General features: G+C 39.9%; 1 protein-coding gene and 1 pseudogene across 3 annotated transcripts; one reads left to right on the top strand and one right to left on the bottom strand.

Annotated features, from left to right (window-relative positions):
• Positions 1–4,487: 4,487 nt before the first annotated feature.
• LOC138794168 (uncharacterized) lies at positions 4,488–5,803 on the bottom strand (annotated as a pseudogene).
• Positions 5,804–35,219: 29,416 nt separating this feature from the next.
• On the top strand, positions 35,220–103,024 carry LOC138792764 (protocadherin-9). Of its 3 annotated transcripts, none has more exons than XM_069970596.1 (3): positions 35,220–36,102; positions 36,731–39,899; positions 101,112–103,024. In XM_069970596.1, the coding sequence occupies exons 2-3, from the start codon at positions 36,864–36,866 to the stop codon at positions 101,133–101,135; spliced, it is 3,060 nt and encodes a 1,019-aa protein (XP_069826697.1). In that variant the 5' UTR covers positions 35,220–36,102; positions 36,731–36,863; the 3' UTR covers positions 101,136–103,024. The 3 variants fall into 3 exon arrangements, with proteins under 3 accessions (XP_069826697.1, XP_069826699.1, XP_069826696.1); XM_069970598.1 differs by lacking the exon at positions 101,112–103,024 and adding an exon at positions 100,198–100,399; XM_069970595.1 differs by lacking the exon at positions 101,112–103,024 and having other exon boundaries at positions 36,731–39,987.
• The last annotated feature ends 41,155 nt before the right edge of the window (positions 103,025–144,179 follow it).

Raw genomic sequence — 144,179 nt, 5'->3', positions numbered from 1 at the left:
GTATACAAGTCAGTTTTAACCATTTCACCACACATATAATTTTTTTCTGGTTTCACAGCATATTTTAGGCAAAAATTACATCTGTTATTGCAAAGTACAATTAGTGGCACAAAAAAATAATGGCTAATCTGGGTCACTAGGTGGAAAAATGCACACGCTATAGCCTTATATACACAAGGAAGAAAAAACAAAAGCGCAAAAATGAAAACCGGCTGTGTCCCCTAAGGGTCAAGGTAAAATATTTGATGGCCCAATGCACAACCTAAGTGAAAACCAATCTGCTAGATCAGCGCTCTCTTACTGAGCCTATTAGACGGCATGATAATTGTGCAGACAGGACTGCAACTATGACTATGACTATGCACCTCTCTGGGAATGAAGAATAGAAAAATCTGTCTATAATCACAAGGGAGGGAGGGAGGAGAAAAAGACTAGAAAAGATAGAGCAAAGTAAAAGAAACCTTTCATTCCCTTCTACAAGAGTTTTTCTCTTGCTGCACCAGTTCTCTGGAATATGATGCCCTAGACAATTAGATTTGTTCCAGAAGTCTATAGTTTAAATAATACATATGTTAAAACAGAGTTACTATAGTCCCTAATTAACACATGGAAGGCAAAAATGTAAAATTTAGTGCACCTTATAGGGCACAGGGGTAAAGAATAACAAAGCTGTGTTTCCCCGCTTCATGGAAAGGTTCTCACCTGGCTTAGTTGTGTGAGACACAACAACTATGAGAGTAAATAGACAACTGATGTGCTATAGGTAGCATCAGGTCTGCAGTGTCCCTGTATGTGTATCCCAGCTACAATTGTGTTACTGAGAAAATGATTGCTAAGAGTTTTAAACTATATCTGGGTATCATAGGTTATTTGTATGTATTGCTTTTTTGCTTGTCACACTGCTAAATAGCATAAACTATAGTAACCTGTTTGCTGTGCTGCACTGTTATGAACTTTTGCTAATAAATTCTCACTAAATCGATTTGGGAGTGCCGAGACAATCTATTGAACTGGAATCTAACTGGTCCGTGGTCAGGACACTCTCTGGCTAACAATTGATTACTATGTTATACTTTAACTCTGCACGCTTCTGGTCTTCTCCTGCTCTCTGCTTGCATCCTGGCAGCTGCAGCTTTAAAATGAGCTCTGAACTGACAGACCGTTGAGCCAATGACTGGGTGTGGCGGTCCTGGATAGTGATTGGCTGAGCGGCCTATGAGCTCAGTCAGGCCGCTCTGGAGCTGTAGCCACCAGTAAGTGAGCAGAGGGCAGGAGAAGACCAAGAGCATGGAGAGGTAATGTATAACAGTTTAGGGCAAGTGCAGCTAAACGATTATCAAGCCATGTAATAGGCTCAGTAAACAAGCACCGATCTAGCAGATCGGCGTTCATCTACATTTTTGATCAGGCCGCCATTGGCCCATCTGCTAGGACCCTAAGGATTAAAGCTATTGTGCATTTTCCACATCCAGTGGTCACATGTCAAGGAAGTGAAGAATTTGGTCACATTGCTTTTATGTGGTAACCAGGGGCTGCAGATGTTATTGTCAGGAGCTAGGATATTTGAGTATCACTGCAACACTTGCCACCGGGTTCGGAGTGGTAGCTAGCTTTCATTGGGACTAAATAACGTCCCTCAGTTTGGACAGGCCTTATTTTAACCAGCCATAGATAGTCGGGAACACAAGGGGAAAAAAGACGGGCAATTGTAAAGACAGGAGGTTTTCATGGTAAGTTTTAAGCCTTAGGCCTTATGCACACGTTCCGTAATTTACGGATCCGTATTTCCGTATCCGAGTTAGTGCACATTGAAGTCTATTGGGCTATTCACACGATCAGTAGCAGAAATGGATGAAAATCAATCCGTAAAAAAAAAAGGACATGTCCTAGTGCGGACCCTGTGCGGACCCTGATTTTTTTTACGGATCCTCTCATTGAAATCAATTGCGTACGGATTGTTTACGGATTGCAACATGTTTGGCATCCGTATTTCCGTACTCCCGTGAAAAAATACGGATGACTCATGGGTCACATGGTTCTGTCTCCTAAGCAACCACTAACAGGAAGAAGGAAGTGCAGAATCACATGCCGGTGGGAATTGAAAGTGAAAGCAGCAGCACATGTGGTGGGACCCAGAACCAGAAAGAAAGTGAAAGAGAAGATAAAAAAATGGATGTGGAGAAGCTCATTCACCTCATAGAAGAACGCCCCTACTTGTGGAACAAAAGAGATGCATTTTATGTGAACCGAACAAGAAGGGACAAGGGATGGTCTGAGATTGCCCATGAAATTTATGGCCAGAAATGGGCATCAGGGTCCAAGAAAGAGAAACAGGAATTGGGTATGTATGTATGTATGTTTTGTTTTTTAAGTCATGTAGTACATAATTTTATTGTTATTTCATAAGTGTACTGTGTTTTATCAGTGGGAAGACTGAAATCAAGGTGGCAGACATGCAGGGATCAGTTCAAGAGGGAGATGCAGATGAGAAGCCGCAGTGGAGATGGACGTATGCCCAAAAGAACATATGTGTACACAGAACAATTAATGTTCCTGAAACAAGTCCTGGACGTTGGCCCGTAAGTTTTTTTTTTCCATTAATAATGCCTATTATGCCCCTCCTGTGAAACTACAACCCTTACCATACTGCCCCTCCTGTGAAACTACAACCCCCACCATACCTAGACTGCCCCTCCTGTGAAATTACAACCCCCACCATACCTAAACTGCCCCTCCTGTGAAACTACAACCCCCACCATACCTAGATTGCCCCTCCTGTGAAACTACACCCCCACCATACCTAGAATGCCCCTCCTGTGAAACTACAACCCCCACCATACCTAGACTGCCCCCCTGTGAAACTACACCCCCACCATACCTAGACTGCCCCTCCTGTGAAACTACAACCCCCACCATACCTAAACTGCCCCTCCTCTGAAACTACAACCCCCACCATACCTAGACTGCCCCTCCTCTGAAACTACAACCCCCACCATACCTAAACTGCCCCTCCTCTGAAACTACAACCCCCACCATACCTAAACTGCCCCTCCTCTGAAACTACAACCCCCACCATACCTAGACTGCCCCTCCTCTGAAACTACAACCCCCACCATGGCTAGAATGTCCATTTTTTTATTATAAAGTTTTTATTACATCTTTGTAGAACATCTGATAATCTGGTAGCAGAAGATGAGGCTTCTGGTAGCTCCCAAGGAAATCAGGAGAAAGAAGTTACGGATTCAAGGGAGGAGGACTCCATGGAGGCTGCTGAAAACCTGGACACATCTCCGGCTGAATCAGTGCAAGTTTACCCACGTCGTAGGAGAGAAAACCGCAAATCACAAATTGAGGTGACAGTGAGGTGAGGTAAGGCTCTTTTAAGCACTGTCAACAGGTCATAGAGACATGTACATAGAGACTTCATATTTTTCTTTTTTTTAGGTCCTCGAAATACTGAAGAAACGTGGAGAGCAGAAGCCAAACCAGCTGTTCTGCAACAGCCTGGCAGTTGCACTGGACAGTGTACCTGAAGAGAAACGCCAGAGATGCTATGGGACTCTGTTGGCTGTGGTTGAGACTTTTAGCAAACATTTTGACTCAGACAAACTCTCCAAAATTGCAGATATGTTTAAGTATGGGGACACCCCAACCATCGCCACCCCTACCCAAACCTTATACACTTTCACAAAGTTTGGAGTTTGTGTTTGATGAAAGCATTTGTGATGTACAGAAAATATGTGAGTTTCTACTGGAGTATTAAAAAAAAAAAAACAGTTTGAGATCATGGTTTGTCCGTTTATTTCACACCACATACAACATTTGTTATTTGAATGGCTCAATAGTGCATTATAATGTAGGTGGCCTTTGGGGTTACCCTGGCCCACAGGCTCCTGGAGTCCCATGGTTGTTAAGACTGTACTCACAGCAGGATGAGTATGTAAGTTAACCCCCCACCCAACCCCCGACCGTGCAGAGACGTATTTTGGGGTTTATCTGCTGGACATCACGCTCAGCCAATCAGTAGTAGCGGTGGTGAAACACTGATTTGTTGAGTGTGACGTGCAGACGACGGAAGGCCCGGGAGCAATACAAAGTGCAGAGCAGCTAATTTTTGCTTCAGTCAGCGGGGGTCATTTCTGCTGCATAAAAGGACAGGGAATGGATCCCACAGGAGTTTACTGTGAATTTGCAGCATAAAATCCACTGTGCTTCTGGTGTCTGGGAACCTACATCAGCCTTTCCTTTTCCCAAAAATTTCAGGGTGGCCCGTGGACTGTGACATATGTCCTCAGATGATGAGATCTTAGTTGATAATTGTGCCTACATTACTCATTTTGAAATCCAAAATGAGAATGTGGACGCAAATATCGCAAGCTCGCAGCCCACGTCAAGGGGCCTCATCTACTGCGAGTCCCTAACTAACTCAGGAACCAAAACTAAACTAACTAATAGAACTTGAAGCACCAGTCCAGAATCAAAGTCTCTTAACAGATATCCCTCTGCCATGGTACTGCTCCTGCTGGTGATAGAAAGTAGTCTGCATAGAAGTCCCGGACAGCCAATCCTGACGATCCAGGCCTTCCTTGCAGGTTCCCTTCCAACGGGATGGCGGCAGACTGCATGGCTGACATCTGTTCCTCTGGGATGACTGTGGCATCATGAATCCTGACATAGTTGTGAAGGATAACACAAGCCTGTATCACCTTCTTAACCTTGTCAGGAGTTAACTGAAGGGCAGACTGCATTACCCGCCACTTGGAGCTCAGAATTCCAAAGGCACACTCCACATACCGCCTCGCACGAGTGAGGTGAAAATGCGCCTCCGGTCATCCAAGCCTCGCCTTGGAAAAGGACGCAAGAGGTGGGTCTGTAAGCCAAACCCTTCATCAGCCACAATCACAAATGGAGCTGGAGGTCCAGATGATCCAGGTAGAGGCCTTGATTCCGGGATGCCCAGGTGGTTGGACTTCAGCATCTCTCCAATTCTGGAAGCCCTAAAAACACCCGCATCCGCTGCGCTTCCATAGGCCCCTATATCCACAACCACAAACCGATAGTCACTGTCAGCTAATGCCAACAGGACCACTGAGAAATAATGTTTGTAATTGAAATACAGGGACCCTGAATTAGATGGCTTCTTCACACGAATATGCTTTCCATCCAGGGCACCGATGCAGTTTGGAAACTGCGCTGTTGCTTCAAAGCCCCCAGCGATGCGAATCCAATCTTCAGGCTGGGGGGGGGGGGGGGTGGCATTACTTGGGCCCTCAGACGCTCCCACATGGCTGAGCAGGTCAATCCAACAATAGAGGATATTGTGGAAATCCCCAACACAAACTCATAATGCAGGCATGCAAATGAGTTACCAGTGGCAAGAAATCTGCAATAAAAGGCAGTAAAGATTATTAGTATTTAAACATTTTCAAGAAACTATAGTAGGATTTTAATACACGAAATTAAAATAACGAACGCACCTGAGGGTCACAAGGAGCCTTTCTTCTGGTGAAATTGCCTCTCGCATTACTGTATCCCGGTATAGCAGTCCTGGACGCAGGTCAGCAAGGAGGCGATCAAAGGTCGCAATGGTCATCCGGCAATAGTTCTGGAACTTGTCAGGATACCTTCGCAGGTCAGTGTACAGCTGATAAAACTGTCCCCTTTCCAGCCGCGCAGAGACAATGGGGTGTACCCAGTATCTCCGACGCTTGCTCCTCGGCTCTTCTTTAAGCGTGTCCTGCTCTCCAAAGCGCCAGGAAACAAGCCAGGTCCGGAGTGCTTCATCAGCTACTTGATCGGTCATCTTCACGGTGATAAGTAAAGTCAAAAACCAAAGCTAGACAAGCAGAAGTAAATAACAGAACTGTCTCACAGCAAAGCAAACCAGAAATGGCAAAGTAAAATGGCTGACAAGCGATCATGTGACTTATTTTAGGGGTTTGGCAACCTTTTTTTTTTTTTTTTTTAACCTACTCAACTTTAATCACTTGTATAAAGCAGTCAGCAGCAAAAACGGATTTACTGAAATACGGATGGAATACGGATGTCCAATCCACAATTTCTCACGGGTTGTTTCAGGACCAGAAAAAAATACTGAACGTGTGCATAAGGCCTTATACAACACAAACTGTTCCTTCCTCTGTGTGACCCTCCAGGTTTCATACAGCAACTTAATGGACTTACAACATCTCTACTAGTGCTCAAAAGTATTCATAGACTTTATTCCAATAGAACTGCATAAATAGCAACAAAGGAAACTGTGACTACAGCTTTACTATCCATTTATCCATCTAGCATGTACTCTAACTTTACATCTTGTGCTTTACCAAATTTTGGCCTGGATTGTTGTGGAGACTTTCAGTAAAGTGTTAATGTTGCTTCACAGAATCCTAGTGACCAGAGTTCTTAAATCTATATGTTGCATCACTAAAGAAAATGTTTGCTCAGCTCACAGGGATCATCAGACTATTTTGGCCACCCCACCGCATGCCAACACAACACTATAGCACAACAGCATAACGCTTATTATACAACATGGATACTACATGTCTTCCAATATCATCCTACCAATCAAATGATTGTAAAAGTAGCATAAAAACACAAAAATTGAGCGCTAACACATATAATTTACTATTCAAAAAAAGTATGTATAAGTACAAATTATAAAGAAAGTGTAGACAATGCTCCCTACTCTGATAAAGGGGTCTGTCCACATCCAAACCAGGACACATCCCTTATGTTAATATAGGTGCCACTTTAGGATTAATTCCCTACAATAATTACCAGAGTCTGTTACTAAAAATGCACACTGTACATTTACATAATCCAGATGAATAGCAATGTGTTTAGCATGACACTCAGGGGGCCAAAGACCTGTGTATACATTCTCAAAAGAGTGACGTAACTGTGCATGCATGCTGCACCCTCACCATGGCAACTACCAAAGCCAATGGTACTACCACCTTTAACCCCTTCGTGCTGCAGCTAGTTTGGGCCTTAATGACCAGGCTAATTTTTCAAAATCTGACCTGTCTCACTTTATGCTCTTATAGCTTAGTGATGCTTTAACGTATGCTAGCGATTCTGAAACAGTTTTTTTCGTCACATATGGCACTTTATGTTAGTGGAAAAATTTGGTCACTACTTTATGTATTTTTTGTGAAAAACATCAAAATATCATGAAAAAAATAAAAAAATTGCATTTTATGAACTTTGAAATTCTCTGCTTCTAAAAAAAAAGAACGTTGTAGCACATAAATTAGTTACTAAGTCACATTACCGATATGTCCTCTTTATTCTGGCATAATTTGGTAAACATACTTTTTTACTTTTTTAGGGTGTTACGGGGCTTAGAAATTTATCAGCAAATTATCACATTTTCGTGAAAGTTTCCAAAACTGATTTTTTTTTTAGGGACTTTCCGGTGGCGGAGAGCATGGGACTTTGATTTATTTTCACTTTTCCATCGCTGTGAACTGACATAAGTCTGTTCACAGCGATCGCGGTGGCCATCTTGGAAATGATGGCCGCCGGGGGAGGGGGGTTAGTGACTGCCTACTAGGGGGGCTGATCTGGGGTCTGAGGGGACACTTATTTCATCTCCCCCCGCCGTGGATTCCCATTACCCAATGCCCATTACCGACGGCCGCCGCTATAACGTTAATAGTGGCGATCGTCGGTAAGGGCAGCAGCCGTGACGGACCCCACACGCTGCCCCAACCCCTCAGCTACCTCCGGTAGCTGGGGGGATGGTGTGGGGGCCTTCCCGGCCCCAGAATCTTATTCTGTGCCATCGCCGTAAAAAGCTGATGGCAGCAGAATAAGGCCCCTTAGTGACCACCGTAAAAAGCCGTATCGGCGGTCACTAAGGGGTTAAAGGTCTTTCCCATCTGGAATGGTTATGCCCCATCTACAGTATCCACAGTATAGGGCATAACCAAGAGATCATTTAGGGGCCCCTTGCATTCTCGAGAATGGTAATCCCGCAAACAATCAACTGAATGCTACTTTCACTTTTTATCTATATAAATATGGATTACTATCCTTTTTAGAAAATAGATTTGTTATTACAACTAGCAGATATCACCATCAACAATCCAATTCTCTGAAAAAATGTTACAATCCCCTGTTTTACCAGACTTTCCCATGGAACATTTAGTAAGTGGGGCCCAGTGATTTTTACTGCTCAGCCTATCTCTGCATTTCTGCGTAATCACAGGTAAACATACTGTAATCAACAAGTCATACCCAGTCCTGTTAATTGCATACATGATGTAACGGCAAACACTTGCCAAGGAATAGTGGCAGCAGGAATACATTCAGAGCTAACAGAAATTATAATGACTTCAAAGGAATAAGGACAATAGGAAATGGGTGATAACAAGCAGATTCATGATTCATATACAGGCAATCTATTGCTCAGTAGATGTGCAGTAACTTACTAATCAGAAAGAGGACAGGATACTGTATGCGCTCAGTCACAATTATCATCAAGTTGGAAAAAGTTCTTATTATAACATTAATAATCCCTACATGAAATAAAATGATTACTATATCTATTATATAATTATACTGTATGTTGCATTACGTATTAATAGCATTACTCATATGCCTTCATAATTTATTAGTATACAGTGTATGTTGCACTTAGATCTCCTAAACACTTTTTTACCCCCAGTAAAGCTCATTTCTTATTTCTGTAGGTTTTATTAATAACTGTAGGTTAAAGGTAAGTGTAGACGGCACTGTGCGGCAATAAGATCTAGTGGGTGCACAGCCTTCAGGAGTCAGACCTAGCTCCACAAAGATCCAAAAACAGGGATTACAGTGTATAAATCCCCCTTTACACAAAATATCATATACAGTGTTAGTGACTATTCATAAAGGTAAAGTCCAATCCAATCTCAATGCGACATAGTCCACATAATTCATAACAAGTTCATATCCTGTATACTTAAGGGTTAATGGAAGGAGGCCGTCTCTCACCCGATATCTTAAATAAACAGCTGCTCCTCCACGTGTTGTTCCTTGTCCAAGTTTGTAAATAAAGGAGCTGCTCATGAGTGGAGGAGTGCAATCAGAGGACTCGTAAGGATGGGCGTCATTAGACACGGCCAGTGTCAAGGAACCGCACGTGCACTGTAAGCGCTAGGCGTCCACAGTGGCCATCTTGAATAGGGTCAGTATTTCCCATACACTGAAACTGAAAAATAATAATAGGGATCTTCCTGTCGTGAGGTGGACATGTCCAATTCTGGTCCCCGCCCTCTGTAGGTGTCGCACTCGGGACCTCAGGACTGGTTGATCCCTGATCGTTCCGGCAATCAAAGCTACCTAGACCAGAGTCTTCCCCACTCCACGGAAAAAGGACGGCATTTCCATCAAGTAGTATAAACAGTGACCAAAAAGTTGCAGTTCCATATTATGGCACCCATCCAAAATATGTCCATAAATAAAAACGAGGTAGGTCTATATTACAGGTGAGTGACCGGACTCCATCGTTCAATGAAGATCTGAAACAAATCAAAAAATCCAATAAGTATAAACGATATACCTAATACAGCATCTAATAGGAACGGACATAGGGGGAGATTTATCAAACATGGTGTAAAGTGAAACTGGCTCAGTTGCCCCTAGCAACCAATCAGATTCCACCTTTCATTCCTCAGACTCTTTGGAAAATGAAAGGTGGAATCTGATTGGTTGCTAGGGGCAACTGAGCCAGTTTCACTTTACACCATGTTTGATAAATCTCCCCCATATGTGAATAGTGTGAATATACATATACACAATTTTTTATATACAATTTTTTATATACAATTTTTTAATCACAAAGCCTATTTCTACCAATCATGTAAAAAAAAAACAGGGGGGGGCTCGGGCGAGGATTACATAAACGATCTCAGTGAAAAATCAACATTCAAAACGTTCGGATATAGTGTATTTAGTTTTGATATCCATTGTGCCTCTCTCTGTTTCAACTGTCTCTGACGATCACCTCCTCATCTAGGGGTCGGTATATGGTCAATAATACAAAATCTTAACTGGTTCGTGGTATGACCACATTTCTGACCACAATGGCGGGGGACCGGTAGTTCACACCTCTCTGTACGTATAAAAGATTTATGATTATTGAGTCTGGTTCTGCATTCTGTGGTGGTCTCCCCTACATATAAGCGGGGACATGGGCACTGTAAAATATAAATTACATAATCATCGAGAAACTGATACGTTGTACCACACATTATCGCTTTATATTTCATATATATATATATATACTGTATATATATATATATATATATATATATATATATATATCTCCAGTAAAATCATGTGGAAAAGAAATAGGGCATGGTCTCCACTGCATTCGGAATGTGCACTAAATATGTGGAAACTAGTCCTTACTAAAGCAAATGGATAAAGTTTTGTCTTTTGTATCTTGCTCCCCTCTGACTTCTCCCCCATCCTCACAAAGCCCCCCCCCCCCCCCCCCCCAAGACCGCCCCCCCCCCGGAATTGCTTATTTGACAGGTCCTTGTTCACCTGCATGTAGGGAGAGACCTGTTAATCAAATCGTGCCAGGCAAGGAGAAGCCAGTGGGCAGCCACACACAGCTTGCATTTCTCCCTGTGCCTAAAAACTAAGTTTTTTTCTAAATCAAAGTAAGACACATTTTTAATATAATGAAGGAATCTGTTGGTATTTCATGATGCCAGAGGACAGGGCAGCCTAATTCTGGTTCTCTTTAATCAATGGTTATTCCTAATATTACCTAAGCTATTTTTTTTAGCAATAAATGATGGTATCAATAGTGAAACAAATGCAAAACTGAAGATACCGTGTCATGCCAGAATGAACGTAAAAATGTAACTTAAGAAAAACAGCCCAGCTGACCATGCCCTAGTGATCCTATCATCTGATTTCAACTTTTTCTGTGACATAAAAGGCCATGTCAGACTGCAAATGAAAAACTTCATCTGTTGTGTTAGAATTTCTTGGTCAGATGAAGTCACTAGGAACACTTGAAATGTTGTTCATGCCAAACAGCAGATCTGCACCCCATCAATAGACGCTCAAACTGGGTCACAGGTCAAGGCAGAGATCGATCAGTGATTTGTAGTTCTAAGTTATGGTGTTGTTTGTAACATCAACCTTCACCGACCAACAAGGCATCTGGAAAAAAGCTGTGTGAAATCTCAAGTGTATGGCTAGCTTAAGAAAAAAAACTTCTTGAAGGTTACTAACCTTTAAATGTCATTATATAAAAATATATATCTATTACATCATGTCAGGTGCTTATGTACTAGTAAACAGAGTCCATAGATTTGTTAGTCTCAAATCTAGATCTACTTTTGTTTCTGGCATTTTTAGTGTTAACTCATCAGGCATTGACCATAATTATCTCAATTTCAGGTGTGACCATGGACTAAATACTAGTCAAATGCTCAGCTCATGCAGACAAAAGAAATTGCCCAGCAGGATGCAAATTTAGCCATTGATTTTTTTTTAAGGACACTGAAAGGCATGGGTTACATATATTTGCTTAAATTGTTCTGTAATGAAATATCCTCAGTCAACCAGAGTGCAATGATTCAAGACAATAGCTCACCTCTAAAATTGTTCTAATGCATACACATTGAGCCTGATTCACAGTAAGCACAGAGCAGTTTAATATTATGCACAGTGCACATCGATGAACCCTGATCTGCAGCTGCTTACTTACATAAAACATTTTATGTGATACGGTTTGTGCAGGAGAGTAGAAAGGGAATTGAGAAAGAAGTAATCTGTGCCACGTCTATATTGCACAAGGCACCAGCATTAGAAAATTAAAAGTTGCATGTGGTTGTTCTTTCCAGAAGACAAAAAAATACATGTAGGAGACAAGTGGGAATAGATTCAATTATCTTTTCTTGAAAGGAGAAATAAAATATGAATGTCTTTCTGACTCGGTTCTAACACTGCGTATAGGTTACTTTGGAGTGTGGGATGTGTGACAAGAAATTCTGCCAGAACAAAGTAGGGGGAATATTCTGATTACAGTTCATAACAAATCAGATTATGTTTGTACAGTATGAATACAATTATAGCCTCAGCAATTGAAGCAGCTAGAACCCTGAACGCTTCAAGTGTGTTCTGGGCCATAAATCGTTTATTACCTCAACACAATCCCGAGGGAATAGGACTGAACTACACAGGCTTTAGCATTCTGATTGGGATTTTGACTTTAGCTTGAACTGAGAGGCTTTTCTACACATCGGGTCTGAATGACATTGGCTGAAGGTAATCCCATCTGTCTCTGTCTAGACAGTTCTCGGCACCAGTTTGCATTGCTCCCTTACATTGCTTTGTTGGTGTTGCTTACAATATCCAGAAATTTGACAACAAAATCAATTACTGATCACACTGCAGTGTGTTTCTGAATATGATTGAATGCCGCACATTACAAATATATGTTTAGCTTGTGCAGCAAAATAGAGGGGGAATAGATTCAATAAACTGGATGTGGATACAGTATGTAGTTTACGAGAATCCCTCTCCTATTCATTGCAGAATAAAGAATATAGACATAAAATGGGAGGCCTGCTTACAATACACATGAAATCATCTTAAACTCTATGACATGGTTCATCTGGCAGTGAGTCTTTAAGTTGTTACCTTCTTCATGTTTTTATTGCAAATGATTAGCTTTAATAAGCCAAGCAGGATATTTTCAGGTCTTTTAACGTATCCCACTCTACAGAAGCAAATTGGCTGAGACATGTTCTGTATAAAGATGTAACAGTCACATTTATCACTATGAATAACCTGAGAGTGGAAATGAGCAAAACAGTATTTTATGTAGCATAAAAAGAAAAACAATTAGAACATTGTAAATGAACTATATAATTGTTTGTTAAACAGCGGATATTTATTTTCTAATGTGTCGCCAAATCAACATTGATTTCCATTGTTAGTTTTTCTTAATGATTAAACAAACAAACAAAAAAAAAAAAAGATCACAGCAGGCTGTCAATCCAAAACTCTGTCTGACATGTATTGTAGCTGCTGGCATGAGCAATGTATTATGGATTACTATATTCACAGCTCCATATAATATAATAAATGCCAACTTGCTTGTTTTGAATAATCTTATTGAATTAGATGAGGATATTGTTCTCTATTGTTAGTTGTACAGAACATATGGTTTCATTGAACTATAAATGGGCCATTACTTCATGTCTGTAGGTCTATATTAACCCTTTTTATTGTCCCTTATGAAAATGCATAAATAAAGTTGTTTCTTTGTTTTACAATAGTATAAACAGTAAACAGGTGGCACATGGATCTTACTGGCATTGCATTTAAGGATGTACAGTATCTATGGCCCTTTACCTGAACATCTATTCTAAACCCATCACCTAACATGAAAGCATCATGTCAAACAGTGCTCGAATTAAAGTGTCACAGTCGTTATAACTTTTAAAATCTAAACAGTAGATGTGATATAAAGCAAGTTTGCAATTTACATTTTTTTAAGGTATCATAGACTCTCCTGTGTATCCCAGGCCATCTGAGCCCTCACAGAGAGAAGGCAGTCATGTGATTGATGGACACATTGAGCCGTGACTCTCTGTACTGGCTGAAATTTCGGGTTTAGTCTTTCAACCAGCAGAAGTCTAAAAATCTGCCTTCAGGAGACTGGACTTGGATTTCTGGAAAGTATAGCTTTGTCTTACGGCATGATAACAGCAACAACAAAAAAATAATGAATGAAAATTTCAAACTTGCTTTATATCACATCTACTGTTGATTTAGATTTTAAAAGTTATATTGACAGGTACACTTTTATGCTACCATGCAGTCTTCTCATAAAACTTGCAGAGGTTTTTGCAGAGGTTATTTTCTGTTATCAATGAATCATTGGCAGGTCAAGCGGGAAGTGTTGGTTAGGCATAGCTTGAATATATTGAATAAGCTGTGTAGAGGGTAGCCTCTAATAAGTTCATCTTTAGTTTTTCTGTTTCCAGAATTAACATTTATCACCTATCCACAGGTTACTGCTCGGACCCCAACTCATCTTGAGAACAGGGGTACCATGACATTCATTCCTCTTCAGTCTGTGACTATGGTATATCAACCATGCTTGCTGCCAGTTCAATCAAAGTCTGCAAAATGTGGTAATGCAGTAAGAAAAATAGGGTAAAATGGAAACGCCTTTAAAAGGGTTATTCATGCTCAGAAAAACATGGCTGCTTTCATTCGAAAAACAAAGTACTCTCCAGTCATCAGTCTGAGTGTAGTTTCACAGCCCAGCTCCATTAGTAAATGGAGTTGAATTGTAATACTCACACAACCTGGGACAGGAGTGGCACTGTTTTTGCAAGAAAGTAGTCATGCTTTTTCTAATGCTGAATAACCTTTTTAATGAGAGATTTCCCCAGCATCTAGGGAGGGGTGAGGGGGGAGCAGCGCTGAAAGGCTAGCGGCTTGATGAGCTGATCGCTGATCAAATGAGTTGCTTTGTTTAGATGAGCGATTCTCTCTCTCTCTCTCTCTCTAGCTATAGGCTCCAATATAACTGCCCTGTTTAAAATGACTAGTGATGTGATATACACACCATACCATGTTGTTTGATTTTATATTGTGGTATTAGACAAACTAATGTTCTCTATTCATTACACATCTTTATATGCTTCTTATCAAAGCATTCAAAAAAGTATCTTTGGTCTTTAAAATGTTAGTAGAAGATAAGAAGAAAAACATGTTGAGTTTTGTTATTAATGTTTTGCTATTTACAATTTGCAAATATGCCTAAAGTACAAGTATACATTCTGATGTCGTTGCCATGGATAATGTCACTTTCTTGATTTAGTTGATGCAGACTTTTAGTACATGAAAAACATAATTATAGTCAGTAAAGGGCATATGAAAACCATGTTGATACAGGCATAGAATGCTATTTATTTTTTGTGACTTCACTGCTACTTTTATGCAGATGTGCCAAGATTTCCATCAACACACATTAATACACGAGCCAAGAATGATACTTCTGCAGCCTGACATATATGTGTGCCAAAGTCTTTCATGCTAAGTGATGAATAATTTTACCCTGCTGCCAATGACATTTTCTGAATGGAAGATTATTTAAAACGAAGGGTGTTCCCTGATCCAAAGATAAAGTATGTCCTTTCTTTTCATATCAAAGGCAACAGGTGGCTGTGTAGTTCGCCCTGTTGATTCGGAACAGTGAGGTCCACGGTGTCAATGATAAGAAAAAGCAAAGACAGAGCTTCATGGTTTAGAGGTATCAAAAAATAAAAAAGTAAACAAAGTGAAGGTGGACTCCCTTACCTGGTGGAGTTGTGTAGATCCAAGGCACAACTCTCACTACAGTGTATGCGGGACTATGGGACCACAGCCCTCCTGTGAACCCACAATGTGGAGAAACAGCCACCACTCCTCCAATCCTCTCCCTCCGTAAAACAGGTGAGCAGGCGCAGGTCATCTATCATGAGCACCAGACAATATGGAATGTAAAATTAAAAAATTTAATACCAACAGTCCCAAGTAAATACAACATAACATAGTTAAAATTACAATGCAACGATCATGTTAATAACCAATGTAAAACATTACCAGACCTAGAACACCAGTATATGTTACTAATTCTGAATATGTCAACCTGTTTTTATTTATACTCTCAGTGGTCTTATTAAGACCATTTGAAGCTAGCGTGCATAATCTGAATATCCAGTATGTCTCTCACTAAAAAATAGTGGTCACTATAAAATAAATACTGGTGGCCATAATCAGAATAAGTTACATATACTGGTGGTCTAGGTCTGGTAAAGTTTTACATTGGTTATTATTATTAAGTTTTACATTGGTTATTTCAAATCAACTGGTGTCAGAAAGTTATATAGATTTGTAATTTACTTCTATTAAAAAACCTCAAGTCTTCCTATACTTATAAGCTGCTGTATGTCCTGTAGGAAATGTTGTTTTATTTTTAGTCTGACATTGCTCTCTGCTGCCATCTCTGGTCGAGACAGGAACTCTATCACGGTTTTCTATGAATGCCCATAGAAAACCTCTCCTGCTCTGGACAGTTCCTGTCTCGGCCAGAGATATCAGCAGAGAGCACTGTGTTAGACTGAAAATAAAACAAAATTTCCTGCATGACATACAGCAGCTAATAAGTATGGGAAGACTTGAGATTTTTTATAGAAGTAAATTACAAATCTATATAACTTTTTGACACCAGTTGATTTGAAAGAAAAAGATTTACACTGGACAACCCCTTTAACTATTTGTCATATTATATTTACTTGAGACTGTCTCATTAAAGGGGAACTCCCAATAAGAAAAACGTGTTTTCTATTAAAAGTACATTAAAAGTAATATAGATGTGTCTATACAATGTATTACCGTATCTGTACAGTTCTGCCATACTGGTAGCTGATAGGAATCCAGGAAGTGAAAAAATATGGCCTCTCTGCGGATCCACATTGTCTCCTGCTCCTTCTGCTCTCCCACCTTAGGAGACAAATCTTCCATGCCTCTCTCTCACATTGTGTGTGTTTGCTGAGATCAGGCTGATGATGCAGGGGGCAGGGCGTGATTCACCATCTCAGACTAGCCAGAAGCAGGTGTTTTAGCTTCGCTGATTGTGCAAAAGTCTACAGAGAAATTAGGGCTGTGTTCACACATGGAGTGTCATTGCAGTACTGCAGCATCTGCACAAAAATGATGCAGTAACACAATTAGATAATGATAAACAGCAGAGATGATAAGAGCCGACACTGCCAATCCCACCTGCACAAAAAAAAAAGCATAAACAGTATATCCCATGTAAGATAGTATCAGATAAAGTCCTTTTTGTGGGAAAGATAAAAGATGCTTGATCATAATATGTGTGTGGAGGTGAAAAGAAAAAAAAAATTAAAAGTTCTTTGCTTTATTCCAATATCAGCATTACAGATAGAGAATACAGAGGGCTGTGCGGGTGGGACCACAATGAAATTATAAAGTACTGCAAATAATTAAGTAACACAATGAAACTGCAATGTGTGAACACAGCCTAGATGTTCTGCAACAGCTTTGGGCGGGGAATAGGCAGGGTGGGGGACTGTGATGAACAGCTGAGGGAAAGCATTGCATTCTGGAACCTGTAGTACTGAGTACATCTGCTTAACCAGGAAATACAGAAACACAAAACAGGACAAAACCCCCCAAAACAAATGGATTTTTGGTAGTTTCAAAACTGGGATAGATAGGTAAGTATTCTTATATGCTTCTGCAGAAGTTTCATTTTTTTTACCTTTACCCAGAGTTCCCCTTTAACCCTTCTGTTCTGTTCGGTTCTACTATACACATATAATGATCCGGTCATTTTTGACTGGGCCTATTAAAGTCTGGATTTTTAACTAATTTAAGTGTTTTATTTGAATTTCTTTTACATTATTATACTGTGTGTGAACATAGTTGTTCATAAACAAATTAAAAATGAAATCAAAAACTTAATTTTTATTTTTTTGTCAAAAAATGTTACATGGCCTTATTGCATTATTCATGCATATTGCACATTTACAAAAAAAAAAAAAAAAAAGAATCCTTTTGGATCGAAAAATCAAGTTCAATTTGGCTGAAATAAGTACTTCGTGCGGGACCGCATGGAAATCCACGGCCGGGAGTTTCAACATTTCCGTCCTCAAACAATGGTCTTGTTCATTTTTCACGGCGCCGTATACGATCCGGCCGTAAGCTCATACGTAGTGTGCACTGTGCGGGCGTATATCATATACTTTCAAGCAAACGCATCAACCTCAAAACTACGTGCGTATATTCGCGCTTCGCACTACGGACGGCTTCGTACGCAGTGTGAACATAGCCTAAAAGTGTAAAAAAAAGACGTGGTGCAAAAAGTAAGCAAAAAATAAATAAAAACTGTTATTAGTGAGAACCCCTCAAATGAGGAAAAGTCAATGAACCACAAGTTTCAGAACTGCATAATGAATATTTAAAAAAATATTTTTGACCGAACAGAACAGCAGGGTTAAATTAAGTGCCCTTTTTGGCACAACACTACTCATACTGTAGGTCATATTTTCAAACCTCTAAAACTTACTGCACTCAACACGCCGAGAGAGTTCAAAATATGAAATATGTTCTCTGGATGTCTAACTTCCATTTCTTATGTAAATGTGACTATACAATTCAACAAGCTGAATTTAATATTTTACTGCTCCTCTTTTTTTTTTGCAACCAATATCAGGGAAACTTCCAAATTTCAAGGGATGTATGTTTGTTTTTTCTTTGGTAGTAAGAGATTCAATTTAATACAATTTAAGTACTGATGGAGTACTTAAAAGCCATCTTGTGTAAGCAGGTCATGAAAATTGGATTACCAGTAGGTCATATCTGGGACACTAAAATTGTCACTACTTAAGCATGACCTAGCAATACCTAAATAACATACAATGGTCTTTCCTGGACCATTGTAACTTACTCAGCCATACCAAACATGCAACGGCACAGAAAGTCTGGATATGCAGCATTTGTGAATGACTATGAAACCTATTCAATCATTTACTAAATTGCATTAAGCAATTGGCTGTCATGTAGCTCCTCTCTATAGTACAGGGCGGTACTACAAATCCTTTTTGCTCTTTACCTATGTCAGGATGAGCTGCTCCTTTGGAGTCCAGTTGAGGGCAGCTCTATGCTACTATTCTGATGCACAGTGTGGACAGGACCATGAAGAAGCTCCTTTTCTTTATGCATACACTCATTTGTAGCTACTTCTTACTTTTATATAGCATGGATCTTTATCTGTATTAAATACCTGCATATTTTTCTTTAATCTTCATGGCTTTCTCTTTTTGGGATGACATTTTATAGCTTTAAAACCAATTACCAGTTTTCCACAGAGTTTTAGTCTCAAGATACAATAGTTTCATCTTACAATGGCTGTCCTGGAACCAATTAATATTGTAACTTGAGAGACCACTATACTAAAGAAGTAGCTACAACCTGAATACACTAGCATGGAAATGCTGATAAAAGGATCATGCCAGTGACAATAATTGTACATGTACATTACATTTGTAAATACTATACATGTATATGATAATGAGCTTTTCACTTGTTAAACAGTTAATGCATTTGCTTACAGCTCGCCAATTTATGGATTGAGACTTAACATGCATACAGTTTAGAGGACAATGTTGGAAGAACCTTGCAGAAGGTCACTCCATATATCTAAAGACATTAGCCATGCTTGCTCCCAGCTTGTCAACTATGCAGGCACTATATTGTATACATTTAGGCCTAATTTTCAGTATCTTCCATTTTTTATTGGTGTTGATGGGAAAAAATTTATACAATATGTATATATAGTTTAATTTTGTTAAATGACACAACGACCACTTGTAATACCCCCCCCCCCCTTTTTCCCAGACTGGGTGGAACATTAAGGGTGTGTTCACACCTACAGGATCCGCAGCAGATCTGCAGCAGATTTGATCGTGCAGATTTGTTGCTGTGTTCAGTAATCTAAATGAAATCTGCTGCGGATCCACAGCGGAAAATACGCTGCGGATCCGGTAAGTGTGAATGTACTCTAAAGGAGTATGTTGGTCTAACATACACATATTTACAATTCTGTTCACTTACTTTTTTTTTTTATATTGCATCATGTCTCACTATATATACAGCAGCATCTCAGCTTTTATCTCATTTGCTTTCCTTCAGCAAAACTTCTCCATGTCTCATCTGTTTGTGTGTATTTTCTTTAAAGAAGCATTCCACTTTTTTAATTGCCTCCCCGGCTGCAGGCTCCCTCTTGTATTCACTAGGGCTAATTGCTTTCCCAATGTGTTATTCCGGTGCTCTGACGCCATTCAGATCCCACTGACGCCCATGTGATCCTTCTTCTGACTCGCTTGAATCCACTGTGCTTTTGTTTTACAAATGTTTTATTAGTTTTTAAAGGTAGAATAAAGACAGGTGTAACAATAGCATAGAAAACAAAGGGTCAAATATGATTGGCTCAAGGCAAAATACTGAACGTTTAGGGTGAACAACAGCATATATCCTTATACAACAGGTAACCGTAGTCGAGAGTAAAAAGGGGTAGTGACATTTATCTCACTTTAGCTCTTAAGGAGCAACCTGTCACTTAATCCAAAAAGCCACTTGTAAGCTATCAATATTATTTGGCAAATGTGTAGATTATAAAGAAATAGGAAAGAAAAGAGAAGAAGAAAGGGATAAGGGAGAATCAGGAAGGAAAAAGTCTCACTCCTACTACTTTGCTTTTCGAGAGATGGAAATCAAAGTGTCTGGGCATCTCTGACATCTCTCTTACTGAGATGCATAGAAGTGACTTCTGGCATCTGTAAATTCAGGATAGAAGAGATCACGTGGGCACCAAAATAACACCACACTGTAGGAAAGCAACATGTCAATTCATTGGGTGGACGGCAGAATCAGCCTGACCATAGAATGCAGCCTATTGGACCGGCTAAACTTCAAGCGGGAGTGTGAGGGCGAGCGATGGAATCCATAGCAAGTTATCTGCGTGATTTCCACAGTGTGCAAGGGCCTTACTGTATGCGCAGTTCTCTACACCATCCACAAGCTAAGATGATGCACATTAAATATATACCTAAATAAAATTTGCCTGTGTCTTCTTCGCGCTTTAAAATTGCTTCATTCATTGATGGACAGTGTTACCTAGGCAGGGCTTCAAGTTAAGAACTTAGGACTCCCTATCCACAAGTACATGCACAGACAGCATCCCATTCATGTTCTATGGGGCTTCCTTGCATTGCTGAGCTTAGCTTTTGGCAATGCTCAGAAGCCAAAGGGAAAATGAATCAAGCAATAGCCACAAATGTGCAGTGAGCGCAATTCATTATGGGTATCATTTCCTCTCTGTTATTTTCCTTGGGTTGGAAAGATGATTACATCTTGAGATAGGAATGCCCCTTTAAATTATTAACAATATGACAATATCACTTGGGAACAGGCAGCCATGTTACTCTGAATAAGTCACGTCACTTTTGTTTGTTCAGCACTGATTCCTGTGTTGTTTCATGCTATTTTGAGCATTTCCAATTAAAGTCGATGGGAGCTGAAAAAACAGACATTTTAAACAATTGTTTGGGGATTTTGTTGCCCTGTGAACATTTCCTAACCAGTGTACTGACCAAGCACAAATCCATAGGTAGCCACTGTCAATACTGCCACTTCCAGGCATGTGGTAGGCATGATCCAGAAAAAACTGTATGTGAGCTACTGTATAGTGTAAACACTATACTGTATGCATCACTACACTGTATTAGCTCTCTCTCTCCAATCTGGGCCAGCTAATTTACTGAAGAAGGGGCAGCAAAGCACACAGTACTGTGTGCATTACTGCTCACTATATTCTCTGGACTGTGTGTATGTTGTCTGTGAGGTGAGCAGCATAAGTGTAGTGTAGCTCTTGCAACCAGCCAAGTAAATGCTAAGTGAACAGCAATGCACATAATAGTAATTACATCACTGCTCACTACATTTGCCAGACATGGCTCTCTTGCACCAAACCATAAATAAGAAGTGATCTAAATGAATCGATCACAAGTTACGCTGAGGTATTTCCCCTTAAACTATATATCAATCTGCTTTTTCTCCTGCTTGGTAAAATGGCCCTTCCAATATAAAGTTTATAATCATTATTATATTGTATTATTTTATAATATATATTTTATGCTTATATACATGAGCTTAAAGGGGTAAAAAGAGATAGATATTTTTGACGCTTATAAGCAAATGGTGGCCAAAATGCAGAACTATTGTCACAATTGCAATAAAAAAAGTTTTGCAATAGAAAATTCACCCTTCAGAGCACCATTGATAGTTAATTTTTAGATATTTGCTCATCTGTAGCTCACAATTAAATAAATAAAGAAACTGAAAGCAAGAGAAAGGGTAAATTAATAAAGCAGAACTCTGGCAAGGCACTAATGCGTTCTGTAGTAACTAAAGTTACAGGAGGCATGGCTAATAAAAGACGACTGTTTGGGGAAATAACATCAATTTGCAGAAAGCAAATAACAATTAGAATGACATCAGGCAGCAGAGCTGCTTTTCAAACAAATTCTATCCCGAGAGGCCATAAGGTGTTTGATGGTCTGACATCTAAGACTGTCGAATTTACAACTCCCCTGCTTCTTGTTGCTCAATTGTCCCTTCAAAACAAACTTTATGCTTTAATGAGATGTAAAATAAAGTAGGATTACATTTGTATAGTGTGTTGTTTAAATCCCCAATCTAATACGCAGGGAAAGAGGCTAACAATCATTGCACAGGGCAAAGTCTTTAACACATGCACTGCTTGTATCACATCCACTAGTGCACGCACGTTTCGCTTACTCTGTAGGTACGGGAACAAAGGCTAATTTGTTCTATATTTAACAATGTAGTTCATTTTGTGACATAAGCCTTAACGGGTTGACACAGTGAAGCTAGCATTATCTCACCCAACATGTGATTAGACAATAGTGCTCACTGTTCTAGGGAAACAAGCACTGAGTTAAGACTGTTGACTTCATACAGGACCTGAAGCGATCTGACAAGAGAAGCTGATATGTATTGTTGCCCTGTAGTAATACAATTGAGGGATGAGAGGGTTGAGGAAATGTTGGGCAATGACGCAATCGTATTTATGCAAGAACAAATGAAAAGGGATGGGTATTAACCCTTTGGTTGCTTGACAGAAACACACACTAATTTGACAATGATACAAGTGTTCCAGCATTTCTGGGCCAAGTTCCTCTTCCATACATCCTTACTGTCTCCCCAGCTTCAGCACAGCTGGCTGCTCTGTTGCATTAGTGGAAGGCAGAGGGTTGTATGTATACAGACTGTATGCTGTATAGGGCAGCAGGTGATGTGCACCAAGAACAGATCATTTGCAATGGTGCAGGACACTCAGAGATCAGCACTGTGGACAGCACCTTATGTAGTATTGACCACAGACTATGATCAGCACCCGGGACACTACAATGAGGTACTAACAGCAGCAGGTATTCAGCACCATAGACAGTTACCATGTAATAACAGCAATCTGTGTTCAGCGTGGTAGACACTTCATCCTTCTAGTAGTGCAGGGCAGCACAGACAGCTCAGGCGCAATAGTACAAGACAGCAGGGTGTGTGGCTGCACAAGGAGGTAGCTCCATTCAATCCCATACAAACACTGATCTGTTCTCAGGCGTCTACACCCACCTCTCCTCCTCAGCAGCCTGGAAAAGCCACAATCCTGACTGGGCAGCACACTCAAAGAAAATCATTTTTCTTGCCCAAAGCACACTGGCCTTTTAATGGATTTCATTGCCCTTCACAACCTTTTCCTCCTTACGGATTGATTACTGGCCCAGGGGTCTTGTTGGTGGGGGCATGCAAGGAGTGACAAAGCTGGGGATTAGCAATCGTGAATCTTTCCACACTGCATTATAGATATTGCCTTGTGCAGGTAACTAAAGGGCCAGAGGTAGAGTGTCATGAAGCTAATGTGCAGTGCAGAATAGTGACAGAATATGGTCTATATTTAAATATATATATATATATATATATATATATATATATATATATATCGTTCACCATGTTGAATACGTACAGCAAAAGCTAGTTATGGTGTGGATGATTTATTTTTATTTTTTAAACACAGCATGTCCTATCTGTTTCAGATATGCTGTGGCTTTGATGTAAGCCAAAAGGACATGGTGCAGAGCTGTATGTGTGTGTATGTATGGGTAAAGAATACAGTTGCTGAGTGTGTAAAGCATGCAGCACAGATCTGTTCCTGTGCATGTAGAGTATCCAAAGCAGAGCTGTGTGTGCATGTGTAAAGCATAATGTCCAGAACTGTGCGTGTGCAGTATGTGCACAATATACAGATCAGAGTACACACTACAGAGTTATGTTTGTGTAACACATACATTGTGGATCTCCTTGTATATAACGCATAGGCTACAGACGCTGTTAAAGTGCTGGCCACCGGGCTGCCTTGAGGACATTCCTGCAGCCAATACCTTTGTATCGCCTGCAGAAATGTTTTTTTTTTATTTTTTTAACATTGATTTGGAGGCACCATTGGGTGTGCCCACAAATTAATTGAGTGTGCCCGCAAATCAATTAGCCATTGTGTGAACAACAATTATTTCTGGAGGCCGTTTACTGAACAGCGTCCAAAATTCATAGGCAGCTATGTTATTTTAACGCCTGTTCTAAAAACACAGCGGGAGGCATTACATTGACTTCAATGCAATGCCGCCCCTGCAGTAAAGAACGGATGCTGATTCCATTGCAATCAGTGTCAATTCTTTAAATAAAAAATTACGCAGTGTGAACATAGCCTCATAGTGCATCGTTCTTTGGAAAGGATACAGTGCAGTGTAAAGGAACTGTGTGTGTAAGGTACACAATGCAGAGCTGTGTGAGTGTATAGTGCAGAACTTTGTGTGTATACATTATGCAGTGGAAAGCTGTGTTTGTATAAACCATGCAGTGAGGAGCTATGTGTATAAAGCATACATTATAAGGCTGGGTTCAGCCAGTATTGTGGTCCTCATATTGCAACCAAAACCAGGAGTGGATTGAAAACACAGAAAGGCTCTGTTCACACAATGGTGAAATTGAGTGGATGGCCGCTATTTAATGGCAAATATTTGCTGTTATTTTAAAACAACGGCTGTTGTATTGAAATAATGGCAGTTATTCTTAAAGGGGTTGACCACTTTATAGTAAAATAATTTAGTGTACAGTATTAGTAAGTGTACTCACAGTATATACTGATAGCAGCTCCCTGTGTACCTCACTGAGCTAAAATCAGACTCCCCTTAATCAGGCTGTGCTGCCCTGCTCTTTTTTGTTTCTGTCTATAAGATGGCTGACATGGAGGAGCATGTGACCTTTCCCCGCCCCCAGTCTATTACAGGCATTCCACGTACATATTCTGTGCAGAACAAGGAGCGTGTGAATGCGGCTTAAGTAAAGCAACTAGAACCGGCACAGGAACTGCACAGAAATCTACACCTGCTCTGGAACAGGTGTAGATTTTTGCATGGTTTACACCTGTTTCCATGTGTAAACTATAGTAAATTAGTCAGTGGAGGAGGCCATTCCACCTTCAGACAAGTGGAGGTTACAGCTGGTGTACACCATGTAAAAAGTGAGAATTCCTGTAAAGAACATTCAGCAGAGCTGTGTATAAGGCATTATACACAGCGCTCTGTGTGTACAGCATGTCATGCAGAGAAGTGTGTGCAAGGTAGTTGTGTCTATGAATGCAAAGCAAAGTGGGGAACCTCTGGCCTGCAGGCCACGTTTGTCCCCTGAGATCTTCTAATTCAGCCAGCAGACATGTGTGCCCTTCTGTGTTTGGTGGGCACCACGCACAGTAAGCAGCCAGCAGACATGTGTGCCACACATAGTGCCCTTCTGTGTTTGGTGGGCACCACGCACAGTAAGCAGCCAGCAGACATGTGTGCCACACATAGTGCCCTTCTGTGTTTGGTGGGCACCACGCACAGTAAGCAGCCAGCAGACATGTGTGCCACACATAGTGCCCTTCTGTGTTTGGTGGGCACCACACACAGTAAAACATTGAATGACAGAAGGATGCAATGTGTTGCATGCTTTCTACCCACATAGACTCACTCTACACAAGTAAAGCTCCCTTTTTTAATATATGATGATGGACTACAACTCCCAATAAGCATAAATTCTATGCAGCATGGTGGGGGTTGTAATTCATATGAGGCTGTCCAAAAGGTAGCATGTTTCATCAAATTTAGCATGAGTGTGGCCAACAGTGACTATGTACAGCTAATTTACCACACATATGAGTCTTCACCTAGACTCAACAGCTTAGCACACCACGCATATGAGCTACTGTACATAAGAAGAAATACAGGAAGCTAACTAAAGCATTCAGTGCTGAGCTGTGAGTGTAAAGCTGTGTATAAAGCATGCCGTACAGAGCTGTTTGTGTAAAGCTGTGTATAAAGCATGCAGAGCTGTGTGTGTGTGTGTGTGTAAAGGTGTGTATAAAGTATGCAGTGTAGAGCTGTGTGTGTGTGTGTGTGTGTGTGTAAAACTGTGTATAAGGCCTGCAGTGTAAGTATATAGAATGCAGTGTATAGCTTTGTATAAAGATTGCAGTGCAGAGCTCTGTGTGTGTGTGTGTGTGTGTGTGTGTGTGTGTGTGTGTGTGTAAAGCTGTGTATAAAGCATGCAGTGCAGAGCTGTGTGTGTAAAGCTGTGTATAAAGCATGCAGTGCAGAGCTGTGTGTGTAAAGCTGTGTATAAAGCATGCAGTGCTTATAAGGCCTGCAGGGCAGAGCTGCGTGTAAAGTTGTGTATAAAGCTTATAGTGCAGAGCTGTGTGTGTGTGTGTGTGTGTGTGTAAAGCTGTGTATAAAGCATACAGTGTAGAGCTCTGTGTGTGTGTGTGTGTGTATGTGTGTGTGTGTGTGTGTGTGTAGAGCATATCCTGCAGACCTCTGCAGGGGTGAAGCCTCCAGTGCATAGCTATGTGCAGCCACCGGTGAGACGGTGGATCCCACCCCCTCCTCCCTCTTGCAGGGCCCTTCCCCTAAGCCAGAGAGGGGCCTCCCGTTTGGAAACTGCCTAGTGTCGGGAGCTCAAGGGGCCCCCTGCTGGCTCCCACACTGCTGGGGTGAGTTCAGCACGGCATCAGGGCCCGTTCTTTGTATAATCATTGGCCCTCCCCTCCCCCCTGCTCACCTGACTCCCTTACATCAGCTCTGGGCCTCAGCTCTGACCTCTTCCTGCCGGTGACGAGAGCGGCAGCAGCAGCAGGGCCTCCTCCATCCCCCTCCCCTCTGCAATCACGTGACTCTCCTGTTGCTGTGTGCAGTCGGTGCACAGGAGATGGGGGGAGGCTGCAGGCTGCCCGGCCTGGCTGGGAGAAGAGAAGATGGAGACAAGAAGACTGAAGCTTCCTGCCCTGCTGAACATGTGAGTGTGTGTGTATATACTTGTCTATCTGTCATCAGTGTGTGTCGGTACATGTGTCATGTGTTTATGCATGCGAGTGATATATATATATGTGTGTTTTCTATCATGCATATAGTATATATTATGTAATGTAGTTCTATAGATGGTTTATATGTGTAATCTGCATGCTTTTGTATCTGTGTATCTATGTTGGTGAATCTGTGTGTGTGTTAGTATGATTAGATGTATATATGTAAGGTGTGTTGTGTCTGCATGTTTGTGTATGTCTGCAGTATGTCTATTTGTGTATATATGTATACAGTATGTGTATGGCTGCAGTATGTCTATTTGAGTATATATGTATACAGTGTGTATGTCTGCAGTATGTCTATTAGTGTATATATGTATACTGTATGTATGTCTGCAGTATGTCTATTTGAGTATATATGTATACAGTATGTATGTCTGCAGTATGTCTATTTGAGTATATATGAATACCGTGTATATGTCTGCAGTATGTCTATTTGTGTATATATGTATACTGTATGTATGTCTGCAGTATGTCTATTTGAGTATATATGTATACAGTATGTATGTCTGCAGTATGTCTATTTGAGTATATATGAATACCGTGTATATGTCTGCAGTATGTCTATTTGTGTATATATGTATACTGTATGTATGTCTGCAGTATGTCTATTTGAGTATATATGTATACAGTATGTATGTCTGCAGTATGTCTATTTGAGTATATATGAACACCGTGTATATGTCTGCAGTATGTCTATTTGTGTATATATGTATACAGTATGTATGTCTGCAGTATGTCTATTTGTGTATATATGTATACAGTGTGTATGTCTGCAGTATGTCTATTTGGGTATATATGTATACAGTGTGTATGTCTGCAGTATGTCTATTTGTGTATATATGTATACAGTGTGTATGTCTGCAGTATGTCTATTTGTGTATATATGTATACTGTATGTATGTCTGCAGTATGTCTATTTGTGTATATATGTATACCGTGTGTATGTCTGCAGTATGTCTATTTGTGTATATATGTATACAGTGTGTATGGCTGCAGTATGTCTATTTGTGTATATATATATATATATATATATATATATATATATATATATATATATATATATATACTGTATGTATGTGATGAGAAGTTCACACTTTGGAGGTCCAGTTGTGCAGGAGATCCGTGAGGCTTGGGCTCTGATCAGCTGAGGATTCTCACATCACAGATGATAGGTGTTGTAGTAGATATAATAGTAAGACTTTAATCAATGGATGACGTGTTTCATCAGATGAGATCATCAGATCTATTGAGGATTCCCTTAGAAACGCCTCATCCATTGATTTAAATCTTACTCCTACGTCTAATACGACACCTATCATCTTTAATGTGAGAATCCTGAATCAGCTGATCAGCGCCTAAGCCTCACGGATCTCCTGCACAACTGGGACCTCCAGAGTGCAAACTTCTTCTCAACTATTGTACCGACTCAAAAATAAAGATATAAGCAGCAGACAATGACACAAGTGGGATAATGCCCCCCTCACCAGACTGCACCCCCTCTGGAGCAGCAGTAGTATCAGTGATAGGTAGGATTATGCCCCCCTCATCTGACTGCACCCCCTCCAGAGCAGTAGTATCAGTGATAGGTAGGATAATACCCCCTCACCAGACTGCACCCCCTCCGGAGCAGTAGTATCAGTGATAGGTAGGATTATGCACCCCTCATCTGACTGCACCCCCTCCGGAGCAGTAGTATCAGTGATAGGGAGGATTATGCCCCCCCCCCCCTCATCTGCCTGCACCCCCTCCGGAGCAGCAGCAGTATCAGTGATAGGTAGGATTATGCCCCCCCTCACCAGACTGCACCCCATCCGGAGCAGCAGCAGTATCAGTGATAGGTAGGATTATGCCCCCTTCATCTGACTGCACCCCCTCCGGAGCAGCAGCAGTATCAGTGATATAAAGGATTATGCCCCCCTCATCTGACTGCACCCCCTCCGGAGCAGTAGTATCAGTGATAGGTAGGATTATGCACCCCTCATCTGACCGCACCCCCTCTGGAGCAGCAGTATCAGTGATAGGTAGGATAATACCCCCTCACCAGAGTGCACCCCCTCCAGAGCAGCAGTATCAGTGATAGGTAGGATAATACCCCCTCACCAGACTGCACCCCCTCCAGAGCAGCAGTATCAGTGATAGGTAGGATTATGCACCCCTCATCTGACTGCACCCCCTCCAGAGCAGCAGCAGTATCAGTGATAGGTAGGATTATGCCCCCCCCCTCACCAGACTGCACCCCCTCCGGAGCAGCAGCAGTATCAGTGATAGGTAGGATTATGCCCCCCCTCACCAGACTGCATCCCCTCCGGAGCAGCAGCAGTATCAGTGATAGGTAGGATTATGCCCCCCCCCCCTCATCTGACTGCACCCCCTCCGGAGCAGCAGTAGTATCAATGATAGGTAGGATTATGCCCCCTCACCAGACTGCACCCCCTCCGGAGCAGTAGTATCAGTGATAGGTAGGATTATGCCCCCCTCATCTGACTGCACCCCCTCCGGAGCAGTAGTATCAGTGATAGGTAGGATTATGCACCCCTCATCTGACTGCACCCCCTCTGGAGCAGCAGTATCAGTGATAGGTAGGATAATACCCCCTCACCAGACTGCACCAGCTCCGGAGCAGCAGCAGAGGCAGCACTAAAGTAGTAAAAATTCTTCGTTTTAGCTCTGAGAAAGGCAAAACATTGCACAAGAGGGAGGTAATAAAGTCACAAGATTTTTTACTACTATGGTGCTGTCTTCGCTGCTGAATTATTGTACCAAGTTTCCTGGTTCCGTTGAAAGGGCTGCAAGCGGCATCAAGGTGTGCAAACCTTGCGGTGTTGGGCTTGTAGCATGACCGCCCAAGGTGAGCAGCGAGTTTAGCCACTTACACATATTTGTTCTGCAGTAATACGCTATGTGCGCCGCATGGTGTTCTCTCTCTTCTACTAGTAGATGTATAAAATGTCAGATTACATCTTAAAGCCATGTTCACACAACATATGTTTTGCATAAATCTTAGCTGTTGTTGCAATTTGCAATAACAGCCGCGATTTATGCAAAACATACGTTGTATTGGAATTAATGGAATCCCAGACGGAGAGTATACACATAGTATACGCTCCAGCCGCACGAAAAACTGACATGTCATTTTTCTGCGGCCGTACAGACATGGCAGTTCACACAATGGAGTGTGCGGCTCCGGCCACACGCTCCGTTGTGTGCAGTGGTGAATTCGGATGCGGGTGCACACTGGTGCACCCGCATCCGAATTCAGCAGAAATGAAGATCATCCGGCCAGTACTGCAGTACTATCCGGGATGATCTCCAGTAACACCGGCTGCTCTGTGACCCAGCTGCGTCACAAAACAGCCGGTGTTATATGTGGTGTGAACCCAGCCTAAATCTAGGTTCACACGCAGTATTTTTGCTCAGTATTTTGCAACCAAAACCAGGAGTAGATTGAAAACACAGAAAGGCTATGTTCTCACACTGTAGAAATTTAGTGGATGGCCGCCATTTAATGGCAAATAATTGGTGTTATTTTAAATTTCAACAGCGTGTGAACAGAGCCTTTCTGTATTTCAAATCCACTCCCGGTTTTGGTTAAAAAAAAATGACCAAGTGTGAACCTAGCTGTGTGACACCCTGCTTACCGCTTTCTTTCCACTGGTGCACTCCTGCTGCTTCTACTGGTCCTGACTCGCTGACAACCCGCTCAGCCAATCACTGCAATGACCTGCTGCAGCCATTGATTGTGAATATTTGCAGTCTTTAAAGTGTTAACTGTTATTTGAATGAACTTTTGACATATGAGAGGTTTAGCTTGGTCGGGGTCTCTCTGATAGTAACAGCCAGGTGAAGCATCACTCCCAGACCTTGTGCGCAGTCCGGCTGATTACAGGTCACTGTCTCCACTATATTATATAAAGTTTGTTTCCTGTAATCAGCAGAACCCCTAAGAAATACATGTTATTAAATGGCCCAGATTGCAGCCGGGCTGCATAGACTTGGGCAGCGTGCGGTTATGGACGGTGCATTTATGGAGGCATACACGGATGTGTGCAAGAGCCTGGACTGTCATTATAAAAACTTTTGACATCATGCAGACATGTGAAATGTTTCGATCAGTCGGGGTGTCAGTGCTGAGACCTCATCTGGGGGCTAGATCATCACTCCATCAGTCATGTTACACGTGACGGGCCCATAGACTATAATGGAACCCATCTCCTATAATGAGTGCTCTGCCCCTCACTTGCATTATGATGGACTGAGTTACATTCTGGCCATTGTTGGGTGTCTCACCCCTAAGACAGATTAAACTTTTAATCACGTCTGACATTCTGTATTGACCTTAAAGGGGTATTCCGGTGAAAAATATTTTTTCAAACTAACTGGTGTGAGGAAGTTATACGAATTTGTTTATTACTTCTAATTAAAAATCTCCAGTCTTCCCATACTTATCAGCTGCTGTATGTCCGGCAGGAAGTGGTGTATTGTTTCCAGTCTGACACAGTGCTTTCTGCTGCCACCTCTCTCCATGTCAGGAACTGTCCAGAAGCAGGAGAGGTTTTCTATGGGGATTTGCTGCTGCTCTGGACAGTTCCTGACATGGACAGAGGTGGCAGCAGAGAGCACTGTGTCAGATTGAAAAGAATACACCACTTCCTGCAGGACATACAGCAGCTGATATGTACTGAAAGACTGAAGATTTTTAATTAGAAGTAATTTACTAATCTGTAACTTCTGACATCAGATTTAAAAAAAATATATATATTTTTTTACCAGAGTACCCCTTTAACGCTTTAATGACCACTGATATGCCATTCATGAAGGTCCTTAAAAGTCTTATTCTAGCCCAACAGCTTGTGGTGAGGCTAGAATAAACCGTCATGGGTCTCCTCTGCTGGAGATTGTAATAGAGGAGCAGACTAGATGGTCATTTTTTCCTTCATCTTCTGAGGCTGTGTTCACACATGACATTTTTTTATGTGTTTTTACAGCAATATTGTTGGAATTTCATTAAAGTTTCTACATAAATGGTGCAGTTTTACCACAACTGCATAAATCAGTAACAACTGTATAAGTGACTGGCACTGCACTAGCGTTGCTGGTCACATACACAGCTCTATGCAAAGTCGCTGTACTAACGTGAAAGGTTTGGCGCTGATTATGTCTTTATATGTTGGGTGGGCCCCAAGAATCAATTTCCCTGGTGGGCCAAGGTACCCCAGTCCAACACTGGCTATGTGGGTAAAGCATGCAGTGCAGACCTGTATATGTACAGTGTGCAGAACTGTGAGTAAAGCATATATTGCAGAGCTGTGTCTGTGTGTAAATCATATACAGAGCTGTGTATAAAGCATGCAGAGCTGTGTAAAAATCATATAGTGCAGAGCTGTGTCTGTGTGTGTAAATCATATAATGCAGAGCTGAGTGTGTAAAACTTATTGTACAAAGCTGTTTATAAAGCATGCAGTGCAGAGCTGTGTGTGTAAAGCATATTGTACAAAGCTGTGTATAAAGCATGCAGTGCAGAGCTGTGTGTGTAAAACGTATTGTACAAAGCTGTGTATAAAGCATGCAGTGCAGAGCTGTGTGTGTAAAACGTATTGTACAAAGCTGTGTATAAAGCATGCAGTGCAGAGCTGTGTGTGTAAAACGTATTGTACAAAGCTGTGTATAAAGCATGCAGTGCAGAGCTGTGTGTGTAAAACGTATTGTACAAAGCTGTGTATAAAGCATGCAGTGCAGAGCTGTGTGTGTAAAACGTATTGTACAAAGCTGTGTATAAAGCATGCAGTGCAGAGCTGTGTGTGTAAAACGTATTGTACAAAGCTGTGTATAAAGCATGCAGTGCAGAGCTGTGTGTGTAAAACGTATTGTACAAAGCTGTGTATAAAGCATGCAGTGCAGAGCTGTGTGTGTGAAAAGTATTGTACAAAGCTGTGTATAAAGCATGCAGTGAAGAGCTGTGTGTGTGTGTGTAAAGCATATTGTACAAAGCTATGTATAAAGCATGCAGTGCAGAGCTCTGTGTGTAAAGCGTGCAGAGCTGTGCCTGCGTGGGTAAAGCATGCAGTGCAGAGCTGTGTGTATAAAGCATGCAGTGCAGAGCTGTGTCCGTGTACAGATCTGTATATAAAGAATGCAGTGCAGAGCTGTGTATATAAAGCATGCAGAGCAAAGCTGTGTGTATAAAGCATGCAGTGCAGAGCTGTGTCTGTGTACAGATCTGTATATAAAGCATGCAGTGCAGAGCTGTGTGTATAAAGCATGCAGTGCAGAGCAGTGTGTGTAAGGCATGCAGTGCAGAGCTGTGTCCGTGTGCAGAGCTGTATATAAAACATATTGTGCAGAGCTGTGTGTATAAAGCATGCAGTGCAGAGCTGTGTGTATAACGCATGCAGTGCAGAGCTGTGTCTGTGTACAGATCTGTATATAAAGCATGCAGTGCAGAGCTGTGTGTATAAAGCATGCAGTGCAGAGCTGTGTCTGTGTACAGATCTGTATATAAAGCATGCAGTGCAGAGCTGTGTGTATAAAGCATGCAGTGCAGAGCTGTGTCTGTGTACAGATCTGTATATAAAGCATGCAGTGCAGAGCTGTGTATAAAGCATGCAGTGCAGAGCTGTGTCTGTGTACAGATCTGTATATAAAGCATGCAGTGCAGAGCTGTGTGTATAAAGCATGCAGTGCAGAGCTGTGTCTGTGTACAGATCTGTATATAAAGCATGCAGTGCAGCTGTGTGTATAAAGCATGCAGTGCAGAGCTGTGTCTGTGTACAGATCTGTATATAAAGCATGCAGTGCAGTGCAGAGCTGTGTGTATAAAGCATGCAGTGCAGAGCTGTGTCCGTGTGCAGAGCTGTATATAAAACATATTGTGCAGAGCTGTGTGTATAAAGCATGCAGTGCAGAGCTGTGTGTATAACGCATGCAGTGCAGAGCTGTGTCTGTGTACAGATCTGTATATAAAGCATGCAGTGCAGAGCTGTGTGTATAAAGCATGCAGTGCAGAGCTGTGTCTGTGTACAGATCTGTGTATAAAGCATGCAGTGCAGAGCTGTGTGTATAAAGCATGCAGTGCAGAGCTGTGTCTGTGTACAGATCTGTATATAAAGCATGCAGTGCAGCTGTGTGTATAAAGCATGCAGTGCAGAGCTGTGTCTGTGTACAGATCTGTATATAAAGCATGCAGTGCAGCTGTGTGTATAAAGCATGCAGTGCAGAGCTGTGTCTGTGTACAGATCTGTATATAAAGCATGCAGTGCAGTGCAGAGCTGTGTGTATAAAGCATGCAGTGCAGAGCTGTGTCCGTGTGCAGAGCTGTATATAAAACATATTGTGCAGAGCTGTGTGTATAAAGCATGCAGTGCAGAGCTGTGTGTATAACGCATGCAGTGCAGAGCTGTGTCTGTGTACAGATCTGTATATAAAGCATGCAGTGCAGAGCTGTGTGTATAAAGCATGCAGTGCAGAGCTGTGTCTGTGTACAGATCTGTGTATAAAGCATGCAGTGCAGAGCTGTGTGTATAAAGCATGCAGTGCAGAGCTGTGTCTGTGTACAGATCTGTATATAAAGCATGCAGTGCAGCTGTGTGTATAAAGCATGCAGTGCAGAGCTGTGTCTGTGTACAGATCTGTGTATAAAGCATGCAGTGCAGAGCTGTGTGTATAAAGCATGCAGTGCAGAGCTGTGTCTGTGTACAGATCTGTATATAAAGCATGCAGTGCAGAGCAGTGTGTGTAAGGCATGCAGTGCAGAGGTGTGTCCGTGGACAGAGCTGTATATAAAGCATGCAGTGCAAAGCTCTGTATATAAAGCATGCAGAGCCGTGTATGTGAAGCCTGCAGTATCCAGCTCTTTCTGTGTGTAGCTGCTATGAGGATGCTCTGATACAATCAAGCCAGAACTACTTGAAACTCCTAGAGCTCACAGCTCGGATTCTGCCTCCTCCCAAGCATGTGACTGGTCACATGGCCATGACATCATCAAAGCTCTTTTAACCCACTAGGATTTAGCATGTAGCAGCCACATACTCCAGGACAGCCAACCAGTAAGCTCTGGGCGGCTCTATGCAGAGATCACACCCTCCCTTTGGGTTTATTGAGAGTTATATCAAGAAAGCCAGCTCAGAGGGAAAGGGAGAGAGGGAGGGCGATCTAGTGCTGGTCTACGAGAGGGATAGTAGAGACGAGGAGCATCTTGCCGTCTCCAGAGCCATTGGTTTGGGAATTTGCAGCAAGTATCTCGGGCAGCAGCAGCAGCAGACGCATCATCCCCACTCTGACACCTGCCAAGTTCGACACTTGCCTCTCTGTCCTTGCATATTACGACAGATGGAAATATCGGCAGCTGCTAATGGGAACTATAAGAGGCTTCACTAATGGGACTGGATATGGAACCGTCTCACGTTTTACTACCACGGAACACATGATCACTGGGGGACCCGGCGGAGAGAATGATTTACCATGAAATGAGTCTTTGCTTGGAGTTGCTAAATCACCATCCAGCATCAACACATTGTACAGGCAGCTTTCTGCTTTCTGATTCACAAACTGCTCCTGATTGTATTGTTGCCAATGACTGTTGGATGGATTCCTAGATGCACAACATCATCCGATCAGGCAGGGGACAAATGGAAAGTGTGAAGTTTAGCATGGTTGCCTTTTCGATGGTGCCGTCTCTGTGTTTTTCTGTAGCTGTTGGTGTGAGAGCGCACTTCTAGAGCACTGCCTGCATCTCTACCTGCCTGTATCATCCTGCTGGAACTAATCACAGGCATCAGCCTCTGTACTGCCTAATGCAGATGCTTGCTCCCATGTAATCTGCTGTTAGCAGAGCATCTCCACACACTCCTTGTACTTTACTTGCATTATTAACCAACAGTATTGCTGTGTATGAGCTGAAAGTATCATAACCTTTAGCACTAGACTGCGTCTTTTCATCACAAGCAACCTCAATGTCCTGATACTCGTACACTGCTCATCTGTGGACACGTTTAACTTGCGTCTGGACCAAGACCCGTCGGCTTGTAAGTTATTAAACCTTTATTAGCACTAAGTGAAAGGATTCTCCAGCTTTGCTGTATAGTGCAGACATGAGATGTAGCCCAGGTATTGTCTTGTAGCTATCAGGGATTGCAAGTATGCCGAGTGCTTGCTGCAGCAGCTTTCTCCTAGCGTCTCTAGCTTTCTATATCATAGCACTATAGGACCTAAGACATAAGGAATAGGCTCCGATAAGGGAAATGACTCCAGAGTAGAGGCGATGAAGCACAAATTGTATTTGGCAGCTGACAGTGCAGTTACAAGGAATACTGGTAAGGACTTAGGATTTTATTGGCAACAGTTCTACAGAGAGATGCATGATGTGAATTGTACATCAGACAGAAGGATGATTAGAAAAACAAAGGTGTGGGAATAGCAGATTTTGCTTAATGGGGAAAAGTAGTGGATTACATTGAGTGTCACCTAAAGCCAGCCGCTATATGCCAGTGTTGATGTATTAGAAAGGCTTTATGTTGCAGATGCCAATAGTTATGCTGAGAGCAGACACTTTATGCAGGAGTACTAAGGCAAGGCTTTGCATGAGGATGCATATATGTACTTATATTTCCTTGAATGCTACAAATCTGATTGTTTGTGTGATTGTGTTGACAGCTGCTGGCTCCAATTAGAAATGAGATGTAAGGCATCTTGCAGTCCATGCACGCCTCCTCTTGCAAATCGGCACCATTCCTCAGTGACAACCCTTAAATCCTAAAATCCGAGAAAACAAAGGAAGCACATTATCATGGACCTAAGGGAATTTTACCTGTTGGCTGCTCTTATTGCCTGCTTAAGGCTGGATTCTGCAATTGCCCAAGAACTTATTTACACCATAAGGGAGGAACTGCCTGAAAATGTACCAATTGGAAATATACCAAAGGACCTGAATATCTCACATATCAATGCTGCCACTGGGACCAGCAACAGCCTTGTCTACAGACTGGTTTCTAAAGCAGGCGACTCTCCTTTGGTCAAGGTGTCCAGTAGCACTGGAGAAATCTTCACAACATCCACCAGGATAGACCGAGAGAAACTCTGTGCCGGATCATCTCTTGCTGATGAAAATGAATGTTTCTTTGAACTCGAAGTGGTCATTCTCCCCAATGACTTTTTCCGGCTTATCAAGATTAAAATAATTGTAACAGATACCAATGATAATGCGCCTATGTTCCCTTCAACTGTAATTAATATTTCTATTCCTGAGAATACGCTAATAAACAGTCGATTCCCAATTCCATCCGCAGTGGACCCTGACACGGGCTTCAATGGAGTGCAACACTATGGACTTTTAAATGGACAAAGTGTGTTTGGACTGGATATAGTCGAGACGCCAGAGGGGGAGAAGTGGCCACAACTCATAGTGCAGCAGGTCCTGGACAGAGAGCAGAAAGATACCTATGTCATGAAAATTAAAGTTGAGGATGGCGGAAACCCTCAAAAATCCAGCACTGCTATCCTTCAAGTTACAGTAAGTGATGTAAATGACAACAAACCAGTATTTAAAGAAAGTCAAATAGAAGTGCATATCCCTGAAAACGCTGCCATCGGGACCTCTGTAGTGCAGTTGCATGCAACAGATGCAGACATAGGTAGCAATGCTGAGATCAGATATATTTATGGTGCCCAAGTGACATCTGCTACCAAAAGACTCTTTGCTTTAAACAACACTACTGGATTAATTACAGTTCAGAGACCATTAGACAGGGAAGATACCGCAGTTCACAAGCTAACTGTCCTAGCCACAGATGGCAGCTCCACACCCGCAAGGGCAACAGTTACCATTAATGTGACTGATGTGAATGACAACCCACCTAATATCGATCTCAGGTATATTATAAGCCCTATCAATGGAACTGTGTATCTGTCTGAGAAGGACCCAACCAACACAAAGATCGCTCTAATAACAGTGTCAGACAAAGACACAGATGTGAACAGCAAGGTCATCTGCTTTATTGAAAGAGAAGTACCCTTTCATTTAAAAGCTGTCTATGATAACCAGTACCTACTAGAGACTTCTTCTTTGTTGGACTATGAGGGCACCAAAGAATACAGTTTTAAAATTGTGGCAGCTGACACTGGCAAACCAAGTCTCAACCAGACAGCCTTGGTGAGAGTGGAGTTAGAGGATGAGAATGACAATCCTCCAATTTTTACCCAGCCTGTAATTGAGCTATCAGTGTCTGAAAACAACCGCAGAGGTCTATACTTAACTACTATCAGTGCCACAGATGAAGACAGTGGGAAGAACGCAGACATTGTTTATCAGCTTGGCCCTAATGCCTCTTTCTTCGATCTGGACCGGAAGACAGGAGTTTTGACAGCCTCCAGAGTTTTTGATAGAGAGGAACAGGAACGTTTCATTTTCACTGTCACAGCCAGGGACAATGGGACTCCCCCACTGCAGAGCCAAGCAGCTGTTATTGTGACTGTACTGGATGAAAATGACAACAGTCCCAAGTTTACACACAACCACTTTCAATTCTTTGTATCTGAGAACTTACCAAAGTACAGTACAGTCGGTGTCATAACAGCAACAGATTCAGACGCAGGAGAAAACAAAGCTGTGACACTCTCCATACTTAATGACAATGAAAATTTTGTCCTAGATCCATATTCCGGTTTGATTAAGTCTAATGTGTCCTTTGACAGAGAGCAACAGAGTTCTTACACATTTGATGTCAAAGCCGTAGATGGAGGACAGACTCCGCGTTCCTCCACGGCCAAAGTAACAATCAATATAATGGATGCTAATGATAATAGCCCTGTAGTTATCTACCCTCCGTCCAATACATCATTTAAGCTGGTGCCTCTTTCAGCCATCCCAGGCTCAGTGGTTGCAGAGGTGTTTGCTGTTGATATTGACACTGGAATGAATGCTGAATTAAAATATACTATTGTCAGTGGAAACAACAAAGGTCTGTTCCGAATAGACCCAGTGACAGGCAACATTACCCTTGAAGAGAAGCCTTCTACAACCGACATAGGCCTGCACCGACTTGTGGTCAATATAAGTGACTTAGGATATCCCAAGCCTTTGCACACTCTGGTACTTGTGTTTTTATATGTCAACGAGACAGCTGGGAATGCTTCCTATATTTACGACTTGATTCGCAGGACTATGGAAACTCCTTTAGACCGAAATATTGGGGATAGCAGTCAACCCTACCAAAATGAGGATTACCTAACCATAATGATTGCCATAGTGGCAGGTGCCATGGTGGTGATTGTAGTCATCTTTGTGACAGTTCTTGTCCGATGCCGGCATGCATCAAGGTTTAAAGCTGCCCAGAGGAGCAAACAAGGGGCAGAGTGGATGTCACCAAATCAGGAAAGCAAGCAGAATAAGAAAAAGAAAAGGAAGAAAAGAAAGTCTCCTAAAAGTTCTCTACTGAACTTTGTAACCATCGAGGAATCTAAACCTGATGATACTGTTCACGAACCTATCAACGGGACAATTAGTCTTCCAGCCGAGCTGGAGGAACAAGGGATGGGACGCTTTGATTGGGGTACAGCTCCTCCAACCACCTTTAAGCCTAACAGTCCTGACCTAGCTAAGCATTACAAATCTGCCTCTCCGCAGTCTGCTTTTCATCTTAAAGCAGATACTCCGGTGTCTGTGAAAAAGCATCATGTCATTCAGGAACTCCCTTTGGACAACACCTTTGTTGGGGGTTGTGACACCCTCTCAAAACGCTCTTCCACTAGTTCAGATCACTTCAGTGCCTCAGAGTGCAGCTCCCAGGGAGGCTTCAAGACTAAAGGTCCTTTACACAACAGACAGGTAAACGAGCACTTTTACTGGTCTATAAGTACTGCATACAAGTGCCCAATCAACCAGTATTAAAGTGCCAGTATGTCTTCATACCGTCTTCTTTGGCTTGCTCATGTCACCTAGAGGGAAAAAAAATCAACCCCTTTAACTTTTTGAATTTATTTTCACTGAGTCTTGGCTGACTTTTAAGGACTCAGAGATCTGGAATATATATGCATATATATGTGTATGCATATATACTTATGTATATTCTTGATTGTACTGTACCATATATGTGCATGTTAAATCTCACAATCCCACTGGAATATTCACACAACAATAAAAATAATGAAAAGTAATAATAATAAAAAAAAAATCCCCGGACTTGCAAATGTCACAATATATATATATCACCTATGTTCCACTGTGCAGCCTTCAGAGGACTGGTTTAAAAAAAAATTATATATATATTTCATGGACATGAATAATATGGTCTAAAAAAGGGGTTAACTTTTTTTTTACTCTTGCTAGAAAAGATGTTGATATATTGTTGTATTTTACAAATCTAATTGTGAGAAGATGCATGACTGGGTGCAATTCACATCTTAAGCTTTTTTTTTTTTCTCTACATCCACAAAGCTGATAGTATGATAATAAATACATGCTTGCAGCGAAATAAACGTTCTGTGTGCATTTATACGTCTTGTGCCTTTGCTAGTATCCCTAGCTGCACAGTAGATTTCATAAGTCATATTACGGCCTACAAATAGAGATCCAAATTTTATCAGAAACGATCGTTTCTCCACAATCAATGTTGTTGTTTTTTTTTTAGATGTCTATATAAATCCATCTTCTCATAGACTGTATGTCATAGTCTGTAAATTAGAATGTAGGATTATTCAGTTGAGCACCGTTAGAGCTTCTCTTGAATGTATGAGTACACAGGGTCATAGATATGAATTGCCCCCATGTTTCCAATATGTCATACTAAAAAGTTTTCTGAAACTGTCCTAGAAGTGTGTAGGTTCTGGTATCACTGAGTATTTGCTGTATTATGCCTGTTCTTATAAAGCAAAACGTATACTTTGAGGAAATGGATTTATTCAAATAATTAGAGCAAAATTATGCAGAACAAACTCAATCCATTGTAAATATTTCTTCATCTAAGTAAAGGAAAAGCAATCTGTCAAAGCTCATTTTAGCTGTGAAATTTGCCATCTAAAGAGGGATTAGTGAGCAGGGAAACTCATATTTTACAAAATCCAGCATTAGCTTTCAGTCCAATAATTCCCTACTAATAAAGATTTAAATGCAGAGCTGTCTAATTTATTTCATTGAGACTTGTCTGTTGCCTCTAAATGAGACTGACAGAACAGCCTGTAGATGGCAGTAAGGTTCTATGTGGTTTGTGCTGGCTCGGTGCCAAGCCTGCAGTATATTAGAGATGGGGGGAGGAATAGATCAGACTGACTCTACAGCCAAAGAAACCTTTTATTTAATGACAGTTGCACTGGAGCGACCAGTCCTTGAGTTTGTAAAGCAGATCCAGTACGGATAGGGTGTACTGCACCAACTTCCTAATCTTCATTTCATATTCCCAATAAGTAATGGAACTTCTGGCATTAGGCCTTAAGAATTGTGGATGTTTGACATGCAGTAGTTGGTAGAGTTGAAAGCAAATAGCACAGTGTGGTTCACAGGTGTATGAGTCACATGCAGTCTTGAAAGATTTATATATATATATATATATATATATATATATATATATATATATATCTTAACGTTTGATTGTCCTTTAAAGTAATATTCTTCCAGTGGCAAACAGAACCACAATATTACGATGCCTGACGTATACATAAATAACTTCCAAACATATTTTTCACTTTATAATTTATACCATCTCAACTGTGCACTTATGCATAGGCTGCTCAGGTACTCACCTGGCACAACAAGAATGGCCTGAAATATTGATGACTCTTTCTGTCTGCTGCACAATAAAATAGAGGAGAAGAAGTTCTTGGAGCTACTTTAGGATACATTTGGCATCTTTTCATTCCTTATGTATAGAGGATAGAAAGAGATCTCTTGGTACAGTACAAGTAATTCATTTCCAAAGGATCTATTTTCCCAGTATAACATTACCATATCAGGCATGCTTTATTGACAGCCGCTTTATTGGAGCTAGAGGCTTTACAGTAAGCTGTTTTTTACCCTTCCTTAAATCAGTTCTCGGCAATTGGGGAATTAATTTTCTTGCCCTTGGTGAATATTCTTGGGCATAAACAACAGATGTTAAGGATGTGAAACAGTCACCCATTTATATAGCATATCTATGAAATATGATCATTATAAGGCATTTTACCATGTTCTAGCTGTTAATTTGGTTTATATTAGAGTGACCCTAATATATATATATATATATATATATATATATATATTAGTGTAGCAGTGCTGAGTTTGTAATTTAGCACAAATCATCGCTCTATCATGATGCCTGTCACTTTATTCCACAGGACTGTAAGTTTACAGTATTACAATAAGAAACGTCACAAACTCAGTTCTGCTACATAAATATTCCACATACTGCACTTGTAGATTTCTGCTGTAGTAAAAATAAAAACCACTATATATTTGTAATCAAGTCCTCCTAGAAGGAAAATAGAGCACAATTTATAAAGTCACATGAAAAAAACTATAGACAATTGATGTATTCCTTAAATTCTGCACACAAAGTCTATCTGCGAAAAGTACAGTACATGCAACGTGAGACGCACTTATTTAACCCACCCCTGCTCCTGTTGCTATGAATGAGGGGGTGTTTACTATGTCAAGAGATGTAAAATAAAAATTGCCTGTGTGTCATATAGCTGGATGTCTTGAACTGGATTAGCATAATCCCTTCTGGGATGTCAGGCCCTTGGTATTTAGAAGGTTAACAGTTATTGCTGATCTGAAAAATAGCAAGTTATATGTTACTGTCAGTAATTGTTATTTGTTTAGAGTCTGAAGTGCCAGCAGGTTCACAGTTCACAAAGCTAAAATAAATTGCCTTTTTAATACTATAATTCTATTTGTTAATGTAGGGAAATGTCATCTGTAACAGCTCCGCACCATCCTGCTTTAAACATAGGTGACACATTGTAAATTGAATGATGAAAGCGTTTCACATAATAATTTATTTTCGCATGCAAAATAGTTGTGCTCATTATTTATAAAAATTTTGGCATTTTCGTTCATTTTATAGAACACTTTGTGAAGGTAAATGGAAGGTCACATTACAGACTCATTTACATCTCTTTTATGGCTAATATCCGTGATAGACAATGTAAACAATACCGAGCTTCACAATCGTAACAGGCTAAAAGTCCTTCTCTGAGTTAACCTGGAATTTCAAAAGTAAAGGGATACATTTAGAAATTACTTAAATTCTAGTTAGGCAGACTAGTTGTGTTGATGCAAGTATTCACATCACCAATAAGAGCAATACAGTTACACTCAAGGAGGAATATAAGGAACTTTGTATTCCCCACCAGCATGCTATGAATCTGTCAACAGGCGTCCTGTAGGCGGCTGAAAGAATCTTGAGCCCAGACAGACACAAATACAGATTCATTCCAGGTTCACTCAAATGTATTGGACAACTGCCTGAAAGGATCAGCTACAGTTTTTCAGTTCATTTTTTTCTATTCATTGGAGAAAACAATGAGATGAGAGACTGATTTATTATGATCCAAAGTGATCCATTTCTTTCTATCTGTAATAATAGACTCTAACCTGATAGAAACCATACCTTGAAGAGGTAGTCTGGTTCCAAAATCATTTAGCCATGTATAGTAAAAGGTACTCCGATGATAAGCTGGTTCTAAGTCCCTCTTGATATTAGGCGTTCTCACAGTAAAAAAAGACAGCTAGTCTTTAATGGTGCTGTAGGAAAAATAAAGCATTGTCTGGTTCCCATTGAGAGATATAGACTGTTAATATAATACTTAGGAAGAGTTGCTCTTTACAGATGGGTAGGTCTAGACAAGAAACCTCTCTATTTAAAGGTCCCCATACATTTTAGCTAACCCTCCAACTTTGGCAGGACTGTCTAAACTGTATTGGGGGCTGCCAACGGATGATGTTATGGGAGAGAAGGATTGGGCATGTTGGACAGCTGCCTGACCCTTTTGTCCTAAAGAAGGTGAGTCATCCCCAGAGCTTCAGTGTGCTATAGCTGACAGTCTCCTTGTGAGCATGATACCTTTTGGTAATTTGACTGTGAAGTGGATTATGCACTGGGGTCTCCTACTGTAATGAAGAGTCAATAAGGAGTTGTGCCTCAGTGTTTGCGTCCCACTCTAGCACACCTCACCACACCTCCCTCTTCTTCATAAATAATCAATGCTGCCCGGCCTTCTGCTTGCTCAGCTGTCAGTATCTACCAACAGAGGACTCATTTGCAATCAGATATAGTTGAGTCTCCTAGCTTGTGTTGGAGCTGTGGTCTAGAGGTAAATCACTTGTCTAAAGTCCAACGACTGTTTTTCCCCTGATGAAAATGAAATGTACTTATTTTTCAGTTTTCTCATTAATCTATAATTTTTAAAAGTGCAAAAATTTATTAGGTTTTTTAACTTTTTTTTAATACAATGCTGAGAAAAAATAAATATATAGTTATAATATATATATATATATATATATATATATATATATATATATATTTTATTTTTTTTTTTACTCATCAGTGTATTTAAAAAAAAAAAGTTAACTTATTTGGACCTGCTTGTGAATTCTTTGCACATAACAACAGTTGTTGTGTATACAATGCCCGTTGTTAAAAAATACAAATGTTGAGGAAAAATAAAAAGACCACAGACCACAGCTCCAACACAGGCTTGGAGACTCAACTATATCTGAATGCAGATCAGTCCTCTGTTGACAGATACTGAGTGTAAGAGAGCAGGAGGCTGGGAGGCCACTACTTCATAGAAAAGAGGGAGGAGGAAGTAGGGAGTGGTGAGGCATTCCAGATTGCTGCACAAACGCTGAGCCACAACTCCCCTTTGACTCTTCATTACAGGAGGAGACCCCAGTTTGTACATAATCCACTACACAAATTACTAAAAGGTCACATGCTCACTAGGGAACTGCAAACTACAGCACACTGTCAGCATCATAGATAGGGGCCGGGTGCTGACAGATTCCCTTTAAGGAATCTTTCACTAGTACAATCAATTTTAAGAAACTCTGTAATAGGTTTTATTAAGCAAAATAGTTTCCTTCTGTAATCAAAAGCTGTTTTGCAGCCTCCCCCCTCACTTCAGAAGAAGCAAGATTTCTTTGTCCTTTATGGGCTATAGAGGGTTCTCTCCTCTTCCTGCTCACTCATCCCTCTTGGACCCTCCCCCCTCCACAGGCTATAATGGACTCAGCAAACCCTTCTTCACTTTGCTTGATAATGAACAGATACGGTGTGTGTGTGTGTGTGTGTGTGTTTGTGTGTGTTTTGGGGCGGGGCTGCAAAATAGCTTTTTGAGTAAAGAAAGAGTCTTTTTTGCTTAATAAAACCTATTACAGAATTTCTTTAAATTGCTTGTACTATTCATTTCTGCAAAAAAAAAAAAAATTACAGTTACATTTTAAATCTATTGTGACGTGATGCAGTGAGCTCCTGAATGGCTACAGCTGCATGCTACTGAAGTGACACCACTGTGTTAGTTCAATAGTGTAGCATTTGACTGTTCTGAAGCTCACTGTATCATAATTAACTATGATGCAGGGAGTCCCATAGAATTCAGTCTGTGATATACAGCCAGCTTACAGACTGTATAGTACTGACGGGTTAATTCTGGCCTAAGATCAGCGTCTCTTGCACTGGTCCTATGCTGCAAAACTACAATTCCTGTACAGCCGGGAATCTGTAGATATGTACAGCACTGCAGGAGTGCATCCATGGTGGACTCCAATGCACTAACGTATTCAATAGAGAATAATTATCTTTGCTATAATTGCAGATCTGTACTAGACCTGCTTATTAGTGCCACAGACCATGGCCCCGTATGGCCATGTGAATTGGGACATTTTAATAAATGGGTCCATAGTGCTGTCTGCAGTTGCAGAGAGCCTAAAGAAACATGTAAAAGAGGCCTTAGCTGTCCAGGGATCGTGGAAATTGCTGCAGGGCCACAGGTTTTACACAACTGAAGGCTATGTTCACACATTGTAAAATTATAACAAAAAGCGTCTGTAGAAACAAGTTAAAAGACAAGCTTTTTTCCTTTTAATTTTGTGTTGAATATAAAAAAATAAATATAAAAAATTAAAAAAAATGTTTTTTCAAATAAATCAGTTAATATTAGTGAAAGACAATTGACTAAATGGTCCAGAGACAAGTTTAAATAAAACAGCTGTACAAACGTTAATCATTGAATGAAAAAAAAAACAACAACTTAAAAATATGGCTTTAAATTAAATTTACGGCCATCAGAAGAAAAAAATTGTCTTTTACTATAATAACTTAAGACCATTTTTTATTTACACTTGCATAAAACAGTGGGGAAAGCTAAACGTATGCTGGGCTGTATAGCTAGAGGTATAACCAGTAGGAAGAAGGAGTTTCTGATCCCGCTGTTTAGAGCTCTAATGAGACCACATCTGGAATACTATGTTTAGTTCTAAAGATTTTTTTTGTTCCACTTCTGGTTTTGGCTAACATACTAACTGAAACACTGAGCAAAATACTATGTGTGAATGTAGTCTAAAGGCCCTATTACACCAAGCGATTATCGGTCGTTATGGACAATAATCGCCTGGGGTAATAGCTGCTGTTAAAAGGCAATGATCAGCCGACATGCATGATGTTAGCTGATCCTTGTCTTTCAATATGTTGAAATATTTTCCCATGATAATTCCGTTCTGCTGGCTGTAACTATATCTCCTATGGGGCCCTCCCGCACCTCCCTGCCCCCTCTCCTGCTCCCCGCTTGCTGTTGTTGCATGTAATAGTGCTGGCAGTACGAGGGGAATCTGGAGCAAATGAGCGCTAATCTGACAGTTCAGCAAACGCTTGCTCCTGCTGATTGGCCCATGTAGGAGGGGGCTTACGCTTAGACCACTTATTAGTTGGCTTAATTTTTGCTCGAGACATACCCTATAATTATACAAGGTGTAAAGAGTGTCTGTTCTTCTGCTCTAGCAATCTGCAATAGTAAATCTGCCCAACATGGCCACATTTTCAAGCCTATATTATAAGTACTAGACCTGTACCTCCATATTTCTACAAAATGCTATTATCCAAGTTAGATTAAAGACAACTTCCAGGGGTCCAGGGATGATGGTAGTGATACAGTTGATGAAAATGCAATCACACTGGGCTTTACATAACAGTTTTATAAATTGTAAGGAAACTATTGAAAATTACAATTCTTTATTAGGGTGGGTTCACAAACTTTAAAATAAAAGTAATAAAGAACTGTAAAATAAAGAGGAAGAATCAGCTGTCTGTACAAGCATTGTACATTAAAAAAAATCCTTAATTTCAACATTAAAATTACAGTCTTTTTTTTTATAAAAAGTGTGCACTGACAGCCGCTTTTCCATAACTTTAATGTATTCTATTAAAGTCTATGTTCCCACTAGGTACCAATGAGGACCATCTTTCTGGACAGCCATCATTTTAGTAGCAAGTAATGGCCATGATTGTAGAAATAATAACTGTTATTATGAAAGCAGTCTTTTATACTTATTTTGTGGTCCTTATTTGTTTTTATATCACAGTCTGTGAACCTAGCCATAAAGAAATACTATTGAGGCCCTGGTTGCATTCCTTTTTTGTTAAGTTTAGTATATACACCATGAAAAGCTTCAGACGTATACCTTTATCAGACCCTGTGATGATGCACTGACGTCTTACCCCTAGGCTACCGTAATAATTGTTTGTGTTTGTCATACTGGACCATTTTTACCATTTTACTGGTGTGGAATAGTAAAATATATTGGACACAGAATGAAATAGCATTGTTGGACATGCTCTTCAATCCCTTTTTTTAGGTACGTAGTTATATACTAACATATACGAGCTACACTCTGGCAATGTAAGGCTATGAACTTATTCGGGGTGTACTTTCGAAGCTTTCCTGAGGTACAAGCTAAACATACAGTATGCAAAAAAAAAAGTTGTTTTTTTATGCATGGGGGCCTTGCATTTTTTTTTTTTTTTTTTTTTTTAATTTGTGGATAAATGTGCCCCATGATGTTTATAAGGTATCTCAGTAGGGCCAAACAGTTGTTAAATCTTAGTAAGATATATCCTGGTAAAATGACAGAATGTGATTGACTTTATTTTCTTCTTTTATTTTTAAGACAACTAGTATTCTACTCTGGATTGATCATCCTAGGCAGATTTTTAGGCTTTTTTTTTCTTTGTTGTTTTTATCGCAGTGGCCAAATGTGCCTTGTTAATATGTGAGAGTTTTGTTTTGTTTTGTTGTGATGCCTATAAGGGTAAAGATCTGTGAGCAATAGTGTTGTGGTTTTTAACTGTATAACTCTCTCGCCTGCTACACCATGTTTGAACCTGACCTTCTGGTGCTTCTCTCAGATTATCACTAAATTATACAAATTACATAAACAAAACAGTGTTGATGTAACAACTATCTTTGTCTTATTCATATATGTAAATGTTACATATTACAAAATTCATGGGTGATCAAGCGGACTTTGTTCACATAGCAGATTTGTTGCAGAAAAATCTATTCAATACCACTGGTCTAATTTTGTAATGTGTGCATGAATTTATTCAAGCACTAATAAGTGATTAAGACAGAGATTTCTTAAAGGGAACCAATCAGCACAATTGTGCTGATATGGTTTTCAGAATATAAAGCTACTGTGCAGCTTGCAGTATGTACCAACTGCAGTAGCTTTAGTAAGGAGAAAAAGTACTTTTATTCTGCCGCACAAGGCAGAGAGAATGGCGGCAAATAATCATCTGGGTGGGGAAACGCTCGTCATTGGTCACCACCCTTTGCCTGTCAGCATGCAATGTGGGGATGATTGACAGGCAGAGAGACCCGTTAATGGCCTCTCTGTCTGTCGATCATCCCTGCCCAGATGACTAGTTGCTGCCCCTAGCCCGGCCTCATGCGGCAGAATAAAAGTATTTTTTTCTCCTTACTAAACCTACTGCTGCAAAGTAGCTCTATACCATGATTCTGGGAACCATATTAATGTAATCGTGCTGATTTATTCCCTTTAAACAAAGCTATATGTGGACATGTGGAACCATCTGACAGGTGCTATTGTATATGTTACTGTATTGTAAATTTTTGTGTAACAATAGAAAAGCAGTATGTAACTATACAACAGTATATAATATTGTACATTTGCACAAAAGTAAACTTTAATATTGGTAGTAACATCTGAATGTGTCTTTATTTATGTGTTTTTTTTTTTTGTTTTTTTTTTTTAAGTCTGATAGAATAAAATAAAATCTAGTAAATTCAAGTATGCATGGACATTTGTATGACCAGGTATCAGAACACAAAGCAAAACATTATTTTATTTAATCCTGAGAAAACGTCATCCTGAGAAAACTTCCAATATACAGCTCATTAGATTACACATGTAGCCTGCAAACACCAGATCAAAGTTCTGCCTACTCCAAATGGTAAATATGCAGGATAGGTCATAATTCTGGCACCGTTCCTCATTTCAGTCTATGAGGCAAATGTTGGGACCTTGAATGCAAAAGATCCAGCATGTGACATCCTCCATCCAGAATGGTGGCAGATTGTCAGACGTAAATAGAAATAGTAGAGGAAGTAGTATGTCTACTCACCTTACCAATTCCCTGTCACTCCCATTACCCAGAAACAGCTAAAAAAAGAAGTATAAAAACTATCCTCCCCCCCCCCCCCTTCTAATAATGTCTTCTATTAGATTCTATGGAAAAGTAGATGTCAGTGCAAACATTCTCTTAAAAAAACAAAACAATTATAAATCCAACATAGGAATTATGGCCTGTTTTTATGTAATTTATGCACTGATGGCTGCTTTACCATAGACTTTAATGGAACACATTGTTAAATTAAGAAAATGGAGGATTTTCAATCTATTATACTATTGTTTTTTACTTTCATGTTACAGAATGTAAACCCAAAGTTCAAACAATGTATTTATTCAATTAATAATGGCCATTGTTGCAGATTGCAAAACTGTCCGTTATTAAGTGAATAAATACATTGCATTGACTTCTATGGAATCCCGGCCGGACTGTATACACGTCAGGTTTGTGCGCGTGCTATTCATTAAATAGTGGCCGCACAAAACTGACAGTGCAGACAGTGTAGTGCTCCGGCTGCACTTCACATAGTCTGCTATGGTTAACTGGAATGCGGGCACACCCGAATGCACCCGCATGCCAATTAAAAGGAAATGAAGTTCATCCGGACAGTACCTGCAGCACCAGCCGGGATGAACTTCATGGACACCGGCCATTCTGTGACACGGCTGTGTCACAAAAAGGCAGGTGTCATACATAGTGTGAACCCGGCCCAAGGCTATGTTCCCACTATGGGATTGAGTAAAATGATGCCATCTATTGATGACAGCGGTCGCAAATAATGATCATGGACAATTAAATGATGATGCGTTCCTGCAGTCGGAATGTAGCCTAAAACTCAAAAAAGTCTATAGAGAGTAAAAACAATATAAATAAATAGTTATATGACAATTCAGTGGCTTACAAGTGCTAGCCAAAACAGTCTTATATCGTAAGTGTATGTCAGATACAGTACAGTGGAAGGACTCATCAGACAGCACATAGAAGAACCTTGAGCACATACTTAGTATGACCACACACTACATGTCTATGTGTCGTGAATGCTTTCCTACAGCACTTTTTAATGAGATAGTCTGCTAGAGGCAATGCATCTAGGAGAGCAAAACTCTATAAGGCCGGGTTTACATATGTCCGGCGGTGCGGCGGCGTTTCCCTCCGGCGCAGGAGAAAAGCGCCGCAGGGAAACGCATCTTTGAACTGATCCCATTGTTTTCAATGGGATCGTTCAAAATGTGCGGCGTGAACTAGTGGCCGCCGCATCGCCGGACCGTCGGTGCGTTAGGACGCATCTTGCAGCGTCCTGGCGGACCACCGCTCCGGTGATGCGGCGCCGCACCAATACAATCGAATAGAGCGCCGGATGCCTCGCCCGGCAGGACGCATGCCGTTCGGCTCTGGCATCCGGCGTTCAGGCAAATAGTACACAAAATAAACATATATCTCCCCCTGTGTGCTCTCCCCCTCCCCTATAGTCCCTCCTTGGTCCCCCAGTAGTATATCACCCCCCCTGTTTCTCCTTCAGTAGTATATAGCCCCCCCTGTTGCCCCCCCAGTAATATTTAGCTTCCCTGTGTGCTCTCCCCCAATTAGTATACAGCATTGCTGTGCGCTCTTCCCCAATAGTATATAGCCCCCCATGTGCGCTCTCCCCCTCCCATATAGCCCCCCTGTGCGCTCTCCCCCTCCCATATAGCCCCCCTGTGCGCTCTCCCCCTCCCATATAGCCCCCCTGTGCGCTCTCCCCCTCCCATATAGCCCCCCTGTGAGCTCCCCCAATTTAGTATATAGCCCCCGTGCGCTCCCCCGCAAATCCCATTGAAAATGACAGGAAAACATACTGGGGAAAAAAATTTCAACTGATGAGCGCAACTTGTGACAACTGATGACAACTGATGGAAACTGATGGCAACTGATGGTTTTTAATGAAAAGACGGATAGAAAAACTGATGACAACTGATGCATTTTTGGCATCAGTTGTGACATCAGTTGTGGTCAGTTTTTAGGCAAAAAACGCAACTGATGCCAACTTATATATGTAAACCCAGCCTTACATAACATTTAATAATAGGGATGAATCTTCTCCTGTCATACAGCTGGAATAATTGTATATCCTCATACCAAACTGAAGGCATACAGAGGTACTGTATTGCTCCATACAAGAGTTCAGGTGGTCCTAAATGATAATTTGCCCATGTGAAAAAGCCCTAGAAAATACTCTACGCCTACAGCATTGACAGGGCTAGACTTATGTACTGACTTCACATTGTATAGACTAGCCACCTCAGGAGAACAGTCTTGATTACACTAATTCCCAGGTATTGCTTTCTGTACTATGAATATGATTTTTTTACATTATCATGGAATGAATTATTTATTTTAGTCATTACTGACATGGTGCTCTTGGCCTATAGTATCTGTCATATTTTTCATGTAAAATGAATGTATTAAAATTGAAAACTTGAAAAGAATGAATTGAAATGAAATAAACCTGTGTGTTCAGACGTCCAAAAGAAGTGAAACCGCAGTATTAACTTTAAAGGGTTTATTCCATGTCTGTGTCTGGTATTAAAGATGCAATATCAAACACTATAGGTCTGAAAGCCAAAAGTAGTCTTACAGCCCATGTAAACAACAATGAGAAGGCAGCAGCACTTGCCAGGTCAAGCAGCTGATCATCAGGGGGTGACAGCTGTCAGTCTCCCACTGATCTAATATTGATAACCTGTCCTTAATACTTACCATCAAATAAAAGTTCGGGCAACCCCTTTAAGATCCCTCTTGTTTTGGGATACCTTATATAAATTATAGTGCTGATCAATCTCTGTGGGAAAAAAGTATAACTATTAGTAGTATAATATAATAATATATGTTCACACAACACTGTTTTTATATATGTTTTATTGCAAAGGAATCAGCGTCCGTTCTTTACTGCAGGGGCGCCATTACATTGAAGTCAATACAATGCCGTCCACTGTGTTCACACATAGTTATTTTAATGCATATTCTTTTGAATGGGCATTAAAATAATGTGCCTGCCTATTATTTCTTGATGCTGTTTAGTGAACAGCGTCCGAAAATAATATTTGTTCACACAATGTAATGTGCGGTGGCGGCCGCACTTTACATTGAAGTGAATGGTTAACTGATTTGGGAGCACACCCGACGGTGCCCACAAGTCAATGTTGAAAAAAGAACAGAAACATCTTAAATGCAGCCAGGCGGCCGGCAGTTTGACAGCGTCCTATGCGATGGACGCTGTTAAACATTTTGTGAACATAGCCCAAGTCGTTCACTAACAGAAGTGTTCATGCTGAGATTAAAGGGTTTATCCAGCGCTACAAAAACATGGCCACTTTTGCTCCACTCTTGTGTACAGTTCAGGTGTGGTTTGCAATTAAGCTCCATTTACTTCAATGGAACTGAGTTTCAAACCCCACCCAGTCTGGAGACAAGAGTTGTGCAAAAGTGGTCATGTTTATGTAACACTCGATAACCCCTTTAATCTCAGTCTGCTCAGACCACCCACTGGACTCAGAGTAAGCAGGGATTCCAATCAGCGAGTTGCAACTTCTCCCATTACATAATAAACCAATCTGCTCATCTCCTTCTGCTCTATAATTTGCCGCTGTCAGATAGGACAGCATGTTCAACATAACAGGTTTTAAGGCTTTTGCTCTTTTAACGCTGTTTGTGTACTGTCTGGCAAGGGTATGCATTAGACACTTCCCAACAGATACTGCCACCATATTGCAATGATGAATGCCACTTAGTGGCTTCCATCAGAAATAGACTCCCTTTTCTTTTTTAACTGGACTCTACTCTGTAGAATAGTGTAGAGGTCTTAACTATTTCACCCACCTAAAAAAGATTATTTCTGTCAGGTCATTAAGTACAAAGAATAAGTTCGCTCCATGTGTCAAGAGATTTCCCGATACATACAGCAGATGGACATCACATGGTGTGAAAGGAGCCTAATCATGTCTACTTATTTATATTTATTTTTAGTTTATGTATTTTTCTATAAGTGTAATCTATCCTTCTATTTCACTGTATACACATTTGCATCTGAGCTAAATTTATTCTTTACTGCAACACATCCTATTGTTATGATATAGTGAACTGTGTAATAATTCTATGTAGCATTCTGTTGTTCTATAATATAGGCTCTTAAATGTATCATCTTGATGTTTCTTATATTAGTCCATGCTGTGTTTAGGATGCTTTTTCTAGTATTTCCTCATGTGAAAGCATGGGGAATGTGTGATAAATGTTCCATTTGCACCTTGCCGTGATTTGTGAAGCAGCAAGCTTTATCCCAAGTAAAGGTTCAAAAATCCTAGGTATAAGCAGATTTATTCCTGTCTGTGAAATGTGCAGGGATCTGGCTTACTTTCCGTTCCAGACAGTGTAATATTTTATCATTTTTACTTTTGTTTCTTGGGTCAAGATGGCAATCTAGATTTAGGGTTTATATTTTCAGACAAGCACTGGAGCTAGTGCTGAAACATGTATTGCCCTGTCACTTTATATTTATAAATATCTAGGGAGGTAAGTTCAGGCCAAATAAAATTCCTTAGATATATATATTTCTTAACAACCACACTCAAAAAATCACTGGTTAAGCAAGTGAATGTGAACTCTGGAAATGCACTGTAATCTTTCAAGCATTTGATAGGATTTAGCTTGAAATTGGAGATTTCAGCTGGCTCATTTTCATTGTCCTTTGCACAACCAGTGCATTCTAGGGATAATGAAATTTAGTATTTGATTGGAAAACAGAAAGTCGCATATTCTCATATTGTTAAGTGAAATAAAATAAACTGGATAGGTAGATAGATAGATAGATAGATAGATAGATAGATAGATAGATAGATAGATAGATAGAATCTGTAATATTAAAATAATTTATTAGTAGATCACAGTGAGGGAAATAAAGGGGCTCTCAGTGGTATAATGTGAATGCCTGGATCCCTAATACAAAATCTGTAATGGGCTCCCCAACTATAAAGGCCCTTTTACACGGACCGATTATTGTAATGAGCATTCCTGGAAAATCTCATTCAGCTAATAACTGATCGACCAGAGAGCAGACACCTGCTTGTAGGCTGGTTTGATCTTTTCTGCGGCAGTAAAATTTATCATTATTGGCCACATATCTATCTGTGTATCTGTGTAAATAGAAGATGTGCAGACAAAAAACTATGAATGTTAAAAGCCAGATGAATGACACAGTGGCTTTGTAAAGGAATGCAGGCGAGCACTGATTTCACTGATCAGTGCTTGTTCGCACCCATACATGGCTGAATATCAGGCCATGGCCATCATGCACCCTTTTCCCTTGTTTTTTTCTCATACTTACCAGCTCTGAATGTCTAAAATCATCTTCTATGTGTCCTCTCTGACAACACACTGATCCCTTTTCCTCCCTCCCTTTGTAGACACAGGATGTGTGATCTCCACTCTGGGGGGGGGGGGGGGGGGGTAAGCTGTCTATTGACTTGGTTATCCAGCCCCCCCAGGAGACATTATGTTCATCATCTCCATGCACCTGTTCACTGCCAGTGAAAGTGATAGTGCTGCTTCCATAGACTTACATGTGTCGCTGAGCCTAGGTTTCTGTAGTATGAAAAGTTATAGTTCTATCTCTGCTTGCTGTCAGTGAATGCAGGCATATGTACCTGTTTTTGTGTCACAGCTCTATATATTGTAAGTGTTATGGATGTTCTTAGAGTCTGGATGGAACTAGAATGTTTTCATTCACGGTCAGTAAGCCGAGATCTACACCCCTACACTACTACAGATGCCCATTGGGCAGCACATAGCCACACCGTACGGACGTCAGCTCTGCTACACCATGTTCGCAGCATCTCTACTAAACCATTCGTGTGACAGCTCTACTACATCATCAGCTAGTATGGAATACATATTGGGGTGATATGATGCAAAATCAGTTAAATCAAAATCAGTCTACTGTGCAAACAGCAGTGGGCAGGAAGGAAAGCTAAGGGGGTAAGTACGCAAACGGACCGATCAGGGAGATACATGATTGAAGTGAATGTAGTTTCCTGGCCGGCGCCATCTTGTAAATAGTTCGGCTTTTAGAAAAACTTGTAACTCAGGAGTGGTAATAGCTAGAAAAAATGGAGATGGCTCAAAATACTCACGGGAACTTGGTAAGACCAGCTAGGTTTGTTAACATTTCATTTTTCAGCTCTTAGATGGGTAGTCCCTTTAACTTTCTGTACACTCTGGAACTCAAGTGGGAGAATATAAATTTTAATTTTGGTGGTTCATTTGATTTTTATTTATTTTTCATAAATGCTTCAAACACACTCATAGCAATCCTTTGATATTGTCATATTTTTGTTCTTATCAGATGCTTACATATTCCATCTAGAAGATGCACCATTGGGCTATGATCGCACATCCACAAATAACGTCCTTTATGACATGAATAACGTCAGTTGTTATAAGGTAACAGACATTATTTACCAGTTAATGATGGCCGTCCAATAAAAGCGGCCATCATTTCAACGGTGTGTGAACATAGCCTAGGGATGACTTTATAACATAGACTGTTCAGCCATAACAACACCTAATATCATGCATGCCACATTCTATCCATGCAATAGTTCTGACTCGTCAGAGCATGGACTCATCAGAGCAAGCCCTCTTAAGTTGTCTTATGGTATCTGGCACCAAGACCTTAGCAGCAAATCCTTTAAGTTCCTTAAGTTGTGTGGTGGGACCTCCATAGACCAGACTTGCTATTTGTGCTCATTTGATAAATGTATGCTTTGATCTGGGGAATTAAACACTTTAAACTTCTTATCATATTCTTTGAATAATTCCTAAACAGTTTTAGTAGAGACCATTGCTATTAGGAAACATTGTGACCGTGAAGGGGTTCACTTGGTCTACAACAATGCTTAGGTTGATAGTATGTGTCAAAGTAACATATACTCGAATGCCAGGACCAAAGCTTTCCCAGCAGAACATTGCCCACAGAATCTTACTTCCTCTGCCAGCTTGCTTTACTACCATATTGCATCCTGATGCCAGGAAAGCAAGGAATATGCACCTGACTGTCCACATGATGTAAAAGAAAATGTGACTCAAGCTGTTGCCACCTTTTTCATTTGCTTCATGGTCCAGTTCTAATATTCAATTGAACCTTGTAGATGCTATCACTGATAAACAAGGGTCAGCATGAACTCTCTGGCCAGTCTGCAGCTACACAGCCCCCTACATAGGAAGCTACAATAGACTGTGCATTCTGACATCTTACTATCATACAGATTATGGTAGGCCTTCAAGGAATTCTTTAAATTGTTTATACATGTAGTACCATGTAGTACCAGACACAGAATTAGTAGACAATAGATATAGACAGTTAAAACATGTACTAGTGTACATATGAACAATTTCTTGAGAGCCTACCATAATATATACAATTTTCCATTTATTCTAAAAAGTGCATGAGGCAGGTAGTGCAATTGAAGGTCTTCACATTTTATTGACTAAAACACATCACAAACCCTGGTTGAGCCCACAGACATATTTCAACCGCCCTATCATAGACATTAAAGGGGTTTTCCAGCGCTACAAAAACATGGCCAATTTCTTCCAGAGACAGCCCCACTGTGAAGTGAATAGAGCTTAATTGCAAACCGCACCTGAACTGGAGACTGGAGTCGTGTTGTCTCTGAAAGAAAGTGGCCATGTTATTGTAGCACTGGATAACCCCTTTAACTTTTTCAGTAATTTTGGCTACAGACAAACAAATGTGGGATCAGAGGATATGGCCTAGTTTTTATCAATAAACCATTGTCACCCATTACCTGTGTTTTTTTTTTTTTTTTTTGCTCACTGGCTTTTTCTTCTTGGAGCACCTTTGGTGGGTTGCAGCCACTTCATGCCAGGAACGACCCAGAATACCTGCCAATATGGAGGTTCTATGACAGTTTTCTAGTCATTGCAAATCTCTCCTTAGTGAAGTCCCTCCGTTTCTTATATATGCCCATTTTTCCTGCTTCCAACACATCAATTTCAAAAACCGCTTACAGCATTATATAACCCACCCCTTGACATGTGCCATTGTCACAAGATAATTGTTGTTATTCACTCCACCTGTCAGTGGTTTTAGTGTTGTAGCTGATGTTATTGTGTGCATACTGTACAGCAATAGTAAGGAGAAGTGTTTTAATGCATATATTTTTTCTTGTTTTACTTGGGATAAGTGCATATTGTCTATTAACGCTTTGAGTTTAACATGTGAGGCATTCCACTCCACATGAGGAATAATGCATGACATTAATCAGCTTTTTTCTATAGAAACACTTTTAGCTCTCATGCAAACAAATGTGCTGGAGCTCTGTATTACAAGGCAATACACTTCAATGTTAATGCATTTCACTGATGCCATACTGTATCTTGAACCATTTTTGACCCTTAAAACACTGTTTTCTAAATAGAAAATAGCTTGTGATATAGCACCAAATGTAGATTAGTTTGCTTGCAATATGGTGTTCACTGTAAAAATTATAGGCTGAAATCCCAGCATATCCATTATTGTATGTAAGGTGACACTATTTAAAGTACGTACAATTAGTTGAAATTATCAATCACTGAGGGGCAGATACATCAATATGTTTTTTTTGTTGCCTCTCTAATTTTAAACACTTGATTTGCACCATTTGATATATATAAAAATACAGCACATCGGAGGCCACTAAGAAATCAGCTTGAGATGGTGTAGATTTTTGGCCAAGTATTTGGGGAGCCTTGCGCAAAAATGTGTGACTCTTTGCTGGTTTGTGCTACAGTAGGAGCAGAGCTTGATATGTCTTTCCCTGAATGCTTAAATTAATTGTTATATTCATTATAAAGATTACAGAAAATATAACATGTTTGCATTGCTGTTAAAAAATACCTTCTAATTAAGAGTAATGACATTTATTTACATCATAGGAAACCACCTGGTGTTTAAAAAGTATTGCCGTACACTGTACATGTCCATCTAATGAGCTGAGTGCTGGTGGACACACATGCTCAGTCACTCTACTCACACACTCAGAATTCAGGATAGTGATGCTCTGTTCACTGAACATAAGAGAAATAACTTTCTTCTCTATGCTCAACTCAAACCAGCCAATATAAATGGCTTTCTACTGATCACACCTCAGTGAACACAAAGAAGAAGGCTCTGCAATGAACAAAGGATCACTATCCAAAAACCTAGCAGAGAGTGAGTGAGCATGTTTGTCCAACCATGTGCATTGCTACACCACTGAACATCAGATGGCACCTATATAATTAAATGTCATTAATCTTCACTAGAGTGTTTTTACACAGCTTGTACAAGGCAAACATATATATGTTTTATGATTTATACAATTAATGGAATATCTATGGGGGAAAGCCAAACCCAGATATATTGTTGGTGGCCTAATTGTTGGTGTAGAATAATGCAAAAAAAAAAAAAAAGCTACAAGACACCACATACCAAAAAGCATTGTTTGTTTTGCATTTTATGTTTCACTTTGAGCTTGATAATATGTGCATGTTTAAAAACCCTCTGTGTGTCTCAAAGAAGTTGTTAAAAAAAAAAAGTTGGTTTACACTTTGGGGGAGATTATGAAAGGGTGTAAATATAAACCAGGTGTAAACTGCCTACAGCAACCAATCACAGCTCAGCTTTCAGCTCTGGTAGAATAAAAGCTGAGCTGTGATTGGTTGCTGTGGACAGTTTACACCAGATGTATATTTACACCCTTTCATAAATCTCCCCCAAAGTGTATTATGGCCCTTTAGCCCAGTTCAGTTGAATATGGATGAGATGCAGATAATGCCCATGGAAAGGTTTAGTGTTTGTAGAGAGAGAGAAAAAAAATGCATTTTCCTAGACAACCTCTTTAATGTTTTGGGGCTAAAAAATAATAAACTTTAAAATATACTAATATTCCCTGTTGTGTCACTGCTCACCATCAGATGATAACATGTGACATCACCAATGACTTCCATTGGAGTCATGTGATGCATCAATGTCACATATTAGACAAGTCTCCACTAGCTGTATCAGGGGTTCAGAATATCAGTGTGGGGGGGGGGGGGGGGGGGGAATGTAAGGTCGCAATTTGTAGAAAACCAATTAATTTAATAATGAATGTATTATTATTAGTATTAATAATAATAATAATAATAATAATAATAATATTATTTAGTATTATCATTACTGTTAAACATTAGTAATCCAATACAGGTACCAAAAAAAAGGTTAGCTAGCATCCACCAAATAGGAAATATGTGATGTATTCTTTCACGCAAAATGTCAATAGAATATAAATGCTAATGCTTCCCTACCATGCGGCGATATCAAGTATAGTATGTACAGTGGCAACAAATGAATAGCCGAAGGAGAAAAGAGAGGTGTCTTGGAAAACGCAGAATCACGTATCGTTATGGCTCGGCAGACCCTTGACTATGTTTACTACATGCTATTATTAGTAGCTGGATAATTACCAGAACATTACCCCCCTCCCCCAGTTATAGAGATTTTGTGCACTTGCTGCAGTGCCTGACATTGTGCTTTTATCAATTCAGAAGGAGAATGCTATTGTCTGTCTAGCAGAGCCGCTCTGTAAGAAACCCACAAGTCCCATTTAATGGTAGCATTTTCTGCATCATGTTCATCCATCATAGTTTTGGCTTTAACATTTTTCACTATAATGTGAATTGGATGTGAAAATGCTTCTCTCCTTTTGTTTCTTTAACTAGTGATGCATGTCAGCAGCTTGCATGCGGTATCACATCTAAAGTGATTGAGGCAGATCGCTCAAATATAAACAACATAATACTGGCAAAGTGAAATGCATTGCATTTAAATCATTCATTGGATCCCTGGGCTGGATTTATTTATTTAAGGACGGCATTCTCAGAATAGATTCATATTATTTGTCTCTTGCCGGTTACATATTTTCAAGATGTGATTTGAAAGGATGTAACCAAGAACACATTTTCGGGACTTATTTATAATTTTATTTTGCCTAAATGTTGTAAAATGTAAATGAGTGCAGAGTAATGCAAAATCATCCTGTACATCAGGCTGTAAAAACCAGAGCTTGTGCGTGTGTGACTTGGATATAAATGTAATTTCTTTTCATCGTTATGACTCACAGAATTCTTTTTTTTTTCTGTTTTAAAGAAGCATGCACAAAGTATTTGTGTATTCGTATTTAGTTAGAATGAATCTGCAGGAAGTCATTGCATGGACTAGATTAGAATGACATAATACATGTTTTTTTTGTGTTGTATTTTTATCTTGATAACCACAATCCCCTGATCAAGACCTACTAAGAGGTTGTGGCTCTCTTCCTGGGGAAACTGGTCCATCCATGTATAGATTCAAATGCTATATTCCCCATCAGCAGCCATGGCAGGACAATTAAGCAATCAGGAATACCCTCCGCTAGCATAATCCAATACAATTTGCTTGTGGTTTCAGGCAATCTGCTGTTCATGTGGCAACAATCTGAGAAGAGACAGTACTGTTGAAATTTTGACAAATTCGGGTTTATTGCTCTTTCTGTTATGAGTACATATTGGGTGTATACATTGATAATGATGGCAGACTGTATTACTGATCACCTTAGAATATGTAGAGTACAACAGCTTAGTAGAAACCCTTGCAGACACATTAAATCATTCCCTTTAGACCACATTATGACAATGCTCTTCTGCTTCTCCCATGACACTTGTTTCATAAAGGAGAATATAACGTCTGCCTTCTGTCTTTAAAGTGAAAATCCTCATCTGTAGGCTCTAGCTTTAATAGCTACATGCACTAGGTGCCTACCACAGCATCACAAAGGAGGCGTTGCCAGATAACATATATCAGAAATTAGGGTTGTATAGATCTTTACATATTGTTAGCAAGATGCTGTGAAGTCACAAATGTCTGAGGAGCAGGAAACATGAAAGACTGTAGACTGTACAGCAGAATGCATGTAACAGGCAAACACCAACTCACTATGGACTAATTGTCAGGAGGTATAAGCTGGTCATACGAACTGAGTTGAAGTTCTCCTTAGATGACAATATAGGCATCTAATGTGCACTAAAGCTTTAGAGGTTTCTGGCAGTGGCTTACCCTCTCTCACCACTAAAAATATATGCATGTATATAAAACGGTGGGGAGTAGTGGGTGTTTGGCAGATGGCTATCTAATGGCTGTTCATAAATCATCTGCAGAAAACAGGAAATCTCCTGGAGGTGGATTTAGATATAATTAAAGAATGAAAGAAAAAAAAAATATTTTGTAGAATTGCATAAACATTAAAGATAAGTGAACCTCCAGTATGCTTGGGTTTGTCCAAACCCAAGAGTGTGGCATTTGTATACTGGTGTCTGAAGAAGTTGGATAAAGCCATAGGGAGTCCTGAAAAACGTGGATACAGCCTAAGGCCAGGTTCACACACTGCATGACACCTGCCATTATGACACCGTGACCTGGTGGTGTCACAGAACAGCTGGTGTCAAGTTCATCTCGGCCGGTACTGCAGTACAAGCTGGATGAACTTTATTTCTGTTAAATTGGGATGCGGACACATTTTGATGTGCCCACATAACAATTCACCATAGCACACAATGGAAAGTGCATCCGGAGCCCCGCTTTCCATTGTGTGAGCTGTCAGTTTTTCATGTATACTATGTGTATACACTCAGGTCGGGATTTCCTCTGACTTCAGTGCAATGTATCTTTTCTATTAATCACGGTCGTTGTTGCAATTGGCAACAACGGCCATAATTAATAGAAAAGATACATTGTGTGAACATAGCCTAAGGCTGAGTTCACACTATGTATATTTGAGGCTGTATAGCAACCAAAACCAGGAGTGGATTGAAAACACAGAAAGGCTCTGTTCACATAATGTTGTAATTGAGTGGATGGCCATCATTTAATGGCAAATATTTGCTGTTATTTTAAAACAACGGCTGTGGTATTGAAATAATGGCCGTTATTTACTGTTATATGACGTCCATCCACTCAATTTCAACATTGTGTGAACAGATCCTTTCTGTGTTTTCAATCCACTCCTGGTTTTGGTTGCTATGAGGACCTGACATGAGGACCAAATACTGCCTGAAATATACATAGTGTGAACCCAGCCTAAGGCTGTATCCATGGTTTCCATGGAGCCTTATGGTTGCATCCAACTTCTTCAGCCACCAGTAATTAAATGCTGTATGCTCGGGTTTAGACGTTCTCAAGTGTGCTTGAGGTTCGCTCATCCCTAATAGACATAAAGCCTTATGCCCTATCTGATTACATAGACTTGCTGGCCTTTTCTGTAATGAATGTAACATACACATAAGCAGAGGCATAGCTAGGAGAAGTGGTGGGGGACTTCAATTCAGTCTGTGTCTAGGCCTATGCTTTACTTGGAAACAGGCTGGTGTACCATGAGTACAATGTGCCACTATTCATATGTATCCACCCACTGTGTTCAACTAGCATTTCAGATCAGTTTGCAAACATGTTATCTCCCTTTTTCTTCAAGGGTATATAAGACTTTTCTTGAGATGTCATTGTCATTACCATTCCCCTCTAGCAGTCTGAATTAATACATTAAATCAATAGGTTAACAGCATAATGTGAGTTTGAAAGGGTTAGTTACCATCTATACAAAGTGGTTAAATGTTATGAACAAATTCCTGATTTAAGATGTGGGAAGACAGGGTTATGTATTAGATGATGCTTAGTGCTGTCCTTGATGCTGATTTGTCCAATGCCATTTTATTGTATAAAATTCTCTTGGCATGAAGTCTTGTAAGGACACATCAACACAGTAATACAGAGCAATAGTTTTAGCTGATGTCATTTTAGGTCAATGTTCATGACGTTCAAGGTAAACTGTGTTAAAAGGGTTTTGTGAGAAACTATATATGTGACAGAGAATACTTTTCTGTCAAGAAAGAAAAAAGTATTTTAGGTATTTAATGATATTTCAATTGGCTCACCAGAAAAACTATATTTGCAGCCTTTCTAAGCATAAAGCCCTTCATCAGACAAGTTTACAAAAGAATGATGGAAAGTCTAGTGCAACATAAAAAAGATGTGACACCAAGACATTTGTACATGGTGGTGGTAGTGGTGGTAATAAATGAGACAAAGTAATACAATTGAGGTTTTAATAGAAATGGAAAGGCAACAGAGGTCCTGGGTCCAGAGATGTAGGGTCAGTCTGCTGTGCGCAGTGAAGTGTGTCCATGTATTGGGTCATATGTCCAGCTGTTACACATTGATTCCTTGTATTAATGACTGGGAGGCTATAACCAGTTTGAATTCCTGAAATTTCCTGTTTCTATTATTTTTAAAATTATCCTTCAGTATGAAGACCTTTACATTTGCCATACTGTGTCCTGGTGGGGACTTGCACTTTTTTGCAACAGTAAAAAATGCACATTCTGTGCCTATATCTAATCAAAAAGCACAGTCCACATAGCTAATATTCAACCAAACTACAAAACCACTGACCATTTCTTATGTACACCCTCCAATGTACATACCATGTACACATTTTCCTGCAGGGATCTACATTGGAGAAATGCAGAAACAACAATCCAGAATGAATCTACACAGACACACAATAACAAGAAATCTGGACACCCTTGTGGGCAAACATTTATTTGCCAGGACATGGTATAGGAGGGAGAGGAAAATCTAGGAATTTAAAGTGATAACAAGATTCCATTCAATGACAAAATGAAAGAAACAGTGACTGTAGTCAGCTCCCAGTATTATGAGTTCATGCTTTCTTGAATCACATAGGTAAATAGAGCACGAAGGTAGAGCCCCTGGATTCCGGGGTGTCAATGACAAATGAAGAAACTTGATTCCTCCAGCTCATATAAAATTCCAATTTTATTGTACCAAAATTCTAAAATAATTGCCAGACAAAATGACTCAGTCTAAAGGTCCTGTTACACAGAGAGATTATCTGCCAAATTAGGCAGATACTGTATCTCCCGCCATAATAAAGGGAGCAATCATCCAACAGGCGAGAAAACGCTCACTCATCATCTGATCTAACACTTGTCAAAGGATAATCCGCTGTTGGCCATGCACCCCTCTGTGTAAAAAGAGTTGTGTGTCTGACAGCTGATTATAGAAAAGGCTCTCTATAAAAGGCTCTGTAAGCAGGTTGGTGCTTGCTTACACTGCAGGTCCAGCTATTTAATATGGCCTTTAATCTCTACCTCTGTAAACCTTCCAATTGTTACAAAACTTCAAATGTATTACTCTGACTTATCTCAATGATCTATTCTCTTCCACCTTCCTAATATGTAAAGCTGTTTTAGGGCCCTATTACATGGAGCAAGTATTGGCATCTAAGTAATAGGGGATTTGTGGCCAATGAATGATGAAAGCGCGGGCTGCATGAATGACTGACCCCGTGAGCATCGATTAAACCCTCCCCATGTCTTCTTTAAGCATTAGCCCATGTAATATGGCCCTTAGTGTAACATCTTTTAAATATTTTACTATTCTGTCAATAGGCATTTGTAAATGTAATTGATATAGAGTTCAGTCATAAGAAGTCACGTAGTGGGCACTCCGTACCTTTAAATATAGTGTCCGTAATAAGAGCTCAGGACTCTATGGTGGTCGCAATCACAGGTGGTGCTTAGCTTCAAATAGTAGTCACAATCAAAGTGCCATAGAGGTACAGCAGCGGCAACTCACCAAGTAGTGATCAAAGTTGCTTTTTTTTCAAGTAAAGTGCAGACATAAAAACGCATTTAACATTTAGCTATGATCGTTTCACACAATCAGTGCATCATCTGGCTCACCACCAGTGCGCTGAAAGCTTGCATATATCATTTTTCTGGTTAACCAGGAAACTAATTATGTTCTGTTTTGAGATAAAAATATTTACCATCAAGAGTTTTCTGGCTGCCATGGTACCACACTGTTTTTTTCCCTGTACATTGTGAGCAAACAAATAAAGTTTATTGACTATAGCATTTGATGTGCACACCTTTGGCAATGCTGTTATAGTATCTGCCATTTGTTCTTTATCCCCAAGAGCCAGTCCTATTGAGAGATTTATCAAATTGGTGGGTTTTTCAGTTTATTTGTATCCTGTGTAAATGTCCCATAGCTGATTTTGTCGTTCACCTGCAGTATAATATAAAAGCACGTTACATTCTGATCCTTACGAATGGTGCCAAATGCTAAACTCATTTCTGCTGTGCAGTTGTTCAGTTCTGTATCTTACTATTACATGCTATATTAATGTAACCAGTACAACAAGTACTACACCAGTTACGAGTGTATAATATGGGCACAAAATGCCCACTAATATGATGACTTGCAGACATAATCAGAAGTGTTAGTTATAATTCATATATTGTTATATGATACTAATAAAATTCTATGGGGTGGGGGGGGATTTATCAAAAGTGAGCTGGGCGAAAATCTGTTACTTTCTGCCAATGTGTGCTCTGCTCACGTGATGGGTTGGCAGTGGGTCACATCAAGATGGGAAGGAGGTGTGGCCTCCTTCTGTGCCATGGTTTACACCTGCTAGTCCATTTTGATAATCTCCCTCCTCTGTCTGGATACATAGCAAATGTGCTCCAATGACCCACAACAAGCCCTTTCATCTGTAACCTAGTGGTTTCTTCTAGTTATATGGACATTGTGTGGATTATTCATCACCTATTGCGATCCCCATGAATGTGCACTGTAAAATTTCTTCCGTTGATAATAGTTTAAAGCTTAAAGTGTATAAAGAGTCCACAGTTGTTCCAAGCATTAGTCCTATGCATATAAGTATTGATATTATCATTCACATTTATTCATACATGGCACAAACAGTTCATACAATGCCTTGTAGTGTTCCATTGAATAAGATATGTAGGCCCATATGCAATTTGCTAATGTCATCTTTGGATTCACTGGTGACCTTAGTTTGTCGAACATCCCATTTACATGTGTCAGAATTTATCTCATCATGTCCACCGAACAATCCTATGTAACAGACCAAACGCACGTAAACATAGTTAAATATATTATTTTATCCAGGAAAACAGTAGGCAGTAGACAGAAACTGCTAGGTACGTGTTTATATAGTGAAAATGAAAATTCAAGATAAAACACAAAGGATTTGATTTTATTGAGATAAATTTACCACAAGGATTTAGCTTCAAAAATGTGATTAAAGTCTGTGGGGAGACCTGGGATAAGAATCTAAAGAAAGATTTATTTCATTCAGTAATGCAGACAAAATAAAAACTAGCATTTGCAGTGTTTACACATGTACACAAAGCATTCATGCCCATTTTAGACTGGTAGAGAATACTCAGTGGGGTGGGCATACCGCTGCACATTAGGGCAGGAGAGGGGGCCACGAGCCATGTAATAGTTATATATCCTCTGTTTTAGAGGAGACATGGTTGATGTTTCCAGTGTCGGTCACATATGAAACACTGCAGGAGCTAGGACCCAACAGGATAACACATAGTGGATGCTGGCAAGTAAAGGAGGAGAAGAGAGGAATAGATGGTGACTGACACTCCCCAACTTGCTGGGAAGGAGGAAGGAGACATAAGGGGACACAGGTTTTGCGTGAAAAATTAGGATAGGGGTGCAGGGGCTGTGTACTATAGCTATCTTATGTAATAAAGGAGTCCAGTATAAAATATAGAAATATGACTGCCAATTGTTTCAAACAAAATATATATGCACCATATATTAAAATCCCTTGCCCTCAAATGCCAATATGTTCCCACACTACATAGTGAACAGGGTTTGAAGCAGCTGTTTACTGTGTAGTGATCGGACCTGGTTACTGTAGATCAGACAAACTGCACTAAGGTGTTGCCGCCTCTACAGGTGCTGCCACAGTGAATGGAGCAAGATGTTTTAAATCCCGATTGCTGTGTAGTGCTGCTGTGTACAACATCTGATTGGGGGGTGATGGTTGTCCACACTTATCAGTGGCTGATGACCTATCCTGCAGGTTGCCGGTTTTGTACAGAAAAAAGTAAGTTATGCCTTTTTTGTTTGTTTGTTTACTGTGTACACCTAGACTTGTTAATGACTGGGAATAGGAAGAGGTACATTAGAGAGTTTTATTACAGAGACTTTTTGTACTCTGTATGTCTACAATCATAAGTGTTGTGTATGGAGCATTTACAGCATGTGTCCTATAGTGTATGGGGCATTTACTGCATAAATTCTATAGTTATATATGCAGCCTGTGCCCTACATGTAAGTGGCCATGGACTAATGGAGAGCAGGCACCATGTCCTATATGTGAGTCTTGTATATGTAACATGTGTCCTATGTGTGAGGGCCATGTTTGTCATTTATGCTTTGTGTGACCAAATTGTGTTTGGGATGTTCATGTCCAACTTCTTATTAGATTGCTTTAACATTGGTATTTGTATGTGAAAGAAAAAAAACATGGCTATCAGCAGATTCTTTTCAGTCAGTTTACATATGTTGTCATTTTTTTTTCTTTCTTTTATGCTATTCTCTTAGGTTTTTGAATATATTTTATATAATAGAGACAATTTTACTGTTCATAAACCAGAAAACAGTTCATCAGGTTATTTGCCTTCCCATGCAAAAATAAAAGAGCAATTATTTTACTGCTTTTTAGGTAAATGTCACAAAGCATTCACAGTGTTTAAACCTTCTTATTGAACAAAACCTCCCAGATGTTAAACACTCATTTAGGGAAATAGGAAATGAAGAACATTACCAAGAAGCCCTTTTCTAGACTAGGTTTAAGTGTAAACATTGATCTTGGTAATAATGTTTGGTTGTATACAAAATGATTTTAATGAACTGTTTCAAACATAGAAATACAAGATTTTTAAACATTCGATTTCATTATTAACATAGTAAATGTCACAACTCTTCACACTGAATATCTGAAAGGACTGTGTAGTAAAGAGGCAGAACATAAATGAGACGACATCATGCAGAGATAGCATTAGTAACAGCATACACTGGCAGAAATTACTACACTTAAAAAGTACTTAGATCTCAGATGCAAATATGTTTTCACTACATTAAGATATGCAAATGTAAGTGGTTAACCTTTTTTTTTTTTATTATTTTCTTTGCAAGTTAGTTAACAAAAGTAAGAAGTTTAAGTGTTAAATACCATGCAGCCCTAAATGTCATCCCTATGGATGTGAGATGTGTTCAGAAAAACGAAAACCTAAAGCTATACAAATAGATGTATGGATATATTTCTTTATTCTCTATTAGTAATATTGGGGGAGATTAAAAAAACCCTAGATAAATAAGGGTCCAGGGTGGAGATTTCTCAAACATGGTGTAAGTAGAATTGTCTCAGTTGCCCATAGCAACCAATCAGATTCCTCTTTCCATTCCTCACAGACTCTTTGGAAAATTAAAGGTGGGATCTGATTGGTTGCTAGGGACAACTGAGAAAGTTTTACTTTACATCATGTTTGATAAATATCCCACATGGTGTTTAAACATTATTACACACGTCCATTTAATTTGTGGACTAAATAAGGACATATTCATTTCTATGACCCCATACACACACCTGTAGGTGTTATGGGTCCATGTTGGGGATGGGATACAGACCGCAAAAAAAGAGCAAGCCGCATTTGTGGCTTGGATCCCCTTTTCTGAATGAATTAGTCTGTGCTAATGCGACTGGGTATGAGTGCACATCCATAGTGGTCTGTAGCTGCAGGCGGGACTACAGATGTGTGAATCAGGCCTAAGGAGGCATTCACATATTAGTGACTGGTCCGTGCACGGACAATGTGCTACAGACTGGAATTCAGAAGCTTGCTGCGTGAATCTCTGAAACAGTTTAAATCTTTGTGCTACTATACTGACAAAGCTGTATGGCTTTGTCAGTACAGTAGTGTTGGAGCTCCCTTCTCTGAACTTCCTTCTGTAGCACATTGTCCCTGTTTACAGACCATATACAGAACATGTAAATGACCCCTGAGAGTGCACCAGTTTTCATCTTTAAAACTATCTAGTCTAAATGTTACACCACTTTCAAGTACTCACACTGATATCACACATGAAAGCATGCTTTTCACATGAGCACATTTTTGTGCCCATATTATAGCTAAATTTCCAGGTCCCACTCAGCATCAATAGCTTTAGCTATTATAGGATGCCATCATGCAGCTCTCATATGACTATTAGGCCTGAGAGCTGCTGTTCGGACAGCAAATACAGTAATACCATGCTAGATAGGGTTCAAAATTTTTTGGTCCTTCCACTATTTGCAATGATGCCGCAATCATAATCCGAAGTTAAAGGGTGACCAACCAAAACATTCCCCAATATATTATTACTACATTATTCCTGCTATTCTCTTGTCTCTTTAGCCACCTTTCTGTGTTTTTTTTTTCTACTTTAAGGAGACATTTATTATTTGGTACACAGTCTTAAGGAGACATTTATTATTTGGTACACAGGCCATTTTCTGGTGCAGAGGGCCCACATGTGCATAAAACTATGCGTAAACACTTGTTTGTGAATAATTTGAATAATTGTGAACTTTTTATGTGAATAATTTATTTGCAAATGTGCTCTCTGCAATGATTATAGTAAAGAAGCAGGGAGGGGGCAAAACTGGGGCTGCTACAGCACACAGAGAGGGTTTGGCTTATGTGTGCGCCGTATTTAACATTTTTCCAGTGGAAAAATGTTAAAGAAACCTGCACCAGCCCTGAGCTGGCGCAGGTTTTACTTTGTGTTCGGACGGGCATCAGTGTGCACAGGGTTTATGTAGAGGCATCGTTCCTCAACATCAATCCTCTGCACTGCGGGGACATTTTTAAGCATGGCACAAAAAAAAATCCCAACTTTTAAAATTGATAGGCTATCCTCCAGATAGGTCATCAATATTGGATCGAATAGGGTCCAGCTTTAGGCCACCCTCGCTGACTTGCTCTTTGAAAAGACTGTGGAGTTTGTGCAAGCACTGTAGCCTCTAAAATGTTTCCATGCAAGGTACTACATAATTCATGCAAAGAAGTGGTCCATGGAGCCTTAGTTGCGAGTCTTAAAACACAGGAATAGCCAGATATCCCTCTCTCCAGAGAAGGAAGCCTGTTGCCAAGGGGTGCCTCCCAGTGGGGAGAACACCAAACCACCCTGATACGTAGCCCCATAAGTCTCCACTCTGTTGCTAGAATTGGGACATAAATAGGGAAACACCAGCGTGGCCCCTTTAAGTCAAAATATAACTCTGTTGCGAGTGTAACAATATAAGACACAGACAGCTGTTTCGGGGTATTTACCCCTTGTCAGTGTGGAGCAGGATTCTGGCTACCAGGGGTAATATAAAATAGACCAACAAAACACAACAATCACTGAGCTTGGGGAGATCAGTGAAAAAACTACAGTGTTCAGCTGTTCACTTCATTGGGACAACACAGCAGTTGCTTGTATGATGTTATACCACAAACAGTAAAATAAGACACACTAGAACAAGAATAGGCTTCACACAAAAAAGGTGTGTGTTTTATTTATTAAAATATGTTTTTAGTGTTAATGGTAATTGGATGAACCTTGGGAAATGTGCACTATATTTTCCAATAGAAAATTCAAGTGGAATAAGCACTCATGGTTTGACCCCCCCCTGGATAAAGTCACATTGTATTTCCCAATGTTGTATGTCTGAAATGTAGACTTTTAATTCAACAGAACTGCAGAAATCCTGTTTGCTTCTATATACTGTTTTTTGGAATGCCATATATCTTAAATATTCTCTACCAGAAGGATTTGTATGGAATTAACCCTCCATGTGTCTCAATATAAAGAGATAAAGAGGTACAGCTGGGCCCCGTGTATTTGTGTGGGTGACCTGTAATTGCTGTGATTCACTTGTGTGTGAATGAGGCCTAAATGTAGGTTTGAGTTAAAATGCATAGAATATACAAGACTAGTTCTGTGTTGATCTATAATCATCATGGCAACATGATCTATACCAGTGCTTGAAAAATACGGGGGAAAAAACGAAAGAAAGAGGAAAGGATATCTTATTAAGGAAAGCTTCTTGCCCTAGATAACATTGAGTACTATAACATATTGTAAGAATGGGTCTTTTAAAAATTTCATTCACTACAATGGTTAAGTCTGCTGTGGTTTTCCTATATGAAAATCTAAAGCACAAAAATGTACAGAAACCAACGCTGATGAAGACAGTGATATCAATACTAGCTGCTCTAACATTGCTTCATAGGAGATTTGTTCTATTTCCTATCAGGAAGGAATTCTTCTCTCTAACGTGAAAACAAATTGTCATCTAGCTCCCGCTTTGCTTTGAATCAGAGCACTATGCAGAAAATAGGTTAAACTTGACGCACTTGTGTCTGTTTTTATCCTTATTACGGGCACAGATATAGTCCAGCTCGACACCAGCTATTCAATTTGCCTAAAACAGCTCTCTACCGGAGAAATCTTAGTTAAGAGGAAATTACAATATACTGGTGATGGATTGAGTTTTCCTCCAGAAGCACTATATTCATTGAATTCTATAAGACATGATGTAAAGTGCTCAGGATTGCAGACCATCCATTAATTCCTAAACAGTACATAAAAATAGGAAATGTTTTCCATTGTCTTTAAAAAACATTGATGTGTCTGTGGGTTTTTAAGTTTATTTTCTAAGTTGCAAGAGCTTATGCAAGTTATTATAATAAATTAACTTCTACCACTATCAGCATTTAATTTAAGACAGTGCCCACGTCCCTGCTAATATTCACTTTCTAGTCCTTCTCTCAACACACAATGTGTGCCTGCTCAGCCAATGACTTGCCACAATGGTGAACCACCTCAGCCAGCAATTGCTTGAGAAAGGCAGCATCAGGGAATGGGATAGGTGAGTAAACCTTTTTTTAAGGCTAGTTTAATCCATTTTAAGATTATTTGTATCGCTGTATTATCCCTTTAAAGAGAATGTGTCAGTATTTTTTTATGGTCAAAAAGCTGCTCACAGCACTGCATAGCCACTGGGCAAGTTAGAGATCACAAACCTTTGAAAGTTTTAATGTCATTTTAATGTCCTTGCCACAGCTACTGAAGAGCAAAAGAGGAGGAGCTCTTTGTAATGGGAAGGTTACCAATAATTGACAGCTCTATCAATTTTCAGACAGTGCTAGAACTGTCAGCCATAAGTGAGAGGCTGGCCGGAATGCTCTTATTACAGGGTGCTCAAGGTATACTATTTATTAGCTGCAATATTGAAACACCATTTTTATTTTTTATTTTTTGTTCATGCAAAATGCATGGCCGAGAACATAGTATGGGACTCCATGGTCCTCCCTGCTAAATCCCTCTATTTTTTTAAGTGTTATGAGCTGTGGAAAAGATACACAATTTGTAAAATGGATGCACTCCAACATTTGTGACCTTTTCTCACCAATCTGTCTCTACAAAATTCACAACCCCCCCCCCCCCCCATTAGCATTCTTACATATACACATATCATTTAAAAATAGTCTTGAATAAACTTACAGTAAATGTGGACGAAACTGCACCTGACTACTTGGCCATTGAGTCAAATACTGATAAATCTTGGATGTCCATACATTTTGGTAGGGTAAATCAGTTTGGTAGGTTCTGCGGACTAAGCATGCATTTACCACCATGTTTTAAAATTGCTGTAGGCTGTGTTGGCCATTTTTATGCAAGGATAGGTAAAAAATGCATCTTTTTACATTTAAAAATAATGAGTGGACATGGCCTTATGTTGCTGGTTTTGTCAAAAACTGAACCAGCATATAGGTGGTATAAACATAGCCAGCAAGTTTTGCCTTTTCCATGCCTAGTGGAGCGGTAAAGAGCAGATAGGCACAACAAAGTGCACAAAAAAAAGCCACATTTATAATCAAGTGCATGACCATTTAATAAATCAAACATCCTGGTGTAAAGGAAGCAGGGGCAACCTAACCACTATTAGTAAATGTGCCCCACTGTTTCTGGAATGTGTGTGTGACATATCCCACATATAAGCATATGCACATATAGACTTTTACTGTACCGTTTGGTACAGTTTTCAGTCTTTGGTGTAAAAGAAAGGCTGTTATTTCTGCGTGGATCTACTTATGACCTGGGTTAAAAAGGGTTTCAGAAACTGCGCTATGTGAACTTGACCATTGAGTTACTAGATGATAGCCTTGTCTGTCTAAATCAGAGTAGCCCTAAGGTTTAAATTAAACAGTATTTGTTTCTTGCCTGTGAAATAGCCGACAACATCTGTATCACCTGACTCTCATTGATAAGAAATAGCAGCTCTGGTCTGATTTAATAGCCATTCTAATATGTTTAACTCTGTGGAGTTCCGTTTTCTCTGTGGTCTGTCAATGTATCCAGTCACCAGCTGGCTTATCTGAATAGTACTCTGCAATGGCCTTAAAATAGAATAGCCTTTGACAAGCAATGTGCAGTTGCTCCGTACTGTACAACGGCTGCTCCAGAAAACAGCGATGTTGTGTTGATAATTATCCATTTCTAATTTTACCTACAATGCAGTCTCAGAAATGACTGTTATTACACCTCGCCCAGACCTACAATTAAGGGAACAAGCTTTTTTCCCCTTGTACTTTTCTTTTTCATATGAACTCTACCTTCCATAAAATATATTCTGTTATTCAGCTTTTAATATTTCTTCTACAGGGAAAGTGAATTTTCGTAACATTCTGCATAATCATATATTCTTGTTGTTGTTGTGGGCAGATATTATTAAACATAGAAGAGGAATGTCTATTGCTAAAATTATATGCTGCAAAGTAATATGTGGGGTAAACAGTAGTTATTGAAATTACTTGCAGTCAGAAATTACTTTTTTTTTTTTTGGTCAGTAGGAATATATGGAGTGTAACAGCAGATAAACTAGTTTACATCTTCCAGTGTTAATAGAAAATTCTTTTAGATTGCAAAATAAATGTAGTAGGAATGTAATAGCCTTAGTAGTACATTCCTAGGAGTGATATTCAATCAAAACCATGAAAATAATACGTTTGTATAAAATTGGAAAAGTAATCCAAAACTCGGTGCAGTGCTTAAAAATCCACCGACAATTATGTTGCTTCTAGTCTTGTAATTGATGTTATTTTAATCGGAAAATATAGATACATATATGCATTGCATTGGTCTTTTAGTTTTTACTTGACTGCTATGAAGCATTTGATGGATTAATTTATAAAAAATGGGATACTACCTGAGGGGTATGGCAGTCTAAGGGAGCAGAACTGTGTGTGCTCTTGTCCCTACAATTCACATATTTCCAGGTGGACACCCCAGCCTATTGAATACCAGCAGGTCTTTAAAGGAATCTGTTAGGTCTGTACCGGGTATAGCACTGCAGACATGGGCAGATAGGTGAGATAAAACAAATTATCACTTTGCAGAGTTATAAAATTTCATTTTTCCTTGAAATCTGAAGTGCCCTAAAGGCATCATTTGTTTTATCTCCTTATCACCCGCATCTCTGTACCTGGTATGGACCTGACAGATTCCCTCTAAATGAAAATTCCAGGTAGGGGGCTTTTTTGCCAAAGTGCTTGGGAGGATAAAATAGCGTGTATTTACCTCCAGAGGCTCCAGCGCTCGTGCTTGTATACTGCAGTTCCCTTTCCCCGATTGCTTCTTGTTAAGAAAGAGGACCTGGGACGTGGCGCGTCAGGCCTGCCCAGCCAATCAGTGGCCGAGGCATCAGCTCTGGAGCCGGGGGAGGTAAGTGCATGTTAGAGAAGACTAGCCTTAGACATTATCATTAATCACCAGCACTTCTCTCCTTATTATCAGGAGATGCATAGCCTCCTGTAAAGGAAGTGAATGGCCGCACGAATGAGTCCCTTGTACCAATAATCATTGATAATTATAATTATCAGTACAATTATTAAATCAATCTGTGGCACATTGCATGTCTGAAGCACCACACCATGTGGAGAGCCCCATCTAGTGTATTGGAGGATTTTCCTATACATGCTGAACTTATATTTTTCTATATAGTTGACCTAGATTACTGGCTTAATAGCTTTGATAGAAACCTCTTATTATGCCTTAGCTGTCTAATAATGCTAAAGGATTTTCAGTCACACATGAAATTCTCTAGTTCACAAGCACCATTTGTGTTAATATGATAATTGATTCAGTACAGTAGTACGGTAAAAGACTACTAGAACCCGAAAACCGACCCAAAGTAATCTTATAAATTCCATATAGTTAGCATAAACCTTTAAATCATTGATGGACTTGAATCCCAAATATTGATGTTAGCAATTTACTATACAGCACTATCCATTTTTACTTTATAATAGACTACAACTATGTACACTACATCTTAGGGCTGTGTGCCTTGTTTCTCATATATATATATATATATATATATATATATATATATATATATATATGACATATTCTATGAATTTATCAACATATGCATTTAGAGGGTATTCACATGGGGAGAATATGAATGTTATAAAATGACACTTGATGCTCTCAGCTTTTCACAGCCCGGGATTTGGCCATATTGTTTGTAGCACATGATCCATAGAGTTGACATCCCTTTGAATATTTATTAGGCATAGCGATGTGCTGTATACGGCCTGTCTGAGGCTTTAAATTAATTATCAGCAGAGCCGGGAATTCCCATGGTAAATGGCATGTGTGAGAAATGTAAAAGAAAACATCTAGTAAGAAAAAGGTTAATATGTGTGTTTTATACATCACTTGTTCACAGAGCACAGGCATCTAAAAGGCTACTGTGTCGAATCACATTATACCAATACACAACTGCTTGCTTTCTTGTGAGGGCAGCATGCGTTGGGATTCAGAAGTGAAAACAGCATAGGGAAAATCCAGCAACAAGTAGATCTTTTTAGGGTCTTGTAGCAATAGATATTAATATTTATTTGAATTGTGGGAGCCAGGCATATGCAGTATGTGTACAACCTCTAAGTTGGATGAAGCCGTAATATGATAAATATACATTTTGATGAATTGCTATATAGGTTTTCTCTACTAGAATACCAAGAATATGTTTGCAATATGGTGCTATATGGAGGAAGCATATAGCGGTACAAAGTGTGTCTGTGGCTCCATAAGAGAAATCAGCTCACATTCTTATGTACTGATGATGCATTGGAATTTCAAGACAACCTACACACTAGACTGGCATTATTCTAACAACAGGCACATTGAGTGGAAGTGAGACCCCTAGTATGTAAAACACATGGTATCTGTCAGCTATTATTCACAATTTAAACTTCTGACACTGTTCTATAGCAGTTAGGTAAAGGAGACACATGATAACTTTCATATATCTGTCTGTGCTCCCAGAATGTAGAAAAATGCTTTTATTCTATAGAATGAAGAGTCAAAGAGGTATTCCTGAGCCCCTGAAGTGAAGCAAGTTGTAACACCTCCTCCTTCCCTTACCCATATCTGACCCTGCTCAGGACTCAACTTCCAGGTGTCAATCAAGCAGGGAGGGGGAGAGAGGAGACTTTCCAGCATGCAGCTATTCAGGAGCTTAGGAGAGCCTCTTTGACTCTTTGTAGCAGAGAATAAAATAATTTCTCTACATATCTACATACATATCTCTACCCTTATCTACATACTGGAAGCACAGACAGATATATGAAAGGTACTGTGTGTCCACCTCACCTAACAGCTATCTAAGAGTGCCAACAGTTTGGAAAGTAAATAACAGCTGACAGATTCCCTTTGAGGGGGTGAGAAAGCAAATTTTTTAAAGATAAAAAAAAAAAATCAAAGGTTTGGTTGTAAACACCCATGTTGTCAGATTTGTATAAGATGTGTATCTAAGAACAATTATAATATTTTATAATACAGTTCACTCCTCGTTCTTTTCTTGATGTGTAATCTTGTTTTCATGACCCTAAACTTTTTGAGTATAAAATTAATTAAAGGGGTTTTTCACTCAAACATAACTTTTGATACGTTGCTGCCCATTGTGAGGCTAACGATTAATTCCACACTTATTATCTATTCATTTCCCTTCCCCCAGTTCTGAGCTGCTGCTTTCTGCTGAAAACACAAAAATCTGTGTGTTTTGAGCTTTTCTTTCCATCTCTCCCTCCTCCCTTCTGAGACAGCTGATGGAAACAAGTCCCTAACTGGCTTTATCTGCAACATTGTAGCTTTCTTGTAATGCTGAGGCAATTGCAGCACTTAAGGGGTCAATGATGACTGGGCGCAGGAATGGGGGAAGCCTGTCATTAAAAGTGAGGACCTGGCTGCAGACAGCAGCTGGCCCTCACCCTCTATGAAGCGAGTTCAGCTCTTAAACTCACTTCATAAAGCCTCTAGACCTTATGGCATACTGCTGTGTCATGGGTCCTTAAGTGACAGGCTTAAGTGGCGTACCAATACTTTATGGGTCCTTAGGAGGTTAATGGTTTTAAGGGGTTAAAAAAAAGTTAGGATATACAATGCAGACATAGTATGGAAGAGTCTTTAACAATTTCAATTTATCAACTATTATAATTAAATCAGTGCATATTACCAGGACATTATAATTAAATCAGTGGATATAGATTAGGATATTTCATAAGTTATTAAAAACAGATGTTAGAACCATAGAGACCCACAGTAATAGGTATAAACAGCTAAGAGGTAAGAATAGCAACATAGGAAATTAGGGGGGAAAATTATAGATATGCTCAAAAGTTTACATACCCCAGCAGAATGTTTTGTTTCCTATCATTTTTTAAGAGAATATGAATGGTAACACAAAAACCCACTCATGGTAAGTAGTTTGGTGAAGCCATTCATTGTCAAACTACTGCGTTTTCTCTCATGACGATAAAAAACACCAAATGACCCTGATCAAAAGTTTACATACCCCAGTTCTTAAAACCATGTATTGCCCCCTCTAACATCAATGACAGATTGAAGTCTTTTGTGGTAGTTGTGGATGAGGCTCTTTATTTTCTCAGATGATAAAGCTGCCCATTTTTCTGGGCAAAAAGCCTCCAGTTCCTGTAAATTCCTGGGCTGTCTTGCATGAGCTGCGTGCTTGAGATCTCCCCAGAGTGGCTCAATGATATTGAGGCCAGGAGACTCAGATGGCCACTCAAGAACCTTCACTTTCTTCTGTTGTAGCCAATGGCTGGTCGACTTGGCCTTGTGTTTTGGATCATTGTCATGTTGAAACATCTAAGTACGTCCCATGCACAGCTTCAGGGCTGATGAGTGCAAATCTGCCTCCAGTATTTGCTGATAACTTGCTGCATTCATCTTTCCTTCAACTCTTACCAGGTTTTCTGCAACTTTGTAATTCACACATCTCCAAAACATCAGTGATCCACCTCCGTGCTTTACAGTAGGAATGATGTTCCTTTCATTATAGGCATTGTTGATACCTGTCCAAATGTAACGTTTATGGTTGTGGCCAAAAAGTTCGGTTTTGGTCTCGTCACTCATCACAGAAGTTTTGAAGCTTGTCGCTATGCTGTTTGGCAAACTGTAGGCAAGATGCTTTATGGCTTTCTTCTGGCAACTCGACTATGCAGCCCATTTTTTTTCAAGTGCCTCCTTATTGTTTATCTTCAAACAGCCACACCACTAGTTTTCAGAGAGTCCTATATTTTAGCTGATGTTATTTGTTAGTTTTTCTTTGCATCCGGAAGAATTTTCTAATTGTGGTGTTGGTCTACCTGAGTGTGGTTTGGTTTTTACAGAGCCCCTGATTTTCCATTTGTTAATCACAGTTTGAACACTTCTGACTGGCATTATCATTAGTTTTGTATCCCTTTCCTGTTTTATACAGTGCAACTACCTTTTCCCGTAGATCCATTGACAATTATTTTGCTTTCCCCATGACTCACAATCCAAAAATGTCAGTGGCTGGATGAAAGGTGCAAGAGACTTTCGGTATCCCAGAAACTCACTTAGCTTTTATGCACACACATACAGATTACAGGCAAACAGGTCACAGAGGAGGATGTTACCTATAGTCAACTTCTGTGCATGGTTTTAGGCCAAAATTACCAGGGTATGTGAACTTTTAATCAGGGTCATTTGGATGTTTTTGATTGTCATTAGAATTTTAAAAAAGATAAAACACAGTAGTATTAGTAATATAATTAGCAAGAGAACTATTGAAATAGAAGAACACCTCCTGCTGAAAAGTTAAGCATAATTTTTCAAATCCCTGGCCATATAAAATTTGTTCCACTAAGCAATCATTGTTTTGTCATCTGGTGGTTAACTATAGGTTTACATTTTGTTTGATGTGTATATATTAGGAAATCTCTTGATTTTTCACATGCACAAATGCGCGCAATACTACTATTACCAGGCAAATCCTTAAAGGGGCCACTCTATAGTAAAATTGTTCAGTGTACATTATTAGTAAGTGTGCTCACAGCCCTTACTGACAGCAGCTCCCTGTGTACCTCATAAATCTAAAACCAGACTCCCCACCCCCAGGCTGTGCTGTCCTGCTCTGTATTGATTTTGTCCATAAGATAGCTGATATGGAGGAGCATATGACCATACCCCTCCCCCCAGTGTCCACCATAGGCATATACAGGCTTAGTGGTGGACACTGGGGGCGGCGCAGGGTGACATGCTCCTCCATGTCAGAGCCATCTTATGGACAGAATCCCCGCAGGGCAGTACAGCCTGGTGGAGAAAAGTCTGATTTTAGCTCTATGAGGCACACAGGGAGCTGCTGTCAGTAAGTGCAGTGAGTACACTTACTAAGGCCATGTTCACATGCTGTTCGCTGACTGACATGGCCGTGTCACTGCGCACAGTGTCTGTTGTGTTCACCCCGGCCGGTACTCCAGTTCTTTTCAATTGGAATGAGGGCACATTCGAGTGTACCTGCTCTCCAATTAGCCATAATAAACAATGTAAGTACAGCCGGAGCCGTACTTTACATTGCCTGGACAGTCTTTTTTGTGCAGCCGCTATTCAATGAATGTAATCCCGCCCACAGTATACACTGTGTCTATATACTCCAGCTGGGATTTCATAGTAGTGAAAGGGATCGCCTTCTGTGATTAAACAACGTCCGTGTTGCAAACCTGCAACAATGGCTGTTGTTTACTCAAAAATACAGTGTGTGAACAAGGTCTAATACTGTATACTGAACAATTTTACTATAAAGTGGCCAACCCCTTAAGTATATCTTTCCTGAACTGTACTGAAAAACACAGTTGAGTATTGTGTTCCAAACATCTGCAAGCAAGGAGAAAAAAAAATAGAAAAATGCCCTCTACCAATTACCAGTTTCCTCTCTTCTTTTCTTCTACTTTATGTACTGATCATTTACTCTCAATTAGGGTAACTGCTAAAATGTGTCTTCAGAGTGGTGGAGGTGAGATGTCCTCTATGCTGCTGCTACGTCTGAGTTTACAGATGTGGCTTTATTTTTAAACTTTGGTTTCATGAGTCCTTAACCATATTAAAGATAAGGAACGTATGGACATATCTGTATGTCAAGACTCAAGGGTGATAAGGGAACCGCAACTCTTATTGTTGCTGTGCCCTGTGTATAGGAGACAGAATAGCAACTAGTTTCCATCCACTCTGGAGCTAATGTCAGGGACAACTGACAATTACAAGTCTGGAGCCTGCAGATGGGAAAATTGGTGATAACCACAGAATACAAATCATATAATGGCCAGAAATACTGCTACTCCCTGTATACACAAATGACTGCCTATTCTAAAATGATCCTGCAATGATAAGTAAGCTTTACCTAATAATGGCATCACTGGCCCCCAAATAGCAGTATATAGCTTTGATGAGATTTCTCTAATCTTATCAGTATATGGAAAATATATGCAATGTGTTATTATATTAATTTATTATATTTTAGGCTTCGCTGAAAAATAAATTGCCTGCAATTCAAGCATAGGTGTATAAATATCTGATTTGCTGATGCTTAAAATTAATATTTTTTTAGGCAGAAAATGAAGGTAAGAAAAATAATTATATTAATAGATAAACACAAAGCTTTATCTCTCCAACAAGGAAAATACTATTCTGTAGTTAAAAGTAAATTTACATTTCAGGCTGAATAGCACTGCTTCTGCTTAGAATGTAGCCGTCTATTTAGAACATCAATAGGTAAATTCCTTGTGTATGGCAAGATTCATCCATTGTTTATTAGTGAGAGCAAGAGGTCAAGTACATAGGTAAAATCTGAAATAAATATTTCAAATACAAAGGTATTCTACTGCCATGGCTTTCGAAAAATCCACAATTACTTTGGCACATAAATATTTAAATTGTCACTTTATCATTGCGAACAAGAAATGCAGGTGGGTCATTCAATTCCCCATCTTCTGTGTACCAAAAAAGCATTTTCTTTATTTTAGTGTAAACATTTGCATCACCCGTGACAGCAAGACTATCAGGGCCATCCAGCTTACATTGTTTGTACTTGAAATGCAATCTCTTATTTCAGAAATTGCAGCGGTAACCAGCTACTCTAAATATTTCATTGATAAATAATGGTCCAATTTACTTGGCTTCCATCCATAATTTAACGTTTTTCCTCTGGCTTTACAATTAGGGAATTATTGTACATCAAAGATTCTTTAAGATGTATGGGTGCCATTAGTGTTTGCATTAAGATCCTACGCTAAACAGGAGTATACATATTTGCAAAGCGTTTATGCTGAAATTAAAATTAAGCGTTGAGTCGATGATTATATTATGATCCTGGTCATGTGAATGTAGCACAGCAAGTATAGAAAATTTCTATTTGACATCTCAATGCAGCAGATTATATAATAAATATTATATAATCCTTCTAGTTGTAAATGAGGCCTCCCTAAATTGGCATTTGCTCTTTGTCGGCTAGGTTCAAATGGCGGTCAGGCTTCACATTCTGTAGCATAGCTAGAAACTTTAGTTAAACGAAATGTATGCAGCTGTATACCTATGCAGTTGTATACATTTCATAGTGAGTATGATGAAAACACACACACACGACTAAGAAGTTACCATCATTCAATGAAGACCCAAGAGGTTACTTTGACCAGGTGACCAGAATCACCAGTAGTAATGAGTCCTTCAAATTTTTTTCTTTCCACTCTTTTAATGAAAAATACTGTGTTAAATTTGTAATTAAATATGAAAATACAGTGAAGGGGACTTTGTCAGTAGTGTCTTTTTTTATAAAGTTATGCCCTATCTAGAGTATCCACGGGATAGGGTATAATTAAAGGATTGGGGGGTCTGACCACTGGGGTCTACAATCCTTACTGGATAGAGCTGTGGGTCATGTATGCACATAGCGGCTCAAATAATTCTCTATGGAATCGCCAGAAATAAAGGAATGCAGTTTTTGCCTATGTTTAGTGGCTTTATAGATGCATGTGTGGCCTGCGGCTTGGATTTCTGGGTCACCATTCTCAGGATTGTAGCAGGCCCCACAGGTCAGACCAACTGCAATCTCATTTCTTAGTTTTGCCATATTCCTGGGGATATTGTGGATAGGACGGGAAAACCCCTTTAAGAATGTCCATATTGTAGACCTATATTATTTTGGTGCATAGCACATAATAAATATGTCCTATTCTCTGATTAAATGGACCAGAAATCTGTCCAACTGTCTAAACTACGGTTTATACCACTTTTATTATAGTCATCTCTCATACAAAAAATTTATACAGAATTAAGTTTTCCCTGGATGATAAATATGTCTTAAAGGGGTAATCCTGCACCCTTAACAGGCACACAATGTCCAATAGCTGCTCATTGTCACTGTGACATCTGTATCATCGGGCAGCTATTGATCACCGTCTGCAACATGCTCTGACCCCACTCTCGTCTGTGGAAGTTATCAGCACAGACAGGCAGAGGTGGGACCTTTTCTGCTCTCAGCATAACCCCTTTAAATTTAGATGCTACACTGTAATATTCTAATAAATTTGTCTAAAATGCATTTTTTTGTGCAATTTGTGTTATAAACAGATCAATATTCCCACAATGTGTAGTCAGATCCTCTATGACTTTGTCTCATAAAGGTGTGTAGCATAATAGCATAACTCTGGTTCTATAATTGTATTGAAAAGACTCCTAAAAAATCTTTACCTAAGACTCACAGTTGTTAAATTATGGTTTATTTTGGAGGGTTGAGCATAAATGTATTGACTGTTGGAGAGCCATAAAACATTTTCCACTTCACTTTAGGCTATATTTGCCTCCATTTAAAGTATTGGAACCTGAGGGCTTAGTAGTTTAACCTGCAATGATTCCAACAGCAATTTGAGTTCCAGTGTAATATTAAATCTCTATTTCATGGATTAGCTTTCATCATGACTTTAATAAATACTCAAGCACGTTGATCTAGTGCAATAGCTTCTAAAACAGTATAGATACAGCTAACATTTGAACCCCAAGGTCATCGCTCAGCAAGTTCTGCGAAGATTATTCAGACTCAGACCTTTTCCCAATTATAATGGCAAGGAATCCAGAATGTCTATGCTCAAAATATTAAATTCCTTTGAATTCATTTTTTTTAGTAGATGAGGAAAAGTATTTCAGGTACTTAATATGTATTAGATGTGCCCATCTTGCACAAATGCATCAATGCATTTCTCACACTTGACAGAAGTCCAACCTTTAAAGAGAATTTATCATAAAAAAATGTCTATCTTTAAAAGGACAGAATCACATAAGAATGATGAGTTCATAAAGAATAAGAAATTATTTACCTTCATGTAACATTTAAGTTTATCTCACGTGGATGACTTCATGTCCTATAAACTTTTCTGCGTTTTGTGAATTAACAATAAATCAGTCTAATCCTTGGGTTATTTATACACTCACATACAATTCAATTCCTGTTAAATAATGCAACAATGGTGGTCACCCAGCTGAGTGATGCCCTATATTCAGAAATCTTGCTTACTTCCCCATAGTTCGTATCCCTGACATACCCAAATTAGCAGGCTGTTAGCAATCATTTCTTATAAATTTTTTACGTCATGCGGTTTCTAAGTGGAAGCACATTTTATTCATGAAGGAATTTCAGGGCATTTGAGTATCCTGATTTGTTATCTGGAAATATATGGGAGTCCTTACTGCACTTTTTTGATGCTGTTTCTTATAAGATCCAGTGACATTTAGAGAGATCATGTATTTGAAGTACAAGCATGATTCCTAATAGGATAATTGATTAGAGATGAGTAAAGCAGCCAAAAATTTGTTTCACGAGGTTCGCAATTTTTTTGGTCAAACACATTTTGGGATTTGAATTCTAACAAATTTTTAATAAAACAGCCAAACTATAGAAGATACAATATTGAGACTATTACAGAATGATGAATTTTTTAACACATGTTCTTGTTAAAGTGTCAAAAATTGGAAAATCACACACAAAAAAATGTCAATCAGCCAGTTAATCATTCAATTTCAGCCATGGAAAGCAGTGGAACAGCAGCATAAAATACATAACTTTCTAACGATTTAACGTTTTCCAATCCCCATTTAAGTACCCTTTTACCTCCCCTTGTGTGGCCCCTTTTGTATCCCCATTTAGTTAAAGTGGCACCAATATAAGTGGCAATTTCATTAGGATTTCTATTGTTTTTTTATTTTAATGTAGATGTAGAGTGACCCATTACTAATGAAAATGAGTTTTTAGAACACAGTAGGAGTAGAGTGCAACCACTGATTATGTAAGGTGCACACTTAGGGCCCTATTCCACGGGCCGAGCAGGGCCCGATCAACGATGTAAACGAGCGCCAATCTGCTAGATCACCGCTTGTTTACTGGGCCTATTCCACGGCCTGATGATCGTTGAGCGAGGGCTGCAGGGACATCATTACCGATGTCCTTGCAGCCCTTGCAGCATACATTACCTGCAGGGCTTCTCCTCCGCTCTGTCTTCCTCCCAGAGTCCCACGCGCTCTAGCTTCAGAATGGCCACTCTGAAGCTAGAGCGCGGGACTGGGGGAGGAAGACAGAGTGGAGGAGAAGCCCTGCAGGTAATGTATTGTGCTTCTCAAATTGTCGGTCGCCCGCCGCGCACCGCTATTCCACCATAGCGATGCGCGGTGGGGGGAACGATGATTTTAGGTCTGGCCCTAAATGAACGATCAGCCGATGACACGATCATCGGCTGATCGTTCTCTCTATTCCACCGAGTGATAATCGGCCGAATCAAGCTGAATGGGGCCGATTCGGCCGATTTTCATTCCTGTGGAATAGGGCCCTTAGTTCCCTGATCACAGTAACTTTGTATAACTCAATAGGAGTTTACAGGAGTTTACGGAGAACAGTGATATGGACTGTGTCTTCACTGGTCCCAGTGAATTCCTATAGGCACCCAGTTACTTGGTAAACTGGACACTTGGTTGACAGCTCCAACAGAAAATCACCCACAATTAGCCCTCCTATCCTATCCTCTCCTCTCTGTCCTTATATCACTCTGTTAGTCTCTCCCTGCTCTGCTCTAACTGCCTGCTGCGATCTTGCTCTCTCCTCTGCACTCAAAGGGAGGTGCTGATTGAACGGGTGCAAATGATTATGGTTAACCCCCTTTTCCTTCCCAATGACACTCCAGACAGCTAATCTGCAGCCACCATGTGTTTTGCAAATTTCCTTAGGAAATCCCCGTGAATTTGCTTCATAGAATGAAGCAAATTGATAGCGTGATTTGTAGAGAATCTTGCTTCGCCGGTTTCACTTTGCTCATTTTTATAAATAATGACTATTTATGAAGTAACAATGACCATACATTGGCCTTTCCTGTTAAACTTCGAAGCCTGAATGTATTGCACACCCCTATACATATAGGGCACATTTGCAAAGGCATTTATTACAGGATATACAGAGATTGCCATCACTCATAACCTAAATGAAAGATTACTATATCAAGTTTGTGCAGTGTGGGAGCAAACTTGAGTCTGGGAGAAAGCCCAAGTAAACATAAGTAGATCATAGAAACTTCATGCAAATATTTGTCATGTCCAATTCAAAACTAGTACCTCTGAGCTGCAAGGTAACAGTGCTAATCATGGGACATCTTTATCTTTTTGCGAGAACCATGACATGCTAACAGATCTAATGAAAATGCTCATGTATTACTGTAAATAAAAATAAAAAGTAAAAACAAAAGATACCAGTGATCAGTGCTGCCCAAAGGAACATCCACAGCCATCAGATAGAACAAAAATAGCGATTTATTCATAAAAAGCACTGATATGACGCGTTTCTGGAACAAAACAGGTTCCCTTTCTCAAAATAAAGTGCATGCAGTTTAGGCTATTAGTTTCAGACAATATAATTAAGATACATTGGAATATATATATATAACTGTGAAATGTATGTAGTATGTTTGAGACCACATATAGATAAACAAAGTGTTCATTTTGATTGTGGCATTCAGGCATTTGTTAGGTGTCACATATCATTGTACAGCTTGAGACTTTGAATAGAAATCTATATCTCACAGTATTGTTTAGTAATAAATATAATAACTTGCATTGTTTTTTTTCTCTTTTCTGTGGAAGTTTCATTAATGTGTGTTGCTCATTAGGGAATTAGTAGACAAATTGTAGAAATTTCAAGAATGGATACATACGAAAAGTCATTTACTAATAAAGAAAATAACAACAACAAAAAAACAAACAAAAAATAAGTTAAATAAGCCAGTGTAAAATAATCACACTGCATACAATACACTAAGCTGTAAAAATCACATGCCCCAGTCCACCAGACAAATACTGTGTATATTGTTTGTGAAAGAGCAATTTAATATGTGTTCTGGAAATACAAAGCAAGAAATAATTTGCTTGTGAAGGATTAAATTGAAGCTGCTGTAGGATCAGATAAATCCACAGTACGAAAGGGAGCACTGCAAAAGAAGGAATCATATATTCACAGCGTAGTAAATGTAAAATTATTTTAAAGAAGCTAGGTCAGAAGGGCCACACTTTACAGGGCATTTTAAACAATGGTAACGTTAATATCATAGACCTGTATTCCTTGAGTGGATCAGAGGGAATGAATCTGAACAGCTGCATTTTTGATTCCATTATAAACTTGGTAATTATTAGAGATGAGTGAAGCATGCAAAAATTTGGTCTGCAATGTTCGCAAATCTTTAGCCCCAAATTTACAAACTTCGCAAAAAAAACTTAACAAGCTTAACTTAGCGGGAGCAGAAAGATGAATCTGGCCACTGTTAGCAGGGAGAGTTCATCACTTGAATAAAGGGGCCAATGGGAATTGGAGGTGTGTAGCATTGGATATTGACATAGACATTGAACATTTGTCAGCTAAATCTGATGATTTCTGCAGAACCATCTCCATGTGATTTTGCTGATGTTATTTTAGATGGCCGCAGTTTTAACAGCAAAAGACGGATGTCTTTTGACAGTGATGGGCGGCCGCAATTAATGATCATGAGCATCATTTGTGGCCGTAATTATCAAACGGTCATTGTGTGAACATAGCCAAAATGTTTATTTCCAAAGCAAGAGCTGACAATGTAATTTTTTTAGAGAGCTAGATATGAATATGTGAACACGTCTTGTTTGAACACAAAAGTAATATTTGTAGGAAGGGGGATGTTTAATTTCCAGAATTAGCACCACTCCTGTCCATGAGTTGTATCTGGTATTGCGGCTCAGCCAGCTCTCTTGATAATTAATTAATATCAGTCTCTTGATAATTAATATCACTCACAGGACTTCAATCATTAAGGAAAAAACTGTACACTTTTTTTTTATAGTCTCAGAATATCATACAACTTCTTTAATTAAACTCTCTAAAAGGGTTTATCACCAAATCACCATTATCTACGTAGAAAACATCAATAATTTTCCATCCTGGATGAAAATAATAAAAGATGTGTTGAGGCTCCTAAAGACTCATTTTAGAGATAGAAATCTATAGGAAATACAAAATGGTTTAGCCACCCACCACCCACAGCCTATATTTAGAGCCATTCATCTGTACAAGGCGGCATCCAGAGGTTAAAGTGGTTATCCTATGGACTCATTTTCGTACCAAAAATCATGAAATACTGTTAAAAGCTTTTCACATTTCATTTACATTGGCTCTAGTTTTCATGTTTTGCTTCCCTTCAAATGGCTACTGAGGAATACTGCTAAGTGAAGACTCACTTCTCCGACAGATGAAAATATAGTCCCTTTATACCTCCACTAAAGGAGTCTTTTCAGCTTTACTGCCATGCAACTGCAGATTGTGGTCCTTTACCCATAAACAGAACAGAAAGGGATTTCTATTGGCTGCTCTGGGGTAAAAAGTACCCTCACTATAATGAGACTTTGCTATATGTAGATTCACTGACTAAGTGTATTCCTCAGTACTCAGCTTACTAGGTAGACATGCATATTTCTATAAAATTAGAACACCAAGTGGTGCCATACTATGTGCCATACTAAGTGAAAGTCAAATTTTCACTAGATTATTATTTTTTCAGTGCATTTTATTGGCAATGTTAATTGTTTTATAATCTATAACGCTTATAAAATAAATATGCTATTTTATGATGGGACAGCCCCTTTAAGTCTATATGCTAGAGTCTTAGCCACCTAAAAAAGTCTAAAAAGCTGAAAAAAAAAATACTTCTGCCAAAACACAGCATATGAATTTGAGTAATACATTCCTACAACAAATGGAGAATAGTTGGTTTAGCCTGCAGCATTTAGTTATCAGTTGCAGTTGGATAGCTTCTGATATGTCAAGTACTTATTCTCTTCAATCATTTCATTAGGCTGTAGATGCAAAGTGAAAAGTCACATGGATGATAAAATGAGAATCTGTAGTAGGGAAAACAATTAGAATGCAGCCCTTTGACAGGTATTTTGTATCACCCCTTAGGCCCTGACTTCAAGATTATCTGTCGTTAAAAATGACTTTTGACATTTCATCATGCATAGCAAAAGTTATTGATTGCAGCAGGTCTCACTGTTGAGTCCCGCAGAGATCAGGAGATATAGCCAGGGAGAGAGCATGGAGGCTGTGTGATCCATTTACTGGCTGTATCTCCTAATCAGGTAACTCCGACAATGTAAGTCTATGAGGCTACTTTTTTTTTCATGAGTGGATCATGCTGCTGCCGTGCTCATTGCCCAGCTATATCTCCTGATCACAGCGAGTCTCGGCAGACCTGCTGTGATCAATCAATAATGCCTGATGACATGTTAAAAGTTATTTGTAATGATAGGTACTCTGTAGTGGTATAGTTATCTCTTCTGTCCTTCCCATACACAAGAACTTTTGGCATGGCTGAGTATTCCTGTGTTCTCTATGGAGAGGCGAGGGTTAACACAATATGATACAACACACATTTTCAGATTTCCACAAGAATGAAATTACGCACACACTAATTTTGTTCTGGCACATATGTCTTCCTTATGTATTTAGTGGGGTCTTCAGGGTGGAATAGCACAGGCCTCTGTGTTATTTCAATGAGATATACTGTGCAATGTATACTGCACATTATATCTCCTTTTACTTTGGGACTCTATTTATGATAAAATACGTATATGAAGAATACATTGAACGTGCATGTCAGAGATTTCTACGAACTGAGCACAGACTGATAATGCATAATGCAGTGAAACGAGCCTTACATTCTAACTTTTGCCCCCCCACAGAATTATTTAGGGGTCATAATTAAAAGATTGGAGCTTATTTTTATATTTCTCAATGACAATTGAAATCAATATTGAATGCAGCACTTGGAGGCCATAAGCATTACATCTGCCTAGTTATTTATATTCAAACCAGATCCCCTTTGAATGACATAGACCAGAACATTGTATTATATAGTAGTGATTATTAATATAATATAATGTTCTGCTTTTTACTAGAAAGAACAAAACTCTCAATTACAGCATAACATCGAAAGTAAATTTTTGGAATTTAAAACTGAGTCACTTCCCATTTCTGCTTTTTGAGTGGACCAGTGGATATAAACTATTGTATTTTTTGGTCTATGTAATTATTCTGAATATTATTAGCTTTGACTAAAGAGCCAACATGATAGCTTTTGCTAGCATGTGAGATGGGGTAAAAGCATGGCATGACTGCTACACAACTTTAGCATTTCTCTTATCTGAAACAAGCTTGTTGGTGGTCTCCGCAAGCATTGCAAAAACTTTCAACAAAGGTCAATAGCACTAGCCTAAGTACTTTTATGAATCTATAATTAATACAGAAAAGTTGTTTTTTTTTACCATTTTTTATCTTTCATGGGAACATTACAATTTGAAGTATGGCTCTTTCTTGTACGTTTGTCACCATTCTGTGCCTTCCTGTGGTGCTCAGTTTCCAGGCAGAAAGGGTTTATTGCTCTAATTAAACAGTGTTGTTTAGCATGTCACTTAACATAGATACTTGTGCGGCTAATTAGTCAGTGGTTCAGAACTGGAAGAGGTCACTTGGTAACCACAAATAGGTAATAGAAAAAGATCTTTTGTAGGATTATTATTTTCAAGTGGGAATAATTACATATTGAAAGTGTTCTTTTTGTTAATTTCTAATTAAAATTGAAAATGTGTTTCCTAATTGGGACGTGGAGGTTTTAGTAGGTTTACAAAAACGTACAAAATCTAGGCATTCAATGGAAAAGCAAATTCATGGGGACAGCATGTTTGACAGAAAAAATGTTTTTATAGCATGTCATTTATGGATCATTTATAAATGTCTGATACCTCTGGTGCTGATCCTGAGACACAAATTTCAGAAATTATCATCTGTATGAAACTTTATAATTCCTAACACCTCAACCTATGGGACCTATGTAAGCTATATTTATCTGACTGCGAGAAGCATTAGATTAGAGTCTCACTTTATGACATTTGTTATGCTGTTGATTGTTAATCGCTGAGTATTTCTCCAAATCTTGACTGATTAGCTTTGACATTGTAAGACTCTACCCTTTAATAGTGGCAAAAATGCAGAAAAAGCTTGGCAAAAGGGCAACGTGCAAAGTTGTACTGTTGTTGTTGTTGTTGTTATTGTTATTTTTTAAAACTGTTTCTCATGTACAGTAGATAGTGTCTGAATTTTCCTACCAATGGCAAGAATAATACTGAATGTTGATATTGAACGTTCATGTCATAGAATGTAACAAAAAGTTTAGCCCAAGTTCTATAAGTAGGCATATTACTGTGTTGACTGCTCCCAGATGGTGGACAATATAAAAGTGTTGCTTGCTATCTATTTGTATTTGTCTATCTATGAATTGCTGATATATGACTTGTACTTAGGTTGATGCTTCACACTAATTTCTGAAAATGCTGCACCATTTGGAGTGGTTCATTTTTTATAATTCTAACATAAAAATGATTGATTTTCAAAACTGCTGTAAGTCTCAAGGTCAATTGACTCGACATTGGAATAGCTGATGGATAGTTGGCAGAGATATATGGTAACCAGAGCGTACACAGGATAAGGACAGGTTAACTATGTGAAGCGCCAGGGATTTCTCTCAGAAAGTGTTCTATTTAAGATATTCATTAGTTATAAAAGACACAGTCTTGAAGGAAATGCATACTTTCCACCAGCAGCATAAGGCACTGCAAAGAAAAAGTTGACGTTCCTTTGGGTAAACTTATGATTAATGAATTAGGTAGATTAGTAGGGTTGTTTGAAGTGTTCTGCCTGCAGTTGTGTGCCACAAAGTGTTAGATGACCCACATGGGTCTAGAAAAATCTAAGAGAGATGCGGAGGATTAATGTTACACTGACACTGTTACAGTGGGAAGAGAATTTGCAGTCATCATTCCAGATGACCTAATGTTTGACAAGGAACATAGCAAGCAGCTGCATTAGAAACTGAATTTGAAGACACAAGCACAGTCGAAAATATGTGTGATGGGTTCTGTTATATAGGTTGTCATTAAGCAGCAATAGCTAACCATTGTGCTGTGTTTTAGCTAATAAAATGAATAAGTTAAACTTTTCTCTACTCATTTGGAGCTTTTTTATTAGTTACAAGTATAGCAGACTAGTTAGGATGTGCTATTATATTTGTATACATTTATTTGTCAAATAAAAAGAACATCCCACATTGAGCAACAACAATGAAATAGGGCTAGGAAGACGGTGTGCCAGATCAACATCATAAATCTGATTAGAGTGTGAGCTGTAGTAACTTTATAGATACAAAACCGTCTGTTTCCAGCTTTACTGCAAATGAGAAAGGGAATAGGGATAGATGAATAAAAGAAAGTGGGTTATTACAAAGGAAAAATACATGATAATAGTAATACTTGAACAGGGTGTCATGCTGTGCTCCCATAAGGTATGCACAGCTACAGTAGGTGAAATGCTGGCAGTCATGGCTTTCATAAAGCATGTTGCAGTACCGGATCACTGTAGATTATCATCAAATCGCTTTTATTAATATGTACAATAGATGTTAGAATTTTAGCTACTATTTTTATTGTAAAAATGCATAATAATAAAGTAGCAAAGACTCATACATTAAAAGGAAATGTTTGAAATATATTGTTAAAGGGTAGATACTATTGTGCTTGTGTGGCTTATCAAAACTTCAGCAGCAGAGCTTAGACAAAGTATCCTGACTCTGTCAGCTGTGCTTGCTGGTAGGAGCTGAAGAAAACTGGTGGACATGTGGTAGGGTGTCTCTCCTGGAGCTGATGGGAAAAAAAATTGCAGTATCCAGCGCAACAAAAACATGGCTACTTTCCCCCTTCTCTTGTCTCCAGATTGGGTGGGGTTTAAAACTCAGTTCCATCGAAGTAAATGGAGCTTAATTGCAAACCACACCTGAACTGGAGACAACAGAGTGCAAAAAATGGCCATGTTTTGTAGCGCTGAATAACCCCTTTAAGGGTCAGTTCACACGTACAGACTCGCAGCGTAAATCTCGCTGTGAGTCTGTCAGGTCCTGGCAGTTCACTGTCACTACATACTCGCAGCGGTCTGAACGACCGCTGCGTGTATTTAATTCTGCCAGCCCCTTAACCCCTTCTGCTGCTGCCCGGCTCCCGTTCTGTATACATGACTTCTCCTCGCTGCACGGGGTCCCGGCGTACTGCTCTCCCACCTGGCCAATCAGTGTGTTGCGAAACGACAAATCCGATCGAAACGAAAAATAGATAGCACACCACACACCGCCGAGGGCTTCGAAACGCAGTTTGAACGGAGTCTGTGCGCAAAGCGGTTCGGGCTGTATTACGCGCAGAAAAATGGCTGGAAGAAGAATACGGATTATAATATTTTGCTCTTAAAGGAACATATTTCGCTGTAAAAGAGCGACCTGGGTCCCTTTAAGAGTGAAATATGTCCCTTTAAGAGCAAAATGGGTCCCTTTAAGAGCAACCTGGGTCCCTTTAAGAGCAAAATATGTCCCTTTAAGAGCGACCTGGGTCCCTTTAAGAGCGACCTGGGTCCCTTTAAGAGCGACTTGGGTCCCTTTATGAGCAAAATGATTTCCTTTAAAGAGCGACCTGGGTCCCTTTAAGAGCGACCTGGGTCCCTTTAAGGGACCCAGGTTGCTCTTAAAGGGATCCAAGTCGCTCTTAAAGGGATCCATGTAGCTCTTAAAGGGACGGGACCCAAGTCACTTTTAAAGGGACCCAAGTTGCTCTTAAAGGTATGGGACCCAAGTCACTCTTATAGGGGCGGGAGCCATGTCGCTCTTAAAGGAATGGGATCCAAGTTTCTCTTAAAGGGAAGTCACTGGTAAAGGGGCGCTCTTTTCAAGCACTATGTATTTTCCTGGAAATGCAAATCTAGTTTGCTACAATATGCCAGATTATCAAAATCTGGAAAAACCTGATGGTCGTGTTGTGCACCATAATTAATGTGTTTTAGACGCTGTGAACAAGGGGCACAGCTCAGCTAAATGTGACTCTGTGCATCAAAAATGTTGCCAAATATTTGCACATTTTTAGGCTAAGGTTATATTCTTTACGTTTTACATAATATATTAGTGAATCTGCCTTGGTGTATTTGTATTAGCTTAGAGGGTTTCCGGCATAAAGGGAAAGTTTTATTACTGTCTGTAATTTAGACAACTAGAAAATAGTTTGGGCAGGCAGCAGATATGTTTAATTTACCCAGGGGTGCGTACATTGTGACATTGTGTTAGACATTTTCATATTCTGTATGACACCTTCTGGTTTACTCCTGGATTTTGTCCAACAATGGTGGTCTAAATAAACATTATGGGCAGGGATTGCTAGGATTCATGGGGCCCCATAGCAAAAAACTTTATGGGGCCCCCCTACACAGGAGCAGACTACCTTTTGCTTAACCCCTTATTTACTGCAGTGTGTAAGAGACCCAGTGTTCTCTTACATGCTGCAACACAAACAAAGGGTTAATACAGAAGACAATTAGCTCTCTCTCCTTCACTACTCCTGAACTGATAACCCCTGACCTCTGCAGGAGCTCAGAGGTTATCAGGGTAAAGAGGCAGAGAGCTAATTGTTAACCCTTTTTTTGTGTTGCAACATGTAAGAGAACACTGCGTCACTTACACACTGCAGTAAATAAAGGGTTAAGCAAAAGGACACAGGAGGCTCTTATCTTCCCTGGGCCCCCTCCCTCCACGGGCCCCATAGCAACCGCCTTCCCTGCCTCTATGGTAGCTACGCCACTGATTATGGGGCACATGTATCATTGTTTTTGTACCATTATTCTGGTGTATTTTTTTTTGGGGGGGGGCAGGTCATAACATTTTACGCATCATTTATGAAACAGTTTCCGCTATTTTTGAGTAGTTTATACTTTTTGCGCCATTTTTTTTTATTTTTCGCTAGGATACAGCATGGTGGAGGAGTAGTTTTATGTTAGCTACTTTCAAAGCAAGATTTATCATGTGCGATTTTTTTTTGTTTTGTTTTGTTTTGCACAGAAATAATTGTGCAGTAGTACTCCAGTCAGACCCTGGCCTAGTTTTTTCGGCAAGCTGTTAGCCCCCCCTACCCCCCCAAAAAAGGAAAACATTGTTATGCAAATTATACATACCCCCCATCTCTATTATTCTAAAAATATATTATCTAACTTTCATAAATAAGGAATATAAATATTACATCAAACTTGCCTTCTTGAACTCCGTAGAAGAGGCATGTGCCAAATATCATAATATCACTATTAAGAGATTGAAAGCAGAACACGACTGGGAAGAGTCTGTGTGCAAATAAAATGCCACATTCACACACATACACACTTATATACTTATAGTAATTATATAATAATATGCGTGTTACAGGTAGAGTATCTCATACTATAATGAACATTATGCGATCTTAGAAACATCTTTTCATTTAATGCATAGGAGCCCATAAGCTATTAGCTGTGCAGCAATGTATTGCATCCAGGGACATGGAAACTCACATCTGCTTATTATGGGGCACATCACACATCCTTGCTGTTTACACCTTCCTATTTAAATCCATAAAGATTAATTACAGAAATCACCACTTGGTCCATCTGCTCTGCATTCACTCATTTTACCCTTTCATCCATTTCTTTTTTATATATGCTTGGCTTTCTGTTAATCCTAGTGTAAAAAGTTAATGCTTAATTTTCATGGGAAATGCTGTCTGACTCTCAGTCACTCTGAAGTGGAGATCATGTCCATGAAGCATAAATCCCAAATCATCCAGCAGAAATCGGATACAGCTTCTTGTTCCCCATGGTGACGCAGCCCCTTGTGTATAACCTACTACAGTTAATTAATCTGCACAATTTCCCTTGGGCTCGTCTTGTTTATGAGAAGGAAATAGGAAGTTGGCTATGTGATGTGCCCTGATTCCGTGCACCTAATGGTAACGTGTCTGAATGTAGAAATGCTGTTTTGCTTACCATGGTAAATACTGTTTAGCTGTGCAAAGTAGAAAGTATCAGGATATGGTTAATTCATGAGATTGTTTTTCTTAAAGTACTGCTTTCTTAGAATGAACAGCATGTGCATTATGGCCAACGGACATACAGATAAATGAATAGACAAATATGTACAAAAGAAAACAAAACAATGAAATCATAGGTTAAAAATATCAATTTGAACTACAACTATATGTGCATTTTATTTACATTGTACTATTTGTTCTATTAGGTGATAGTGCTAGGGATTAGTTCTCTGAATGAGGTTTTGCATTTCTTAAAAAAATAAATTATATATATACACACACACACACACACACACACACACACTGAGGCACGTGTATGAAAAGGCGTAAATGCCTTTTTTTGTGTGCAGATGGGGCAGATCAGCGTAAAAATATTTGCAAATTGTATTTTGGTGGAAAATTTTTTTTGCATCTGCCCCATCTGCATCACCTTTGCCAGTGGAGCGGAGAGGGGGCATTATGGGGGGTGCAGCAGCAAACGGAGGTGGGCGCAGACTCTGCATGCGCCGCATTTATAATTTTACCAGAGGAAAAATTATACTGAAACCTACACCAGCTCTGATCTGGCGAAGGTTTCAAAAATGTCGCATGGATGGGCCTCTACATAAATCCCCTGAGCTCCGGAGCTGCAGGGACATTTGTAAGCCCGGGGTAAAAAACGCCGGACTTCATAAATGTCCTCTACTGTCTTTTGACCCAAGTACATGTACATACCCTTACAAGGGGCAAAACCTGCACTTTGGTAGGATATGTCTCAAAGATGTTTGACAGCCACATAGAGAATAAACAAGACACTGGCCACTCACTTTTGGTGCCCCCTTAATTCCCATTCTCAGGATTAGTGGGCATACCCACCAACCAGCTTGTTATTCACGATCATGTGGACAAGGAATAACAAGTTGAGATGGTAATACCCCTTTAGGAAAGGACACATCTGTGTCTTACAAAGGGTCCAGCTGCAGGTAGTTACTGTCTGTGTTGTGTTCTACCTCTAAATGTATGTATAAATACATTGCACAGAAACAATGCATTTGTGATTGTGGTGACAAAGTGTGGCAGTAATGCAAATCTTAGGGGTACATTAGTGACAGCTTAGTAAAACAATTAGATCAATTAAGATATAAGACAGAAAAAAAGACAGAGAATTGGCAAATGGTAGAGAAAACCATGTGTCAAGTCCTTTTTTTTTTTAAAGACTCTTTAATTTGCATTGCTGTTCTAGATGTTAGCGATAATTTGTACTGACAGAGGTGCTACTGGTTAGGATTGTAAGTAGCAAATTTGATCCATGCCGACAGTCAAGAGACAAGTTTAACAGATTTCCTGTAGTAAGATTATGCCTTCAGGAGAGTCAAGTCTTTCCAGTATGCTTCCTACTACAATCACGAATTATCATAGAGCTATTCAATACATTGCAAAAGATTGAAAGGATTAATGAAGTATGACAAAAATGTACCTTCGGGTATATGTCTGTATGGATTTTTAAGTGGCGCTGTGAAACATCAGACTTATTGGCAACTGCTCTTGCTATTTGTACATACATGTCATAGGGAAGAAGTGTGAGAAAATCTGGCGGAATCCAACTTGTGGCTTAAACTGTCACAGTCACTTATGTCACCATTAACCACATCTTGTTCTTCAGACCTTGACTCGCCTTGTATTTTTAGGTCATTTGCTGTATGGAAATGAGATGTAGTGACTTTCATTAAATATCATTATACCAGTTGACGGGATTCTTTTTTAGAGAATTTATAATAAGGATCTTAAACAATAGTTTAATAAATCTCTATCTATAACAAGCTTATTTAGCCATTTCATAGTTTTATTCATGTACTCTAACAAATCTATAACTTAACGGCTCAAATACAGTAGACAAAAGTTGGTCTAACTTGCTGGATAGCTCAGTGATGCTTTAGTCCAGGCTTCTCAAATTTGCGGCCCTCCAGCTGTTGCAAACCTACAACTCCAATCATGCATTGACAGCCAAAGCTTTAGCTGTTCAAGCTGCATTGACAGACAAAGATTTAGCTGTTCAAGCATGATGGGAGTTTTGAAACAGCTTGAGGACCACAGTTGGTCTAGTGTATATAGGGCTCTCCTCTCAGTGGCTCAGTGGAAAGAAGGATCAGGAATACGTTTTGTATTGCAATATGTCTGATCTTTTCTATAGTATTGTGCAAAAGTGTTAGGCTGGTGTGAAAAAAATCTGCTGAGCAAGAATGCTTTAAAAAATACAAGTGTTAATACTTTATTTTTATCGATTAACACATATAAAGAGAATGAACAGAAGAGACATCTAAATCAATATTTTATGTGACCCATTACCTTCAAACCTGCACCAGTTTTTCCAGGTACACTTTCACCCAGTTTTTGAAGGAGAGATCTTCTGGATGTAAGCCTTCTCAGATCCTTCTGTCTCCTAATACATTCCCAGCAGACTGGATAATGTGGAGACCAGGGCTCTGTGGGGGCCATATCATCACCTCCAGGGTCCCTTGTTCCTCTTTACGTGGTTGATATTAGCTGTATATTTGGCGGACATTGTCCTGCTGCTGAATAAAAAACAAAAATGGAGCCAATCATATTTTCTGATGGGAGGTGTCTTACCTTGCAGCATTTCTTCCACACCTTTAACATCTAAAACTTTTGCACAGTACTGTATACAGTATGAATCGTAAGATAAAAAATAAAAAGGAAGTTATATAAGGGCAGACTAGATGAAACAGACTTTTTCTGCTGTCAGTCTTTTGAGTTTTAAACGTTCATGTATAATTGGAGGCCCTATATGGGCTTTGTATTCAGGATCCATGTGCCATGTACAATGTCTCAGTAGGTTAACATGCTATAGAAAACCGCAGACAATACAATGTGATTTCATAACGTATTGTGCTGAAAAAGACTCATACTGAAATCAGCTAAATTCATATTTATTCATCACAGTTTTCCTTAACAACCAGTGATTGTAGCTAAGGAGACTTTTTTATGCCCCAAAGATGGGATCTGCTTCATGAAAATTATTGAAGAATGATTTTAAACTGGAAACTGAATTATACTAGTAGTGAAGGAAAAGCTACATGAGAGCCATTCAATGTAGAAATGATACACATTTATGTAGGAATGATTTATTATTTAAGGGATACTCCAGCACAAAAAAAGTTTTCTTTCAGATCACCTGGTTTCAGGAAGTTATATAGATTTCTCATTTACTTTTAAATTTCAGTCTGACACAGTGCTCCATGCTGCCACCTATGTCCAATAGAGTAACTGTCCAGAGCAGTACAGGTTTACTATGGGGATTTGTTACTGCTCTGGACAGTTCCTGTCTTGGGCAGAGATGTCAGCAAAGAGCACTGTGTCAGTCTGAAAAGAATACATCACTTCCTGCAGGACATAAAGCAGCTGATAAATGTAGGAAAACATCACATTTTTAAATAGAAGTAAATTACAAATCTATATAGCTATCTCAAAACCAGTTGATTTGAAAGAAAAAGATTTTTGCTGTTGTACCCATTTAAAGGTGTGATTAGAAACAAAAATTTAAACAAATATTTATATTTGTGCTTCAATTCAGGTTTCTATTTGGTGTCAATGAATGGAAATATTCTTGTTTATTTTCACAGGCTGAAAACATGTCCTGATCAAGTCCATGTGAGAGCAACTCAATGAACACCCATCTCAGTTTGACTTTATTAGGACAATTTTTCAACTTCTGGAAGTAAATAAAAAGCTAGCGGAGGACCTGTAATCTTTGGGAAAATTAAATGTTTGCATATATATAATGCTCGCCTCCACTAATCCTGCTGTGTCACCTGTTTAATCTAAGCTCTGCTGTATCCACACTTTTCATTGCTGTGTCTGGGTCATGTGACCTGGGATCAGCCTTCATCTTGATTTTTAGATTTCTCTCTCTTTCAGATCTGCTATCAATCCCATGAAGCATTAGCATAGCATAACATGGGCCGCTAGAGCCAGTACCATCTCTGCCTATTAGTAGTACTCATCCTCATCTCTATATATCTCTGAATAAGTTAATAAGTATACAGTGAGGGAGGCTGAACTGTCAGCAAATCCATTATACCTGTGTGACAGGAGGAGCTGTATGATCATCATCAGTAACTGTAATGGGAGTGTCTGTCTCCCCCCTGTAAAGGGCTTATGTGGAATAGCTCTTGCAGTCCTGGCACAAATGGTGACCCCCAGTGAGAGTACAGAAAGACATGTATTTACCAGGGGGTCACCGTAGAATCACATGACCCAACTGATTCAGATAGAAATATATATATATATTTGCCACCATAAGTACAAAGCAACAAAGCAAGAATAGAAGAGGTTTTCAAGAGGTACATAGTTTTTAAGCCATTGTAGTAGATACAAAGTTGAAAGGGATGCAGTGGATAGGTTGTTTTATAAATATAAGCATATATGAAACATAATGGGAAAAAGAATGGAAACAATACATGTATTAGGAGTTGTATAGACAACACTGTAACTGTTTTTTTTTTTTGTTTGTTTGTTTTTTTACTAACCTATGCAGGAACATAAACTTCATGTCAGGTGACTTCTGAAGGAGGTGGAAATGTTCAAACTTACCTGTTTATCTTAAACATACCTGTGTGTCTATAGAACGGCATGATGAAGATATACTCTAAATGTTATGTTATTTAAAACTGATTTGCCATCTGGAAAATATTACTGTTTTTAATCCTGTGCAATCTGTAATCCAGAAGAATTAGAGCTAGAGAGACCATAGATTGTGAGTGGTTGTGTGTAATATGCTGGTATTGTTGTTTTTGGATATGTATAGAATGAGCTATATGATAGGTGATTATAAAAGTGTACAGTATTGACCAATATAGTATATAAAAACATTGTATGATAGAATCACAGATAACTCACTTCTGTGCAAAGTATATAAGTTAAGTTAATGGTAAATAAGTAATCAAGTACTATTGACTAGGCCCCTAACTAGAAAAAAAATAGGTTGTGCAAATCCAATACCCTTTGAAAACCACATGGGGAACCTGTGGTCCCTCAGCTGTTGCAAAACTACAATCCCCATTATGCCTGGACATCCAAAGCCAAAGCTAAAATCATGCACCAAGGACTTTGTATGGTATTGACCTGTATAGAGTTTGTTCAGTTTATACCCACTGTGCCAGAAACTGGTTGTGAAAGCAGTCCTATGATGAGATGCTTTTGAAATCAATGGACATGAATGGTATTCATAGCTTTCACAGGTAATCTCTGCTGTCCAGTGGAAGATCCCAGTGTATTAGCTAAATCTGTCCTAACAGTGTATATGGCATACACACATATATTAGCATAAATACAGGTATCTATACTTTAAGTGTATTTCAAGATGCAATTTCCTCCCTGATTTTGCAGATATACAAATGTTAATATTAATAAAAGGACAAATTTTATAATACATAATTTATTGTGCCCTTCTCTATATATGCAAGTACAAATCATTAACATGCCAATAGTACTTGTGATTCTGCACTTACTTACTGAAACTTGCCTTACTTTCACCAATACCTCTGTATTAATCACTGAATATAAATATTAGCTATCTCCTTTTCCCATTGTGCACAGCCAGAGGCTGACGCATTGGAGCTTATTTTATAGTCAATTTGCATATGCATTCCTATCATAAACTAAATGTTAATAGTTCTGATGACATTTCCATTTGACTGATGGCTAGATCCAGGAGACACCACAAACATAGCAGCAACCAACAAAGCTGAGGATTTATGAGCACCACAAATGTTGATTAAATGGTTTTTATACTATGGCCTCAATATCTCACACTGACAATAATCCCCATGCAACCCTATACTATGTTGGTATGACAAAAGAAATCCAATTTTTATTTAATTGTAAATTGTATACATACGAAATAGACAAATATGCAATGAGTTTGCCCGACTGGCTAGTAAAATTATATATATTCTAGTTTAAAAGTATTATACTGTACGTCACATTGTAATATGTAGAACAAATGTCAGCTTTAGGCCATGTTCACACAGCGATTGTTTTGCGACTGTCTTTTTGGATCACAATCATTATTTGCTACCTTAATTACCAAAAAACAGACATCTTTTGCCGTTAAAAAAGACGACCGCAAAAAGACACTGTGTGAACATAGCCTTAAAATACAAGGTTCTCTCAGCTTCTGCAAAAATAGTCATTTATGTATACAAATGTATTATTTTGGGAAAAAGTGTATATTAAAAATATGCAATCTTCTAATATGCAAATAGGCATCTTCTATCAATTTTAGAAAGATTGTTTGAGGTCCATGTTATTAATAAGGGAAATGAGTGCAGAAAATATTGCTAAAGCATTCTGTATAATATGTCTATTCTTATATTCCCCCTATACAAAAGTTTATAAATGTTACCACCCAGCATGTGTGAATATTTCTCATTTGTGCAACTTCATGTTTTCCTTTCACATTTTTGAAATGTTCTGTTATATGTACAAACTAGTTAATAACTCAATAAAGTTAGTAGTAAGTTGGTAGTTCCACTGCCAATTGTTCCACTGAGATTACACTAGGCATTTCTGTATTCCTTATGAATAGACTGTGAGGCAGTAAATATTACTCCCTAAGGCCTTATTCACATGTCCGTAGTTCTGTCCGCAGTTGCTAACACGCAATTGCGGACAGAACGTAGGACCAATGTATTTTAATGGCCCCGTTCACATGTCCGTGTGTATGGGGCCATGATCCACAGAAAGCCTGGATCACTACCTCTAAGGCTGGGTTTACATATATAAGTTTGCATCAGTTGCGTTTTTTTTCTAAAAGCTGACCACAACTGATGCCACAACTGATGCCAAACATGCATCAGTTGTGATCAGTTTTTCTATCCTTCTTTTCATTAAAAGCCATCAGTTTCCATCAGTTGCCATCAGTTTCCATCAGTTGTCACAAGTTGCTCTCATCGATTGACTTTTTTTTCCCCAGTATGTTTTCCTGTCATTCTCAATGGGATTTGCGGAGGAGCGCACAGGGGGGCTATATACTAATTGGGGCAGCTCACAGGGGGCTATATACTACAAGGGGAGAGTGCACAGGGGGGTTATATGGGAGGGGGAGAGCACAAAGGGGGCTAATTGGGAGGGGGAGAGCACACATGGGGGGCTATATACTGCTGGGGGAGAGCACACAGCGGGGCTATATAGTACTGGGAGAGAGCGCACAGGGGGGCTAAATACTACTGGGGGAGCAACAGGGGGGCTATGTACTACTGGAGGAGCAACAGGGGGGCTATATACTACTGGGAAAGCAACAGGGGTTGCTACTCTTTGGCTGAACGAGTGCGGCGCCGCATCAGTGAGTGCGGCGCCGCATCACCGGAGCGGCGGTGCGTTAGGACGCTGCAAGACACGTCCTAACACACTGACGGTCCGGCGATGCGGTGACCACTAGTTCACCGCCGCATATTTTGAACTGTCCCATTCAAAAGAATGGGATCAGTTCAGTGATGCGTTTCCCTCCGGCGCTTCTCTCCTGCGCCGGAGGGAAACGCCGCCGCACCGACGCATATATGTAAACCCGGCCTTATGTAGTGCTCTAAGAAGCATGGAGCACTACTGATGCACATTATTAGTGTAGTCCGCACTATGGACGTGTGAATGTAGCCTAAGAAAAATCACATATGTGTGATTTTACTTCAGTTATTCAATAATTTTTTACTTAAAGGCTATGTTCCCACAATGTTTTTTTTTTTTAACATGAAAACTGTTATCATTAAAAACATTCATCTTTATCAAAAGACTATGTTTTTCACGTAAAAAAAGATGTTTTGGGAACATAGCCAAATAGTTACCACCATGTGTTATTTCACCAGTGTCACCATCTCTTTTATAAACAGTGCCACTCATATCCATGGGCTATAGCTAGATAATAGTGGCCTTTTCAGATTTAAAATAGTCATCTTTTTGTTTTCCTTAAACTCTCATTAATATGTGTTATAGTAATTGATGCTGGGTTTACCCACCATCAGAAATTCAGTGGTATGACTACTGATCGATAGCGTCTCCCTGTCCCTGTCCGAAATCATCAACAGTTCCATGCCATCAGCACTGAAATATATAAGTCAAACTTCATAGCCATGGTCACTAGAGGCTTCAATATTACTTTGTTTCCATACATCAGACTGTGATTGGGTTTTCATTTACTCCTACATCCATTTAAGTTGTCTGAGAAAATGAATGTACTATTGTTATGAAATACTGTATGAAAAAAGCAATGTTTTCATAAAAGTCATCCTACAAAGTTGATTCTGTATCTGAGAATATTTTTGATTGTTGCCATTGTGAGTAGAGCTCTAAAGGATAATCGAATAGATATTTCCATCTCCTTTTTTTGCCTATGATAGCTGCATGATGTTAGCAGTACACTGAAAACATTGCTCTGTGAACTTGTATTTGCTAAGCATTACTGGAAATACAAATTGAACCTGTCAGTAATATAATGGGCCGTTGTAAACCATCATTTATATAAAGTAATGGATGCTTAATTAAGATCTTATGATAGTTGCAAATGTTCTGTGTGCCAATTTACCTTGTGTTATTTTTTCCATTAAGATGTATGCATATTAATTTATTTTACGAATGGGATTATTATATATGATGTCTAAAAGCTAATTGCACTCATTCATGTATATATTGTGACTTTTTCAAAACTGTTCTGCTTTTTTTGCTTTAAATTGTGTATTTCTTTTCTTATGAACCTATTTACATTTAATTATATGAAATACAGTATAGAGATCTTTCTTAAATGTAATTGTAAAATTAACAATAAAGTTTGATGAGTTGTTTTATACAGTTTGGAGACTTTGTGCTGAATTTACTTATTTTTGTGTATGTAGAATTTTCGTTTCTTATCACTCTGGGCTTAAATAAAATATTGTTATCCAATGGTAAAGTTCAAGCTATTCAGGTTTTGAAATTTTCACATCAGGAATATTATAATGCGCCCCCCCAAAAATAGCGGCCCAGCACAAATTCCTTTTAAATCCAGATATACTTTATTCTGAGTTACTCACAAAAATATACAGGCAGAAATGCACCTTCTGCGACATGTTTCGGCCAACTGCTCTTTTACAGAACCGTCTGTACATTTTTTATGAGGAACTCAGAATAAGGGATATCTGGTTTAAAAGGAATTGGTGCTGGAAAACTATTTTTCTTTGAACTCATCCTCAAGCAGTTCTTTTGCACCTTCTTGGAAACCTTGGAATCAGAGGTAGAGTGACCATGACCACAAAATTAATTCCAGCATGTGTATGGTTAAGCCGCTTCAAACTGTTTTATTTTACAGTATTATGATCTTATTGTATAGTCTGGATGAGCAAGAATGGCAACAGAAAATGTTTGGGTTCATATAACAGTTACTTTGAGGGTGCCTTCACACAGGACGGATGGCAGCAGAAATCTCTCTGCGAGTTTTGCAGTGAGATCAGCTACGGTCCTGGCAGTTGCTTGTGAATACATACAGCAGATCTTTTAGACCACTGCAAGTATGTAAATCCCCCTCCCACTTAACCCCTTAATAGGCTGCCAGTGCATACATTACCTGTCTTTAATCTCAATTGCTGCACGGGGTCCCGGCTTCCTGCTCTCCCGCCCAGCCAATCAGTGTCTGTGGCTGGGCAACACACTGATTGCCTGGACAGGAGAGCAGGAAGCCTATTAAGGAGTTAAGGGAGAGGGTGATTTACATACTCGCAACGGTCTGAAAGATCCGCTGTATGTATTTACAAGGAACTGCCAGGACCTTAGATTGTAGCGGATCTTGCTGCAAACCTTGCAGCGAGCTTTCCGCTGCTTTCCGTTCTGTGTGAAGGCACCCTAACACTACTTTCTGGGGGTACTTTAAAAATTCACTTTTAGAATTCACTTTTAGAAATGTTATCTGGCTCATTTTTCATTATTTCACTACAATCTATTGAGGTTTACATGAAACACAAATACATACCATATATTTAATTTTTCGGTGGTGCTCATCATTGGTACAGTACGTGACTGGTAAGGCCAATGATAGGCTACAGGGTCACATTAACAATATATGAGGACGTCATCACAGCACTTCTAACCAATGACACTGGAGAGAATCTAGAGGTCCCTGTTAAGTTTTTTTTTGGCCGCAATTTATTTCAACTACAATAAAACCTCCTTAATATTTGTTTTATTTGTCCCGTGAAGACATTAACAAAAGTTCATATAAAGTGCACAGAGAAATGTGCAAGTATTCAGAAATGACAAGACTCTCTGCCTTTTAGTTTAATATTTGAAAGGATGACACCACTAGGAAATTAAAGGGATGAATGTGTATCCTTTATCTGCTATTTCTGTAAAAATATATCCAAGAGCTTGCTAGAAAGATTCAGAATTAATTATACATTTCCTTAGGAACATATGGATTAAAGGATAAATGTAACTAAGAAACCAGAATATTTCATATTTGTAATCAGGTGGTGAATGGCTTCCTATGTAAATCTCTCTAATATTTTACAAGCTGACTTAGGGAATTTTCCTATCCCTGTCAGATGTCATCATCATTTGGTACATATCTGCCATGGTAAACCTCTCTCCTATTGTTGTACCTTTAGATTTAATTAGCCCTACATATAGTACTCTGAGGCCATGCCACCTACAGAAAAGTTATTACTAAGCAAAATATAAAAATACAAGAGACCTAATCCCTAGTTGAAGTCTATTCAAATCACGGTTGTTCCTTACAGAGCGTTGCAAATCAAGACAGTCTAATGAGTCTTCAATGAGTATTGGAATAGTAGCTACATTTCTTTTAGGGTGCGTTCACACTTACAGGATCTGTAGCAGATTTATGGCATATTGCTGTTATAATCTTTACTTACAATTAACTGTAAAGCTTCTTAAGTGTCTGTGTACATGTAGGTAATACTTAAGGAGCTACTATTTATATCAGTTGTATTTTTATAATGTACTCAATCCAAAATAGTAAATATTATAGACAAATAGGAGCAAGAATTCTATAGATTGGGGCATAGACTACATGGAGGACAACACATTTGCTCTATCTCTTAGTGAAAAAAAATAAATAAATAATAATTTCATGTATTGCCATACATTGTCTCCAAGTAGGAGTGGTGGAACTTAAATAGGTTTTCCCTGTAAGTATCATTATTTAATAAATCATGTATGGGGAGTACATACTAACACTGCTTCAGACTATACTATTCCTCCACTGCCCAGTTGTTCACTGCCGGTCATGTAATCCTGTTTCCTCGCTTTGTAATCTGTGGGCAATTTAGTGGAAGGGTTAAGTAAAAGAAATTGCCACCAGTGGGGAATGTGGCCTGAAAGCAGACTGGGTCACTATTCTCCAGCTCAGTCTTTAAAATGGGGAACAGAATGTGCTAAAATAATTTTTTTACATAAACATGGGAAGAGAAACTACGTGTTTTGTGCCATTGGATAATATTAATTGTTTTAAATTAGTTGCACAAAATGCTAGTATGGACATGCCCTTAAATGACCGCCTTAGGGTTTGTTGACACGCATTGTATTTGACCTGAATTTAGAAATTCATGTCAAATCTGACAACTATCTGCATCCCATGCATGTGGATAGGGTATCCATAATTCCTTTTACATGCAAGGAAGAATTTCCATGTGCATACCTGGAGAGTGTGACTTAAACATTGAGGATTAGCACAATGGAGTGACAATGGGGCCAATTCCAATGTCTGCTGTGGATTTGCTGTACACATGCAGCCAATCTGAGGCAGAAATCTTCAGCTACACAAATTCACATTGGACTTTAACCCAACATTTCTTTTAATCCTTAAACTTGCTGCCTATGCCAGCTGTCTGACAGCAGTTTGACAAATCTGATTTACATAATGAAGTCAGGCTTTGTCATCTTCCGATGGCATTGAATGACACAATGTCTTTATAACCACATAAAATAAGCTGCTTACATTCTCAAATAAATATCAAATGTAACAAAGACAAATAAATCACCCTGGGAACATTTTGTGGATGACCAAACTGCCATTTGCATTATCCCCAGAATCTTAAAAAAGCTAGCCATTTGTGTCCTTCAAATTGCAGCGATGATGCAGCCCAGAACTCTACATTATACTACAACACATTTCTCAAAGGAGCTACTAGCTAGCCATTGGAGCGTATATTTCATTTCTGTTGAATGACAGAATTTCTCAGGCCTGTGGAGGTTTCTATACAAAAGAGAAAAAGAGCCTGTCTGCAGATAACTCGGAAATACAAAATATGCAGAAAGGAAAGTGCACAGCTAGCATTAAAACATTACATAGAATTCACTGGCGAAGCACGCCAATTTTAATATGTTGTATCAAAGAAAATCTGCCTATTGTAAATATATATATACATACACACATACACAGGGATATTACTGTGCACAAGTAGCAGCCTGCGTATATAGGGGATCTCACATGTTAGTAAGGCTTCAGTTTGAAGCTTCAGATTAAAGTAATTGCATTAATAGCAATAGCTCAAATTCTAATGTTCTCAACCTGTGGTACATGTATTCCAGGAGGTGCACACCATGTCTCTAGAGGGTAATAGCAATGTCTTAAAGCTGTGCTTTTATTATGGAATATCATAGCAGTAGGGTGCTTTGATGTCATTTAGCTGAAGGAGGAATAATTGGCATTGAGAATACACTTGTTTTATCAGAATTGCCTTTTAGAAACAGGAGCACTTCCAGTAATAAGACTTTCGGGTGGCAAGGTAAGCTCTCATGCACATGACTGTTTTGCTTTTGAGAAGTACTTCACAATTACTAGTTCCAGAATTTCAGAGGCACATTACACACACACACACACACATACATATATATATATATATATATATATATATATATATATAGAAAAGGACACTTTGGACAATTGGACTGTAATAATTCTAGGCAGTCCGGCTGAGTGATTGACAGCTCTCTATTGGCACATGTATATTCACATTACTGAGTAGGAACGCCCAATTGACTGCTTAACTTAGAATGAGCAGTGGCTGACATGGGAAAATGACAAGTTCTTCTAGAACATTTGCAGTAAAACTATGTATCAATCAATGCTCAGCTCCTCCTGCTCTATAACATGATGTTGGCAGATTAAAAATCCCATTTCCACGGGATATATCACCAATCACCGATTGGCATGACACTAACACCTGTCACCCCCACCGATCAGCTATTCAGTGCCCCTTTACTACACAGTGAATGGGACCAGAAGCAGTTGGTTCTGTTCAATGTGTAGTTGCTGGGCCTGGTTACTGCAGCTCAGCTGCCACCACTACACACTGAATAAAGCCACCTGTTTCTGGTCCCATTCACTGTGTAGTAAAGAGCACTAAACAGCAGATTAGTGGGTGCGCCAGGTGTGATGACTGTTAGTACTCCATAAGTCAGCAGAGCCTGAAAGATGTTATACAAATATACAAATGTATATCTCATGTTTGTATGCCATTTATGTTGCCAAACATTATTTGTATCTACTGTGCAGAAGAAAAAAAATGGTTAAAAACAGATATAGGCTTTGTTCACACTGTGTAGGGAAAAAAAAGAGAAAAGGTGTTGGCTTTTTAAAAAGAATTTAAAAATAATGTCCGTTATTACTGAAATATAATACCTATAAACATAGTGTATTCAATAACGACCATGTTCCTGACAATTATTTTTAGTTATTCACACACAGGTTCACCATCCTTTTACCGTTGTTGCTACTAAATTTAATAGACCTTTAAAAAAGACACACACCTAAAAGGGCCTAAAAGAGAATAATGTACCAACAGCTGTTATTGTAATGACGGGCACACAAAATGCGAAATGACAGACAGAAAAAAACATCATGTCAACAAAATAAGACTAAAACACTTACATATTGCAAAGCTTATGAAATCCATCACTTAGTCCTTACCTATAGGTAGGCAAATCCAAATTTAATGCCATTCCTCAGCCGATGTTACCAAAACCGAACTGCCCATCATAGTGCCTTTAATTTGGTAAGTAGCGTTTTCAAAGGGCTCATAATAATATCATAAGGAATTGCTACTAATCCAGATCTCTTAAAAAAACACAGAACACAAATGTGATTAAAAAAACAAAAAACGAGGAAAGCACACAAAGGAAGGTTTATGAATTATCTTTTTAACCTGCAATAAGGACAATGGCTGGTGGGGAGCCTGGGAAGGGAGGAATTCTTGTCATGGTTATTAATATAGAGTCTTAGAGTGAACCTTGGGTAGACAAAAACCTCATGTGGAGCAGAAGATGAAAACATCAGAAAGACACAAAAAGAGTCATTACATTTATTATCCCTCTGCTTGTCAGGGATCTCTTGTTTTAAGCCCAATATCACTTTACATTGTTTCTTAAAGAATAGCTTCACAGTTAGGAACTCTGATATTGCTTTGCCTCCTTCCTATCTTTATATTTACATACCAGTTGTAATAATCTCTCTCTCTCTCTCCACCTCTCTCTCTCTCTCCATATATATTACTGCATGTTAGTATTGGCTTTAGATGTCACTCCTTCACCCCCACTTGCGAGGCTTTGGCTATAATGAAACTTGTTCTACTGAATGATTTTTAATTATTTATTGACAGCTTCAGTCCAAAGACAGCATACAACTCAATGTATTCCTGTAGGCAAAGTTCACACCACGCTTTTGCATCCTGTTGAAAGGTACTGTTTTATCTTCAAGATCAGAAGAAAAGTACCTGACCAAAAGAAAAAAAAAAAACAGGACCCATCTGGATTCTGTTCTCAAACTGGCCAGTAGAAAAGATCCTGCATCATTTCTGTGTGCTGTGTAGAAAATCCAGAAGAGCACGTATATGCCTCAGCAGAGTAGCTAATATGTATAAAAAATCACAGTCACTTTAGGTGCAATAAGAACTGTAAAAGGTTTAATAAAAAAAATACACAGTGGGCCAAAATTAAAAAATTAGACCATGTCGCGGGCCAATCTTGATATTTATTAAGGAGTGCATGCGGAGCTCCTGGCACTGTCAGATTAGCGTGCGGCATTTCTGGCACTGTCAGTGGTGTCCGTCTCCCAGCACTGTGCACTGTGATAAATTGCTATGACATGGTTGAACCCCAACCCCAATGGTAGTTACTCATTATTTCCCCAAAGCAGTAGGTTATCCCATAATTGTGCCATATGCAGTAGCCAACCCCTCCAATAGTGTCCCACATAGTAACCAGCCCTCCCAATATTGCCCCACATAGTAGCTAGTTCTACTATTGGTGCCCCACATAGTAGCCATATAGTAGCCAGCCCTCCCAATGGTAACCTATATAATAGTCAACCCCCAAATGTCCCATAAAATAGTCTCTTATATAGTAGCCAGCCCTCCCCCATAGTTTCTTATATAGTAGGCAGCCCTCCCCCATAGTCTCTTATATAGTAGCCAGCCCTCCTAAAGTCTCTTATGTAGTAGCCAATCCTCCCCCACAGTCTCTTAAGTAGTAGCCAGCTCTCCCCCATAGTCTTCTATACAGTAGCCAGGCCTCCCCCATAGTCTCTTATGTAGTGGCCAGCCTTCCCCCCCTAGACTCACCTTTCCTGCGGCTCCGGGAAGCGCCCGATGCTGAACGTGCACAATGACGTCACCATGTTATCGGCGTATGGACGCTGCTCACATACTGCTAGGCCACAGGCTAAAAACTACCTGCGGCCTACAAGATTATAATATGAGAGGTCTGAGCTGCCGTTCGGACCTACCATATTATAATCTGCAATGTCAGCGTGCCAGATTTAAAACAACAGGAGAATAGTGTGGTGGGCCAAAAATAATGGCATGGTGGGCCAGATTTGGCCTGCAGGCCAGAGTTTGACATGTCTGGTCTAGATTATATACAATTTGAGAAACATATTGGTCTCCTGTATCTTTTCTCTTCTTTTCAAAGTCTGGATACAAAGTATGATGTTTGGCTATCTATGAATTTTCCATATTTATTTAAAATGCCTCCAAAATGGATTGCCACTTGTTAGTGTCCAACACATGTTGCTTGACTGACTTTCTCTTCCTCTAACTATGCTTATGATTACATGGTCCTTTTTTGTTTAGATACTAGTAGAAGATTAATTTATGTTAGATATTTTACATCCTGCTTTAGGCTATGTTTACATTATGTAAAAAACAGTAGCCATTGTTTGACACGGCCGTTGTTTGTAGTGTCAAACAATTGCCGCTTTTTTACATGTTCATCCAGCCAATACTGCATTATCGCCAGAGGAACATTATTTTTAAATCATTGCAATACGACTGCCGTGTCGGTGTGACTGAGAATAAATTAAGCATTGATTCTCACTGACACTACGGCCGCAGGACAGCCACACACTGTGTGAGCTGTCACTTATTTCCGGCTGCTGTTTGAAAGCAACAGACGAAAATAATTGACCGGTCAATTATTTGCATGGCCACATTCAACAACGGCCATTTTTCAATACACTGTGTGAACAACGGCCGTTGTTTCAATTGATCTCAATGCTGTTCATTTTGTTATGACAAGGATGCCCATTGTTTTAATTGGCAACAACAGCCATTCTTGTCATAAAAAATACATAATGTGAACATAGCCTTAAAGAGAACCAATCACCTAAAATTAACTGTCCCTATAATAAAAGTTTCTCTCTCCCTAAGTCTATTCCTGAAGATACAGACTGCATTTACAGTCTGTATCTTATACTGTACCCAATCCTGTATAGTAGTTTAAGTATTGCTGGGCGCCGCCATCTTGATGACGTCACTTGCGTTCCAGCGGTGCGTTCCAGCAGTGGAACGCAACTGACGTCATGAAGATGGCGGTGCCCGGGAATACTGCACCGCTATACAGGATTAGGTAAAGTATAAGATACAGACTGCAAAGGCAGTCTGTATCTCCATAAGGTCTACTTATAAAGATACAGACTGCCTGTGCAGTCTGTATCTTATACTTTACCTAATCCTATGTAGCAGTGTAGTGAGCCGGGCGCCATCTTGATGACTGGAACGCACCGCTGGAACGCAAATGACGTCATCAAGATGGCGCCCGGCATTACTGCACCGCTACAAAGGAGTAGGTAAAGTATAAGATACAGACTGCAAAGGCAGTCTGTATCTTTATAAGTAGACCTTATGGAGATACAGACTGCCTTTGCAGTCTGTATCTTATACTTTACCTACTCCTATGTAGCGGTGCAGTAATGCCGGGCGCCATCTTGATGACGTCATTTGCGTTCCAGCGGTGCGTTCCAGTCATCAAGATGGCGCCCGGCTCACTACACTGCTACATAGGATTAGGTAAAGTATAAGATACAGACTGCAAATGCAGTCTGTATCTTCATGAGAAAACTAATAGGTTTAATTAGGACAGATATACACAGCGATCTCGCGCTGTATAGCGCGAGATCGCTGTGTATTTACAGAGCGGCGGGCAAAGGCTCATGGGAGCTCTTCCTGCCGCTCTGCATGCCGGGAGCTTCCTGTCACGCGCCGGCTCTTTTGAAAAGAGCCGGCGCGTGACAGTGAAGAGAGACATGAATAAATTAAAAATGCGGACAGAAAATTCCTTAATTCTATTTACAAATATTAATAAAAAAGTAATTTAAATAGAATTAAGGAATAAAAAAAAAAAAAAATCTTCCGTGATTGGTTCTCTTTAAGATGCAAGTCTATTCCGGGTAACCAAATCCAAAATATTTTGTGCAACACGTCTATAATTGCTGTCAGTTTTGACTGTAACAAAATAAAAGTTGCATGCGACTTTCATTGATATCAATTGTGGCAAAGTCACTGTCGTATTGCAGTCATGCTATGCTTCTATTTGCATGTGACATCATTCCGAAACATTACTTTTTAGCAGGATACAAAATCACTGCATAAATCTAGCTTTAGATTGTGGCTATAGTTGCGCCATTAATAACATGTCATCACATGTGACTGCTGAAACTAGAGATGAGTGCAACTCGAGCATGCTCAAGTCTGTTCATTCAGTATTTGTATACTGGTGGCTAAAGACCTTGGACCCAGCCCTAGACTATGTTCACACAATGTTGTTGTTTTTTTTTAAAAAAAAAGAATGGACGCTGATTGCAAAAAATCAGGGTCCGTTCTTTTCTGCAGAGGTGGCACTGCATTGAACTCACTGTATTGCCGCCTGCTGTGTTCCCACTTTGTTATTATAACGTCAGTTCTTTAGAATGGACGTTAAAATAATGAACATGCCTATAATTTCCGGACGCTGTTCGCCAAAACAATAGCTGTTCACATAATGGAAAGCACAGCCGGCAGACGTACTTTACATTTTTTCAATGGTTAATTGAATTGCGGGCATACCAAACGGTGCCTACAATTCAATTCAAGAGAGATAATGTCCCTGCAACCAATACACAAGTATCAGCTGCAGGAAGGTGCCAAACGCCGCCCGGCGTCCGACAGTATGACACATCCGTTGTTATACTAAATGTGAACATAGCCTTTTCATTTTCTTGTCTAATTTTTCCTTTTACTAACTTTATTATAAAATAGTTTTGTAAATCTCGTAGTTTTTATTCTGGACACTAGGTTAGGATCGGCACTCGGATGCTTTCGGCTGCAGCAGCCGAAAGCATCCGAGTGCCGATCTCATTGATCTTTGCTGTATTACTATACAGCAAAGATCTCAATGAGAGATCAATGCACTTATACTAGAAGTCCCCCAGGGGGGCTTCTAGTATAAGTGCAAAAAAAAAAGTGTTATTATTAGTAAAAAGCCCCCTCCCCTAATAAAAGTCAGAATCAACCCCCTTTTCCCATGTTTTTAATAAAAGTAAATAAATAAACATGTTAGCTATTGCCGCCTGTGTAATCGCCCAAACTATTAATTAATCACATTCCTAATCTCGCACAGTAAATGGCGTAAGCGCCCAAAAATCCCAAAGTGCAAAATTGCGCATTTTTGGTAGCATCAAATCCAGAAAAAATGTAATAAAAAGCGATCAAAAAGTTGTATATGAGCAATCAAGGTACCGATATAAAGTAAACATCATGGCGCAAAAAATTACTCCTCACACAGCCCCATAGACCAAAGGATAAAAGCGCTATAAGCCTGGGAATAGGGCGATTTTAAGGAACGTATATTTGTTAACAATGGTTTGAATTTTTTACAGGCCATCAGATAAAAGAAAAGTTATACATGTTGTATATTGTTGTAATCGTAACAACTTGAGGAACATGCATAACAAGTCAGTTTTACCACATGGCAAATGGCGTACAAACAAATACCCCCCAAATAAAAGAAATGCGTTTTTTTGTTCAATTTTACCACACTTTCGCAGTGTACTTAATGCAAAAATTCAGCCTGTCATTGCAAAGTACAATTAGTGATGCAAAAAATAAGGGCTCATGTGGGTCTCTAGGTGGAAAAATGCAAGTGCTATGGCCTTTTAAACACAAGGAGGAAAAAACAAAAACGCAAAAACTAAAAGTGGCTCCGTCCTTAAGGGGTTAAAACTAAGCTGAGACTTCTGTTTGTTCATAAGAAGAGAAATGCCAATCTGCACTGAACAGAGGAGTATAGTGATAGGAGACAACAGTATATAGATAACAGAGGTATACACAATAGCTGTTGCTCACAACCAAAGGTCTTATTACACTGAACAATTATCAGCTTTGGACTATTAAATAGCTCATGTTGAAAGGCAGCGATCTGTTGGCTGATCATAGTCTTTCAACATGCTAAAAGATCATAATCTTGTCAGCTATGGTCTGTAGCACGTAGCTCCGTATAATAGGAGCGGTGGCAGCAGACCACCTGAACAATCTAAGGATTCCACTGTTTCCTGCTCATTGTCTGTGCGTATAATAGTACAGGAAGTGAGTGGGGAACAAGGGCGAATCACTTGTTCCCCATTGGGCTGTGTATTACAACCTTAAGGGTTCTCCTCTCTGTAGAGTGACCTTTATAAAAGTCACTGAGCATGCCCAGGAGCCTTTCTAGTTAATCTAAATGGGACAGGTCCTGTCTATTGTGTCCTACGGCCCATGAGGCTGTTAACACAAGGTTAGGGACCTTGGCTCTCCAGCTGTTGCAAAACTACAGATCCCTTCATGCCTGGACAGCCTACAGCTGGAGAGCCAAAGTTCTCATCCCCTGTGTTAACATATGTCTACATGCTAGTAAAAAAAAAAAAAAAACCTCAGGCAAAATGGCAGACACAATAAGAATGTACATAAAATCAGAACATAGAAACAGATTGGAAAAAAAGAAAATGTTTGTCAAAAAAATCTAGGTGAAGCATTCCTTTTTATCTTTTGCCACTGGGCACAAAACCAATCCTATTGGACACTTTGGGGGGAATTATAAAGGCAGCACAAATGCCTCCGAGGCCTAAAAGAGAGTCACAGCTGTGTGCGGAAAGGGTATAGCCTCCACATATGCCACATTTATCATAAACTAATTCTGATCTGGTGTAGATTTCAGTGGCAGCATATGAGATAAGTATGGGTGTCTTAATAAATCCTTAATAAATCACCCGTATTTGATTAGTTTTATCATTAACTTCCTTTCTGGCATTTTTGAACTAAGCAAGAAGGAAAAGAGACTTTGTGGGTTAGATAGATATACAGGGGCCATACAGGTCACTTTGCTGCAGATAGATGGGTCATATAAATAATACTCATTTTGGCATTTGAAAAAAGTGTAAAGTTCTTTGGTATTTGCATAATATTTGCAAATAAACACCTGTAACTTCTTTGCAATCATATCCTATTAAACAGTACAACTCTTCTATAGAAGAACACATACTCACAATTCATAGCTTTAATGCAAAAGATAATTTATTCCATAAGTACAGATGAAGGCTCACAGGCTGACATATTCACCCCAAATGCCCAGACTTGCCGCTCTCCTGCTGACAGTTCAGAGGAGTAGCTCTTCCTTCCTCATACCCGTGGGAGAGCAGCAAGTCTGGGCGTTTAGGGTGAATATGTCAGCCTGTGAGCCTTCATCTGTACGTTGTACCTATGGAATAAATTATCTTTTGCATCAAAGCTATGAATCATGGGTATGTGTTCTTCTAAAGAACAGTTGTACTGTTTAAATGGATATGATTGCAAAGAAGGTGCAGTTGTAGATAGTGGTGTAACCAATGTCCTATACTACACTCTTTCTGCAAATAGTATTTGATGTTGGACATTGTGGATTCTTACCAGTGTGATAGAAACCTTGAAGTAATCACTGATCAAAACAGGGTGCATTTTTTGAATTTTCCAAAATGGTATGTCCTGTGAAATACACAATCTATATTATCCACCTGACCTAGTTTGCATAACCTGTATCCCCATATACAGTAGCTTCTTCTTCTTCTTCTATTCCACGTTGTATCAGTAAATAGGCCATTGATTTTAATTAAGCGAAAGGGCTATAATTTACTTTTCCTCTCATGCTTTACTAATCAACAGAAATACAAAGTAAAACAGTATCAATACATTGAACCAGTGCACTATACATAAGTAAATATTGTTTCCACAGGTCATTTTTCATATATGGAAGGCATGTTTCTTACCAATTTAAGTCTGTTTCGGTAAAGTTATCCCCATGATCATAGGAATTAATACTAAATACACAATGCATATTCAAATATTGCGGAACACAAGGAACGGGCAAGTAAGCCAAGCTGCTGCGTAATACTTTAATACTTGTCAACAATTTAGTTTAAAGCTGAAATGTTATTTTGCTGTATTTCATTTTCAAGAATTATCATAAAGACAATAGAAAAGATGTTTCCTCACTTGCCCGCTGTTGTTACAAACAGACATCCTTTGATCTGATAAATTTCTCACTGCATTCTTAATACGGACTTCAATTCAGCATTGTCAGTTGAAATGAAGCTTAAAAACATCCAGTGAAGCTTGATGCGACAATCAAGAGAAGAATATTCTCATTTTTTACGAAAGTAATGGAAACAGAATGTGGAAGTAGCCTCATGTGGGGAAGCACTGTCTGACGATCAACAGGAGGTAGGCTGGTTAATTGTGACTTTAGAAATGTAGTCAGAGACTCCAAAATGTGTATTTGCATGTCATGTGAATATGAACATAAGCCATTTCCTGACGCACATTGTTCCCTCACCACTTATCCCAATGTTCTGATATTTTCCATTTTAGAAATAGGTTTTCTAAAAGCTCTATGCATTATGTCAGTGCAACATACTTTCTCTGGCAGTGCTGCTGTAATGAAGGTCATTTTTACCTTGCATTAGAAGAGAACTTTTTTAAGTGGTCATATTTTAGTATTTTAATGAGGGGATTGAAAATGAAGCATGCTATGGTTAATGTGGCGAATTGAGCTGAATGTGAATTGGAAGGTTTCAGCACACCTTTACTCCTAGAGACAATTATTATTCAGAATGCGTAATATAATTCACATAAGAACATAATCACTATTTCAACATTGATTAGTTAAGTTAGAATACATGGGTATATGTTAATAGAGCAAGTGTCCTTTCTTTGCACCATGTATCTGGGACAGAAAAAGAAAGATCAATCTCTCTCTCTCTCTCTCTCTCTCTCTCTCTCTCTCTCTCTCTCTGTTTCTTTCTTTCTCCCTCTTTCTCCTATTTACTCTCTCACTGCAGTATAGCAAAGTTTCCCATTTGGTACAGTGTGCTTGGATATCACAGTGTGAATTCAGTAAAATTTAAAAAAAAAATGCTATACACTGGTCCAGATGAAACAATAGGACACATACAGACCCAGGAAAGGTTGCGATGACACATAAGATTACCAGCAAACGACCCTTGGTGAGCCGTAGAAATAAACAGGAGTTTCACATAATTATTCACTCCCCAAGCATCAACATACATCAACTATAACAGACTTTCTATAGAGTGCAAAAGTGTCCATGTTGAGATTTTGATGATGGTGTCATGAGGCAGATGGTCCTGTACCCCATAGGGGGTCTGTAGTCGGTAAATGGCATGTCCCAACTGTGCAAGAATTTCTGAAATGGTACTAAGAGATATAGACTTACCAATCGCCTATTAACTGCATTGTTTTGATATCCTAATGCCCTTGGTTATAACCCACTAGGATGGACCAGGCATGCTCAGTTCAACTGCAATCTCAAGTACTCACAGTTGGTCTCCACTTAGCCTGCAAGAAAAGGGGATTGTGGAAAAATGTGTGCACTGTTGCAATGCAACATTAGTGTCACAGTTAAGAGAGAAAACCAGGAAGTGATGAGATTCATTGGGGAGAAAAACAGAACAGTTGTGTAACTTACTTTTTTATTTGTTTTGTTTACAAAAAAAACAGTACATTTGTACTCCTTTACATATATGTATGTGATATTGATGGCATCTAATGCCTAGAAGTACTAGTAGGGTAGAGCTAAGGCTGACGGATGCTGTGAATACAGCACTCTTTGTTTGTTGAGCTGTATACAACTATATTGATATTGAGACTTAATCTGATCTATGAAAGTAAACATTTTATAAGGAAACAGATAAAACCTTTCAAGGACAGAGGCTTATGCATTTTCTATTACTGTTATGGTGCATTGGGAATATAGCTGTGGAAAAAATTTATATTTGAAAGGGCTTATACTATATTTAACCCCTTAACGACATCGGGCGTAAGTGTACGCCCCCGCAGCGTGGTACTTAATGCAAACGGGCATACACTTAAGCCCGATGTTTACCGGATCGCTGTGTGTAGACACACGGCGATCCGGTAACGATGGCTGCTGTAATACACAGCAGACCATCGTAGCTTGTCGGCACGGGGGTGGAATACACCCCCTGTGCTGACGATCGCTGTAATTGGCTGATTTATTCAAATCAGCCAACTACAGCGATTTTCCGGTTCCCGGGTCATCGGTGAACCGGGGCCCCGGAAATCAATGGTGATTGGTGCTGTCCAAGACAGCACCAGTCACCATTACTGTGTATAGTGAAGGGGGCCATGGTGCCACCCCCCAGATCGCCGCTATTGGCCGGCCAGCCCCGGCCGGCCAATGGCGGCGATCACAGTAAAAATAAATATTATTACTTTTCTCTGCACCCTTCAGCTAGTTAGCTAAGAGGTGCAGAGAAAGTGTGTGTGGTGTGTGAGCACCAAACTCACCGGATCCCAGTGCTGGAGAGAAGATCTGCGGTCCCGCGGCGTCCCACATCGGTCTCCGTCGTCTTCCCTCGGCTCCCGTCGGTTTTCTTCGGAGATCTTCGTCCAGGTACTTGTACTGCCCCCTAGCGGCTGACTAGTGTATATAATACACTAATCAGTGGCTTTGGGGTAAAGAAGTCGCTTTTTTTTTTTTTTTTTTTTTGCGCCCTTCCGCCGCTGAGTGCTGATCAGCATCGCAGGCAAGTGCGCCGCTGATTAGCAACTCCTCTTTTTTGGCATAGGGGTTTTTTTCCCCCTTCCCCCCCCCCTTTTTTTTTCTTTATCCTACCGCCACTGTCTGCTGATAAGTACCGCACATAAGTGCGGCATTTATCAGCAACTCCTTTTTTGGCGTAGGTTTCCCCCCCCCCCCCTTACTGTGAAAAACACGTATAAAACACTACATTACACTACACTACCCCACATTACACATTACACTACTTGAAATAAAGTTTTACACTGCACCACTACACTACATCACATTTACATACCCCCCATACACCAATCCCCGAATAATGTCCCAGAGAGTGTTTTCGGTGGAGGAGGCATACGCGCTTATTGCCTCCGACACCGAAACGGCCAGTGAGGATGAATGGGGGGATCCTTCTTTCCTCCATTCATCCTCATCATCATTATCATCATCATCATCCAGTGATGATGTCTTTTCACCTAGGCGTCCAAGGAGGACGCCTCGGGCTGCCCGCCAGACACGTCATCCCATCCCGCCCCCTGCCCCCCAGACAGGTGACCCCATCCAGTCCCCTGCTCCCCAGACACATCATCCAATCCCGCCCCCTGCCCGCCAGACACGTCATCCCATCCCGCCCCCTGCCCCCCAGACAGGTGACCCCATCCTGCCCCCCAGATAGGTGACCCCATCTGGACCCCAGACCCCCAAAATCATCAGCCCTGGATTCCTGGCTTTATGGCAACGGCGGGAATCCAGGTTAACCCTACAGATCTCAGAGAAATAGACTTTTTCAAGCTCTATTTCTCTGATGACTTTGTAAATTTGATGGTGGCGCAAACAAACTTGTATGCGCACCAATTCCTGGCCCAGAACACCTCCTCTTCTTTTGCTAGGCCCATGGTGTGGACCCCTACTGATGCAGCCGAAATGACAAAATTTTGGGGGCTCCTGCTGCACATGGGCCTAGTAAAAAAAAACACAATTCGGCAATACTGGAGTGGGGATATTATGTATAATACCCCACTTTACAGTATGGCCATGGGACGGCTTCGATTTGAAGCCCTCCTAAAATTCTTGCATTACAATGACAATGCAAGTTGCCCCCCACGAGATGATCCCTCATATGACCGACTGTACAAAGTACGGCTGGTCATAGAGCACTTCTCAGCCAAATTTACTGAGATGTATATCCCAGAGAAATACATCTCAGTAGATGAGTCCCTCCTGAGCTTCAAAGAAAGACTCCATTTCCGCCAGTACCTTCCCAATAGAAGATCGCGGTATGGCGTGAAACTATACAAACTCTGTGAGAGTACCTCAGGGTACACTTACATATTTAGAGTATATGAGGGTAGGGACACCCAAATCCAGCCCCCAGAATGCCCCCCCATCCTCGGAGTTAGTGGGAAGATCGTTTGGGAACTGATCTTCCCACTGCTGGATAAAGGTTATCACCTGTATGTTGATAACTTTTATACCAGCATCCCCCTGTTTTGGTCCCTCGCTGCCCGAGCTACTGTAGCTTGCGGCACGATCCGAAAAAATCAAAGAGGCCTACCAAGTCACCCTGTTAGACAACTAATGCAAAGGGGGGAGAGCAAGGCCTATGCCTGTGAAAATATGTTGTTGGTCAAATATAAGGACAAACGCGATGTCCTTATTCTGACCACAATTCACAGGAATAGCGTCACCCCTGTCACTGTACGTGGTACCACAAATGTGGTGAACAAACCTGATTGTGTTCTAGAGTACAATCAGTATATGGGAGGAGTTGATCTCTCAGATCAAGTCCTGAAACCATATAACGCCAAGAGAAAAACCAGACGGTGGTACAAAAAGGTGGCCGTATATCTGGTACAGACAGCGATGTACAACACTTTTGTGCTGTACCGATATGCCGGCCACCCAGGGAAATTCCTTGAATTCCAGGAAGCAGTGATCAAAGCCCTGATATTCGGCAGCCACGGAGTGGGCCCCAGCGCTTCTGGATATGAAGGACCCCGTATCATACAGGGATAACATTTTCCAGGTGAAGTCCCCCACACTGGAAAAAAGGGGAGATCCCAAAAGAAGTGCAGAGTGTGCCGTAAAAGGGGGATCAGGAAGGACACCATTTACCAGTATGACGCCTGTCCTGATCACCCCGGCCTCTGCATAAAGGATTGCTTCAAGGCGTACCACACGGCATTGGAGTTCTAAATTATGTAAATTCTGTCCCTTATTCCTATTTCAGGGGTCACGTTGATCCAGGGATTATTCTGATTGCCATTATGGAGTCGGGAAGGAATTTTTCCCCTGTGATGAGGCTACAGTTGTCTGCCTCACAAGGGTTTTTTGCCTTCCTCTGGATCAACACAGGTTGAATTTGATGGACACCTGTCATTTTCAACCTTATAAACCAATAATTGGCCCAATACCCCCAAATTAATTAAAATTGTCCCTTTTCCCCAACTAAATAGGCATGGCCCCCATTCCCATTAGAGGCATGCCATGATGCAATTAGAAAGCCCCTGTGCGCCCAGGACAGTACAAACCCCCCACAAGTGACCCCATTCTGGAAACTACACCCCGTATGGAATCTAACAGGGGGGCAGCGGGGATATGGCCCCCTGATGACTCGCACATTTATGTGGTGAAAATGAAAAAAAAAATTGTATTTTTCATCTTCACAGCACATGTTCTACATATGTGCCCATCACCAGTGGGGTCCATATGCTCACTGCACCCCTTGTTAGATTCCTTATGGGGTGTAGTTTCCGGAATGGGGTCACTTGTGGGGAGTTTCTACTGTCCTGGCAGCACAGGAGCTTTGTAAATGTGACATGGCCTCCATCCTCCATTCCAGCCTCTAAATAGCGCTCTGTCCCTCTGGTGGCTTGCCCTGTGCCCATATGGCACATTATATCCACATGTGGGGTATTTTCGTACTCAGGGGAAATTACAATACACGTTTTGCATTTATTTTCTCTTTTAACCCCTTGTGGAAATGGAAAAAATTAAGGCTAGACCAACATTTAGTGTAAAAAAAATAGATAAGAAGATAAGAAAAAACACTAAATGTGTAGCGCAACTTCCCCCAAGTATAAAAATACCCCACATGTTGACATAAAGCGCCAGTCGGGTGCAGGGTAAGCCTCCGCAGGGAGGAAGAGCCATTTAGCTAGAATGGATGGTGAATGCCATGTCGCATTTACAAAGGCCCTGTGTTGCCAAGACAGTGAAGGTCCCCCAAAATTGACCCCATACTGGAAACTGCACCCCTCAAGGAATGTAACAAGGGGTGCAGTGAGGATATGGACTGCTTGATGATGGGCACATTTGTGCTGTGAAAATGAAAAAAGGAAATTTTTCACTTTCACGTCACATTGTTCCCTATTTGTGCCCGTCACCAGTGGGGTCCATATGCTCACTACACCCCTTGTTAGATTCCTTGAGGGGTGTAGTTTCCAGAATGGGGTCACTTGTGGGGGTTTACCACTGTCCTGGTAGCATAGGGTCTCTGCAAATGCAACATGGCCCTTGAAAGCCATTTCAGCCAAATCCAGCATCCAAAAGCCAAATGGCGCTCCTTCCCTTTAGAGGCCCGTCTTGCAGCCGCATGACGCTTTATGTCCACATGTGGGGTATTTTCATACTCGGGACAAACTGCTCTACACGTTTTGTGTTTTTTTTCTCTTTTAAACCCTTGTAAAAATGAAAAATTCACGGCTAGGCCAATGTTTAAGTGTAAAATTTTTTATTTTTACACAACATCATTGATCTAGTCTTGACAAATTTTCATTTGCACAAGGGGTTAAAAGAGAAGAAACAGAACAAAACATGTAGAGAAATTTCCCCGGAATACGGAAATACCCCACATGTGGACTTAAGGCGCTATTCGGCCGCAAGACAAGCCTCCAATGGGAAGGAGCGCCATTTAGCTTTTTGGGGCTGGATTTGGGTAGAATGGATTTCAAGGGCCATGTTGCATTTAAAAACTCCTTGTGTTGCCAAAGCAGTGAACCCCCCCCCCACAAGTGACCCCATTATGAAAACTACACCCCTCAGGGAATGTAACAAGGGGTGTAGTGAGCATATGGACCCCACTGGTGACGGGCACAAATGTGGAACAATGTGGCGTGAAAATGAAATATTACATTTTTTTACACTATAATGTTGGTTTAGCCTTGAATTTTTCATTTTCACAAGGGGTTAAAAGAGAAAAAAAACACACAAAATGTGTAGAGCAATTTCCCCCGAGTCCGTAAATACCCCACATGTGGACATAAAGTGCCATGTGAGTGCAGGGCAAGCCTCCGAAGGGAAGGAGCGCCATTTGGATTTTGGAAGCTGGATTTCACTGGAATGAATTTCATGGGCCATGTCGCATTTACAGAGCCCTCGTGCTGCCAAAACACTGGAACCCCCCCATAAGTGACCCCATTCTGGAAACTACACCCCTCAAGGAACCTAACAAGGGGTGCAGTGAGGATATAGACCCCTTGATAACAGGCACATTTGTGCCGTGGAAGTGAAAAAAAGATTTTTTTTACTTTCACGTCACATTGTTCCACATTTGTGCCAGTCACCAGTGGGGTCCATATGCTTACTGAACCCCTTGTTAGATTCCTTGAGGGGTGTAGTTTCCAGAATGGGGTCCCTTGTGGGGGGTTTCCAGTGTTTTGGCAGCATGAGATCTCTGTAAATGCGACATGACCCTTGAAATCCATTCCAGTGAAATCGAGCTTCCAAAAGCCAATTGGCGCTCCTTCCCTTTGGACCCTCGTCCTCCGCCCGCTTGGCACTTTATGTCCACATGTGGGGTATTTCTGTACTCGGGAGAAACTGCGCTACACGTTTTTTCTTTTTTTTTCCTTTTATCCCTTTGTGAAAATGAAAAATTTAAGGCTAGAACGTTTCAGTGTAAAAAAATTTTTTTTCTTTTTTCACGCCACATTGTTCTCAAAATCTGTGAAACACCTGTGGGGTCCAGATGCTCACTACACCCCTTGTTACATTCCTTGAGGGGTGTAGTTTCCAGAATGAGGTCATTTGTGGGGGGTTTCCAGTATTTTGGCACCCCAGAGCCTCTGCCAACCTGAAGTGGTACAGTCAAAAATGACCAAATATAACAGAGCCATTGAAATTCACTAGGCGCTCCTTTGTATCGGAGGCTTGTGGTTGCGTCAAACAACGCAATAGGGCCACATATGGGGTATTTCTATAAACTGCAGAAACGGGGCAATCAGTATTGGCGTGCATTTCTCTGGTAATGGGTTTATAATTATAAAAAATATTGAATTACAATAAAATCTCTGCACAGAAAATTTCAAATTTCTTACACACTTAGCTTTTATTTCTGTGACTCCCCTAAAGGGTTAAAAAACTTTCTGGATGTGCTTTTGCAGAGTTTGGGGGGTGCAGTTTCTGAAATGGGGTGCTTTGTGGGGCTTTCTAACATACAGTCCCCTCAAATACACTTTAAACCCGAACAGGTCCCTAAAAATATCTGATTTTGAAATTTTGCAGAAAATTTGGAAAATTGCTGCTAATGTTTTAAGCTTTCTATTGTCTAAAAAATATTAAAGATAGTTTAATAAATGCTGCCAACATAAAGTAGACATGTTGCTTATGCTATTTAATATATAATTTATGTGGCATAACCATTTTCTGTATAAGCAGAAGAGTTTCAAAGTTGGAAAAATGCATTTTTTCACAATTTTTCACGTTATTTTGTTTTTTTTCATAAAGATTCGTTATGAGTATCGACTCCAATTTACCAGAAATGTGAAGTACAATATGTCACAAGAAAACATTCTCAGAATCAGCCGGATAGGTAAAAGCATGCCGAAGTTATTAATGACTAAAGTGACACAGGTCATATTCATAAAATTTGTCTCTGTCCTTAAGGCCATTTCAGGCTATGTCCTTAAGGGGTTAAAAGGGGATCTCAGGCCATAAGTTATAGTCAACTGATCTGGGAACGGTGAGCATAGTGTCTTTTTTATTTCCCCCTTACCGCTTGCATGTAATGACCCCCCCCCCCGATCTCCTTTAAACAAGCCGATCTCCTATTTTTGTGCCTTTAGATAGTTTGATGTATGGCTATAGGGACCTGCATGATGGGTTAATGTTTTAAATTTTATATTTACATGAAGCATGTTTGTGACCAAAATACAATTAATGTTTCAATAGTTTTTATTAAGTTTTAAAGGTGTAAATTTAACAATAAAGGAAAAAAAAATAAGATTGCAGGTATATAATGCTGTGACATGCTATACATTAACACAGATATGCAAAACTGAGGGTAAATAATAATGCTTGCAAGACATAAAGAGACAACAACAAACAACACTGCAACAATTTTGCAGTACGTACACATGCACTTTTATGAATTGTATATAGCCAGCATAGAGTGGTCATTGCATAACTATCATGTGTGTGATATAACAGTAGTTGAAGCAAGGAGAAGCTTGTAACTGAAGATCTGGATACGCTAATAGAATGCAATGACCTGCTAGGATATCATAGCAATGAAAGTGTGTTTAGCTACGTGGGTTGATATTAAAACAAGTCGATGAGTAAATGATATATAGGTGATGTAAAATCCTATGTATACCCGGCATGTGTAATAAAAATAACTGAAGCATAAATCAGATAGCTATTCGCCTCAAACCTAAATGAAAGAACATATGGAATACACATCACAACTAAGTAAGGAGTGCACATGTACGAACACTCCGGCATATGCAACCATTAATAGGCAGTTGCACCGAAGAGAAGGTGTAGGGGGTAAGTAGTCCAGCCCATGCCGTACAACAGGGAAGAAAAATACGTTAGGAAAGAGTAGACCAGTTTCAGATGTCCTTGCTGGAGCTGGAACGCATATTCCAAGATGTCAGGAGCCGCAATCCCTCATCCGGACCAGTGATCACACATTTGGAGTCGTCTCTAAACACCATAAGTTGTGCGGAGTTGTACCATTTGTATTTGACACCGTTGTCCCTCAAAATTCTAGTGACATTAGCGAGTGCTTTACGTCTCCTGAGCGTTTCGGGTGATAGATCCGAGAAGACAGCCACATTCTTATACTCTGCTGGGAGTGAATCAGGTTGCCTTGTAGCTGACATAAACTCCGTCTTAATATGCAAAAAATGTATCCTTGCAATGACATCTCTTGGCTTCTCCTGTGATAAATATTTGGGTCTGCGGACCCTGCGCGACCAGTCAATAACCAGTTCGCGGTTGACACATTGTGGCAAAGTTTGTTTTATATAACGTTGAATATATGACGAAAGGTCTGGTAGAGCAATGGATTCAGGGATGCCTCTGAATTTCAGGTTGTTACGCCTTTTGTAATCCTCCAGCTCCAAAGATTTACTGGAAAGAAGGTTAAGATCACATTCCAATTTCTGACATGTTTCCGCTAGGGAATTGTGTGACTCAATCACCTCGCTTAATTTTGACTCTGTTAGGAGGACTCGGTCTTCTGCTGCTCTCATGGATTGTGTAAAATTTTGAACTATACTGTCCAGGCCAGTCAATAAGGAATCCCTAAAGGAAAGCAAAGTTTGCTTAAAATAAGAAGGTGTCAGCTGGGATTCAGGAGACAGCTGCAGTTCAGAGAACAAGCGGTCTGGGACCAGAGAGGCAAAGATGGAGTTCCAAATGCCAGTGGAAGGAAGACCATGTTGTCCTGAAGGGGGGGAGGTGCGAGTAGGAATGTCACTGTATACAGATTTGGAAGCTTTACTGACAAACACACAAGCTGATGGAGAGAGAGTTCCCAAAGAGTTAGTAGTGGCTGCTAGTTCAGTAGCGTTGAGTAGTGACCGTGGGCTCTGTGGATCTCCTGCCTGTGTAGTTGTAATAGGTGGCGAGGGTGTAAAAACATTGTCCCTTTGATCCGAGCTGTGTTGAGAATCAGGAGATGCCTGTAGTGTTTGAATCCTAGGAGTAAGATTAGCTACCTTCTTTTCAGTAGCCAAGTTTGGATTTACGGTAAGTAATGGTTGCACAGAGTTCCCAGAAGAAGCAGCTGATAACTGGGGAGAGGATGAAGGCACAGGAGGCAACAAGCAGGGAGAGGACAGGGCGTCTGGAGCATCAGGGACCTTGTCGGGAGGAGTTTTTTGCACATCAGCTGATATGATCGAGGAAGAGCTGACTTTACCGGTATTACGGGAGGGAGAGAGTCGGGTAACCCCAGCTGATAGTGGCATCGAACATAGTCCCTCAGAAGCCTTTATACGGGGTGCCGGCCGCTCATCAGAGTCCTCCGAATCAGTCTCCCAGGAAAGAAAGCGGCGGGTATATGGCGAGGGAGTATTCCCCGGTACCTGGAGGCCTGAAGAAGCTGTCGAGTTCGCCGCTGATGAGGTACAGGATGAGCGGGCACTTGCGGGGGACAAGGTAGAGTGCTGGGTTCGCAGGCGACGTTGTGAAGAGCAGCCAGCGCCATCTTGTTTCAGCGGGGCTTGATCTTGTTTTGGTCCGCGCTGCCGGTAAACTTGTCTCCGCTGCCTCTGCATGTTAATTATGGAATCCCCGGGTAGTAGGAAAGGTCCGGTGGGGAAGAGAGGTACCGCTGGCAAGAAAGTCCAGTAGATAAAGCTAATAAATGCTGTGTCGGGCAGGAGCTCAAGCGAGATGCGTCCTTCCCTGACGGCTGCAGGCCACGCCCCCCCACCAAAATACAATTAAAGGGATTATCCACCTAAGAGCAAAAAAAATTAAATGCTCCCAAACCTAGGTGGTCTTACCATGTCCCTGTGAGTATTTTGAGCTGTCTCCTGTCTTTCTAACTGCTGCCATTCCTGAGTTACAAGTTTTTCTAGCTGATCTATATCCAAGATGGCGCCGGCCAGAAAACTATATTCCCCATCATGCATTTCCCTGATTAGTCCATTTGCATACTCATCCCCTTAGCTTTTTTTTCCTGACCACAGCTGTCATTACTATTGCACAGTAATTTGCATCAGATCTGATTTTGCACCAGATCACCCCAGTTTATGCCATACTAGCTGATGATATAGCAGAGATGACGGGTGCATGGTGTAGAAGAGCCGACATGCAAATGGTGTAGCTATGTGCTGCATAATAGATGTCTGTTTACTGGGGTATAGGGGTGTAGTGTAGGTTTACGTCTCTGCTTGCTGACTGTGAATGAAAACATTCTAATGCCATCAAGACTCTAAGAACATCCATAACACTTACAATATACAGAACTGTGACACAAAGACAGGTACATATGCCTTCATTCACTGACAGCAAGCAGAGATAGAACTATAACTTTCATATTACAGAAACCTGGGCTCAGGGACACATGTAAGTCATTGGAAGCAGCACTTTCACTAGCAGTGATCAGGTGCAAGTCAATAGACAGCTAACCCGGCCCCCAGAGAGGAGATTACATGTTCTGTGTCTACAATGGGAGGGGGGAAGAGGGACCAGCGTGTTGTCAGAAAAGAAAGAGAAGATTCTTTTAGAGAACAAAACATGACATAGGGTGGTATTGGGAAGGGGGATCGTTTAGAACATTGTTTTCGTTAACCAGATAACCACTTTTATCCCTTAAGGATGGAGCAAATTTTTTGCATTTTTGTTTTTTCCTCCATGTTTAAAAGGCCATAGCACTTTCATTTTCTCACCTAAAGACCCATATGAGCTCTTATTTTTTGCAGCATCAATTGCTCTTTGCAATAACATCAATTGTTCTTTTGTAACAACAGCCATTGTTTAATGACAACGGCCAATCACATTAACCTCTATAGAATCCCGGCTGCAGTGTATATGCGGCCACACAGAAAACTGCCATGTCTATTTTGTGTGGCCGCTATTCAGTGAAGAGTGGCCATACAAAATAGACTGTGCACACAATGTAACAAACATCTCAGACAGTGTCCGATCTGTGACACAGCTGTGTCACAGAACAGCCGCTGTTTTGCTATGTCTGAACATGGCCTAAAGGTGTAATTCATTCACAAGCTGCAGATAAACACCCCCATTTAATTCTATGGAAAAGAGCTTCAGTAGCGACAGGGAACATACACTTTCTATAAATTTTCAGATCGGGTCAAACCCATTATAAAGTTGTCCATTTGTTTGAATGGGCAGCAAGCAGTATCACATGTTCCATCCATAAGTTTCTGCAAGTAAAATCTAATGTGCAAATAGCAAAGGTAAATCCAGCTCCAACCAGTGTGATAAAAATCAAAATTTATTCAAAAAGTGAAAAAATACATAAGTTTAAAAATACACAGACGTCCACACAGAGAAAAACCTATGAGTTTCAGAGCCTAAGCTCCTTATTTTTAAACGTATGTATTTTTTCACTTTTTGAATAAATTTGGATTTTTATCGCACTGGTTGGAGCTGGATTTACCTTTGCTATTTGCACATTAGATTTTACTTGCAGAAACTTATGGACGGAACATCGGATCGCTGTTCTCGCATGGGATTCGGCCCAAATTCATCCGTGCTCCACCGAGGGTTGCCGCATACAGGCTAAGGACTTGGGGTGAGCTGATTTTTTTTTTTTTTTTTGCCTTTGCCATTTCTTCGAGTAAAATCTAAGGTTGGGTGCTACTATGAAGTGATCACCAGGGTAGCTGTATTGTAAAAAGGGGTTGCCTTGATAGGATAAAACCTGTATGGTATCATTATCATCAAAAGTCATGCATAGAGAAAAGGGAAAGTTTCAGGAGTAATTTTACAAAAGGATCATTCATTCTGCAAAAAAAAAAAAAAAAAACTAAACAAAGACACAACCACCTATTATTTGTTTAATGTACATTGAATGTATAGCACTAACAGCTTCAGGACCTCCAAGGACTAGTCCCTATTTAATGTCTGTCAAAAAAGCTCTATGGGCACCCATACATGTACCGGACTGCAGCGGATTTGATTGAACCAACCCTAAAATCAAATGTTAAACTACTTAGAGTGCATGCACCGTATTATATTTTTTTAGGGGACAAATCTTTCTTAATGACAAGCAACAAATGCTGAGTGAAGAAATTGAGTTTATATGTCAATTTGTTACTGTCATGATTATAAAAAAAAATGCTTGTTACATGGAGTTTTAAGGCACGGGTGCCTAGTTAATGTACAAGTTACTTATGTTTTATGATAAAAGAATCCAGGAATGTATACATTTCTTAATTTATAGAACAAAGGCATATAAATGGTTAAATAAGTGAAAGTGCACAGACGGGGAAATGTGTTAAAGTTGTTTGTGGCTGCAGCGGTGTGACAGAGCCGGAGTAATTACTGCACAGCAGTTAAAAACTCAAAAGAAGGATTATCCACTATAACAACCGAAGCAGGAGGCAATCCACATACCATGCACACAACGTATGAATGGTGTCGGCTGTCCATAAAGAGCCATGTAGCTAACAAATAGGGGATTCACAGAATCAGTATTGAAGTAAAGATATAGAAAGAGATACCACAGATGAATGATAGAAACTGTGATGAAGCTTACTCTACTAGTGTCCTATTTATACTTTGTGTAATTGTTTGGCAAAGACTAAATACAAACTGATATTTTCAGTGACACGACTAAGAAATTATTTTTTTCATCATACCTATCAATACATTTCCCCTTTTTAACTTAAAGTAAATGTACCATCAGGTACCTCACTGTTTTTTTTAACCTTAATTGATCAGCGCTGGCGCAGGGATGCCAGTGCCATAGTCCTTTTTTTGAAGAGCCACCCTGTTCCTGTGCTCGGCACTGGTCTTTTCCCAAACAATGGCCCACCCCAGTGTGGCAATATTCCCTACTGTCTGTTATGCGACTCCATTGATTCTAATGGAGCTGCGTCAAAGAGGAGAGGGGGGTTGTTACATTGGGAGTGGTGGGCCTTCCCCAAGTGCTTTGGGGCAGGCCAGTGCTCAAGAAAAGACCAGTGTTGATCATGAGAACCTGGCAGCGTTTCAAAAAAAGGACTGCCCCACTGGCATCCCTAAGCAGACGCCGATTGATCAAAGTAAAAAAAAAAACTGCAGCTATGTACCTGATGGCACATTTGCTTTAAAGGGATACTCCAGTGGGGGGGCTTTTTTTCGATCTGGCTGGGGAAGAGGTGGTTGACGGCAACGACCTCCCCAGTTCCAGCGGCGGGTCCCATATCGCGGCGCTCCAGTCACCACTGCCCGCCCGTTTCCTGGTCTTTGATGTGGGCTTGAGACATGAGATTTCAAGTCTGTTTAGCCAGTCAGTGACGGAGGTGGGATCTGCCCCTGGAACCCGGGAGGTGAGTGGACGTCATTGCCCTCAGCCACCTCCACCCCGGCCAGATCGAAAAGCCCCCCCAACACCAGAGTACCCCTTTAACTATAAACTAACAATAAAGTATAGCAAGAGTTATTCACAATGCTTCCTCTACAGCTTCAAGTCAGGAGTCAGGAGAAAATAAGAATCTTCAAGCAGGCAGGGGGAGGAGGGGACAGAATAAACAGACACTACTTACCTCTCCTCTTGCCTTCACAGCGCCACATCACAGGTTCCAGGATCCCCGCCGGAACTCATTTTCCTCAGAGTTTTGATGTAATGACTTGACGGAAAATGCCCAACCCGGCTGATGGATTGCATGCTTAGCCAACCAGTTGACTGCAGCGGCATCCCTCCCCAGTGACTGAGCGGGCAATCCATCATCCGAGTCGAGACATTGCTAGAGCAGGAGCTCTCCAAGCCAAGCAGGGGTCCTGGAGCGGTGAGACAACGCTGCAGAAGCACAGGGAGAGGTAAGTAGGGCTTGTTTATGTTTATGTTCTCCATACCTTCGGACTTCTCCTTTATTGACTAATCTTCAAATTAACTAGATCATATATAAACACAAACAAAAGGACACACTTTAATCTTTAAATTGCAGGAATGTGCATGGAGCTGCCTGGGGACAGCAAGGTAAGTCAAAACATCCAAGAAGAAAATTGCATTCCAGCAGAAATTCCTTTAAAACCAGTGTTCTTTATTTGGGGTGTGCATTCTGCGGCTTGTTTCTGCCTAGTTGACCTTTATCACACCATAAATAATGCTGATTGATTATGCTGTGATAAAGGCCAACTAGGCCGAAATGCATTGCAGAATGTGCACTACTGTATTTAATTTTATTGGAACTCAAACTTAATGCCAAAAATGCCATTTTCTTTTTCTTAAATGTTAAATCATCTGTATGTTACAATTAACTCATGACTTCATTTATGTTTACACTATTTATCTGTATACAGTACACAGTATGTAGTATGTATGTATGTAGGGGAAAGGAGTGTAAATACATATAATTCAAATTTTGTCACATTCTTTCCCTTCCATATGTACTTGGCCCTAAAGTTATTACATGGGTGCACCTGTGTTTTGTGTTCTGCAACAGTTTCAAAGCATACCTGTCAAACATTTTGGTTGGTCGGGGTCTCTCTGTAAATGATTTTCTTTGTAGGGAGCTGGGGGTAGACTACCTTTATAATAATTCTGTACAATGTCATGATAATACTAACATGGCAATGTAAAAGGTATAGCCAACAGTATGCCTAACAACCTAACAGTTGCTCTGACACATCCTAAGGAAGGAGATGGATGTTCCAAGTTGGTAGAGTCCCTTTCAGACTTTCTTTTAGGACATGTTCACAAAACATATATTTTAAATTAATCACGACCGTTGTTGCGATTTGCAACGGCCATGAGTAATTAAAAATATGTATTGAGCTGAAATCAATGGAATCTCGACCGGAGTGTATACATATAGTATACACTTTGGCCGGGATTCCTAGCTGTCGCAAGTAAAACTGACAGTGCTCCGGCCGCACTCTCCATTGTGTGCAGTGCTGAATTGGGATACGGGCGTGTCCGCATTCCAATTCAACATAAATGTAGTTAATCTGGCCGGTACTGCAGTACTGTCCGGGATGATCTTCACTGACAACGGCTGTTCTGTGACATGGCCGGTGTGATATGCTGTGTGAGCCCGGCCATAATCTGTAACTAAAACCTAAAATTTGTAACTAAACCCAAAAAATGCAACGTATCAATATACAATAAAACTACTCATGGCTAAATAGTTCCAGATATAAATTACGTTCAACTTAGAAGAATTAAAAGAGGAGAAATGTGTTATTATAGAGAGTGGGTGGTAATAAAGCAATAGAAAGATGGATCTGTGAGTGAGGTTTTCAGCTTTGCACAATGTGTCTGTTCAGATTTTTCCCTCACACCTACTCACACTTCATTTTGGAAGATATTTCATGAGATAAGATTTAGCTACTCAACAATGTGGGAACATAAGTATACTCTAGGCAGGGGATCAAGACATATACTTATAGAGTAAAACCTGTAGATGTTTGCATTGTATAGTTTGGGTCATTTTATTTATACAAAATATCCTATGCAATTAAATGTCATGAATTATTACTAATAGAATAATGCCTGCTGCTACTTACCTCACAATTCACAAGGTTTAACATATCAGATATTTTACTAATGAACTAGAATATATCAGAAAATGTCATATAGAGCCTATACTGTTATGAAATGCATTAAACAAGATGACTGTGCTATGTTTGGATACATACATTAAAATGCTAGGTTTGAGCTGACATACCCATCCAAGTGAATAATGTAAGATTTTTTTACTTATTATTCTCACACTAATACATAATTATAATGCTCTTTCAGGGTGAGAAATTGTTGTTTTTGCCCAACAATCTTAATTTCCTATAGCCCAAATATCTTATATATATCCTATATATGTATAGGCACGACATTCTTATTAAACCTTATATCTATAGAGGACAGGTGGCGAACCCTAAACTGTTATCCAAACTGCAGCAAATCAGCTTAAGGGTAGCTTCACATGTACTGACTCGCAGTGTTATTAACTAGGTCCTGGCAGATCACTTTTACTACATACACGCAGTGGTCTTAACGACCGCTGTGTGTATGTAATTCTGCCGGCCACTTAACCCCTTCAGCTGCAGCCCGGCTCCCACTCTGTATACATTACCTGTCCACGCTGCACGGGGTCCCGGCGTACTGCTCTCCCGCCCGGCCAATCAGTGGCTGCGGCAGGGCAACACACTGATTGGCCGGGCGGCAGAGCAGTACCCCGGGATCCCGTGCAGCGAGGCAGGTAATGTATACAGAGCGGGAGCCAGTCAGCAACAGAAGGGGTTAAGCGGTCGGCAGAATTACATACATGCAGCGGTCGTTCAGACCACTGTGTGTATGTAGTGAAAGTGATCTGCCAGGACCTAGCCGACTCGCAGCGTTATTAATGCTGCGAGTCGGTACTTGTGAAGCTACCCTAAAGGGTTATTGTCTTTTTAGACATTTATAACATAGTCACAGGGTATGTCATGAGAGTGTGATAATGTGGTTTCTTGCATCTATCTTTAGAACAGGATTTCCCTTACCACCTCTAGCCAGGTGAGGAAGCACCTGGTTACCAGAACCATTAAGGAACTGACACATAGTAGTCACAGACAAAATGGTGATTGATGTGTGCAGAATTACAAAAACCACAGAACAAAGCAAGCTTGACTGTTTCCTTAGCTTGGTAGTTACAGACAAGCCTCTGTTACCCTCATTCACTTTTATGGGTATTACCGGGAAAACAGAACAGCTCAGCTGTTTTTGCAATCACGGCCTGGTTGCTGTAGCCAGCAGCCACATCATCGGGTGGGATGAGGGTTGGGAGACTTAAAGGGGTTATCCCCCTTTCCAATACCCAATACCACCCTATGTCTAATATAGATGTATAACCTATCTTACAACCTTTGGCTATGTTCACACAACATCAAAAATAGAGAAAAGGCGTCCAAATTTGATATTTAAAAAAAAGTCAGTTTTTGCCGCAGTTTAACTGACTGCAATGGCAATGCATTGAAGTCAATGGGAAGATAGACGTCCAATGCACACAATGCATCGAATAATAATTGTTTTTACCGCGGACGTCAAAATTATGACCATGTTCATTATTTTCGGACGTCTTTTGCCAACAGCGGATGTTTTTTATTAGTTGTTCAGACGCAGTTTTTCTTTTGTTACCGTTCTTTCTGCGTTTTCACTATTAAATTTTATGGACTTTTCAATTAAGCCACACCCAAAGTCCAATTAGTAACCCAAAACTAGAATAATGTACAAACACCAGTCATTGCAGTAAGAGGAGGCCAGACTGCCAAATGGCGTCCGTTATTTTAGACTTATTTTAAACGGAGCTGAGAAAACGTGAGAACATAGCCTTTCCCTGTTTTTTTTCTCATTTTTATCCGCTCTGGACATGTAAAATCCTCTACTCTGGGTCCACTCTGACCACTCTCAGCTCCCTTTTCTCCACTCCCTTTGTAGTTACAGGACATGTGATCTCCGCTCTGGGGGCTGTGTTAGCTGTCTATTGGCTTGGTAACCCGACCCCCAGGAGACATTATCTGCATCATCTCCATGCATATGTGTTGCTTCTATAGACTTACATGTGTCCTTGAGCCTAGGTTTCTGTAGTATGAAAAGTTATAATTCTATCTCTGCTTGCTGTCAGTGAATGTAGGCATATGTACCTGTTTTTGTGTCTCAGCTCTGTATATGGTAAGTGTTATGGATGTTCTTAGAGTCTGGATGGAACTAAAATGTTTTCATTTACAGTCAGCAAGCAGAGATGTAAACCTACACTACACGACTGGTGAACAGATGGCAGTCATGCAGCATATAGCTGCACTATATGCGCGTCAGCTCTGCTACATCATCAGCTAGTATGGAATACATACTATAGTTATGTGATGCAAAATCAGTGAAAAAGATAGTCCTGTGTTTACTGTGCAAGAGTAAGTACAGTAGTGGGCAAGAAAGAAAGCTAAGGGGGCGAGTATGCAAATGGACAATCAGGGAAATGCCTGATGGGAAATGTAGTTTTCTGGCTGGCGCCATTTTGGTTACCGATCGACTTTTAGAAAAACTGGTAACTCAGGAATGGCAGCAGCTAGAAAAACAAGAGACAGCTCAAAATACTCAGCGGTACTTGATGAGTAAGAGCAGCTAGCATTTCATTTTTTCGCTCTTAGGTGCATAACCCCTTTAAAGGTGGGAGATCAGACATTTATGGCATACCTTGTGGATGCTGTAATCCTGTAAAATGATTAACACCAAAACATATCAATCTACTTTGGCCTCCAGCTATATGCAGTTTCCTTACTATTTGGCTTCTTTAGGAAACAAACAAATACAATGTTGGTTTCCATTAGCCCTATCTGTCCATGGGTGAGGAGAAGAACTTTTCAGTTGACTGATCTCCACCATGCTGCGTGGAACATATGTGCTGCTCTGCTTACTTGAGAGATCATATTCATAATCATCATGGGTACATATTATATAGTGTATAGTGAATATAGAGTTAGGGTACTACTACACGGAACGAGAATTTGCTGAATCGGCCCTATCCGATCGATTATCGCTCCGTGTAATAAACACAACGATCATCGTTGATATAGGTTTGGACCTATAATTGTCGGGCGCCGACCGCGCATCACTACGTGTAACAGCGGTGCGTGGCGGCGCCTGACGATATGCAAAGTGCATACATTACCTGCTGCAGGGCTCCTCTTGCGCTCTGCCTATCCCCGGGTTCCACGCACTCCAGCTTCAAAGCGGCCTGTTTAAGCGGACAGGCTGCTCAGCCAATCACAAGCCGGGACCGCTGCGGACATTGATTGGCTGTCAGCTGAGACAGGGAGCTTTAAAGCTGGAGCGCGCGGGACCTGGGGAGAAGCAAAGCGCAAAAGGAGCCCTGCAGCAAGGACAGGTAATGTATACAGTTTAAGAAGGGCTGCAAGGACATCGGTAACGATGTCCATGCAGCCCGTGTTAAACAATTATCGGGCTGTTTAATAGGCCCAGCAGATCGGCTCTCATTTACAGTTATTATTGGGTCCCCATCAGCCCGTGTAATACTACCCTTAGTGTGTGAAAGCTTTGCTGGGGAACACTACTGAGCCTTTGAACCTTATTTACATGATAACAAAAAGGCTTATATCTCAGCACTGGAAAGGACAATGGACATAACAAAGCTTTGCCTAGAATCCTGATAAGAAACCGTATCTAGCCATAGTCTAGCCATTATTTTTTACTCTTGTTTACCTGCTAACAGGTACTGTTTTTGGAAGAAAGTAGCCTTGTTTTTCTAAGCCCTGGTGTGACACCCTGTCCTTGACATTATGTCCACAAGATCACATAACACTATCATAGACACATTTCCAGTGATTGCATCTGCCGTACCAAACATACTGTATCAAGGCACAAATGTCCAGAGCCTGGGTAGTAAAGTAATGTGCGTGTAGCACCTGACCTCTTGGATGGCAGTCCATGCCAATGGTAACTTGGATCCAATGTTTGAATAGAGGCAAAATGAAGAGAATTGCAGAAGAAGATTACAGGTAAGTACAGCATATTCATTTTAATTCTTGTTAGTTTGTTTTTTTAATAAATATACCTATAACCTAAACTTGTTTGTAATAGGTTTAAATTACATAAATTGGTATGTTTGTCTGCAGCACATCCTCACTCACACCCTGAAGCTGCTGAAAATCCTCACTTCCAGGTTCACACTGTCTTGGCTTCTCTGTCTTCTCTGTGGCCAGGCAAGCTGTAACACCTTATCTGTAACCGTGCCCACTACTGACATCACACCATTCCTAGGTCAGGGAAATACCAGCCTATCCTGAGTAGTATAGAGGAAAGGAGACACAGTTGTTTCCTTTTTCTCTTTCTCTAATTTATCTATGTAGATGAATAGGTAGATAGATAGATAGATAGATAGATAGATAGATAGATAGATAGATATGCACGATAATCCACGGTAGATAGATACTGTGTTAACTGTGCAAAGCAGAAGCAGGTCGAGCCAATAGTGGGCTGATACTATAAGACAGGGACGGGTACCCGGCAAGTGGACTCTGAAGTGCAATGCATGATGGGAGATATAGTTTTCCAGGTGGATGCCATGAGTTAAAATTAGATTATATTATTATTATTATTATTATTATTATTATTATTAAAGTTTGAATCTAGGGTTAGGAGCAGGGTATACATATAGGAAAGATGTCAGTGGGAAATTGGTGAGTACACCTATATACTTTTTGTGCCTTTTTTTATTTGAATCACTTTCCTTATTCTAGGCCACCAACTTTTCTCTTCAGGCCTAGAATAAGGCAGTGCGGGCCTCCTGTGCTGGGTTTGGGGGAGCTCGGCTGTCAGTAGGACAGTTGGGCCCCCACTGTATCTATCAGGAATGTTCCAGGAACAACCACAGGTAGTTGTGACTGTGACATGTAAAGAGTCTGGAGCTGTAATACTTATCTATTGGAATGTGGATGATGTGTGGTCTCTCAGGCTGATGGGTCTTCAAGGATGCCTTGAGTATTCAACTGTGTCTGCAGCTTGACCGGGTGCATATTGCTGACAGGTTGAATACAGGCTGCTTAATTTTTGATGGAACCATTTCTTATTTATAGATCATAAATTTAAACCAATTTGTATAGACATTTACTTAGGAACGACACCTAGTGGTAGTGACTGTTTGCACACATTCTGTTCACATGTTCACACAATAACGTATGTAGTCATAATGTGTTCATTGATCTTCATGAGACCATTTCATTCAAATAGGCTACCAAGTAGGCGAGTGTAAAGTAAATAAACAAAGCCTCTCTTGGCAGCCAAACTATAGTTCCAGACACCTACGCTCATGAACCAAGTGCTTATATCTAGATTTTGACATTTAGTCAAAATTAGGGGCTAATATTGATCATTTATAAAATAAAACTATCAAATATCACACACCATTCTTTTCATACCTTTATTTTGAAAGATCAATAAAGAAGTATATAGTAGACACACAAAGGTGTGTGCCTTAGAATTTATCACAAAAACAACGTATAGACTTTAACATTAGTAACAGCCTATGCCAAATATTTGCTTTATGTAAGTAATAAAAGTCTTACAGGAGAGAAATTGTTCTATTTCCATGGTAATTTGAAATCTTGTTGCCATGGTTATCTTAAAACACTTTTCAGTGGGATTTTCCTTCTTACGATTCAGTACAATTTGATGATATTTTATTGAAATACTTTTGTATTCTTTCGCATTCTCTTTAGTTTTGTATACGTTATTATGTTACAGTGCAACAGATACAAATATAATTGGGTATTGTTTTGATGGGAAGTGTCAATTCAAGTAAAAGAAATATTAACTTAGTGTCAAAATGAGTTCCGTACAAAAACACTATAAATGAGCAAAGATTATCTTCCTACACATTAAAATAGCTCCAAAACTTGTTTTTCCTAAAACAGATTTTACTTATACTTAAGCCAGAAATTGATTCACTCCTGTGTTGAAAAATATATAATTTCTATTAGTTTAATAAAAAAAAATGCACAAATGGTACACCACACAGGACTGTGTCAGCCTTTATTATTATTATTATTAATTTATTTTTTTTATTTTTTTTTGGGGGGGGGAGTCCTAGCAAGAGGTTTTTTTATGGGTATTAAGTCATATATTTCTACTCATATAAATTAACCCCAAAGCTATGATCATAGACTATGCTGCAACTATTAGAGGGCCACTTCTGCCCCCTCTAGATAAATAGATGGGATTTAACCCTTTGAGGACCAGGCCCAAAATGACCCAGTGGACCGCGCAAATTTTGATCTTACAGTTTCCGTTTTTCCCTCCTCCCCTTCTAAGAGCTCTAGCACTCTCAGTTTTCTATCTACAAGCCATGTAAGGGCTTGTTTGTTACAGGAATAGTTGTACTTTGTAATGGCGTCATTCATTTTACCATAACATGTATGACGGAATCCCAAATATATTATTTATGAAGATATAAATTGGTGAAATCGTAAAAAAGAATGCAATATGGTAACGTTTGGGGGGTTACTGTGTCTACGTAATGCACTATATGGTAACAGCGACATGATACAATTATTCTATAGGTCAGTCCGAACACAACCATATGCAGGTTACACAGATTCTCTAATGTTATATATATATATATTTTTTATGAAATCCTTTTTTTTGGTTGTTAAATATTAATATTAATTAATGGGCCTATTGTGACACTTATAACAGTTTTATTTTTTCACCTATGGGGCTGTATGGGGTGTAAATTTTTCCGCCATGATCTCTAGTTTTTATTAATACCATATTTGTGAAGACATTTTGATCACTTTTTATAGATTTTTTTAAATATATAATGTAGCATAAAATTGGTAATCCGCGCACTTTTTTCCCTCTTTTCGTGTACGCCGTTCACCGATCACAATGACGCTTGTTATATTTTAATAGATCGGACAATTACGCACGCTACGGTATATTATATGTTTATCTATTTATTTATTTTTATATGTTTTATTTATATAATGGGATAGGGGGGGTTATTTCAACTTTTATTGGGGGAGGGGTTTTGGGGTAGTGTAATGGTGTTTTGAACTTTTTTTTACACATTTGAAGTCCCTTTGTGGGACTTTTACATTCACTAGTTTGATTTCTACACTGATGATTGCTATGCCATAGGCATAGCATTGATCAGTGTTATCTGCGCTTTGCTCGTTGAGCCTGCCTGTGCAGGCTCAGTGTAGCAGATCGCCGATCGGACCGCACGGAGACAGATGAGAGACCTCCGGTGATCCGTTTCAATGATCAGGACCCCCGCAGTCACACTGCGGGGGTCCCGATCGGTAAGTGACAGGGGACTGGCACGCGGCAGCGCGATCGCCTTACATCATGGAAGTCTGTCACCAGACGACCCTGGACGTAACTGTACGTCCTGGGTGGTTCGGGCCCCCACCTTCATAGCGGGAGAACCACCCAGGACGTACAGTTACGTCCAGGGTCGTCTGGTGACAGACTTCCATGACGTAACTCTACGTCATGGGTCGTCTAGGGGTTAAGATTGTTGTTAGATGCGTTTGAAATCTTAAAGATTGCATCTTAAATTTGGCACATCTGTGCCTGACTATATGTCATAGGAGAAACAGATCGCTGATCTCAGGGAGACCAGCCAAACGATAACACTGCCGGCTGCTAGTGAAAGGGCCACTTAATATGGTGGTTTGGGTGGTTTTCTTACAGGAGCTACCCTTTGGCTGGGTTCTTCCCAGAGGATAACTGGCTAGTCCTGTGTTTCGAGACTCTTCGATGAGGCTCCTTCTTTTGCATATTCCTTTTGACTACATGCCAGACTTTGAAGTCTACACCAGATCGCTACATAGCATTGTAATATGGGTACTTTATGAATAACTTGCTTGTTATTCTGTGTGGATATCTAAAATATTTCTGCAGAGGACACCATAGTATCTAGAGATAAATATAAAAAATTTGCTTCACTTTCAGTGGAAAAATGACAGCCACTTTTCTGGGCGGCCATCAATTTAACTCCAAAAGATGGCAGCAAATAATGATCAATAACATAGAGGAGGCTATCATTTTCCTGTTGTGGGAACATAGTCTCAAAGGCTTTGGGTCCTAGTGACATGCCAGAGTGCCAGAAGCTATAGGTTATATAGTACCAAAGCTTTTCATTTTCTCTTTCAAAAAAACGAGTATTGACTTTTCTATTTGTTTTTTACTACCTAAAAAGAAGAAAGAAACTTCTGTTGCTTTAGAAGTGAAACTAAGAAGTCTCCATATTAATATAAAGTATAAAATGCCATAATCCAACAGGTCATTTCCATAGGTCCCTAATTCCTCAAGGCTGTCCTACATCCAGAATAGCTATTCCCTAGCTTTACTATTTTACACAATAAATCCTTGAACTCCCAATCAAGATTACTCACCCAGAACCTTTATAACTATATACTGGATTATCTAGAGTACTAAAATTTGCTGTATATGATGAAAAACAGATACTATGCCCTTTGTTGCCCGTTCTCTGCCTTTTGGGTATAGATAGTATGAGTGTAATTTACCATTTACCGTAAATAAAATACTCTTCCCTTTTGACAACCAAGAGTTTTCTTATTCAAGAAATAACCTACAACTGTATTACCATGAGATTAGAGTTCATAAAAAGAATGAACAGGAAAAGACAGTAATGTTACAGCGTTGAATATTTAAAGTGCAATTCTCTACAGGAGTCTTTGCTAGATTTGTTTCTCAGCACCCAGCTAAAAAGCTGAAGATGTAGCATTTTGTATTAATGAGTCTCCAATTCAGAATTAAGGGTACTATAGTGTAAAAGGATTATCTGGATATACCACAGGGAGATGTACTTTTGGTGTT

This window comes from Dendropsophus ebraccatus, chromosome 5, assembly GCF_027789765.1.
Source record: "Dendropsophus ebraccatus isolate aDenEbr1 chromosome 5, aDenEbr1.pat, whole genome shotgun sequence".
Taxonomy (NCBI): Eukaryota; Metazoa; Chordata; class Amphibia; order Anura; family Hylidae; genus Dendropsophus; species Dendropsophus ebraccatus.
Note: the sequence above shows the minus strand (reverse complement) of the source record. Positions and strands in the feature narration are given on the sequence as shown.

Excerpts from the sequence above, each read along its gene's own strand:
- LOC138792764 (XM_069970595.1), top strand. The coding sequence starts at position 36,864 with ATGGACCTAAGGGAATTTTACCTGTTGGCTGCTCTTATTGCCTGCTTA.